At 37.3% G+C, this 111,223-nt stretch overlaps 1 protein-coding gene and 3 long non-coding RNA genes across 5 annotated transcripts; 3 read left to right on the plus strand and 1 right to left on the minus strand.

Annotated features, from left to right (window-relative positions):
• Positions 1-1,224: 1,224 nt before the first annotated feature.
• Positions 1,225-4,365, plus strand: LOC309513392. The gene is made up of 3 exons (XR_014211436.1): positions 1,225-1,588; positions 3,206-3,354; positions 3,521-4,365. It is a non-coding gene; the product is annotated as an uncharacterized lncRNA (long non-coding RNA).
• A 3,045-nt stretch (positions 4,366-7,410) lies between these two features.
• Positions 7,411-31,339, plus strand: LOC309513391. The gene is made up of 3 exons (XR_014211435.1): positions 7,411-7,624; positions 30,998-31,162; positions 31,238-31,339. It is a non-coding gene; the product is annotated as an uncharacterized lncRNA (long non-coding RNA).
• Positions 31,340-37,833: 6,494 nt separating this feature from the next.
• On the plus strand, positions 37,834-82,651 carry tafa5l (TAFA chemokine like family member 5, like). 2 transcript variants are annotated; one of them, XM_082189188.1, is made up of 5 exons: positions 37,834-40,834; positions 53,740-53,889; positions 60,868-60,995; positions 78,218-78,265; positions 81,786-82,651. In XM_082189188.1, exons 1-4 carry the CDS (start codon positions 40,738-40,740, stop codon positions 78,239-78,241), a joined length of 399 nt encoding a protein of 132 aa, XP_082045314.1. In that variant the 5' UTR covers positions 37,834-40,737; the 3' UTR covers positions 78,242-78,265; positions 81,786-82,651. The 2 variants fall into 2 exon arrangements, with proteins under 2 accessions (XP_082045314.1, XP_082045315.1); XM_082189189.1 differs by lacking the exon at positions 37,834-40,834 and adding an exon at positions 49,775-50,255.
• LOC309513389 lies at positions 57,817-81,854 on the minus strand. Its single transcript, XR_014211433.1, has 3 exons — positions 81,717-81,854; positions 78,567-78,719; positions 57,817-59,254 (listed from the first exon to the last, which is right to left on the minus strand). It is a non-coding gene; the product is annotated as an uncharacterized lncRNA (long non-coding RNA).
• Positions 82,652-111,223: the final 28,572 nt, after the last annotated feature.

Genomic DNA, 111,223 nt, shown 5'->3' on the forward strand with positions numbered 1-111,223 from the left:
GTCAGAAGCTAAAAGTAAATCATTTGTGATTTTAACGAGCGCAGTTTCAGTGCTATGATGCGGTCTGAATCCAGACTGAAACTTTTCATAGATATCATTTTGTTGCAAGAAAGAGCCCAGTTGAGCGGACACTTTTTCTAATATTTTAGACATAAATGGAAGATTTGAAATGGGTCTATAATTTGCTAGATTATTATGATCTAATTGTGGTTTCTTAATGAGAGGTTTTATAACTGCCAGTTTAAATGTTCTTGGAACATGACCTAGAGATAAAGACGAGTTAATAATATTGAGGAGAGGCTCTTCCACTACAGGTAACAGGCAGTCTTATTGAATTTGACAATTTCAACCTGCTCTTGCCATTGTTGCGCTCAATCTGCATCAGACAGTCAGTAAATGGGTCCATGGCCAATTTTTTTAACAAAAAAAAAAAAACTATTCTTTTGAACTTTATTCATCAAAGAATCATGAAAAAACAATGTTTTTCCAAACATTGATGATAGAAAGAAATGTCTTGACGAGCAAATCAGCATATTTGAATGATTTCTGAAGGATCATGTGACACTGAAGACTGGAGTAGGGCTGTGAAACGATTAATCGCATCCAAAATAAAAGTTTGTTCACATAATATATGTGTGTGTACTGTGCATAATTATTTTGTGTATATAAATACACACACATGCATGTATATATTTAAGAAATATTTGCTTAAATATACTGTGTGTATGTATGTATGTATGTATGTATGTATGTATATGTATATATATATATATATATATATATATATATATATATATATATATATATATATATATATATATTTGTATTATATATATATATATATATATATATATATATATATATATATATATTTGTATTATATATAAATATTTTATAACACATTTTTCTTAAATATATACATGCATGTGTGTGTATTTATATATATACAAAATAATTATGCACAGTACACACACATATGTTATGTGAGCACAAACCTTTATTTTGGATGCGATTAATCGTTTCACAGCCCTAGACTGGAGTAATGATGCTTTGCCGTCACAGGAATGAAATTACATTTTAAAATATATTCAAAAAGCAAACTCATTTTAAATTGTAATAATATTTCATAATATTACTGTTTTTACTGTATTCTTGATCAAATAAATGCAGCCGTGGTGAGCATATAAGAGACTTATTTCAAAAATATTAAATATCAGATTCCAATTTTCTTACAGTATTCTGTATGTACAGTCAAAAGTCTGCTTATACATATCATGTAGGTGGGGGTATGACCTTCCATATTGATCTGAATGCCTCCACCCACACCCGTTTAATGACTTTGAGTCACCTATGAGACTCATGTAAGTCCTGTGTTGATTAGAAGTGTTATGAATTAAAATAAAATAATGTTTGCTCCTTTAACTCAGCAGATCTCATATCTCCTGAAGTCTCTGAGGCTGTGCCATTTGGAGGGTGTTAAGCAATGCACAACTCAACCAACAAACATCAGACACACATTAGGCTTGAATAAATATCACGAACACAACTTCATATTCACGAGCTCTGTGACGGTCGGGACACGTGAAAGGTTAGTTGGGTGTTCGTGTATTATATAAATATACACTGAAACTGACAACTTTCTGCCAGGTTCTTATGGATCCAGGATCATTCTGGAAGCATTATATGGATGTTTCTGCAAGTTTTTCTTTACTTTGTTCCCACAGATGGATTGAGATATTTCACGCTTATACCTCCTACACAATTCTCAGTTTATAATCAGCATATGTTGTGCACACCTTCAAAGAGGTGCTAGTTTGCACATAATAGTCAAACAACAAAAATTGGTAAATGTGTGCCAAACATTGTAGCAGACAAAGATGGAACGAAATGGTCTCATTTGCATTAGCATGTACGTTGTTGTTCTTCACATGTCTTTTTATCAGGAGATTCAGTACTCTTTCAGAAGATGTGTCATAGCGCTTCCTATCATATAGCCTAACAGTGAAAACACGGAAAGCCGGAAATCTTTGTAAAGGGCGGGGATTGAATCATTATTGCAGTGATTATTATGTTTCTATCATGTTATATGTTTTGGTAACAGTTCTTCAAACCCTAATTGATGGAGTGTGTAGCTTTTCTTAAACAACCATGTAGGAAGACAAATCATGGCCATATTCCAGGATGACAATGCCCAGATTCAACAGGCTCAAATTGTGAAAGAATGGTTGGGAGGGAGCATGAAGAAATATTTTCCCACATGATTGAGTCCAGACCTTAAACTCATTGAAAGTGTTTGGGATGTGCTGGAGGAGACTTTACAGAGTGCTGGACTCTTGCATTCTCAAAACAAGATCTTGAACAAAAATGTATGCATCTTGATGGAAATAAATGTTGTGATGTTATTTCTATCAAGAGGTGCGTACATTTTTGTTCAAGATCTTGTTTTGAGAATGCAAGAGTCCAGCACTTTACATTACTATACTTATACTATTACGTTTTTTTTTATTTCACTTTCAGTCATTTTTATTTCAGTTAGTTGCTAAAGCAACATTTATAGGTTCTGATTTGATTTAATTTCAGCTTTATTTCAAAGGAGAGAAAAAAATAGTTTTAGTTAATAAAAACAGTATGGTGTAAATGTATAGTTGAATGATTTCAATTGAGTAGCTAAAATTTCTAAGTTGTTTCCCAAAACACTGCAAGAAAGTAACAAAGACTGGATTGCAGCAATATGTGGGTGTGATAAATGACATGATTTTCATTTTTCTTTTAGCGTAGTCCCATTTATTTGCATTCATGCATTGAAAAAGTGAATATTACTGCAGAACTGTTTTCCGATTCTCCCATGCTAATAAGTATCTCGCTGTTGGTCTATGACAGGTGCCAAACAGGCTTTATGAATGTGTAGTGAGGTTATGAATGCAGCCTGAAGTCATGATGAAGGGATTTAGATGGGTTTACAGCTTTAAACTTAATCCTAAATTGGAGGGGTTCCTTCCAAACCCCCACATGGCCCAAATCTCTCAATAAAACAGAGAGAGGCAGCAAAGGAGCCTGAATACATATTTAAACAGGCTACTGAATTTAGAAAGAATGTGTCTTTGTGTTTAAATTTGTGTTTTAACAAGTGTGCGTGCGTGCGTTCGTTTAGCAGCCTCATTGTCGAGGCACTTCCTATGATTTCTGTGTCCTGTGTTCTTTCCAGGCTTGCTCGAGTTTCAAACGCGGCCTGATTCAAATATTCCCTTTTTCTTCTTCAAAAACCCATAAAGTGCTGATAAATGGTTTGAAGAGAGAGGCACTAAAAGGATGAAACTCCAGAGAAGAGACAGAACGGAGTGAGTGCGGTATCAGGTGTGTAAATATATGTGTGTGTGTGTGTGTGTGAGAGAGAGAGAGAGAGAGGCCAGCCCTGTCAGTTGTGTTGGATAAATGATGTGACGGGTGAAAGTGTGCTGGAGTGTTTGAGAGGTGGATGAGTCTGTCACACTGATTGATTTTCTTTCTTCGAGCGGCGCAGGCGTCGATGGGCAATGCAAACAAGTGGCCATCTCACTCTCCACCATCTGCGCTCTGAAGACAGCTTTTCAGCGGCAACAAGCATTCTTCAAACGCTCTTTGGAGACCAGTTTGGAAAGTTTGTGCTGCTGATATCTCTCTGTTTTAAACTCTAAAGGCTAAACTTAAAAGTCAAAACTTTTTTTCAAAGGTTTTTAGAAATTTGATCTCTTGCGCTTTTGTGAACTAAGGCCATATTCTATGCAAGTATGCAAACATGGACGCCAGTTTTTTGGCCCAGTGCATTGCTAGTGCTCGTACTGGACTTCACTGTAGTTGTGATGTTACTCCAGTACTCAAGGGGGCACTAGAGTTACTTTCAAAAGTCTTTGCCATCAAACTAGATGAGTTATTTACATCAAAGACTTTAGATATATAAAGACGGTGCTGTCATATTACTGGGAGAAGTAACATTACATATTTCTATTGAATGGGAGAAAGTGCAGTGCGCAATATGGTGGAATATGTCCCGCCTTCTAAATTAAAAGTTTGTCTTCTAAGTTTGTCATGATTAGAGCCTTTAGAAACAATTTTTAAGACAGGTGTTCTCAGATTTCAAATATGAAATTTAATCGTAAGCTTGGTGAACAACTTTGTTGAATTTGATGTTTCCCCATTCAAAGAGATAGGAGCTGTATACTTTCATGACTGAAAATGCTGCCCGAGAGCCGTTTCAAAAATGGCCGCCGAGAGAAATTACTTGCCTTAAATGGACTTTGTTCATGTACTTGCATAAATATTTTTTATTAATAATTTTTTAATAATTTTTTTTAAAATATATCCATTTATGTGAATGTGACTAGTCCACCAAAAATATTTGGACACTTTTTTTTCACACTTAACATTTTGTAATTAGCATTGTTATTTTAGTATTGTTTGTATACAATTATATTTATAATTTATTTGATTTTAGCTTTAATTTATTTTTTATATTTTCCATTTTCATTTTAGTTGAAGATTTAGTGTTTTGTTATGTGCTTTTGTCTTTTAAATATATATTTTTTTCTTCAAATTTGAAATGTTGTCTTAGCAACTAACTGAAATAATATTAAGTATTTCATCTAACGTTTATATTTTACCTCAGCTTTATTTCAATTATAAAAAATTTATTATATTATGCTTTTCCACATTTTCAACTTTAATTAGTGTGTAAAGTTGCTGTTTGAGCATAAAAAAGATCTGCAAGCTTACAACGCTCAAAGTCACTCCAAAGGGAGTTATTAATCCCCTTTTCAAGTACTACATGGAACCGGACTATAGCCTACAACACAATTATTCCAGATCTTATGTTATCTTATGGTACTCATTTATGCAAAAACAAAAAAAGGGGATGAGGTCAGGGGTGCGTTTCCAGTACAACGACGTAACTCGCTGCTTCACTACCATAGAACTATGCATCGTTGAAGAAATCAACTTTCTAGTCACGACTGTTTCCCGAAACCATACTGTCGCAAAGTGGTTGTTCAACCATGTTGGTTTATTACGTCACGCATGTGGGGGAGAAAGAACTTATTTTAATGAAACTGTTTGAGATCGATTTCGAATTCGTGTTCGAGCCAGACTGGGGAGAGAGGAGCTGTAATAATGTAAAATATGTGAAGAATAATGCGTTTTGAACAATCAAAAACAAAATCAAGACTTCGTAAAAGGGCATAATAGGACCCCTTTAACAATGCTAGTTTTGTGGCATCTGCAAACAAGTGATGCTACAGTTTTTCTCAGAACTAATGCTGTATTCTTTTCGATGCCATACTGTGGGATATACTGGAACAATACAGGTGTAAGTGGCGGTGCTTTGCAGGGTTCCACTGTTGATGAAGTCTCTTAGAAACTAAATCGTAGAGGATGAATGAAACGATGCAATTCTAGCAGTTGTTTTGCAGGTGTAAAATAATCAAGATATAATTATAATAATTGTCAGAAATGCTAATTTATTAGATTTTGCACACCCGCCTCTGCAAACAGTTTTAATATCATGTGATGTTGGAAGTTTTAGCTCATGGTTGCATTTCATATAGGCCTACTTTAAAGGTAGAGTAGGCACTTTTTTATTTTTAATAAACACTTTTTGTTATACTGGTTAAAGCTCTTTTCACATCCTGTAGCAATCAATAGTACAAGTGGCCATGTATATCTTCTGTGGATGTCTCAGGACCGAAAAATGTTCATCCAATAGGGGTTATGCGCAACATACTTCCGGGTTCTACAAAACAGATATAACTACTTCCGGTCGTCAGCTACTGAGGTAAAAACAGCGTAGGAATGGCGACCTTTTATAGCCGGTGTTTACAGGAGCTACCCATTCTATCCATTTCAGATGTACATCGTATTGCTAAACGGACTTCCAGAGCCCCGAGTACTCCGTTAGATAAAGGATTTAAGTTTTACACCTCCTCATTTATTCATGATTATGAAGGTATGTAAGTTAGTATGTAGCTTTTGCTAATGGCACCCGATGTAGTGTTAGCTAACTATCAGTAAGTTAGTTTAGACTTGTATGCTATCATAGTAGTTTAACCTTTTATATTTGCTTGCAGACGATTAAAACAATCAAATGAAGACTGCATTTTTTTTTCAATAAATTTTTTTTTTCTGATACTTAAGCATTCGTGACATTTTAATTAAAACAGAAATAAGATTTGTTTTCTAAAAAAGCAAAAAATAAGTTACCTCAGAGATCACCTACTGCTGCAGATGCGTACGGTAGTGCAAACCGGAAATGCTTATACCCGTTTTCCGGTTCGAACGTTGGGCGTTCCGCATAACCCCTATTATTGTATTCAGTCCGAATGCAATGATACGATTTCCTACCGAAGGCTATGAAGAGTTGAAGACAGACGTCAGTCACTGAGCACCGCAAACGAACCGCAGCTGCCATTTACAGTTCTTAATGAACCAAAACAACAAACTTATGCTGCGTTCACGTAATTTCTTAACCGTAATTACAAGATGGCAACCTGTAACATTCTGCTCTGAGCTGTTCAGACTCGGATTTATGCGTCTATGAATCTTCAGCAGTCAGGTGGTACAACTAGACCTTTGTAAGTTGTTTACTTTGCAGACTCTGCTCTGGCTGTGCGAGTTCACGTGTTTTTAAGGAGATTGAAGCTTTGGAGACTCTCTGATGAGAGGGTGGGATCTCATGCTTTCAAAGCTAACTTGCCAATGGTAGCCTGCTTATTGCCAACCCTACCTTGTGCACATATCCCTGGGTCCTGCCATGTTCATGTTAGCCTGGTCCTATCACAATCTCGTACATTTCATTTGTATAGAAAGTCTGGCCACTCTCCATTGACAAGCATTAACTTCCTTGAAGACGGATACTCTGTTGAAGTTTAAAACTAATGGATCTGCCCAGAGCCACTCTGGATCTGCGATAACCAAACGCTAACGTTTGGTCATGACGTAACCCTATAACTCAAACTATCGCACAACCTCAACGTCAGCGTTCTCAGCTACTCCCTCTGTTCGCTGATTGGACCGGAAAAAATTTGGCCAGGGAAAGCCCACGAATATACCGCAAACCCAGACGGAGTACTGAAGGAAAGTGAAAATTGAGCGGAGGTACATAGCAGGGCGAAGCCAGGCTATGTCCATGTGCCTTTATACACCTGAAACTTAAGAGGTCTAGAAGGACTGAAAGTATGACTTCAAATGCTTTTCTGTTGCACTTTCTAATTAGGTGCACTTTTCTAAAAAATGTATTTTTATTATTTGTGGATATTTGTTTAGGTTCTGAATTTCAGAAATTTTGAATGTTGAATTGAACTTTGAGGGGCACTAAAAAATTACAGTGCACTGCAACATATGGCAGTGCAGTATCCATAACAGGGCTTTTTCTATATTGTTCCTAGGAGATCTTGGATGGCATGCTTATGGATGTTCCTCGCTGCCGTTTGCCGGATAATAACCTCGGTACGGTGGCCGCCAGCATCCTCCTGCCCTCCGGGCCACACGGCTCTCTCTACAGCTGGAGGTGGTACCCGCAAACATGCCTCTCTCTGACAGGCCTCTCACCAAGATGAATTCATCGCCAGCACGGGTTGAAATACTCTGGCCAAAACAAGTAATTTGATTGCCCCGACCGCAAATTAAGTTAGTGTGATTCAATTTTCGATTTGGAGCTATCCAGCAGTCATACATCACAGCAGACATATTTCATTACCCAGCTAAAGCAGGTGGGGGGCGGGGCCAGGGGTGCACCGTGCAGGTCTCCACAGGAAGACATCATAGCAGCATTGTTATGGCACACATTCACGTCGCTTACACTCCTTTCCTCCCAGCTACAACGTGGCTATTTATAACACGCAGACACATAGGGCTGTCACCGCACACGCTCATGGGCGCATCAGATATATCCATTGTGATCGTCTTGGTGAGAGATGATGTAAACAGCATTATCGCCACTGTTTCAGAAAGGAAAAGTGTGTGTGTGTGTAAGAAAAATGACACGCTACCACAGGGTGATGCAAAACGCACTTCTTGCAGTTTATGTCTCTGAGAATTGTTGTCCGTTTCCTTGGTGACCGGCTGTCACTGATTGCACTGACATGAATAATATTCTGAGCGCTGTTTGTAGTCTTGTGATGGTTCTGTGAAGAAATGAAATTTTTATGTGCCTCGTTTCTGTTCTGGTTGGTTATTATTTTATCATTGCCAGTATTTTTATTTATTTTTATATTGTTTATACGATTGAAGTATTCATTAATATTTTGAATTAGCTTTTTTTATTTTAGTTGTAGTAATTTTGGTGCGTCCCAATTTGCATACTTATGCACTATTCTGTGCCGTTTTGTAGTATAAATAGTGTGAGAAGTGTGTTCACTGAAAACTACAAATAGAAAAAGTGCACTTTAAATCCCTGGATGGTGCACTTAATTTACCGAAAAAAAGAAGCATGGAATGTTGGACACTTCATGCACTTGACTGTTGCAGGTTTAATTACATATAGTGGAGGGGGAGGGGCTTTCAGACTCCAACGTTGAATGACAAAATAACCTTATAAAATTCATACATTACACAGTTGAGTACATAGTGGATAAGTGGCATAGTGTATAGTGCGTCATTTGGGACACAACTTTAGTTGCCATGGCAATATTAAAAAATTTGTATTTAAGTTTTTTTTTTTTTTTTTTTTTTTATCTAATGTATATATTTTATGTTATTTCAGCTTAATTTCAATGACTGAAAACTTTTTTTATATGTTTTTGTGCGCAAAAAGTATTTCATAACATTACGGTTGAACCACTGGAGTCACATGGACTATTTTAACGATATCTTGACTACCTTTCTGGGCCTTGAAAGTTGTAATGACGTTGTTGCCTATGGAGGGGTTAGAAAGGTCTCGGATTTCATCAAACATATCTTAATTTGTGTTCCGAAGATGAATGAAGGTCTTACGGGGTTTTTGAATGACATGAGGAGTAATTCATGACAGAATTTTCATTTTTGGGTGAACTAACCCTATAATAATAACAACATTGATCATTAACTATGAATCTAAGTGGCATCTGCAAACAAATCAATAATTCATTTTATTTAAATTTTTTGACATTTTTACTTACAAGTTTTACTTGTATTAATTTTAGTACTTCAACTTATTTAGTTCATTTAGTTGCCAAGGCAGCATTTCTAATTTGCATAAACGTTTTTTTTCCATCTAATGTTTGTTTTTATTTCAGCTTTTTTTCTAAATCATATCCATGATACAATGATTTGTTCCCTCGATTTACAAAATTGTGTGCTCGATATAATAATTCATTCCCTCGATTTACTAAATCGTGTGCATATAATTTGTTCTCACGTTTTCCTAAATCGTGTCCACAATAGCCTATTATTCGTTCCCTCGATTTACTAAATCGTGTGCACAATATAATTCACTCCCTCATTTTTCTAAATCGTGTGCAGTGCACGATATAACAATACATTTCCTCGATTTACTAAATCGTGTGCATGATACAATTCATATTTTTTTATATAGTTTTAGTTAACAATAACACTGATCATTGGCTGTCATTCTGAGTGGCATCTGCAAACAAAGGTAACATTTCTAATTTGCATTTACCTTTTTTAAGTTTATATCTTATTTTATGTTTGCTTTATTTCAATTACCGAAACAATTTGTAACATCAGTATCTATCAATCCAAGTGGCATCTGCAAGCCAATATTCCAATGTTTGCTTGTTTTCTGGGAAAATGGTTGTGGAGTCGTGCCATGTGACAAATACACCCTGTCTGAAGTGTGCACTTTAGTGTTCTTATTCAGCATGCACGCTGACTTTTGAATAGTCGCTTATTGAGGGATTTGTAAACAGAATATGGTGTTTAAGTTTGTTGCCCCTTAAGCCGAATGTGGCAATCTATGTGGCGAGATTGGGCTGTTGAAGTAAACCGACTGCGCTATATTTCATTATCCTGATCATTTCCCACAGATGTAGGCTATCTGAAAACATTGATTAAAGTGCGTATAAAGAATTTTTATAGCTCCGGGGAGGAAAAAAAGTGGTGTTTGGATCACAGCTGAGGCCGTATTGAATCTGCGGTCAATTAGGAAGATGAAAACACATTTTCTGAGCACATTAAAATAAGAAGAACCCAGTAAGGGGGGAGAGCTGTTTCCATGTTTCTAGTTTGTTAGGCTCGAGGGGAGTCTAGTGGAGAACTCTCGCGGCAGTCCATGCTGCTAACCCGTTTAAATACAGCACGAATTTCCTGCGGATCTCGGGCGCTGTAATTGGAAAGGCGTGTTATTGATTGCATTGGAGACTATGGCTAATGAATAGATTTAGCTTGAGTTCCCGCTCCTGTTTTTTCCGCTCTCAGTCGATGACAGTGGCGCCGCAGAGCAACAGGCCAAGATTACTGTAACAATCCTGTTATTCTCTCCTCTAATTAGGACGGGTCACTCTATTTACCGATATGATGCAATTCATGTTGCGAATGGAACTCGGTCCATTTGTGCTCAGTCATTATTTTCCGGTTTAATGGGGGTGTCGAGACAGGGTGGTTTTGTGAGACCGTGAGGCGGTGAGCTCTTTAAAGACAATTGGACTTGTAATAGACAGAGAAATGCTTGGCTGATTCATTACAGCTGTTGTTGTCAATTATATGGAACACCTAAACATGTTAAACATCAGTACTTCCGTCTCTCTACCGACACATTATTATTATTATTATTATCAAACTTCTCTGTTGGCATGATATTGTGTATTAAAGCTGCTTTAAGTGTTTTTAGTACACCTTGCATCTCTACCTGTCAATTATTTTTAATTCTTTGATTTGCTGACGTTGGATTGGCTGACATGACTTTAGAGGGCGGGGTTTTTGAGAGAGAGTGGTATGGTTGAAGTTAAACCAAAATTGAAATTATAAAATCTTTGTAGTTTCCACAGTAGTATAATTTCATTTATTTTTTATATGTAAATACAATTATTGAATTTTTGATGGCCTCAGTCTGGCTTGTTCAGTACTGAGTTGGTGTGGTGTATTGGTTAAAGGGATAGTTCACTTTGAAATTAATTTTTGGTATGTTTTAGCTTACCTCAAGGGCATCCAAGATGTAGGTGTCTTTTTCTCCGCAGTAGTTTCAATTTTGATATTTTTAGGTCAAACCGTTCTTGTCTGTCAGTCATATAATGCAGGTCGATGGTCACTGTCTCAAAGAGCATGCACTGAGTCCAAATTAAACAATTCCCCATCATAAGTACACATTGATGGCCTAAGACACGAAACGAGCGGTTTGTGTGAGAAAACGAACAGTATTTATATCGTTTTTACCTCTTATACACAGCCATGTCGAAGTGATCTGATCTGACGTGTACGCAGACTGGTGCATAGATATATACACTAGATGTCGCCTTAAAGACATTCGTTCCAATGAACTGCCGTAGACAAGGCGACATCTAGTGTGTATATATCTATGCACCAGTCTGCGTACACGTCAGATCAGATCACTTCGACATGGCTGTGTATAAGAGGTAAAAACGATATAAATACTGTTCGTTTTCTCACACAAACCGCTCGTTTCGTGTACTCTGTTCGTCAATGTGTACTTACGATGGGGAATTGTTTAATTTGGACGACGGGGAATTGTTTAATTTGGACTCAGTGCATGCTCTTTGAGACAGTGACCATCGACCTGCATTATATGACTGACAGACAAGAACGGTTTGACCTAAAAATATCAAAATTGAAACTACTGCGGAAAAAAAGACACCTACATCTTGGATGCCCTTGAGGTAAGCTAAAACATAACAAAAATTAATTTCAAAGTGAACTATCCCTTTAAGGCTCAAAACATGCTCTACGCAAGTATTGGAACATAAGCACTGCTAGCCAAGCAAACTTGTTGATGCAGATTACATAGATGAATCAATATGTATCAGATTCAAATCCATTGAGTTGTTTATCTTCGGAGCAGAAGAACAACACATGAAATCTGACTTCTAGAATCCTGATCCAAACAATGTGACTTGGATCTGTTTAGATTCGTCCAACCAGGTTTGTAATTTTTTGTTTGTTTGTTTGTTTATTTATTCATCCGTGTTTTTATTTATTTATTTGTGTTTTAATTGATTTATTTTAGGGTTAAGATTTTATTTATTTATTTATTTATTCATGTTTATTCCTTAAATAATTTGTGTTGGTTTGTTTATGCATATTTATTTATTTATGTTTATTTATTCAGTTTAGTTTATTTATTTATGTGCTTTATAAACTATGAACAACTAAAATATGTCATTGTTTGTAGTGTGAACAGCAAAACAATCTGGATCTGTTTAAATGAGTGTGGTTTTTAGGATTCTGATTTTGTGTGTAATTTGGATCAGGTTTGTAATATCAGGTTTTTGCTGTTCATACTACAAACAACTAAATGGATTTGAGTCTGATTATTTTGCATCCTGTTGTTTTGTTGTTTTGTGTTCTGAGCAATAAAAAACAACAACAAAAACATGAAATATGATGCAAACCTTATCCAAACCACATACGGATCCAACTCTCATCTTTTACTTGTTTGCAGTCTGATTAGTAAAATTCCACATAGTAGTTTCAAAGTAGAACCCTTTTGTTTTTTCACTTAGATGCGTCAACAACGTGTTTCTGCTGTGTGTCTGAGATCATGATTGATGCATTTGAGCAGCAGTGATCTAAAGGAACTCTCGGCACATTCTCCTGCAAATGATGATTGCTTTGCCTCACTGCTGATGCGGAAGCCCTTGCTGGAATACCAAATTATATCTGTACGTTTTGTAGATTGTATTCACGCCTGATTATGTCTTATCTGCTCTTTCTCTCCCTGCATCGTCTCACCTCTCCCTCTCCTCTCGCTCATCTAGTTCCTCACACTCTTTAAAGCAGTTAGATTAGTTCTACTGTTCTTGTCTTGTCTCATTATTTAGTGAGTGCCGGAGCCGAGGAGCTTGTGCTGTAACCTCGAGAGACGGGGGACACTTATTTAAGTCGGCCCTCGTCTTACGTCTTCCTCAGAACGATTGGCTCTCCTCTCTTCAGTTTCTCAAACTGTCCATTTAGGTGCATTAGCCTTAACGTAAGATTAAGACATGTTTTGCAGGAAGCCTGTATGCAAAACAGAGGCATCATATCAGTATGCATGAGGTTGTCACATCTTTCTGAAAAATTCATCGGAGCAAATGGAGCTACAATGCAAATAGTTCCCCCGCTGTGCAATGATGTCTGTGCCGTGCCAGGTGCCCTGTTCAAACAAATGTAAATGGAAAGAAAGCAAAGGTTCCATTATGGCGTGGAAAACAGTGAGACGTACTCGGGTCGGTGGGCCGTGGCTCGGCGTGTTGCACGTGTGTGCGCCGGGGAGGATCGTGGGACGTTCTCTGCGGTGAAATTTCATTGCACATTTACATATCATCCTTCCTTCTCTGTCACCAATGGAATTTTGATGGGGAAATTATTTAAATGTTAAACCAAAAACTGTCACCTAGAGCATTAGATGCATTAGTCAGAGGGAGAAAACAATATGACTTATTTACTTCCTCTCTCGCTCTACTTTTCACTTTTCACTTCTTTTTCTCGCTTCTTCCTGCTCTGAATTTTGGAAGGCATCTAATGATCAAAACGTTGACTATTTGAAGTGCATGAAACAGACAGTAATTGCATTTTAAGGATTTCTCTGAAATGTTACAGCAGAGAGCTTTCTGTGATCAAACTCTCAGGTCTGATAACCGCAGTGATCTGATAAAGGTTTGATTATGTGTTTGACAGCAGTTGCAGTCATGGGACAGAGTGTTCTGGCATCCTTACTTGCAGGTACTGGGCTCTAGGAGGTTAAATTGGGAATTTGGAGGCAGGCGCGCTGGAAGCTGTTTCATGTGAGGGGGGCTGGGGGCTGGGTTGGAAAATATGTGACGTCATTATGTTGTGGCTGACAACAAGACATACAATTTCTCTGTACTGTATATGTGTTGTAGCCATTAAAGAAAACATTTAGTTTCATATTTATGTTTAAATATTATAGGCTAATGTTATTTTTTTATTTAATCAGTGTTGATTATGAAAGTGAGCATATGCAGCATGAGAAAGATAAAGATACATCATGAGATGCGAAATATGACTGGAGACATGGAGTGGGTAAGACATGATTTTGACCACTTCATTGAGTTTTGTTTTGTAGAAAGAACATTTTTAAAAGATTTTTGTTTTGTATAAATTGTATCTTAATTTTGATCAATGTTTTATCAACCAATTGCCTGTATTTAATAAATAAAAAGCAAATATATAGCAGACAATGTAATGATCATCCGGCATGATCACTTGCATTGCACGTGAACTGGAGGGCGCCGAAACTCAGCTTGTGCATCACAGATTTGAGAAATATAGGCTATCTATTATAGAAAGCGTGAAATGTCTACTTTTAAACTAAACTATTCAAAACGAAAAGAAATAGGCTACTCTCTGATGTAATTAATATGAAATGTGCATTTCACATGTATTTCTCTCTGGCGTTCATGCAAGTCCGCATCTCCAAATTCATCTTTGCAGCGACACAGAATTAACACCAGTTTATTAAAAAACAATTAAATGTCTCCTTGCTATTTTTGACACATCCATACTTTTGCTGGTTCGTTGTGGCAATCTTTATGCGTGCGGCCGTGTGCTTGAGTGCGGCTATATATGTACACGCTCATTATCCTATTATAGACTATTTAAGTAATAAAATTAATATAAAGGGGCGATTTGTCCACTAATGGCTTAAATGAACAACTACTAGTCGACTAGGAAAAAACTTTAGTTGGAGGCAGCCCTTATTCCACATATTTTCGAACCAGCAGGACATTCTGGGTTGAGCGAGCGACCCTGAGCAGAATGAGCGAGCGGAGAGGAATATTCAGAAATGCGCTCTACGCTCACGAGCTCTGATCGGAACAAAGCATGACAAATTCAAACTTTATTTCATTTTCTCCATAGCTTGAACACTCACTACATTAGGCATAATAGAGTTAGTTAACGCTGTCCATTTATTTATTTTTATTTCACGTTTTTAAAGTACAATATTATGTTAGTCCACAGCCCCCCACTTGGGGGTGCTGATGCTATGACGAGGGGGCTGCAGCCCCCGCAGCACCCCCCTTCCCGCGCTACTGTTTGGAGGTGCCAATTCTGGTGTCCTATGCAAGATATAACATGAACCCCCATTATGCATAAAGCACAATGCTTAATGTATAATTCACTTTAAATGTTTTGCAAGTTGAAATAAAGTCGGTTTTGCGCAAAATTATTTTTCTTTTCTACAGTGCCTGGTCAAAAACATAGTTATCTTGTTGTAGTTAATCAAAATAGCTGTTTTTAATCAGTTAACACTCTGCTGAAAGCTAAATTGACCATTTAGGTGAACTAATGTGATATGTAATTTAAATTATATTAATATGCGTTTATGATTAAGTAAAAATGCACTCTAAAGTGATTTTCTATTACTATTTCAACTCACTAAACAGAGTACCCATAAAGTTTTCTCAGCCAATGGAAATGCTCTGTTGAGATGTTGATTGGGATCTGCATGACAATGGAATTTTGCTATTTGTGAACAGATAGGACACACATTAATTGTGTGGCTTCTAATCTGAACAGAGATCCATTTTGATGATTGGTATATGTATACAGTTCAAAGGTTTTGCATCTGTAAGATTTTTTTTATTTAAAAAGTCTCTTATGCTCACCAAGATTGCATTTATTTGATGAAAACTACAGTAAAACAGTAATATTGTGAAATATTAGAACAATTTAAACTGTTTTCTATTTGAATATATTTTAAAATGTAATTTATTCCTTTAATGCAAAGCTGCATTTTCAGTCTTCAGTGTCACATGATCCTTCAGAAATCATTCTAATATGCAGATTTTTTTGTAACATCATAAATGTCTTTAGTTATTTGATCAATTTAAAGCATCCATGCTTAATAAAAGTATCAATTTCTCAAAAGGTTTTTGAACGGTAGTGTATATATTTTTTTTCTTATCCAATATTTGTATCTTTGTTTAGTGATCTTTTGTTAGTAGCAGCCTACATTAAAAAAAAATAATGTAGCCCACACTTTTCAGTTGTGACTATATTCATAATAGCATGCCCACTCAGTGTATTTACTGTGCACTGGGTCATTGAGGACTGTGAGAGTCGTACTAGCTCATTGACTTGGGCTTGTGGGTTTGTGATGCTTATTACTTTCAGTCAGGATTCCCTACTAGGAAGATACTAGGCTCTGAAAGCAACTTACTAATGGCACAGTTTTGCACTCTCAGAATTCAGTGAGCTGTGCTAAAGCTGGTAGTGGATGAATACTGTATGATAAATCTATTTTGTAGCAGCCAAAACGCTAGACGCATGAATGAAAACGTGAATCAGAGACTGTAGTCGCAAAATGATTCATGCATGCACGAGTCAAACTCTGAGATGTGCACGAAAAGGCAACAGGCTCTGAGTGCAATTTTTTTTAATGTTTACTCAGTTACGTTAGTGGATGTTTACACTCTCAAGTTGTTCTAAACCTAAATAAATGTCTTTGTTCTGCTGAACACAAAGGAAGATATTTTGAAGAATGTCGGTAACCAAAGAGATCTCAGGGGGAAAAAATACTATGGTAGTCAATGGCCCCCGAGATCTGCTTTAACGTTATCTAGATTAATAAATGCTGTAAACATTTTGTTACAGTACTTCATGATGCATTAAAGGCCTATAGTTCACTCAGAAATGCACATTCTGTCATCATTTACTCAATATTTTGAAGAACGTAATGGTTCAAACAGCCAGTGTTGGTGGTAACGCATTACAAGTAATGCGGGTTATGTAATCAGATTACTTTTTTCAAATAGCGAGTAAAGTAACACATTACTTTTAAATTTACTAAATATCCGGGTTACTTTTTCAAATAAGTCATGCAAGTTACTTTGTTTTTTCCTGAGAGAAATCGCCTGAGCCTCATTCATTTCATTTTTTTTGTGTGAAAGAGCCGTTACATTTGCCAAAAATATAAATAAAAAAAGTGCTATTCAAAAACAATCAAACAAGCAAGTTTGAAAATAAAAAACAGGTGGGAAAAAATGCAAAAGTAACGTAATGCATTACTTTCTATAAAAAGTAACTAAGTAACGCAATTGGTTACTTATTTTGGGAGTAATGCAATATTGTAACTCATTACTTTTAAAAGTAACTTTGCCCAGCACTGCAAACATTTAACCCATTGACTTTCATAGTATGAACAAAAAAACTAGATATTTTTGTCAGTTTATCATTGAAAAATATATTTTTATATTGACAGAGATATTATTGTCAGTTTATCTTTTTTTGCGTGTTCCATAGAAGAAATGACAGGTGTACAGTTTTGAAACCACATAAATAATAAATAACTATCCCTTTAAGTAATGTAAAAAAATCAACTTAAGTTTCCCATTCCCAGAATGCTGTGTTATACTTCAGATTACATTACATCATATATTATAAAAAAAAAAAAAAATCCCAACCATAGATTTAATTTATTTGACTTATCTTAAGAATGTTAGGGCCCAAAAATATACATTTAATTTTACAATATGTATAAAATGTAATTATATTATATTACATTGTTATATTGAACAAAAAATATGAATCTAATTTTAATAATGTTCATTTAATAGGAAGGATTTAAGGTGTCTGATTCTGACCTATTAGACCGTAAACTGAATTCTCCCTCACAATGCTCCTTTTGTGGTTTCTGCTCTATGTAATTTCCAGCTGCTTTAAGTGTCCAATCAGTATGCGGCATCCAGCGAGCAAAACCTTGCTGACAAACACGATTATTTAAAATCCGTCGTAAGGCTCCTGTCAACATAATTTAGTAGTCGATAGCAGCACTTTATGATTTTGTGCTCGGTCACAGTCATGTGATCAGACTTCAGGTTCTCTCTTCATGTTACAGTACGTGGTTACTGGTTATCGTCAGAATCTGCACGTTGCTTAGCAACCCCACACTATTCATTTTGTGAGCTGGTATTCGCCCTGTCAGTGCAGGATAATGGTGAGATTTGATCATAGACTCCTTTTTCATTTCTCTGCAACTCGATTTAGTTTTTTTTTTAAGACTGTTAAGCTTGGAATAATAGAAAGGAAAAATAAAACAGTAGAATAAAAGTCTCAGGAAAGCATAAAAATCACACGGTAGTCGCTAATCACTCCTCGCTGTCGTTCCAGGGACATGTTCGGGTCTGTTGCAACCGAGGGCGTCTCGCAGTGCTATCACTCACAAGCCCGATGTGAATGCGAAGAACTTTCCAGAACAAAAGAAGCACGAGCCCAGAAAGCAGACAAAGGGGAAGGGTGTCTCGAAAACTATTGCGAAACCAAAGTCTGTACAGGTAACACTTCTCAAAAGTGGAAGACACAGTTTCTGTCTCTTCCCGATGAGGCAGCGTTCCCCAGAGAGCAACACATGAGGGGAATGCAAGTTAATGAGAGAGTTGTTAAATACACAATCTAAAGTTAAATGATTTTAAATGGTAAAAAGACTATAAACATACTACAATAAAAAAAAATTATAATGCTAAATTCCCTAGCTATATATGGTGAAAAACTAATAAATCTAAAAATGTACAGTTTATGGAAGAGAAAAAAAATGTCATCTTATATTTATTACAGTGAAAAAACATAATTTGCCATTCGCAGAATTCCGTGTGATTTCATTATAGGCTACTGGATATATTATACAAGAAAATGATTGATTTACAGTAATTTATTTGACCTATTTGAAGAATGTTAGGCCCCAAAAATATTAATATAAATGTAATCATTTATATTTCATTACATTACATTATATATTATAAACAAATGTAAGAAAAAAGTTCCCAAAAGTATATTTTATATATTTGACTTACAGTGGGGAGAACAAGTATTTGATACACTGCCGATTTTGCAGGTTTTCCCACTTGCAAAGCATGTAGAAGTCTGTCATTTTATCATCATAGGTACTCTTCAACTGTGAGTGACGGAATCTAAAACAAAAATCCAGAAAATCACATTGTATGATTTTTAAGTAATTAATTTGCATTTTATTGCATGATATAAGTATTTGATACATCAGAAAAGCAGAACTTAATGTCTGGTTCAGAAACCTTTGTTTGCAATTACAGAGATCATATGTTTCCTGTAGTTCTTGACCAGGTTTGCACACACTGCAGCAGGGATTTTGGCCCATTCCTCCACAGACCTTCTCCAGATCCTTCAGGTTTCGGGGCTGTCGCTGGGCAATATGGACTTTCAGCTCCCTCCAAAGATTTTCTATTGGGTTCAGGTCTAGAGACTGGCTAGGCCACTCCAGGACCTTGAGACGCTTCTTACGGAGCCACTCCTTAGTTGCCCTGGCTGTGTGTTTCGGGTCATTGTCATGCTGGAAGACCCAGCCACGACCCATCTTCAATGCTCTTACTGAGGGGGAAGGAGGTTGTTGGCCAAGATCTCGCGATACATGGCCCCATCTATCCTCCCCTCAATACGGTGCAGTCGTCCTGTCCCCTTTGCAGAAAAGCATCCCCAAAGAATGATGTTTCCACCTCCATGCTTCACGGTTGGGATGGTGTTCTTGGGGTTGTACTCATCCTTCTTCTTCCTCCAAACACGGCGAGTGAAGTTTAGACCAAAAAGCTATTTTTGTCTCATCAGACCACATGACCTTCTCCCATTCCTCCTCTGGATCATCCAGATGGCAAACTTCAGACGGGCCTGGACATGCGCTGGCTTGAGCAGGGGGACCTTGCATGCGCTGCAGGATTTTAATCCATGATGGCGTAGTGTGTTACTAATGGTTTTCTTTGAGACTGTGGTCCCAAATCTCTTCAGGTCATTAACCAGGTCCTGCCGTGTAGTTCTGGGCTGATCCCTCACCTTCCTCATGATCATTGATGCCCCACGAGGTGAGATCTTGCATGGTGCCCTAGACTGAGGGAGATTGACCGTCATTTTAAACTTCTTCCATTTTCTAATAATTGCGCCAACTCTCACCAAGCTGCTTGCCTATTGTCCTGTAGCCCATCCCAGCCTTGTGCAGGTCTACAATTTTATCCCTGATGTCCTTACACAGCTCTCTGGTCTTGGCCATTGTGGAAAGTCTGTTTGATTGAGTGTGTGGACAGGTGTCTTTTATACAGGTAACGAGTTCAAACAGATGCAGTTAATACACGTAATGAGTGGAGAACAGGAGGGCTTCTTAAAGAAAAATCAAATATCAAATTCTTATTCTCCCCACTGTATTTGGTGTTCCCCATGTGTCTCCCCATGTGTTTTTGATGTTTGTCAGTGCATTATAAAGGTACAAAACAGATTTTAGTACTATACTTCAGTAGGTTGCTAGCCTATTAACATTATTTCAGTCATTGAAATATCTGTATACTTTTGAAGTTAAATCCGTATAACCTAAAATGTTTTTTACAGTAGTTCTGGCAATAGATGTCTTTTTCCCCCACAGTTCTCCAAAGCTCTAGGCACTGGGGTGATAATCTGCTTTATACTGAATTGAGATGAACAATATTTGGAGGAGGGTTTGATGTGTGTGGTTAGGGCTTTGGCTTGTGTGCGCAGAGCTTGGAGAACCGAGTACATGTGAGGTTCTGATGGTGTGTATTCATCATTCACGGAGAGCGGCGTGATAGCCATCTCTTATCGGCATTGCTCTAACAGAGCCAAAGCTTTACCTAAAACAGTATCTCAAAGGCAGCTGTTGGAAAGCAGCAATGTATCACACCCCAGGACGCTCCCAGGAGCGCTTGTTCGAGAGCGACGAGCGTGACATGCACCATAAGTGCCGAGGTTCCAGGCTAACAGCTTTAGCTAAATATGAGACAATGTCTGAAAGCTAGTCCGAGTGCATTTATAGTGGATGAAAATTGCTCTGAGACCAACCTCTGTCTTTTATCACACTTTTTATCTACCCTCAGAACTGCTGTCTGTCCGAAACCAAAATCAATTTGTATTCAACTTTTATTCTGTCCGCGCAGGCCACTCGCAAAATGCACAATTTCCCGGCAGGGGCAGATTTTTTAAAGAGCATCTTCTTGGCTTCCTGGGAAAACATTCCAATGAAAAATTTATGTTTTGCTCCGTGCTACCTGCGCTTTGAGTTGGCCGTGAGCCGGGGAACATTCCTTCCGCTGTCAGGGTGAAGCTGCATTAGTGAAAACGACAGAGACAGCCGAGCGTTCTCTCGCTCGCTCCACCGCCTGACAATCTGACAATTCTACACAAGCTCTGCGCTGCGTCTTATATGTGCTCTGCTCTCCAGACTGGCCTACAGTTTTTAGGGGGAATGGTTTGGATGCTCTGACGAGACAGGCCTGACTGTGTGAGGGTAGATACTTCAGCTGTGGTGGCACAGATTCAGCGTTAATCTTTGTCCAAAAGATGGATGTTTGTAAATTCTCCTTGTACAGAGCGATTTTGAGGTGTCACTCAGGGGAGCGTTCACTGCAAAGAACAACACGGCAAATGCATGAGATTATTGGACTGCATTATGCAAGAACTGTGTCTGTTTCTGTGCTGTGAATCACTCCAAACATGAAACGTCTGTCCCAGGGCTTCAGACAACAGTCAAAGTTAAAAACACACACCATGAATTATTAGCCTATATTTTTACATCATGGTGTAGATTGAATGCTGTCTGTTCAAAAATATTGCATTTTTGTGTGCATTTAATTACTCTTATAAATTTCCATTATGAATGAATTTTCATGAAGAAAATTTAGCCTATTATTCTTTATTTCCTTTTATGACGTTATTTTAATGGCAGTCGTGCTATGAATGAGGGCATTTTTTTTTATAAATATATATATATTTTTTTAATTGCTATGTTTCTTGAGTATTCTCTTTGGGTTCTTACCACTGTAATTCTGTATTTTTACTGTATTATAGTAAAATACTGTAATAGTTATTTTCTCAAAATCAGCATAAATGAAAGATGGTAAAACAAAAATATTATTAATAATATTAACAACAATAGGCTATTAACAATAGCAGTGTAATTAATGAAAGAAGAAAATATAATACTGAATCATTTGGAAAAATATTATATTTATATAAATTACTTTATTAATATTATATATATTTACAAATTTAGCTTATCATTATTGTTCTTTGCATTAGGGTAATGTGCCATTGTTGAAATCACAATGCAAACAAATGTTAATATTATTTATTTTAATAATATGATTAAAGTCATTTATTGCAATTAATAATATTATATATTATTTACACATTTTTTCAAATATTTGGAATAATTATAACTTTTCTTTGCAATAGGGTAATGATCCTAAAGAAAGCCCCCCCCCCCAAAAAAAAATTCTTTCTTTGGGTTTTGTGAGAATCTTCCAACAATGTTTTTACATTTACAAAGTATAATTTGAGCAAAACCACTAGCAGCACAATGGCAAACACGTGGGTGATTCTTCCTCTGTTAGTATCGTGCATGATGATCTGTAGGTGAAGCGAGGACAGTATGTGCTTTTCTCTGCAGATCAGAGCACGCTTGAACTCCTTCCATGAGCAGCACTAAACAATTTTAAGGCTGTCTGTGTGTGTTAGACGCTGAGACCAAACCGTTTACTTTGGGGGGTATCCACAGAGACCAGTCTGTGTGTATATGTGTGTGTGTGCGCGCATGTTTAAGAGAGAGAAAAATAGACTGTTTGTGTCTTCTGGGATCAGCGCTGAGACCACACGTGACATGTTATGATGTTTAAAGGGTTAGTTCACCCAAAAATGTCATTAATTACTCATCCTCATGTCGTTCCAAACCCATAAGATCTTCGATCATCTTTGGAACACAAATTAAGATATTTTTGATGAAATCCGAGAGGTTTCTGAACCAGCCATACACTGTAAAAACAAACCTATAGAATCTACCCAATAAAATTGAGGTAACAATTTGCACTCACTTTGTTTGGGTAGATTTCATCCCATATTTTTGAATAGAGAGTACCTACATTTAATGGCTATGACATACTAAACAAAATTAGGTAAAGTCTACCTAATATTTCTCAATACATTACACAACTAATTACTGAGTAATAATTACTCTATTGTTAGCAAGCAAAAGTCCATCTATTTAATTTTTATTAATAATAATAAGTCAATAGAAATAATTAAAAATTACTTATTCAGAGATGGTTAAATTTACCTAAAAATGGCCAGACACAGGATATTTCATCTATTACTTTTTTATTGACCAAAAAACAAACATTTCAAACTAACAAAGGAACTACAAAAGAGCCCTCTTACATTCATATAACATACAACTTCTTCAAAACTTTCAATTTAAAAATAATGGGAAGTCAGAATATACATTAAAAGCAACATTAAAGCTCTCTCACATTTTGTTATTTCAAACAGATCTCATTTACCTTAATGGACTGACATGTAATATGGATACAAACAAACATTACATTTGTTATAAACTTAACACAAATTAATTTAGGTAAAAAATAACCATTATTCAACATCCAATTTTAAGCGACAGACAACTTCATTTCACTCATGTGATAACACTTTACAATAAGGTTTCATTAGTTAACATTAGTTAAATGGTTATTCACCCAAAACTTTAAATTCTGTCATCATTTAGGCTACTCACCCTCATGTCGTTCCAAACCCATAAGACTTACGTTCACAAATGAAGATCTTTTTGATGAAATCTGAGAGATTTCTGTCCCTCCATTTGCAGTCTACACAACTTTGAAGCTTCAAAAAGTTCATAAAGAGATCGTAAAACTAATCCTTATGAATTAAGTGGTTTAGCGCAAATGTTCTGAAGAAAGACAATCACTTTATATTATATTCACATATAAACATTCATCAACTCAGACATCAGTTGTGGTAAACGGAAGCTCAAACATGTTCCCTTGATGTGCGAGAACCAATGAGGTTCATTCTCGTGTTACGCAGCACGTTTGAGCTTCAGCAAGAACCAATGAGCTTCTATTTGTTCGCTGAACAATGTTTATGTGAATAAAAGCCTAAATTGAATGTTTATCATAAAAAGGGATCGTCTCTCTTCAGAAAATTTGAACTTAACCACTTAATTCATATGGATTTGTTTAACAATCTCTTCATGAACTTTTTGAAGAGTCAATGGGTTAGTTGTAGACTGTCAATGGAGGGAGAGAAATCTCTCAGATTTCATTAAAAATATCTTTATTTTTGTTCTGAAGATAAAAGAAGGTCTTACAGGTTTGAAACGACATGAAGGCGAGTAATTAATGACATAACTTAAATTTTTGGGTGAACTAGGCTATCACTTTAACTACTTTGAATGAACAACACTTCTACAGCATTTATTAATCTTAGTTCATGTTAATGTCAGCATTTATCAATTAATTATTATAATAAAAAGTTGTTAACATTATAATGCACTGTGAACTAATATGAACAATGAACGACTGTAAATCTTAGTAAAGATTAATATTGTATTGCTCATTAATAGTCCATCTTAATTAATGCATTAACTAATGTTAACAAATGAAACCTTATTGTAAAGTTTTACCACTTACGTTATAAAACTTCTTCAACACTTCCCATTCAAAATAAACGCCTTCATGGGATGAAACAGTCTGTGGCTGAACTTATAATATTCTTCTTGCATGGTCTTCAAATGTTTTCATAAAGATCTTTCTGTGGAAGAAAAAGAAAGTTATTTATTTATATGAAAGTAATTATTAATTTTTGATTATAGATTTAATCAAGACATAAATTAACTGCATTTAGGCTTAAATCACTGTAAGCTGCATCTTGCTTAAAAAAAACAACAACACTGCTATTGCATGATGCATAATTACATCTGCATGATGCAAAATCAAAAGAGGAGAGCAGCAGTTAAAGCTAGCATAATATGTGAACAATTTTGTGTAGGCCTACGTTAAATGAGGATATGGATAACGAATTAATCACATCGCGAACCCAAGTGAAAACATGCACAAATTGCCCAAATATATTAACATAACTAAGCTACCGTTTTTGACATACATTAAGTGAAATAATCCAACAGAAATGCACACAATAATTATCATATCTCCGTAAAAAATAACAATAATAAAAGTACTTTATGATTTGATCCCTTCTAACACAGAGATCATCATATAAATGCAAGGAAACCTTAAAAATAATTATCCAGCAAACCAGAAACAGTTTTACTCTGCCTTGATCGCCTAACGTTACCCTGTCCTAAGGTCAACAGTCTCTCTCTGTCAAACACACAGATGCAATGTGCGCTGCTCTTTGTTCACTTATTTCAGCCATGTACATAACACTAATATTTTACTCGTCATGAATGTAGATTTTTACTCGCATTTGCAGGTGTAGGCTATATGACCCTGGAACAACGCGAAATCGACCATCCTCCGCTATGGTTGTGTCGCCGCGCCCATACTGTCTATGGCCGCGCCGACACAGAAGCGAGCACATTACACAAATCTTTTGGTACACTAAATCTTACCATTCATTAAATAAGTTAACATATGCGTTATTATATCAACACGATAAACAACAACAATAACAAACAAAACAAAACTTACCTTGAGCTCAAAGCTTCGTGGTCTCGCTATAAGACGTTGAATTTGAATTCCGTGATTCCCGCCTGGACGTTGAAGTTGGCGCATGTGCAATTTGCGACCACTGAACTAATACATTGGGGGTATGTTTTACTCATTATTTTAAGGTTGCCGATATTACTGATAAAAAATAGGTAGTGTAGTTAGAATGTACCCATTTTAATATATTTTTCTTGCTAACTAATATACTTAAGTAGAATATAACTAATTTACACAGGTTGAATTTAACACCCTCCTGCATCATTTTTTACAGTGTAGGCAGCAATGTCATTGCAACTTTTAAGGCTTAGAAAGGTATAAGGACCAAAAATAATGACTTTATTCAACAATCTCTTCTCTTCAATGTCATTCTCCTACCGTTCATGTTGTAAACACAGTGCAGCGCTTCCAGCTTCTACCTCAGAACGCCGGCTCATTGGCTTACGCTGTTCACGTGAGCACCACGACACATGCGTGTGATGCAGGAGCTGGCCAATGGTGAGCCGGCATTCTGGCGTAGAACCTGGAAGCGCTGCACTGTGTTTACAATGTGAACGGCATAGGAGAATGATGTGGAAGAGAAGAGACTGTTGAATAAAGTCATTTTACTTTATTTGCACACAAAAAGTGTTCTCTTCACTTCATAACATCATACATTTGAACCACTGGAGTCACATGGTCTATTTTGACGATGTCTTTACTACCTTTCTGGGCCTTAAAAGTTGCAATGATGTTGCAAATGCCTATGGCTGGTTCAGAAAGCTCTCGAATTTCATCAAATTTTTTTTTTTAAGTTTGGAACGACGTGAGGATGAGTAATTAACGACAGAATTTTTGGGTGAACTAACGCTTTAAATTTTTTTTTTTTTATTTTTTTTATGCACCCCTTGATGGAAATAACATTACAAGATTTATTTTCATCAAGAGGTTTTTGGTCAAGTTCCTGTATTGACAATGCAAGAGTCCAGCACTCTGTAAAGTCTCCTCCAGCACAACCCAAAGACTTTCAATGAATTTTATGAATTGGACTTTGTACAGTATAAAAATAATTTGTACAGTATAAAAACCATTACGCCTGGAGAGTCTCTGTAAACCACATATATACTGTTAGTGTGTGTGTGTGGTTCACCTATGTTATGAGTACAAAATTCCCTACAAAGGAAGCAAAATCTGAAATCCTTATCCTTGCTGGGACATTTTTTTTTTGTCCCCAAGAGTAAAACGGCTTATAAATCATATAAGTGATGTTTTTTTGAAAATGTAAAAATGCAGAAAGTTTTCTGTGATGGGTAGGTTTAGGGGTTTAGAAAATACAGTTTGTAAAGTAGCCTATACAAATCATGATGTCTATGAAAGGCTCTAAAACATTGAAACCCAACGTGTGTGTGTATTGAATCTACTCTTGTCTTTTGTTCATTGTTGCCAGTCTCATGATAAATGTTTGCTCCAAAATGTTCCTCTAGTTACTTTGTTCCCTTTTCCACAGATGAGCAGCAAAAAACCTTTGATTTGACACCTTTGGAACCTTGATTTACCTTTTATCATGACAGAATCTCCCCTTCCACCCAATGTGAAAAAGGATAAAATATACTTTTAAACTTTTGTGGGAAAGTTTTAGTACAGATTAAATGACTATTAGAGACCATGATAATAATTTAAACAGTATGCTTAAATTTCTGGATGCATGTGAAAATGTAGAAAAATGGACACAGTTAAAGGAACACTCCACCGTTTTTTGAAATAGGGCTTATTCACCTTCTTTCCCACATTTAGATAGGTGGGCAAATGCATTTTTGTCTCAGTGCATGCATTGTTTTAGTTTGACAGGGTCGGCGTGAGCTTAGCTTAGCATAATGAATGGAATCCTTTGTTGCCAGCTAGCATGTCCTGAATAAAAGTGATAAAAAATAATAAAAAAACCCTACCTAATTACTTCTTGTGGCCTGCGTATTCACAACAAGTACAAATAGCGATGCAGATTAACACTAGGCGATTTCCTAGGCAGATATTGACTTATATATTAAGGACTATATTAGGGGGAAGCACAGGCGAAGCACTGCTACTTGGGCGTGATATCTCTGCGCCCAAGTAGCAGTGCTTCGCCTGTGCTTCCCCCTAATATAGTCCCAAGTCAAAATGTGCATAGGAAATCGCCTAGTGTTAATCTGCATCGCTATTTGTACTCGTTGTGAATACGCAGGCCACAAGAAGTAATTAGGTTGGTTTTTTTTTTTTTTTATATCACTTTTACTCAGGACATGCTAGCTGGCAACAAAGGATTCCATTCATTATGCTAAGCTAAGCTAGCGCCAACCCTGTCAAACTAAAACAATGCATGCACTGAGACAAAAATGCATTTGCCCACCTATCTAAATGTAGGAAAGAAGGTGAATAAGCCCTATTTCAAAAAACGGTGGAGTGTTCCTTTAAGTGAACTTGGTCGACAATGCGTATTGATATTGAGGTTAAAAAGTTATTAATGTCACATGTGATTGGCTATTGTTGCTGTATTTTTTAGCTCCTCTCCAGCACTTTTTAGCCATCACGTTATTCATGTCTTCGGTTTCCTAATATCCACTCTCTGTTTAGTTGGGTTCACAGGAAGTTGAAAGTTAAAACCCATTTTTCTCTCCGGGAAGCAGTGACGGACAATTTTTTTAAGTATTCAGTGACTCAGTTAAGAGTCCAATTGTTGCGTTAATCTCACCAGCACAAATATTAAAATCACTTGCGCAAAATGTTTTATTGCTTTTTCATAATGTTTCAGAGACATCAGCACTTGGTGCTACATGATTTTGTGTGAACTTCAGAGCTGTTTTAAGGCTGGATTTCGGTTTGAGGATAGAATATATTTTTATTTTAATACAAATTATGTATTAAAAAATCTTGAAAAGTGGGTTTTCCATACCCAAAGAGAGATGATCTGTATGTGAGTGTGTGATAAAATGTTGTCTAAATACACGACCGTACAAAAGTTTGGGGTCAGTAAGAATTCTTTTTTTTTTTTTTTGAAAATAATACTTTTATTCAGCAAAAGACATTCATTTGATCAAAAGTGACAGTATAGACATTTATAATGTTACAGAATACATATATTTTGAATAAACACTGTTCTGTTTTGAACTTTCTATTCATCAAAGAATCCTAAAAAAAAAAAAAAAAATCACAGTTTCCACAAAAATATGAAGCAGCGCAACTGTTTTCAACATTGATAATAATAAGAAATGTGTTTTGAGCAGCAAATCATCATATTAGAATGATTTCTGAAGGATCATGTGACACTGAAGACTGGAGTAATGATGCTGAAAATTCAGCTTTGATCACAGGAATAAATTACATTTTAAAATATTGTATTACAATTTTAAATTGTAATAATATTTCACAATATTAATGTTTTCACTGCACTTTTAATCAAATTAATGCAGCCTTGGAGAGCATAAGATATATATATTTTTTTTTACATAAAAAATCTTACCACCCCCAAAACTTTTGAAGGATAGTGTAGCTATTTGTCTATTAGTAAACATTCATCAGCTGAACAGGAAAGTTTAATCAGAGGTAGAGACAGCTATTAAGGTTTTTTTCTGATGAATTGTTCATGATAAAACCAGGAATATCAATAGGGTGAAACTGATTTCATGATTCATTGGTCTCACTTTGAGAGAGTTAGATACATGCTGCCAAGTGTACTTAGTATGAAGCACACAATAACCTTTTCTATTTTACAAAAAACTTTTGAAGGAACAGTGATGTATTATTTTCAGATATGCGTTGCATAGAAGAATACAAAGATCTCAAAGCAGGGTTGATTAAGAGCTCTTTTAATTTCCTGTCTGGCCGCACATGTACCTGAATATCTGTATTTTCTGCTTTTGTCTTTCTCTTTCATAGATGCTCAGCACACGTGTGAGTAGAGTTGATGTTCATTTATTCCCGTTTTATGCCGTATGTCTTTAACTGTAGGATCTAGGAACTGACTGCTGACTGCTAAACCCTACCTTATGGGGACAGAATGTCCCCAGAAAGATGGCAATATCCAAATTATTGTCCTTTTTTTGGTCCCCATGAGGAAAAATGCTTATAAATCATGCTAAGTGATGTTTTTTGAAAATGTAAACATGCACACAGTTTTCTGTGATGGGGTACGGTTAGAATTTTTACAGTGTTTTACATTTTGTGTGCAGAAAATAGTTGGGTTCAAAAAAACGCTAAAACCACTTTGAAAATCTGGGATTAAAAATATCAAAAAACTTTTGGCTTCCAAAGTTTGGGATTTTTAAATATTTATGTTCAAGTATATGTTTATAGACTCTTAAAAATAAATGTTCTTTTTTGGCATTGATGATTTCATGAAGAACATCCACTGAACATTGGACATCCACTGAACTTTTCCATTGCTCAAAAGGTTCTTTGTAGTGGAAAACAGATTTTTCGATTATTAAAATGTTCTTCACACTAAGAAAAACGCTGCTTTTAAGAACTGATCACTGAAAGATTCTTTGGGGAACCAAAAAACATTTCTGCTATGGCATCTCTTTTTGAACCTTTATATTCAAGAGTGAAAATTCTAATACAAAATTTTGATATTGATAATGGGAAACGGTTTCCTTGCTTCCATTAAAGCACAAGATGTGTTTTTTTTGGAATATCTCAGATCATTGCACGCAATCATCAGGTTTTATTCAAGTCCATTTCATTGCTTATTTTCAGTTCCAATTTTTCTTTGTCACACTGAAAATATAGATTATTACATTATGGAATAGAAGCTTGGTCTTATGCTTTGGACTTGCTAATCACCAGCAGCATTTATCACCAATGATAACTGTTGCTCAGAGCAGTAACAGATTGCAAGCAGCATTAGCATTTCTGCGTTGCATATTTTCAGCTGCATATGTTTTTCATTCGAGGTGAAATCTAGAGAAGATGAAATGTGGGTTTGATGTCGTCTGGAGGCAGCTAGCTCTTGTTTCCCCTACAAAGACCCTCGATGCTATTTCAGTGGCCACGTTGGAATAGAAATACCACAGGATCACACAGAACATTTGTGCAGGGCCGATGTTGGATGCTCCACGTTGTGTAGGAGTGTGGATCTGGATCAGTTTGTTTTGTAACGTTTAAAACATAAAGATGTAAGGAAATAGACGCGGAGGGAGAGAGAGTGGAAACAGTTTTACCTGAAATACATTAGCATAAATGTGTGTGGTCTCGCATAGAAATCATTTTGGCTACTGTTGTATTCATGGTTTTCCTCATATGGTGGAACATTGTGTTTATAATGTTTGAGTTGCTAAACTCCCAATTCATTTGAAGGTTTTTTTGTTGTTGTTGTTATTGTTTGTGGAAAAACCTTCATCTAAAATCTGTTGTTCCAGCAGATTCCGGAAAACAATGCAGTCAGTGCGCCGCTTCAGGCCTTAAAACCATTAAAGCAAAGTAAACAAGAGGTGCCTACAACCAGACCTTCTGATAACAACAATTCAATTTAAAACAAAGACACAGAAACCTGTTGTGCTGTTTGGAGGTGGCTGTGGAATCAGCAGGTATGTGCATCAGAGGTGGAAAATGTATTTACAAGGTTGTTTTTGCGATAATAAATATTGTGTATTTTTCTTTAGAACATTTACTTCCTCAAGAGAAGAACTTTTGCTGTATTGCATTTTCAACATTATAATCGAGGCAGAAGCAGGTGAGTCCTGTTTGAGAAAGCAATTAAGGCAAGATGTTAAAAAATAACTACAAAATTGCTCAAAAGTTGATTTCTACCATGTACATACCATTTTACAAATCAGTTAATAAGTTTTGGTATTATATTATATTATATTATATTATATTATATTATATTATATTATATTATATTATATTATATTATATTATATTATATTAATTATACTATATTATTGAAATGTAATGAAATACTTTGCTCAGTCGTATTTAATTTAGATCTATTTGAAGAATTTTAGGCTACAAAAATGTATTCATATTTTATGGCCTGTAGTATTTAATTTGATCTATTTGAAGAATGTACACTGTAAAAAAAATTGCTGCGTTTATTTATCACAACTTCAAATCCAACATTGTTTCAACTTTAAAAAATATGTTCATGCTTGACTTAAAATATTAAGTTTAGTTAAGTTGGATATTTAAGTTATCTCAACAAATTTTAAGTTGTTATAACTAATCGCAGCCACGTTTTTTTTACAGTGTTATATGTACACAAAAATATATTTGTTTTATTTTATTTATTTATTTTTATTGTGTTATGTTGTGTTGTGCAAAATGTGAAGAAAATATTTAATTTCATTCATGTGACCAATTTGAAGATGTTATGCCCCCAAAAATATTAATATAATTTAAACAGTATTACACATCCCAGACTCACATAATTACATTTCCGAGCCTATGTAAATCTTCATGTACACTTGGCTGCTATTTTCCAGTTTAAATTGTATTCTTCATACGGCTTTGAGCTCTCCCCATGGTTGTACTGAAGAAGAAAAAAACTGTATATTTTTTTATTGTTTGGGACAATAGGTATTCTTCGGAGCTTGACATTAGAGTTTAGTAAATATAAGGCCTGGTCATTGAGGTGTATCACAATAATGGCTTTTTGATCGTTTCATTACCTATATATAAACTGTTTTTTGTTTTTTTCAGACTAGACTAGATAAAACTTAATCTCAACTCCAGTTGCACCATGTGACCTTGAGAGCCGACCACACGGTTCTTTTCACCCCCTGTGATTTCGAGAAAATAAGGGCGAAATTTGGCCGTGTATCAGTTATCAGTTATTATCACAGATGACTGATTCGCCACATTTTAATGAGCAGATCTCGCCACGTTCCGGAGCGTTTGATGAGCATACGGTCGAGTGTTTCTTTCTTCTGTAAAGAACTTCCTATTTACTGCTATTAATGCAGCTGTAATTATTCACTCCCAGATTATTCACTCCCAATACTTCCGCAATAACGAGCTCAAGAAGATTAATGATTGGTCGGCCATTGTCTGCAAAGTACGTTCACTAATCATTGGAAGTGTAAGAAGGAAAAAAAAAGCTATTAAACAATGCAAATCAAACCACATTCCTCAAACCAGCTCGGTTCCACTGTTCGGGCTGATAGCGGAGAAATTGCAGATAACTCCATTAGAGGGAAGAATTGAAAATACGATAAAGCAGAGAGGCTGATGTATGATGTTTCCTCTGGCTGCAGGTTCCGATAAAGAGCTCATTTCCAATGAAAGAAGCACTTGACAGAGGCAATTTTGCTGTTTTAACGAACACTGTCATTAACAGGCGTGAGATAAGAAACACAAGTTATTGCCCATAATGCCATCCTCAAAACGCACGCTATTATGCTGTGTCATTAACAAAAATCTCATCTGATAGAATAGCGTGATAGAATAAAGATATAAAGCATTATGGTTTTTTAACATCTGAAATTTGTTATATACCGGCTTCGTTCCTTTTGGCTCTTAAAACGGACCTTGTGTCACTTTATTTCCATTTATTGTGCACTTAGTTTTCCAGCATTTCTGTTTGTTTTTATTCTTCTCAGCATTATTTGTAAGGAGGAAGACCACAGAAGTTATTCCACTGTAAGTCACAGCTTCATCCAAATGAGGAAGTGACTCCAGTAAAAAAAAAAAAAAACTTTAAATGGGATTTTGTGTGGCTAAATGTGTTGGCATGCAGGTCAGTTGCTTATTAAAAATATATATATATTATTGATGACTTTATAACAACATCCATTTGAGTTTTATTTTATCATATTGATTTGACCTTGGAAGCTTTTGTTTGTCAGCACTAACAGTCTGGACGCATCCTAATTACAGATCATGGATCCTGTTGTCATATCATCCCTTAATGAAAGTAATAATTCTAAGTCACAGACCTCTCTCATAAAGTAATATGAATGTGTGATAAATCCTAAATTGTCATTCTTATAATTACAAACACAGATGGCCAATACAGAATCTCACTAATCAAAACCAATTTGCATCTCAACCTATTTTTGTGCTGGGCTGATGACAGGTTTCATAGATTTGACCCTATAGTTTGTTTGTTTCTCAAATATGAGTGGAATGAACATTCAACATAAGCACACAATGAGTAAACTTAACAATTTTGTTGCTCATTGTTTCCTAATTTTGTTTTTCTTATGTATCCACACAGCTTTATCAGTATTATATTATATTATATTTAGTGTGTGTGTATATATATATATGTGTATATGTATATATGTGCGTGTGTGTGTGTATACACATTTTATATAACACAAACTTTTATGTTAGATGCAATTTAAATAAATTTAAGTATATTCATATTTATATTCACAATATATTTATATTTAGGATATATATACATCTTATTTGCACACAATCTCCCATTGTAGAAATGTGGTTTATCACATATACCGGTATATTATATAATATTTCTTTATAATAAATATTAATAATATATTTTCATAATAATAGTTATTATTAATAATAATATATAGGTAGATAAATAAATAATGAAAAAGAAAGAAGGTATCTGTGGTAAACCTTTTTCATGCATTTATTTAAAACATACTACTTTGCATTTTCCCCTAAACATTTAAATTCAGTAAACTGAACATATTAAGCAGTTAATTGCAAAGAGATTAATAGTGCTTACTACTTTTGACAGCCCTAATATTTTTATTTTAAAGCCCTAATTTTTGTTTTATAGGTTTAAGTACTCTCCAAGTATCCACAGGGAACACGTACCCCTTGTTGAGAATCACTAGTGTGGCTGACATTAACATATACTATATTCATATATTCATTGCAGAAGAGACTAATAGCATCCATTATGCGCTTTACATAATTGTTTTTTATACAGTAATTGGATTGCATTTATTCCCACTTCTTTCAAATTGGCAGAAAATTTCAGCATACAGATTGTGTTGTGGCAGCACAGTTCTGCAAAACCAGAACTGAGGACCAGAACGGCAGAAAGTGATAAAACTGAAACAATAGATGCAAAGGCACGGCCACAGTTGTAAATATTGATTGCCGTAGAGTCGGGTCTGTTCTTACCGCACTCTTGCAAGAGTAATGATGTTCCACGGACAGCCAAATTGTAGTATTTCTTTCAAGGCGCGAGGTAGAGGATGCTAATAATGAAAAGCAAAGTTAACCGCACAAACACTAACCATATGCTGCCTCTGCATGGATGAAATGCTGTGATTCCATTTGGATGGGTATCCAGACATCTGCCAAAGAGACACCGTATCGGCTCAGTTCTCTCCGAGCGACAGAGTGGTGACATAGCTAAAGAAGGCACTTCAACTCTCAGACCATTAAAATGAAGGATGAACGGCCCGGGGGCTGATGACAGAGGGTCTTTTTTAATAGACTTTGGTGCCAAAGGTCTTCCTGTGCTGTCACGCTCTCTCGTCCTGAAGAATAACCCGCGTCACCTTTGTGAGATCATTGGTAAAGTTGTCATCAACATCAGATAATTACGTCCGCGTTTACTGTGAACATTTTCCATGGGACCCTGATGGCGTGAGCGTGTCCCCTCAGCCCGCAAATGAGGCTGGTGGTTGTAGGGTCTGGGTCTGAATTATTGATATGGTTCTGTATGAGTGGGGAGTTTTTAACGACGGTCATTTAGAAGATGGAGAGGCATCAGCAGGGCGCTAAATCTGACAGCGTGCTCCACAAACAGCGACTTTATTGGCCGCACAGATGGCCCGTGTGTACTGACTTCAGAGCGCCAGACACACACACACACACACACACGCACACATACAGAGGGCTAGAATACAATAAATGAAATTAGATTTGTGTTGATGTGTGATAATGCATTTAGATATATTTGCACGGTATGTTTCAAGGTTTGGGTCAAAAGAGAGTATCGTGTTGCATTTTCTCTGACATGTTTTCTTTTCTGAGAGGAAGTGAGTGGTGCTGGTTTAAGATTATTGCTTTTTAAGGGCTGCTAGTCACGTTTCTGAGCTCAGATGCTCTCTAAAATATAGCTTGGGTGTCATCTGTTGTTTACTGTTCTGTAGCCCATCCTAAAGAAGCCTGTAGAAGAGGGCAAATCAATGCAGAAATTACTTCTGAAAAAGGCTTAATGGACAGTAAGTTTTTCAGTGAACTTGAAGGGATTGTTCACCCAATAATTAAAATTCTCTCATCATTTACTCTGCCTCATGCCATCCCCGATGTATATGACTTTCTTTCTTCTGATAAACACAGATTTCTTTATTTCGTCTCCATATAATGCAAGTGAATGGCTGCTGCTTGGTTGACGCATGAAAAACCAAACACAGCTATCGTGACTGTAATCCATACATCCCCAATGGGTGAATCAATGTCCCACAAGAAGTATTGTAGAACCACTTCTCTCACAAGCTTCACACTGCACTTGTGTCACCACAGCCCTCTTGTGAATACTCGCATGGCAGTAGACTGGAATCAATGATTTATAGATTTAAAAAGTTAAAAATATATGCATTTTTCTTACACACAGGTATAGTTTGCCTTCAGAAGACATTGATTCATCCACTGCGGTCGTATAGATTACCGTCACGATTGTTCTCAAGCGTCAACCGAGCGTCACCCATTCAGTGGCATTCATATGAACTCACAGAGATGGATTTTTGTCCTAAAATATTTTGTTTGTGTGCATCTGAAGAAAGAAAGTCATATACATCGGGGATAGCATGAGAGTGAGCAAATGATGAGAGAATACATTTTTTGGTGAACTATCCCTTTAAAGAGTAGTTTACCGAAAAATTTAGATTTTGTTACTTTCTCTCTCATACTATTGTAAAGCTCATGTTAAAACTCATGTTAAAACTGCGCTTTTTCCACACGAAAACAATGTTTTTTCCACTTGCCAAAACCTTCAGGTATGGAGCCTCTAATGGCCTTCCACCATGGTGGTGGAACAAAAATATGAGATGCAAATAATAATTCAGTGTTTTTGCGTTCTCTCGCAAATGTTTTGCGTTCCCCTGAGAAACTTTGCATTCCCTCGCAAAAACGTTTGTGTTCTTTGCGCAAAACCTTTGCGAGAGAACGCAAAAGCATTGGCAATTTTATTTTTTTTTTTACTAAATTTTTTTCTTCACCATGTCCCTTTAAGGGGCTCCGTATACAGATACCAGGGGCCGCCAAGCTCCAAAAAGGACACCGAAGCATGATAAAAGAGTCCAAAAGAGGAGAAAATGTATATCCCACAAGTTGTATGAATGCTTATATGGTGTCTTTTTATCCTTTTGTCATTCTTTGAAAGGAAAAGAGCAACATTTTTCAAGATATCATCTTTTGTGATCCATGAAAAGAAGTCAGTCAAGGCACCTTTATTTATTTATAAAGCGCTTTTTACAATACAGATTGTATCAAACTCAAAGCAGCTTCACAGTGATAACATGAAAATAATACAACAAAGTTTGTTTCTAGAAGAAAATTGCATCATTGTCCACCTTAAGTAAGGTAGATCAATACTATTGTTGAATGTTTAATGTCCCCAACTAAGTAAGCCAAAAGTCAAGGCAACAGTGGCAAGGAACCAAAACTCCATCACGTGACAGAATGGAGAAAAAAACCTTGGGTGAAACCAGGCTCATTCGGGGCCAGTTCTCCTCTGGCCAACGAACAAACAGTGTATGATTATGATTCAGGCAGCATTACAGGTCAGAAGTCAGATTGGATCACAACATTCAGAATATTTATCCAGTTCCATCTGGTTGGAAGTCGCAGTCATCACGCCGGTATGGAGACGGGTTTGTTGAGGATCAGTGCCGATGGCTGTCGTGTCGATGAGGTCTTCACAGGGCTGATGAGACTGGCACCTCAGGGATGCGTCATGAATGGGTCCAGGCACAGGTCCACCATCTGATCTGTATACGGCCCGGATCCGGCTGACTTCAGTAACCTCGGAATAAACAGAAAGACCGCATTCTCATCCTAGGGCGTCATATACTGACGCTTTTGACATTTCGTCTACATCCAACGCACATGGCACCCTTTAGCGTCAATATGAGACGCACAGAGCTTTGTTCGGTTATGGGTAGGTTTAGGTCTAGGGTAGGGTTAGGGTTAGACCGCTAGGAGGCGCCTTCTGGCCCATATCTATCTGCGTCTCATATTGACGCTAAAGGGTGCCATGTGCGTTCGATGTAGACGAAATGTCAGTATATGACGCCTTGGGATGAGAACGGGCTGGAAAGACTAACATTAGTGTAGATGCCATTCTTCTCATGATGTAACGAGTACATCAGGTGTTATAGGAACTGTCCCCGGTTCCGACTGACCTAATCTATGCAGCCTAATAATCATTTAACTGATTTGAATAATAGAAATGTATAATGTTCTATATGAATGCCAGGTAAAAGAGATGCGTTTTTAGTCTAGATTTAAACTGACAGAGTGTGTCTGCTTCCCGGACAATGTTAGGAAGACTGTTCCAAAGTGTAGGTGCTAAATAGGAGAATTAGGATCTACCGCCTGCAGTTGATTTTGATATTCTAGGTATTATCAACTGGCCAGAACTTTGAGATCGCAGTAGACGTGAAGGACTATAATGCGTTAAGAGCTCGCTCAAGTACTGAGGAGATAAACCATTTAGTGCTTTGTAAGTAGTCAGCAATATTTAAAAATGTATACGATGTTTAATTGGGAGCCAATGCAGTGTTGATACAGCGGGGCTAATACGGTCATACTTTCTGGTTCCAGTGAGAACTCGAGCTGCTGCGTTTTGGACCAGCTGTAGTTTGTTTATTAAGCGTGCAGTGCAACCACCCATAAGAGCATTACAATAATCCAGCCTTGGGGTCATGAACGCATGAACTGTTTCGCATTTTTCATTGAAAGCATATGTCATAATTTAGATATATTTTTAAGCTGGAAGAATGCGGTTTTACAGATGCTAGAAACGTGGCTTTCAAATGAAAGATTGGCATCAAAGCCAGTCATACTGGTTCGGAAAGACAGGGTGAGTAAATAAATTTTTTTTTTTTTTTTTTTTTTTTTTTTTTCCACATTGCTGGCTAAGGATGGGGATTATTTTTTTTTTTATGCCATTAGCAAAAGGAGAAAAAAATGTCTAATGGTGGTTTGGCGTGAATGTTGAAAGATGCGAATGGATTGTACACCAGCACAGTGCAGTACAGAATACCAAAATATGGAGATGAAGCACTGTACCTGGTCTTATCTCCCAGGGAATGACGTGCAGATTTTGGGAGGGAGAGAGAGAGAGAGAGAGAGTGAGAGGGAAAAACAACACACTGAGAGCACAGTAGAATTTGCATTGAAAAAAAGAACTTGACTCCATTTGACATTTTTTTTGTGGTGTGTTTTGTGCAGCATTCTCATGTCAATCACTCCAGCTTGTAGAATATTGCTATGAATCTGAGGTATGTGTCTGTTAATCTCTTTATGATGTGTGATCTTTCCTTTGTATTGCTTATTTGTGGGATGGTTGTATATAACACCATTTTTTATTACCCGTATTACATAATCGTACACATTCCTTTTTTATTCTGAAAAGTTTGATGGATTGTGATCCTGTTTAATAAAGCCATTGGAAATGCGGTTGTTTAAATCATCCTGTTTGGTTAATGCTCACTACTCTATGCATATTGCATTAGAAGATTTTTATGGGCTGATATTTTATGCATATATTCACTAATATAAAAGAAGTCATTCCATTTATTTATTTTTGTATCTAATCCTGTATAGTATTAATTTACATATTTATTTCATATTAGACTCTAATGTGGTTGCAATTCCAGTCACTACCCTATACTGTGTTACAAGATTTTGTAATACTTTGCAAATATTGCTGGGTCATTCCACAAAAGGTGTGTTTTGTGTAAACAATGACTATGTGGGAAAAAAAAATGCTATTGTAATTTATTTTATTAACAATTAATTGACAATTGTTAGTTTGTTTTTGTCAGTAGGAGATAATCTGAAGGTCAACCTGTTGCCATGAACAGTAAACAACTAATATTTGAAAACTGGATATTTTGAAGTGTGTAGAAAGCTATGTAGAAATATCAGCATAAAATGATCTTCCTTGTAGTAGGAAGGCTGTGACTAAATCAACTGTCAACTTGTAAAAAAAAAAAAAAAGAAAAAGGCATGGCTATGTAAATATTTATATATTTTTTTAAATTAGCTTAAGACCGTCTTTTTCTGATAGATTGGCAAAACTCTTTCTTTTAAAAAATGTAAGCAACTTCCAAAATAGCCTTTTCAAAATAGATAGCAAGAATATCTTGGAATGAACCAGCCATTTAGTATTATTGTTTAAAATATACCTATCTGCAGTCCCGAAGGAGTGACTCTAATGAACCGATTCTTTTTAGTGACTCGAACCCAGACGACGCGACCAGCAGGTCTATAGTTCGATTCCCGAGGGAGCGACTCTAAAGAGCCGGTTCTTTTCACTGCGAACAGCAGTTCTTTACACTCCTGGAGGAGGGAGAACTCGGCTCTAAATCCATCCACGAATCACGGAGAATGTGCGCGAAATGCTTCACTGCTGTTCTCTGTAACTCCACAGGGCAGATTCTGTATGATATTACTGCACGGACGGGTTTGGGAACGTCGGAGTGACATTGAAGAAGACGCTTTTCTGAAGACCCAAAACCAAACCGAACCTCCCTCTCGAGCTCATCTACAGTCATCATCCGTACATTCTGGACCTGTTACCACTGGACTGGTAGGCTACCACTGACCATTTCACCCTGTGTGGATACTTCTCCAGACCGCAGAGGATTCGCGCAGTTTCCAACGGACCATATTATGACTCATTTTACTTTGCTTGAATGAGTTCTCCATCAATTTTATTTGCTTTGATTTTCGACCATAATACATATTATATTGTTACATTTTTAATTGATCAAATAACAATTAAATAATGACTTTTTAATGCCCGTCCCTTCAATTTTAATATTTTAATGCGTTTTATGAGATGCGTAAAATGGAAACCACTGCGCGTAAATTCACGTCGGATTAACTGTCTCTTCGCATCCCGGCCACATACCCGTGAAAATCTATGGAAGTAGCCGAGTTTGCTTTGAACTTGCTTTAGGCTGGGTGCCGGGAGTGTTTTCTGCGGGACGTAGTGAGGATGCAGTCGGGGATGCGGGCGCTCTGTGCCGGCGGAGGCGCGTCTCTCTGCTGCCTGCTCATGCTGTGGATGATCTACACCCACATCCTGAAAGAAGGCAAGTGTTGAGCATCCCTATATTTGACTTTCACTATGGTAACCATATAACCTTATATTTTTCTATGCGTAGGTTCACCTCTGATTCTGTCCTTATAAAGTTGCTTAAAAAAACACAAGTCAGATTTATCCGAGACAAGCTTCTGTGCCTTAACACCCAGGGGGAAAAAACATAGTGTGTAGGACAGAAACAACTCCTCTGAGAGACCCTGGAGAGCTTGTGACATTATTATGGAAATCTATAGCATAATATGGAGGGCGTGCTTCACAACCCTGAGGAAAATTGTATTGCTTAGGGGTTGCTCGTTCATTGCTCAGGGGATTTATTGGAGATCTCATTCACTGTATGTAACTTTGTCTCAGAGGTTTCTCCTAAAATTCATTTGAAGAAATCAAATTTGAGACATGCAGTAAGATTGTATAGGTACAAAATAAATGTGGACCACAAATGTAAAGAATTTAATGAGGAATTTTGAAGATCGGAGTACAATTTGTGTCATTGTAGAGATTTCTCTTTGAGAAGCAGTTGAGACCTCATTTGTGAATTTCCTTTCCTTTGAATGGCTTTTAGGGCTGCATCGTGTATGTCAGAATATTTGTACCGTGAAGCTCATGGGTCATGAAGTTCTTGTCTTCTACTTCTAATGCTGCGAATGATTTGTTCAGGGACCACTGCCTTTGTGTGCATGCATTCGCATCAATGCCTACTGATATGCATCACACACATGTTTTGTTGCTTGTGTGTGCATGTCTGTCCGGCGTTTCCCTGTGTGTTCTAGAGGTAATGAAGAGGACAGTCATGATTTGAGTCAGGGGTAAGAATGTGACTCATTTGATAAGCTAACTGGCCTAAAAAGGCACTGGGAGGCATGTCAAACAAGGTACAGCGTTTGTGTGCTGATTTGGAAGTTTTGCAGATGGCTGTCAGTGAATGGTTTTTGTCAGGGGGGTTGAGTTAAGATGGGATATAATAAAAGATATTATAGACATTAACACTTCATCTCACGGTGGCGTCTTAGCATGGTAATACTGCAGATTTATGGGCACCCTGGTGCACAAATCCTCACGCTTAACTGAGACATTCAGAGCACTAAACGTTAGTAGGCGGAAACTGGTGTCTTGTTTGAGGGATCAAACATCCCTTTTAGATCCTCTCAGTTAATGGCTGAGCTTTATTTGGGCTTCATGGCCTCAATCTAGGGAGGGGAATCTCCTTTGCTAAAATACATTATGTTCTTCGGACCACCAAGAAGAAACTAGAAATGCCAGAGGGCCTGAAATTTTTGCATCACGTCCAGCTACAGAGGCTGATAAATCAGTCATCAAATGTCACTGAATAATTTTACGTTCGTGTTTTACAGGCAAGATGAGAGGATATTTCTGCCATGAAGACTTTGTAATGTTTTTGAGACAGACAGACATCGCTCAAATAGTTTAAAAAGCATTGCTTAAATAATTTGGTCTTGGAAGGATTTGATGTGAATGTTTTGGATTCAGGACTGATGTGCCCCATTACATTTTTTGTGTTATGCCAAAGTTTATGCACTAGTATATAAACATGTTTAACAGTATTTATTAATTTTTTTTGCTATTTAGTGCCATTTTCATGTTTCATTTAGTTTACCTTCTACAGAGCCCTGCTCATGACATGCAGACAAAAATATATATATATCGTAGCCACAAATTAAGAATTCATTCTCTCGTTTAGATACATTGTGGTCATAAGTTAAGCGTTCGTTCCCATGACTTATTGATTTGTTCCCTCGTTTTAGTAAATCACGGCCACGTTTAACAAATTTGTTCCCTCAGTTTGATTTAACATATCAAGGGAATGAATTAATACAACATGGCCACGATTTACTAAAAAGAGAAAGGAATTCTTTCAAGGCCACGATATAAATTTTTTCCCTCGCATGTCATGTGTGAGGCTCTGTAATACATTTATGCATTTGACGTACTTTTATGTGACTTACATTGCATTGAAGAAATGTTTTACATATTTCTTTATATAATTTTACATACATCATATACTTTATATAAGTCGTACATGTTTAGAAGGGTGAGTAAGTATTGACAGAATTTTCATTTCTGGGTGAATTGTCCATTTAAGTGACATGATTTAGTTCAATAGCTGGATGAAATGACAATTTTTGATTGCTGTGATGCTATAGCGTGGTGGCCTTTCATTTCGATAATGATATCCGTGATCCTACTGAAGTTGTGTGTGAGATATTGATCGGCCTTTGTCTCTGTTTGGCTCCGAGTCATTTACAGATGAAAGCATGTGGCATCGAATGAGGCCTTGACCCTTCAAGCACCATAGGCATGTGATGAAAAACCCTCATCGCTCTTGTCCTTTTAATGGCCTTTTAAAAGATCCAGCGTACAGATGCACATTATTATACTACTTTAATTGTGGTAAGATGTAAGTGATACGGAGATGTGTGTGTCTCTGTGAGCCAGCAGCGTGTGTGTTACTGTCGTGATTTAATTATGCCGTCCTCCCAGGCCAGAGCTGTCATCCAGAATCACAACAGAGCTGCTGTGATGACATCACCGATAATGCACAGAGCGTTTTCATCTCTGATGCCCGGCGTAAAGAGGGGGACAGTGACGAGATGAGAGATTTACAAGATTAAAATCAATTGTCAGGAGTCTAATTAAAAATTCTCTCTCCTTCCATTCGGGAATTCCCCGGTAAGCTCAGCGCAAAAGATTAGTCGTTTGTTAAATATTGTAGAAAGAAAGGTTTCATTGAGCACTTTCTGCACGACTGAGCATTCAAACTAATGCCTGTGCAAATTTGATCCAGCTGCTTTTTTATATGAGATGCAAACAAGCTTCTCTGCATGTGCAGGCTTTTAGGACACAAGTTCATGTCACGACTAACGTCTCCCTTTATCAATCAAGTGCTCCAAATGCTGCCCTGCACATCAGAGATACTGCTCGGTTTGGTTAAAGGTGATGTGGGACATTTTTCTGATGTTAAAGCACTTTCTCATTTCTAGCTTAATATGCAGAGACAACTGTAAGCCGCTCTTCGGTTGATTTCAAGGAGTTTTAATAAACCTGGAGAGCTATCCAGCATTCCCATTCATCTGAAAGGCCGTTGCTCTGCTGGTGTATGCAGCTTGGACACTGCGGCCTTTGCTTCAGTTCCAGAAAGATTTTCTGAGCCAATCACCTGAGCCATATATGTCTCTGATCGTTCTATATTAGCCATCTTGCAACAGACAGGGAAAACATAAGTCTGTTTCATGCTGTTAAGAGCCCTGTGAGAAAAATAGGTCACTGGTGAAACATCTACAATAATAGTGAATGCCTACTTTTTAATGGGCGCCACAGGGCTATTCGATTTTAGAAATTTTGATTTCAATTTTTTTAATCAATTTGTCGCTTTCATTTAGTTTACTCATTGTTAGTTTTTGTTTTGTTTTGTATTTTAGGGCTTCATACCAAAGTTTTTACATGCCACTAGACTTTTTAAGTTGAATAAAAAATTCACCATGTTAGTTTTATTTTAATTTCAGTTAATGCAAATGTTTTAATTTTCTTTTTTAAGCATACAACCTTTTTGTAAACCTTTACAGATTCTTTGAAATCAAAATCTGAATTGTGAATTTAACTGAATTGTGGCTTTTAGGTTCCTTAACTTTTAGGGCATCTATGCTAATGTTCTCCAAAATGTTAACTTTTTTTGTAGATATATATATTTAAACATTACAGTCTTTCTTTTCCAGAAAAGAGATTGCCACAAATTATTGAGTCATCCTGCACTAAACAGATTTTTGTCCAGTCAGATTGTCCCATTGAATAATTGTTTATTGTAGTGACAGCTAAATCCTATTGGCTAATTTTGCGATATGTCCCATCTCAACTTTGGTTACACTTTATTTCAATAGTCCATTTACGACATTCTAGTAACTGTAAGTAACTTTGCAACTACAAGTTGACAAACTAAGTCAACTAACTCTCATTCGAGTATTTGTAGACTTTTAGTTTAGGGTTAGGTTTAGTAGAATAAGTTGACATTGCTTGAAAAGTTACTTCTAGTCAGTAGAATGTATGTTAGGGAGCATCAAAATAAAGATATTAAGCAGACAGTCTACTAATACTCTAATAACTGCTAGTTGACATGTATTTGCAAAGTTATTTATAGTTAGTAGAATGTCTAAAGTGGACTATTGAAATAAAGTGTTCCCTAAACTTCTTGTTTCAATAAAAGATGTCAACACAGGACAGAAAACCTAGCTCATGAGGTATTTTCTGGACGTGCACTCAAGCAGGGTAATTCATCTGTTGATTCTTGGCAGGTGAAATTTCATAACCACCTTTGAAAACCACCAGCAATGATTTAAAATGGCATGATTTGTAGTAGATGTTGTTCCCTGACTGTTATCCAAAAATCCCTTTACAGATGAGAATAAATCATATTAGTAAACTTGTCTATGGCTGTGAGACAGATGGAGGGTGTTTGGCTTAGGAAATGGATTTACAGTACAAGAGAGTGATGTAATAAAAGGACTACTGTGTGCTTTTTAAGACAGGCCTATTACCTGCAACACGTGCTTTGGTCTGTCAGGCCCTTTTGGGGGTTCGGTAACAAAGAAATGTGTGGGTCTCTCCGAGTGGCTGTGAATTCTGCCCTGACAGCTCCCCCACAAAGCGCCACCATTCGTCATGGCACAGACAGGAAATCAAAGTGCGCTTGGCTGTGGGTGTGCACTCTGGGCCAGAGAACAGACAGATGGATGAGCTGTCACCAACATCAGCGCTGCCAGTTTTATTTAACAATACATTTGGAAATGTCAGTGTTCCCTCTGCGGACTTTTCGCCATGCCACCGCCGACACCTTTCGGCTTCCAACGTTAAGCTTGGGTATCAGTGGGTGGAAAGGGAGGTTTCTAATTATAATGCGGCAAAAGTTCTCAGCACATCCTGCACGAAAGCAAGAATCCAATAGTCTTGTATTTGTTTTTCTAGAGTTCTCAACAGTCTCAGAAGAGATTTTTAATATGAACTCAAACATCACATCAAATCCTTCCAAGACTTAATTTATGGAACGATGCTTTTCTCTATCCATCGATCCATCCATACATTATGTATCATCTATTAATTGTTCTATCTATCTATCTATCTATCTATCTATCTATCTATCTATCTATCTATCTATCTATCTATCTATCTATCTATCTATCTATCTATCTATCTATCTATCTATCTATCTGTCTGTCTGTCTGTCTGTCTGTCTGTCTGTCTATCTGTCTAGTCTATCTGTCTGTCTATCTATCTATCTGTCTAGTCTATCTGTCTGTCTGTCTATCTATCTGTCTGTCTGTCTGTCTATCTGTCTAGTCTATCTGTCTTGTCTATCTGTCTAGTCTATCTGTCTGTCTATCTAGTCTATCTGTCTGTCTGTCTATCTATCTATCTGTCTAGTCTATCTGTCTGTCTGTCTGTCTGTCTATCTATCTGTCTGTCTGTCTGTCTATCTGTCTAGTCTATCTGTCTTGTCTATCTGTCTAGTCTATCTGTCTGTCTATCTATCTATCTATCTATCTATCTATCTATCTGTCTATCTGTCTGTCTGTCTATCTGTCTAGTCTATCTGTCTGTCTATCTATCTGTCTAGTCTATCTGTCTGTCTGTCTGTCTATCTATCTGTCTGTCTGTCTGTCTATCTGTCTAGTCTATCTGTCTTGTCTATCTGTCTAGTCTATCTGTCTGTCTATCTATCTGTCTAGTCTATCTGTCTAGTCTGTCTGTCTTGTCTGTCTATCTGTCTAGTCTATCTGTCTGTCTGTCTGTCTGTCTAGTCTGTCTATCTGTCTGTCTGTCTATCTATTTATCTATCTATCTGTCTAGTCTATCTGTCTATCTGTCTGTCTATCTGTCTATCTGTCTGTCTGTCTGTCTGTCTGTCTGTCTGTCTGTCTGTCTGTCTGTCTGTCTGTCTAGTCTATCTGTCTGTCTGTCCTATTTAATGGTGAACAACCCTGTAGGAGAAACGTCTGTAGGAGAGACAATTGATACCTAATAAAAGATAACTGAGCTGTGAACGAGCAACCTGTGAGTAATAAATTTGTCCTCTGGGATTACTTGGCTGAACCATAAGGTTTGTATTTCTGGTTATTTTTGCACTCTCTCTAAATGCCATTGTTATGCTGTGTAGGTGGGCAGGACAGATATGTCATTTCCAGCAGGACAATTTGCAAAATGCGATTTCTTCCTCAACAAAGGGCACCAGCCCCCAGCATGCCGGATGTTAATGATGGTCCGTGTCATAAATTTAGTGGCGAGAAACAACTTGCGCCTCTGTTGGTAATGAAGCCGTAGAACTGAACGGATGTTTATGGAAAACTCAAAAGCTTTTGTAAGGCAAAATCAATTGTGCACATTGTGGCACCCATTTTTTATAATTTTTTCGCTGCTGGGTATATATGAGTTTAATTTATGTCAAATGCCACCCTGCTCTAGTTCGCTGTTCTCTCTCTCTCTCTCTCTTTTAGCTGAGAGGAATTCTGGAGTGTCTAATATACGAAGATGAATGATATGATGTACTGCAGTATTAAGCTTCACTGCTGTGAAATGCCGTCTGAGTTTACTATTGTCAGACGTTGTGTGAAGTGTGTGACCTTTGTTCCCTGGCTTGTTGCTAACTTGTTCAATTTTTGTTTTAGCCATCCTCATTCCACTTGAGGCTGACAGTAAATGACATAGATGTTTAAACAGGTTCTTAGAGGGTTAGTATGGGTTAATTAGCTCTTCCGTTCACAATGGAGGAGGTTATGGCCGTCTCTATTGCTGAACACAACTGTTAACAGCAAAGACAAACTCTACAGACAGGCAGTTTTGAAATTGCGGCTCAAGCTGCACTCCTTTCCACTCGTACAGTAACAAAGGATTAGCTTGGCTGTCTGTGGACTGAAGAGATGCATTTGAGTGAATCTCACGATACCTGTCAAGAACATCATATTCCACCACAAAGAAAGAGAATAGTACATTTTACTGGCATTCACTGTTTCTTTCATGTCATTTGTGGCACACCAAAGAGGATGTTTAAGGAGGATTGTCCTTGTGATGAAAGTGGATTGGGATCATGATCTAAAAAGGATGGAAACAAGCACCATAAAACATTAAGTCTGTGTCTTCTGAGACAAAAAAACAATACAATAGCTTTGTGTGAGAAGTGGACTGAAATGCAAGTTATTTTCTGAATATCTTGCTTGTCGTGGGGAAAAAAAGCAAACGGCTTACTAACATCTCTTTTTGTGTTCGACGGGAGAAAATACAATTTATTTAATTTCATTACACATTTGGGCAGACATTTTGCCCTAAACTCTTTACTTCTAACTACTCATAAATCTATTTACATTACTGTAGTGATAAAACAAAATTATATATTATTTAAAATTGGAATGTTTTTATACTTTATTGCACTGCCTCTATGCTGATTTTAATAAAATATTGTATTATAGTATTTTGATACTATAGCACATGTGAAACTTACTGATACAGTATTGAGAACAAAAATAATTACGAAAAACTTCAAAGTAAAATGTTCACACATTAGAGTATTGATAATCTGATTATTATTATTATTATTATTATCATTATTTTTTTATCATCCATTCACCTATTCTCCAAACCACGCTTGTCCTATGTAGTGTTGCAGTATTGTTGTTGTTATTTTGCGTAACAGTAATGACAATTAATAAATAAATGTGCATAATTATCATTAAAATGGTGCAATGCAAAACAATCTTAATTAAAAAAAAAAGAATTAAATGTTTTCATTATACAAAATATATAAAATATTGTATCTTTTGAATTTGGTTTGAAATATAACCTGAACATGTTCTTGACAAGATTCATGGCATTCATTCACTCCCATCGTGTGTTAAACTTTTAACACTCCCACTGATTCAAGTGATCGAAACCCAGTGAGAGTTTGCAGTGAAATGTTTTGTCTAACCCTTATCTTTTGCTGCAAACTCTAGAAAGAAACGAATGTCTTCTTCCTGTCAGCTGTCCTGTGGTGTTGTGTTTGGAGAGGAGGTGGTGTTTTGAACCGCACTAGCTTTGAACTTCATGTTCCCTTGCAGTTGTACCTACATCTTCAGGCTGAAAGTGACACTGCAGACCTGAATCTACTTCCTCTGAGAGAGTATAGAGAAGTATAGAGCTGAGTTTGGTGTCCCCGGTCTCTGCTGCTCTGTGCCCAGGTGCATGTAGATCCTTATCGTTTGATTCGCTCTGTCGTGTCTGGACTAAACAGGCAGAAACATCTCCTGTCGTATCAATTAACTTAACAACCTGTGATGGAATGGCTGTCAAGCTTTTGGCACATCAAACCCCCTCTGACTCTTTTGCTTTCTCTCTTTCTTTCCATCCTGTTTTCTGTGGCTTATCTCCATCCATACCCATTCATCCTCTGGCTGTTAAACATGGACAGAACGCTGGTTTTTACATGCCATGGATGTTCCTGGCCAGCTGTTTTCGTGGATGTGTGTGTCGTTTTATGGGTGTTTCTTCAATTACGGGCACATTTATGTCCCAGGGGTTGGTTTTTATTAAAATTAATAAAAAAAAAATTAATTAACTTTTTTCCCCCTGTTTGTTTATATAAAGGTCACTCTCTCTTGGAAAATGTTTAAAATGTCTTCATTTTCCAAAATGCTTATTATATGCTGATTGAGTGTAATTTTTTAACCTTTATATTTAAATTATAAAATTGTTTCAAATTATTATTGATATAATTATTCATAAATGAAACAGGACAGACAAAAGACAGAGTCGAATAAACACTAACAGTTTTATATTTATTAAGAAAAATATTATATTAATTAAAACTCAATTTTACCTCTAATTATTTTTTAAAGTTAGTGTTTTTGTGAACAAAATCAAGTTTTTTTTTTTTTTTTTTTACTTTTATCAAATATTTTTATTGCACTTAATTTCCAATCAAGCTCTAATTTCATCAAGTTCATGTTTATGGCTTTCAGAAATGACAAATACCAGAATCCGTATGTAATGCATGTATATTTGCTGTTGGCAGACAAATCAAATTAACTAGTCCAAGTGTGTAAAGTATGAATTTATTTTCTAACAGACCCAATAGCACCCGTACTTGAAGAAACTCCTCGGTATGAAATGAAACAAAATGAAATGGGGCAAACAGAGAAGCATCAGAGAACTGAAGGAGGGGTTAATTCTCTTATCTAAATTCTGAGCTGTGGAGGATTAATGTGGGCCGTTATGGAAAGAGGTTGTGGCTCTATTTTGGAGGAGGCTGATCAGAGAGAGAGAGAGCGAGCGAGACAGAGAGAGGTGACCTTCAGCATTCTCCATAGTCTTTACAATAATGATGTCTGCTGGGATTTCTCATCTCCACTCAACAAGATGCCCCCATCGCCTTCAAGGTTAAAACAATTTCAATAGACTTTGCATCTGACACGTTCGGCCTGAAATTGCATGTAAGTTTTGCTCTTGGTGTGTAATGTTTCATATTGTGTTGATCCAAGAGAGAACTTTTTGGTACATAAGCGAGAATGGGCTTAAAATTAGTTCCCAATGCAGTGTTTTTAGTCACTTATTATTAGGTAATCACATGTCCTTTGGAAAATGTACAAATCTAGTTATATTAACAGCTCCCAGTGTTGTAAAAAAGATCAAGGGTTTTCACTGTAGGAATGGGGTTGACTGTCTCTCTATTGCACGCTGTGTTCAATTCCTCTGGATTCTTCCATGAAAGGCAGGTGTCTACTCATGCTTGGCTGACCTTAACCTTGTTTTGAAATAGTAATTGTTCAGGCCGCTGGACTGTGAAACCAATTGGTCGTCCTGTAGGGAGTACAAGTTTTGCGTTCAGCATGTCTGTCTTAATCTGTACCGACTGTTGACCAAGCAGTAGCGGCCATCAGCTCTACACTGCTGTCTTTGCATTTCAGTGGGTCAAGTGCAAATGCCACGGGAGGGTGGGTTTGCTGTTTTTGTGCATGTTGGGGTGGGGAGGGTGTAAAATATGATGAAAAGCAATAAGCCGTTCAGCCCTGCAATCAGCAGCCGCTTAAAGCTAAAATCAAGGCTTACGCGTTGACGATCAGAGAATATGGTGCATGAATAGAGTTTTCTGATTTCTTTTCGGGTTGTCTTTCGTCAAGCCTTGATTAAAGTTGTCCCGATGCAGTGTCGCTGCATTTTGGAGACAATAGTTAGCCATTTTGCTTTTTTGGACGATGAGATCTGATTGGCTCTCCGTTCGGTCTGATCGGAGTGAATTATTGCGCCCTTGAAATGAGCTTCCAGTGAAAAGGAATCTTAAAGCTGGAGTCAGTGGTGATTCATCACTGTTCCCGAGTTCTATTACACATATAAAAATCCCCTTTCATCACATCTCTGTTGGCTCTTCAGCAGTATCACATAAGATTAATTAATATTGTAAATCTGCTTTATTACCATTTTTAACAGCCGGATTCATAGTGTTGTACCCGGCCACTTTTCCTTTTTGATCAAACACAAAGAAAGAGCAAAGACAGAAAGTTAATGACCGAGGAAGACGTTTCTTTCTGACGTGAATTATGACTATGATTATGTATGAGACAGCTCATGCCTTCCCAGACTTTTTGAACTTTTCGTTCTTTTTCTGCAAAGCCTGCTGGTCATTGTGGTACCTTGAATAGAAAGTTGTAAGCTTTGCCAGCACACTAAAAGTGTCAAAAATACTCCGCCAAGCATTTACGCTTGTCAGAGAAAGTGTCGAGGGGAAGTGGTCTCTGAGGACATGAGAGAGAGAGATTTTGCTTTTATAAAAAGGCTTGAACAACAATGAACACCTTAAGAGAAGTAAAAAGCTACCATTTATAAAGAGTGACATTTTAAAATGGTCTCTTCTTGTAAAGACATGATGAGAAACCAAAATGAGAAAATTAGTTTTACCTCTCTCTATTGCCTGTTCTGGTTTATTTCAGATGTCTAGTAAATTGGTTGTCTTGATATTTTTGGAGAGATCTAGTATTTGTGTAATGCCTGCTACAGACTTTGGCAATCCTATAAGATCATTACAAATCACACTGTACGACATGGATCTAATAAACTTGGGTACGACATGTATGTAGACTGTACGATGATGTGATGGTGGTAAACAAATAGAGCATGATGAATTGCACTTTGGAAATTGTGGTTTTTATGTGCACTGAAAAAAAAGAGGAGGAAGTGAAAGAGGAGAATATGGACATGGTCATTGCTAGGGAAAAGAGGCAAACTTGACATGCCAATTTTGTAAATGGAGCTTGAGGTAAGTATAGCAATAAGTTTTAGCGTCATGTCGCGTTGATCAATATACCATTTCATTTTGCGTTTTCATTGGCTAGTCAGTAGACGTAGGTCGTAGCAGCCAACACACTGCTACGATGATCATGCTAAAAAAAAGAACAAGAAAGCACCATAAAAGGGGTCCGGTCAGTGGTCCACAGCTTTGTGTGATGCACAGTCAAAATTAAAGTTGTTTTTCATTGTTAAACTGGGTGTATCCTCTGAGGCCGAATCACTGAGTTGAACTAGAGAACCGAATCAGTCTGATTCATGAATCATTCAGATCAGTTTTGTGAGCTTGATCAACCAATTCATTTAAAGTCTCCCTGTAGTCCCTTAAAACTCATCTTTGATCACCAAAATGACATTTAAATGTTTTTTCCTGTGATTTTTATTTTATTTTATTCAAGCCTTAAAATAGCTTTAATGTAACTACACCGTTGTTTTATGTAGTATACGCGGCTGCATGAATATGCTATTAGCCCCGCCTCCACTCACACAGCTCACACATTCACTCGGCCAACTTACTGAGGTAAACGCTGCACAATGGTATCGCTCTTAACAACGTCGGACACATACCGGTAATTCATTTGATTAGCCTTTTGCTTGACTATGTTATTAAACAGCTAATAATGTGTTGCTAATGTTACACAAACTATGTTCCCGTTCGGCATGTCAGAGTCAAAAAATCATCAGAAATGCTTTGAACAACTCAGAACGTCAGTGGAGAAAGGCATATATAGTTCATCATAACATCGTAATATACATCCACTATATTGCTAAATCTACCCAATTTTTCAATCAACAAAAAAATATACCTGGATAACCTGGCATCTCTCGAGACTCCCCTGCTAGTTCGATGTTAATGAAATGGATGTGAATGAATGAATGCTAAAGCCTGCTGGCACGTTGACCTGATTGGTTACAAGGTAGTTTGTGACGTCAGAAACACCAGTGATTTTTTGAGACTGTCTTTGGTTCACTGCAGTGCAGTTTTAAGGAGAAAATACTCAGTAATGGTGTTGACTTATGAATTTGCACATGTTTTGTCTAAAAGCACATTAAAAACACCACATAAACAATATTAAAAACTTGATTTTCACCATAAAGGGGCTTTAAAATATCTCAAAGACTCAAAATAACGATTGATTCACAAAATGTCTCATACAGAACTATTGTATGAGTATGACTAAAGAAGATTTGGATAGTTGAGTCAAATGAACCACTTTTATAGTACCCAAGTCAAATAAACCACTTTTATGGTTCCTGTTCACTTTCATTAAATTGATTTACAAATACCTTTGTGTTCCACAGATGAAAGAAAGTTACACAGGTTTGGAATGACTTGCTTTTTTTTGGGTGTACTGTTCCTTTAAATGTTTTGTTCTATTCACTGAAAGTTGTCCCATGTTTATTTCCCTCCTTGACTCTTAGACTGGTACATAACAGTGCACTCAAAGATAGGGTCATTTTTAAGGGATATTAAACCTTTATGTTGAAGTTTTAACAAGTTATAACAAGATTTAACCATTGATATCCTTACTTTCAAAAGCCATGCTTTCTGAAATGTATGTTTGTGTGTGTCCTCCACAGGTCAGTTGGCAGTAGGCACATGTGAGATAGTGATGTTGAATAGAGACAGCAGTCAACCCAAGCGCACCATCGCCAGGCAGACAGCCCGCTGTGCCTGCCGGAGAGGACAGATCGCTGGCACCACACGGGCCCGACCAGCATGCGTGGACGGTGAGATGCAGCCCACACACAAACACACATATATCCGCTCACAGCATGCAACAAGCCACTTCATGTCGTTCAACTTCACTGTTTAATTTGCATGCATTGTTTTTTTTGTCTCGTGTCAAAATCTTGTATCACACAATATAACACAATAGTCAGACTTGCTACATGTAAAGAAATGTTCCTCTCTGCAGTGTGTGCTGTGTCAAAGTCGAGGACGGCTGAGGATCGGTGAAAAGGGAAAGAAAAAATGTAATCTTTGGATTGTGATTGTCACTGTGGTTTAGGAGGAATATTTGAGCTTGTCTGTTCTGCCGAGCGCCGGATATGGCGGAGGATCTCATGGGGTTGGAAGCTTTCAGCTTTTCTTAGGTTGTAAACCTGAATATGATGGTAGTCGTTGTTTTTGCAGCAAATAAACCCAACTCTCCTGACAGATGGGGTCGTGTAGCTAGTTTCTTCTGTGCAATGGTGTTTTTGGTAATGCTACAGCTTGAGCTCTTCAACGACACATTAGTAGCACTTTGTGATGGCAAGACCAGAGTAATTAACCAAGAGAGTACCATAATTACAGCTGTGGGAAATTGATTTTTATTGGCTTTCTCTGCTGCCTTCATGCTCCATTAGTAGTGGATCCATTAAAGAAGGACCTGTTGCGTACACACACACACACAGACACACAAGCTGTACAATTACAGACAACCCTATGACAGCTGTACAGACAATTAAAGTTTTAAAGAATGTAGAAATTACAATAAAGGTCCATCCATTAGCATCTAGTCAATCTACCTTCTACTTCTCATCTGCTCATCATATCTCCTGCATTATAGAGTTCAAGAACTATGAAATTTAAAATGGAAATTGATTTTTAAGTGAAAATGTATGAAACCATAAGTCAATGTGATTTCAGCTTAATTTACATGGAATTGGACACACACACACACACATAAATATATCTCGTTCAAAAGTATGGGGTCAGATTTGTTTTATTGTTTTTTAAACTCTCTTATGCTCAATAATGCTGCATTTATTTGTTTATGTTCAATATTATGAAATATTATTACGATTTAAAATAACTCTTTTCTATTTGAATACAATTTAACATTATCTTTCAGAAATCATGCTGATTATGCTTATCATTCTAATGTTGATTGAAAAAACTTGTGCCGCTTAATATTTTTGTGGAAATAGGTTAATTATTTTCAGGGTTCTTTGATTAATATAAAGTAAAAAAACAGCATTTTTTTTAAAAAGAAATCTTTTGTAACGTTATAAATGTCTTTACTGTAACTTTTGATCAATATAATGCATCCTTGTTGAATAAAAATAGTATTTAATATTGTATTAACTTACTGAACCCAAACTTTTGAATGCTAGTCTCCTCTCTCTCTCTCTCTCTCTCTCTCTCTCTCTCTCTCTCTCTCTCTCTCTCTCTCCCCATCCATCCATCCATCCATCCATCGACAGACAGACAGATATTTTTAGTGGTGGTGCTTTAATTAGTGACTGCTTTGTTGTTGTTTTCTGTGCTTCAAGTTAAAATGACCAACTTTTAAAAATGCTTCAGGGCTTCGGGTTAAGATTAGTCAACAAACTAGTCAACATGCCTTTCAGGCAACCCACCTCTTTTTATAGTTTTTCACTCTTTATTAAATGATTTTCTAAAATAGAGAAAATGAATGGAAATATATTTCCTGAACCGACAGTGCTGAGAGAGTGTGCGCTCGCTCTTGTGCTCTATCCGGTTAGATGTCAGTCTGCAGGTGAGGCTGTGTCTGGCAGATGAGTCCGAGGGGCAGATGGTCAAGGGTCGAGGGAGCGAGGGAGGGCATGCGCGAGTCGGGTCCCTGGAGACGTCTGAATCAGTGTAGGCGTGCTGGAGCCGGCTCAGGTGTTGCATGCACACAGAGAGACAAATTGAGTCATGATGCAGAACAGAGGTACCATGGGAAACGGTGTGTGTGTGTGGGTGTGATTCATCCTTTTTTTAAGCTGGACTCCGCATAAACGCACTGGTCAGTGGGTGGTATCTTTTTTAACATGCTGGGAGGAACAGGAAATTGTGGGCTGCTGCGTGTTTATATTGATTCTTGTTCCACTGCTTTTCTGGGGAGATTTTGCATATTCCTGCCCCATATACAGTGACCCTGAAAGAGAAAGTATTCTTGTTCTATCTATTTGCAAGCAGTTAATGATGAGTGAGTTTGGAGCGGAGGCACACAGCTCCCCAGGAGGCCATGTGTTCACTGGTTGCCTCTACAGCGGAGAGCTCAGCTCAGGAGCCTCATCAGGCTTCACATGAAACAAATAGGGTACGAAAATATCTGCTAAACTCCGTGTGCGCTGAAATCTGCCGGTCTATGCTCCCTGTGTGGCCTAGTTAGAGCACTTCACTGTACCCAATGAGACGTGTGTATTTGCATCTCACATGCATTAATGATAATTAAGGCTATATTCTTATTTTACATTAAAGGCTTGTTTTTAGATCAAGGCTTTAAAGGCAGCGATGGATCAGCACCTTTACGGTTTTGTTTATACTAGGAGTTTCCATTTTAGGACGATATGAAAAGGGAAACAAATTTTTCTGGAAATTACTGAGGAAAACTGGTTTTGAATATCAGAGAAATCTGTTCTAGTTCTAGGCCAGTAAATAAAGTCCATATATGAGTACTTGTTAAAAGCACTAGTATGAGTACCAGTTCAAGTCAGTAGTCATTACTAGTTATACTAGTATGTGTACCAATTCAGAGGCACTTTTAGTGCTAGTGTGGGTACTGATTCAAATCAGTTCAGTACTAATGCTAGAATGAGTGCTAAATCAGAGTCAGGATTGGTACTAGAATGTGTGAGAGTTCAAAGTCAGTTTTGTTTCTATTACGTGTACTGGTTTAGTCAGTATTAGAGCTAGCAGGCATACTAATTCAAGGTTATAGCAGGATTGAGTAGAAGTGATGCACCAAAATTATTTAAAATTTTTTTTACCAAAATTGACAAATTTATATTTTCATTAGCCAAAAAATTTAAATTAAGTTTAATTAGCCAAATAATGAATCAAATGTATTTAATAATCAGTTCTCAGATTAAATAAATGAGTTTTAGCCTATATAAACATTTAAACTGCATGTAAGGTGGTTTTATATCAACCAATTTAAACATTTAAATGGTGGCTGTGATAACTTGTTTTCATGACAGATTTGTTTATTAAATAATGAAGACAGCAGGTTTAGTAAAAAGTCAGTTCTAGTACAAAGACAAAGAGTGCTGAATATAATTCAGTATTATGGCTAGTAGATGTACTAATTCACAGTCAGTTCTAGTGTTAGTTTGGGTACTAGTTCAAAGTCAGCATTGGGGATATGTGATGGTTCAAAACAAATTTTGTAGACATACTAATTCAGGTCATTTCTAGTGCTAGTACGAGTACTAGTTTGAAGTCATGACTAGCACTAGAATGAGGATTAGTGCAGAGCCAAATCTAGTGCTAGATCTTGCAACGTGTAAGTCCAACTGAGTACTAGATCAAAGGCTTACTATTAGTACTAGAAGGGAGTATTAATTTAAAATGTTCTAGATCATAGATAGTACTCAACTTGCTATGAAAAATCTGTACTATTTCAAAAATTCTACTAGTGCTAGTATGAGTACTAGTTGAAGCTAGAATGAGTACAGAATTAAAATCTGTTCTAGATAAAAGATAGCATTATTTTTACAATGAACAATACAATGTGCTAGTTCAAAGACAGTACTAGTGCTAGTATGAGTTATACAGTAGTTCAGATCAGTAATGATACAGTATGTTTACCTAGTATGAGCTCAAGTTCCTTATCAGCATTATTACTACACTCACTCTAAAAAATGTTTGGGTCAAATACGGACAAACCCAACCGTTGGGTTTCAAAATTTAATTAAAAAATGTAAACCAATTGTTGGGTTTGTCCATATTTGACCCAAACATGGGTCGAAACAACCCAAAAAATTTTAGTGTGCTGTTTTTAAGTTTTATTTTAACTCCAAGTCTGTTTTGAAAATATTATAGTAGTAGTTCAAAGTTTTGCTTGTCACATGGATATGGTACAATAGCATCTGTTTCACATGTTGGCCAAGATCATGCCCAAAGAGAGCATGCCTATAGTGCTCAGGTGCTCTGTGTGCTTTCAGCAGATATTTCTCACAGATGTTAAAACTAGTCCACACACCCCAGTACTTCTTTCAACTAGATTCCAACTGGAGTGTGTAATCACAAGCGTTACCTCAATATAGCCATTCCTCAGCATGAGGCATCACGGCTCAGACACCCTGACCGACTGTGCGCTAAATACCTCGCTCAAGCATTCCAGCTTCATTTAAGCCCATTGATTTTCTTTAGCGCTCTTTGTTTTTTTTCTTCATGGCCCAGTTGTATTTGTGCTTTTGAATACTGTCCCTCGGAGGGAGGCTTGTTTATGTGATGTGGGATGGATTTGATTGTTTTCGGCCCCCCGGGGACTGGAGGACTTGGATGAGATCTGTAGAGCTGGCTCGGCCATCCACAGCTTTTGCTCCGGATCGGTTTTAAGGCATAATCCTTCATTTCAGCGGCACCACTTTACTTTGATAAATTCAGGGATGGAGCTTTGATAACGTTTTCACAAACTGCCATGAAAGACCTGCTGTGTTTTAGATCGAGAAAACGGTTGTAAACATATCTTAAGCGTCTGGTGACAGGACATTTTCTAAAAAGGCGAGCCTTTGTGCGGCAGAAAATTGCATGGACAGAGTAATCAAGGAACGGAGGTCTCACGGGGATGGTATATTAATGAAATTGAGGATTTTGTAGAATTTAAGGATAATCTAAATCCTGGAAATGTATTCTGTGCACATTCATGTTCAGTTTCGTTTAAGTCTCAACTTTGTTGAATTTCTCATAACATTTCTTCAGGGAAATAAAAATTAAAACCAAAAATGATTCAGCTGTTGACTCATAGTAAGATTATAAGAAATGAATTTGTATATCTTAACTCATTTAGCTTTGGAAGAATATGTTGAGAAATGTTTGAGTTCATATTGACCTTGGTATCCTGGCAAATCTGAGCTTGAGTTTGAGATCTTTTCTGATTCCCTAGATAAACAAGAGGAGAAAACTATGGTACTTCTTTCAGAAGAAACATCTGAGAAGCAGGAGTAATTGCTATCTTGGCGAAACAACTGCGATATTACAGGGATGTCATTTGTCATTGTTCTTTCCTGGTATGCAGACGAGACGCAACCACCTTCTGATTGTCTGACGCTCTAAATCATCTGTGACCTGTTTTGTTCCCCTCACCTTCTGAACACTGGTTGATCTGCGTCTGAAGCACAGGAACAGCAGGGGTTTATGGAATTTCACATGGATCTACAGAGCAAACAAGAGAACTGAAAGCGATAGCCTCAGTGCATACACATGTCTGATGTAGCTCTCTTTGAGTTGTCTGATGGTTTCGGTTCTACAACGTGAAGATAATGAAGTGTGCAGTGAATCAAGGCCTGCAGGCTGCTTACTGAAACATGCATGACTTTGCCATAATCTCAAATCCACTTTCATACACAAATCCATATTTTATGTTGAATATAAAGGTTGGGTGTTTTTTTTGTGATGCCTGTTGGATCTCAAAGGGTTGTAGTAACAAAAAGCTGTAATAAAAATCCATTATAAGACAAAGATGTTATAGGCCTACATGGTGTAATTTTACAAATTGAATCATCTCAATCGTCAAGAATATAGAAATACCACATTGTTTTCAGCATTGGATATTTATATAGTTTTCAACATTTAAGCAATATTTAAAATTTGAGCTGTTTTGAAGAACCAGTTATCATCTTTGGCTTTTCTGCATGTTATGCAGCTTTAAAAGTTTGTTTAAATTATCATATTTGTCCTACATTTTCTAACATATGTACTATTCTTTATGATGTTGTACACTACATGGCAACAAAAGCCAGTTACAGCACTTTACTAAACGCCTGTTTTAATGCAGAAGTTTATTGTGTATAAGTTGCAATTGATTTGTTGTGTTTTGATATACAACCTGGGTTTATATTGATTTATTGGTAGCACTTTATTTTACAGTCATGTTCCCCGTATACATACTATGTATTCATTATAGCAATTACAATAATTGGGTTACAACTTGGTACTAACCCTGAACCTACACCTACACCTAACACTAACCCCTGTAGTTACCTTATATTACCAGTACTTTCCTGGGAAAGTACCCTTTAAGTACACTGTAAATGCACGTACTGTAAAATAAAGTGTAACCAATTTATTTTCATACAAATTGTGTTACTCCATTATACAGAGCCCCTAAAGGGACATGGTGATGGAAAAAAGGAATATTTTGCGTTCGCATTCAAAACGTTTCTTGGAGTACACACAATTTTTGTGAGGTAAAGCAGTTTCTCTGGGAATGCGAAACTTTCAAAAGTTTTTGTTGGGAACACAAATAATTTGCGAGAATGCAAAACCATCAAAATAAAAATTTTCCCTCTCATTATATATTTTTCCAATCACCTTGTCCCTTTAGGGGCTCCGTACCATCACTACTGAATTTAACATTTATTTTATTTTATATTACAGTCAAATTTGACCCAAGAATCAGGGATAGTTTACCCAAAAATGAAATTCTGACATAATTTATTCACCCTCAAGTTGTTCCAAACCTGTATAAATGTCTTTGTTCTGCTGAACACAAAGGAAGATATTTTGATGAATGTTTGTAACCAAACAGTTGATGGACCCCATTGACTTCCATGGTATTTTCTTCCATACTATAGAAGTCAATGGGACCCATCAACTGTCTGGTTACAAACATTCTTCAAAATATCTTCCTTTGTGTTCAGCTGAACAAAGACATTTATACAGGTTTGGAACAACTTGAGGGTGAGTAAATTATGACAGAATTTTCATTTTTGGGGTGAACTATCCCTTTAAGTAAAAAAAAAACTTCTGTGATTGTATGTTTGTAGCCCGGATAGTGAAAAGCAAGCAGTGGTGTGAGATGTCCCCATGTTCAGAGGGCGAGATCTGCGGACTGATCTTCAATCGCTCCGGATGGACCTGCACCAAGGGCGGCGGCCGCATTAAAACCGTCACGGTGAGACACGTTCTAAATATCTGTAACATTTCATTTATTCACTTAGTTGAAGCAATGTTGCATCATAAACACCACCTGTGTTTCAGCTCATTGGATAACACGTTCTAATGACTTTCATTAACCGACATTATTTCTTTATATAATGCTCAAGAGATCATTAGTTAATATGCATTCAGATAGATTAGAAACATCATTAGACATCTTACATAATTATTCATAATATATGTTTATATTTTAATGTATTGTAGTTCAGCTACTGATCTGTTAAGCAGTAAATAATGTTTGCTCATTACGTATAAATGAATGTTATTTTGTAAGGGTTGATGTAGAGTCAGCCTATCATTATTGCAAAATAAACACTTACGGAGTGATCTGGACCACAGGGCGATGTGTAGGGGGGGTCTTGTATGACCCTGGACAGGTTTATTTTGTGATAATTACTACGTAACTGTACGATATTTCATGTAAACATACACTTGAGTTGGAATTATTTTATTATGTGAGAAGACACCTCAGTGATTTGAGTGATTACTGGGACAACAGTCAATTATAGTTTAATGGTTCTTACGGTAAAATATTTGATAGCGGAATGCGCCGATTGACCAATTAGAATAAAGTATTTCAGTGTGGAGTGTAATTAAAAGTACTACACTGAATGCAAAGCCAGTGCAAAGCATTTTTATCATTGCTCAGATATTTTACTTTTAGTATAATAGAATGACTTTTATTTACACTTTGTGTGAATAGTATCAATAACTAGTTGTATTTACTGTAAACAAGATGCTGTTCTTCTATTTATACCTGCAAACAGTATTTACCATCCTTTACACTATATACAGTAGTGGGAAAAAGTGATGTCCGGAGGGGACATTTGTTTTTTATGACCCTACAAGTTCGATTAAACCATCAAAATGTGAGGCAAACTACAGCTTTTTCTTTTATCTTTACTGGTTTTATGTTACTATACAAAAAACAGAATGCATAGAAAAACAAAAAGATCACAGGAAAAAGCATATACAGTACATTGACTACAACATAATCAATTATTAATATTTTGTTGGTTTTCTCATGTTTTTGCATGTGTTTATCATTTATTTGTATGGCAGCCTGGCCAAATGTTTGCACAATTTGGCATATTTTAATTGCGTTGGTTATCACAAATATACTACGCAATATGCCTACAAAATTTAAACACATTTTTGATATTTAAATAAAGGGTGAAGATGTCGTGTGTTCAGTTTTGGCCACTACTGTATATATATATGTGTGACCCTGGATCACAAAACCGGTCACATGTCGCACGGATATATTTGTGGCAATAGCCAACAATACATTGTATGGCTCAAAATTATCGATTTTTCTTTTATGCCAAAAATCATTAGGATATTAAGTAAAGATCATGATCCATGAAGATATTTAGTACATTTCTTACCATAAATATATAAAACATTTATTTTTGTGAGTGAATGCAGCACTATCGCGAACATAGATGGACAACTTTAAAGGCGATTTTCTAAATTTTTCGATTTTTTTTTGCATCCTCAGATTCCAGATTTTCAAATAGTTCGATCTCGGCCAAATGTTGTCATATCCTAACAAACCACACATCAATGGAAAACTTATTTATTCAGCTTTCAGATGTATACATCTCAATTAAAAAAAATTTACCCATGTGACTGGTTTTGTGGTCCAGGGTCACATATACCATTCAAAAGTTTAGTGCCAGTAAGATTTCATTTGCAAAGAAATTAATACTTTTATTCAGCAAGGGCGCATTAAATTGATCAAATGCATTTATACATTTAGACAGTAAAGACATTTATTATGTTACAAAAGATTTCCATTTCACATAAATGCTGTTGGAACTATTTATTCATTAGTGAATCCTGAAAAGAATGGATCATGGTTTCCACAAAAATATTAAGCAGCACAACTGTTTTCAACATTGATAATAGTAAGAAATGTTTCTTGAGCATCAAATCAGCATATTAGAATGATTTCTGAAGGATCATGGGACACTGAAGACAGGAATAATGATGCTGAAAATTCAGCTTTGATCACAGGAATAAATTACATTATAAAATATACTGTATTAAAAATATTTCACAGTATTGCTGTTTTTAATGTGTTTTTAATCAAATAATTGCAGAATTGGTGAGCAGAAGAGATTTATTTCAAAAACATCACATCTTACCTTGTGGTATGTCCTGTCCCTTGGACATAACTGTACACTATTAGCATTTGTGTATATTTCTTTAACAACAACTATTTATTTTGCCATAAATTTGCCTATATCAGTTGAGCAAATTGTCACATTTGTATTTTGTGCATTCAGCATCAATTGAGATTCAAATTGGGGTGCAGTCTCAGGAAAGTTTTTTAAAATTCAGCTCGACAGTCTCCTACTTGTGTGAGTGGCTGTACATGAGATGGATTGGGCTCTGTGGAGTGATTCGTTGTTTGTAATGTGTTGCGTACATCACAGGCATAAGTGCTGAGCTCAGGGGGTGTTTGGGCTGTGCTGACCCTGCAGGCTCCTGCCCCATAATGTCTTGAGTCATTCTGTTTTTTTGAGTTGCTTTGCACAAAATGACAAGGAGCAATTATGCTGAATTAGAGGGTGTTTTCGTAAAAGAAAAAGGCATATAGTGGGAAGTGAGGCTGCATATGAAACAGCCTCAGTGCAGTTCTGCTCGGGTTAGAGGGCTTGCGCCATTCGGGCAGAATAGCTGAAATCATTCATGTGTTACTGAGGGTGTGAGTATTCACGGGCTGTCTTCATATTTACGGCTTTATTTGCAAAGTTTGATGCGTGCCTGTGCTTTTTGTGTGTTTGCATGTTCATTTAAAGTAAACATGAATTCAGAATTGACCTTGTTTACTTCTTGATGCATGTTCTTGATCTTATTGTGCGTAATTATTTAGTGCACGTTATTCCAAATATACCAAATATTGATATACTATCAAATATAGTAACTTGCGCCACCCATTTTAACACCCACTTTTCACAATCCAATCATTCCTGATTCATAAAATCAAGTCCTTTCCCACATTTTTATTTCTGTAGAATATCTTGTTTCACTTAGAAGTTTATCAGGTTTAAGTTGATTTTAAGATTATCTTATTTTTTCTCTGGTATCTCAATTCTTTCTATCTCTCTCTTTTTCTCACTATTTCTCTGGGCAACTTCCAAATAGCATTTTTGCACATTTGAAGGGCACTGCAGAAGGGAGACACTCTTAGTGGGCTCTTCTACAGGGCCGTTAGCGAAGTGCACATGCAAATGAAGTCATTTTGTCATTTATGATCGCATGATAATGGCGCAATTCATTTTAAAACCTGAGCTAATTTAATAAATAACCTGCTATTTTTTATCACTCAAGGCTTAAATGTACGGTGGCCACGAGAGCTCAATGTGCTGCAACCGAGGAAGACACATGTAAACAGAAAAAAGTACCAGCAAATTAAGAACACATATTTTCAGAAATCAAATTAAGAAAGCAAATTAAGAAAACATCAATTTAACAACAAATGTGCTGCAAATACTCACAATGCAACCAAATACTCACAATGAACATATGTTCAGGATGTAAAAAAAAAAAAACAACAACTCACCTTTCATGTCATCGCACGAATACAACGCACAGCCCTGATGAGTAGACATTGAACAATAAGCATACTATCAGCCAGGTTCATCACTTGTTGGGGTCCACTTGAAACACTTCTGTCCTATTTGCAGCACGGTTCTGTATTTGGTTGCGTTGTGAGTATTTTGCAGTGTGTTTCTGTATTTGGTTGCGTTGTGAGTATTTTGCAGTGTGTTTCTGTATTTGGTTGCGTTGTGAGTATTTTGCAGTGTGTTTCTGTATTTGGTTGCGTTGTGAGTATTTTGCAGTGTGTTTCTGTATTTGGTTGCGTTGTGAGTATTTTGCAGTGTGTTTCTGTATTTGGTTGTGTTGTATTTGCAGCGCGTTTCTGTTTTTGGTTGCGTTGTGAGTATTTGCAGCACATTTCTGAATTTGGTTGTGAGTATTTTGCAGCATGTTTCTGTATTTGGTTGCGTTGTGAGTATTTGCAGGGCATTTCTGTATTTGGTTGTGAGTATTTTGCAGCGTGTTTCTGTATTTGGTTATGTTGTGAGTATTTGCTGTGCGTTTCTGTATTTGGTTGTGAGTATTTTGCAGCTTGTTTCTGTATTTGGTTGCGTTGTGAGTATTTGCAGGGCATTTCTGTATTTGGTTGCGTTGTGAGTATTTGTAGCGCGTTTCTGTATTTGGTTGTGAGTATTTTGCAGCTTGTTTCTGTATTTGGTTGCGTTGTGAGTATTTGTAGCGCGTTTCTGTATTTGGTTGTGAGTATTTGCAGTGCGTTTCAGTATTTGGTTGCGTTGTGAGTATTTGCAGTGTGTTTCAGTATTTGGTTGGGTTGTGAGTATTTTGCAGCGTGTTTCTGTATTTGGTTGTGTTGAGTATTTGCAGTGTGTTTCTGTATTTGGTTGTGTTGAGTATTTGCAGCACATTTCTGTATTTGGTTGCATTGTGAGTATTTTGCAGTATTTGGTTGCGTTGTGAGTATTTTGCAGTGTTTCTTTATTTGGTTGTGTTGTGAGTATTTTGCAGTGTTTCTGTATTTGGTTGTGTTGTGAGTATTTTGCAGCTTTGATTTGCTACAACTGTAGGTATCATTGTTGCTGCAATGTTATCAAAGATTCTTAATAAGCGGCAGTAATGTATGTCTTTGTGTTGTTTTTCAATAGCCACCTATGAGACTCACTTGAAGCGCCTTGGAAACGAGTTAGGCGTAGTGATGCTCACTTTTGAGTGGAATTCACCTCTCTTGTTCTGACCCTCCTTCTTGTGTGTCTGTCTACTCGCTAGTACAGCATTGGTTAGTGTGTGTATGCCGTTGTGTAGCGCATGTGTGTGTGTGTATGTGCCTGCAGCCTTGTGTCTCTCAGCCTGGGGCAGCTGCCGCAGATTTCATGCCCCTGTTTCTTGCACCATATAATCTAGCCTGACAGCAGAGAGGAGTTTGCATGGGAGTTGTTTACTTATATGAGTGTGTATTGAGTTGAAATGTGCCTGTGTGTGAACAGATTTTTGCGTCTGTGCATGATTATGGATAAGTGTCCATTTGTGGGTGATTGCGATTAGGGTGTGTGTGTGTGTGTGTGTCCGTGTGAGAGCATGTATATCCTTTCAAAATTACTCTTTTTATGGTGGACTGAATGCTACTGTGTTACAGTGTCAGCAGAGGCAGTTTTCAGCAGATTTGTGACAGCTATTCTTAGAAAGATATTGATATGCTTCTGGAAAAGTGTTATGGCCTTTATTGTGAGGTCTAGCAGGAAATTAGCAAGATAATATGAGTACCCAGTGAAGCAGGTGGTTCATAAATCAGTGGACCTGGAATAAAGAAGGTTGTAATTCCTGTATGTTGCAGTTGCTGACCCATATGGGTTTTTCAATGGCTGATTGTGATATCTATAAAGTAGGGTAGTACGTATAATGTTCATAATACATTTACTGGACTGAAGAAACTTAGGTTTACTTGATTATCCATACATGGATACATTTGTTCATCTCTCAATCATAATACGTTTTGCCCCCACAACGAAAACTACATAGCTTTGATCATAAAACAAAGCATTTAAATATCTTAATAAGACATATTATTGGGAGATATAGAGTATCAATGATGTTTATATGCATTTTTTGCAAGTAATGTTCTAAATATTTCATCTTAAGTTTTAGCCTTATAGATACAGTATCAGCAACCTCTGGATAAAACGGAGGTATTTTTTTCCCTTGTCGAGTATGAACTCCATGTTCTTACTTTATCATGCTATATGAGCCATAAAAGCCTGATGTATCAAATATAATACAAAACATAAAAAAGTATGTGCATTTGTTTTTTTTTTTTGTTTTTTTTTTTGCCTAAAGGCTCAATAAACTGTTTCATCGCAAAATATTAAATTTGCACGACCATTAATCAGTTTACATGATTTATCAGACCTTACATGATTAATAATGGCAAAAGATATATACATATTTGCTAGAGTTAAATGCACATAAGATTTACTCAAAATGCACACACTGGTCCTTGTCACAAAATCAATCTTCTATAGTGTGGTCAGGACCATGACACAAAGATGAGGGGTCCTGTATCACCCTAAAGGTTTTTTTGTGCTAATGCCTGACTGACTGTTGATTAACACTTATTACATGACTGCTTACCACATTAAGTTTTATTATTTTATTATGCAAGATGAAAAAGACCACAGAGTGGTTTGAGAAAAATTAAACTAGCACAGCTATGTTAGTTCACCCAAAAATGAAAAAAAGGTTATCAATTACTCACCCTCATGTCATTCCAAGCTAAGTAAGACTTTTGTTCATCTTCGAAACACAAATGAAGATCTTTTTGATTAAATCTGAGAGCTTTCTGTCCCTCCATTGACAGCTACACAACTGACACTTTGCGTTTCAAAAAGTTCATAAAGAGATTACAAAACTAATCAATATGAATTGAGTGGTTTAGTCCAAATTTCTGAAGAGAATATATCACTTTATATGATGAACAGATTGAATTTAGGCTTTCATTCACATATAAACATTGATCAGCGAACATGAACAATGTGAGGGTGAGTAAATTATGTTTTTGGGTGAACTAGCCCTTTAACTTAATAGCAACTAGTCATAAATCCAGTCTGCTCATACGTGTATGTCACAGATTGCAGTGGGACTGCATTTGTGCATGTTGCAATTTGCAACAACATTGGATTGCATTTGTGTTACAGAATTGCTGTATTCATATTATGCAAAGATGACTGAATAGCAAATGCATCATGGGGTGGGGAATCAACAGAAACAGACGGTCCACAAGCACAGAGTGGTTATTCGTAGGCTCGATTCCAGAAAACGTGTGCAAATGGAGTGTGTTTATGTGTGCATACGTATGCTGTCTTTCTGCTGTAGCATGCACACACCTGCAACTTTCCTATATTCAGCCCCCCCAGCGTGCAGGGGATTCAGACAGAGCCAGGTTCTGACCCGCTAATGGAGTTAGCATATGCAGCATGCTGAATCCCTGCCAGACATTAATACAGATCACTCACGAGGGCCCCTAAACACGCCGGCCATTTGTCTTCACTAGTGAACTGCTGAAAGGTTCAAATTTGCCATAGTCTCAGGAGCCCACTGCTTTGGCATGTTATGCACTGTGGAGATATTCACAGAGATGGATATGAATAGGAAACAAAGAGGACGAGAGTGCGAATGGGTCCTGTTTTCTGGGGAGAAGGGCTTGAGAGTGGGTGGGCGGCATGTGAACTCTGTCCGCTCACAAACCACTGAGTCATGCTGTCATGTCATTTATAGTCCCTGTGAAAACATAACGCTCTTGCGGGAACAAGGATCGGTCATTATATGTGCTTACCTGATGTTTTCTCAACATGTGGCTTTCTCTGTCTGCTTTTATTTAGCTTCTCTGCAGGAGTGCAGATTTGATAGATAACATGAAATCAAAATTAAAGTCACCTTGAAAGCAAAATGTACTATTTTTCAGTGTTCATTGTAAATTATTTATCTGTGCACTTTTTTTTCTTTTCTTTTTTTAAATTCATGTGTCCTTGTAATCTTTCATTATAATAACTTCCCCTCCCTCATGCAGTGTCATCTCTTCTCTTCTCTTCTCTGATGACAACCTGTCACTCACATGAGATCACACCAATTGGCAAACCACAGCAATCCAATGATCCAATCAATTCCCAGTGGGTAAAATCAAGTCCTGCCCTACATTTTTCTTGTTCAAGGAGCCGTTTCTGTCTGTCTGTCTGTCTGTCTGTCTGTCTGTCTGTCTATCATTCTGTCATTTAAACCTTCAAACTTCAGGCTTTTTAAAGGCTTTTTGCATGAAATGAGACGTTCTCAATTCAGTTTTTAATGAAGCACAACCCTGCTGTGCAAACATGGAATTAGGAGTAAAATGCATGTTAGAATAACCGAGTTTCGTAATTTTTTTGTGTGTGCAAAATTCAGTTTCTTAGCTCATCCTAGGCTGTTGTTGCCTTAGGCGTGTTCACTGGGGCATTATTTTCCTGTTCTTTTATCCATTTTATTATTCTAGGTTCTGTAATTCTGCTTTTAACCATTTGTATTATTACAAGCTATACAATTATATAGAAACAAACATATTTTAGTCAAACACCAAAAAGAAGTTGAATTCCCCTCCAAATCGCAACCTGTTTAAACCAAAGCTACTCCCTTGCTTCTCTGTCTGTGATTTTTTTTTTTTTTTTTTTTTTTTTACGTTGTGTCTTTCTCTGTCTTAATCTCTGCCTCCCCTCGGTTTCTTCTGGGTAATGGCATTGCTCTGTCACTGCACAGTCATCAGCACCGAGAGAAAGGATGAAGGAGACGTATAGAGGGAGGGAAAGAGCGACGGAGCGGTGCGGAGGAATGAGGCGATTGTTTTCAGCCAGCCGTTGTAGGGGCCGTCTCGGTGAGATCGGCTGCGACAGGGTCAGAGCAAACACAGCGTCTCATCCACGAGCCGTCTCCCTCGCTCCGCCTGCTCGCTTTCCACTCACGCCTGCACTGTTAGAGGCCACTAAATATCTGACACACTGGAGAATTGGCAATCCTTTGAGATTCTGTACCCTTTTCAACCCCTCCCCTCTTCTTTTTATTGAATACATTTATGGAGCCGAGCGCGTGGCGCAGCGGGTCGCCTGATTTGATTCTTCTTCGCCTCATCCGTAGGGAGGAGGGCATCCAAATTCAGCTCCGTGGGTCCTCAAAGGGGCCTGTGTGACACAGCGGTGTGTGCCTTTATTCATAATTGAGTGAAATACATTAGTCGAGTGCCAGCGTGGGATGTTTTTTTGTAATTGAAGTGGCAAGGTGTTAGCAAAAAAGAAAACACCCTTTCTCTCAGAAGAGTGACGCTAGGAAATCTATCTAACTTGTTATCCGCTGTCGCAGGCTGTGGATTTATAAAGCATGTAACCAAACAATATTGGTTACCAGTGATTTCTAATTTGAGAAAAATAGATTCATACAGATTTTAAATGATACAAGGTTTATTAAATATGACACAATTTTAGCAGCGTATGTACATTATTGGATGAACTATCCTTTTAATAAAACCCTACAACAGAATATTATTTCTTGGGAAGCAAGATATTTTGACTTGTTTGTATTTGTAATATAATATTGTCTTACTGCACTGGCATATTTTTTCACTTGTCAAAAAAACACATTGAAAAATCTTCCAGTGTTGGAGAAGATCAAATGCATTGATAAAAAGGCTTTGAGTGTCAAATATAGGCCCTAAATTTTTTCACTGTTGCTTTCTGCAAATATTTACATTCTTGTCAAGTAACACATTTAGTAAAATAAATCATATAAATTGTATATTTTAGGACAACAAGTGTACGCCTACGATGTCAAAACAGGTTTGATTGAAAAGCCCTGAGCACATCCATGCAAGTCTCATTATGTATTTGGTGCTCAAGAGATCGTTACGAGTAATTGCCTTATCAAAGCTTGCCTCTAATCAATATCAAAATGTTTCCGTTTATTTCAGAGCACAGAGAATGAGCGCGGCACAACACTGGCAATTACATCTAAATGTGCCATTTCTGTTTGGGTCGACAGATACAGATTGCCTTGTTAAGGTTTGAGTGAATTAAGCAAGCGTTCTGTTCTTTTGAGTTTTCTTAGCATGCATCATTCTTGATTTCAAAAACTCTCCTCCCTCACCACCTCTCCCTCTTAAAACGATTCCTTTATGTTTTTGGCCTCTTCTCTTTCCCGTCAGAAGCCCCTCTCAGCCAGCCGCCTCGTCACTTAAACCACGTTTAGGCCATTTTCCATCTGAAGGATTGCCAGGGTTTCTTTGAACTATGGTTTTTGCATCCCACATGCAGCGCTTCACATTTCCCAGAGGAATATTTCGGAGATGTTTGCTGCGGGTCTATCAGGCCATGATCAGAGGACGTCTAATATCGTCCTTCTCAAAGGCCCCCGCTACTGTTTTGGATTTATTTGAAGACATAGCCTATTAGCATACCGAGACTAGAGTGTTAGTTCTTCTACTACAGGATAACCAACAGGATGAAAAATTCATTTGAAACATCTTCCAAAAGAAGGTGCTTTCAATAATGCATTTGAAGTGATTGAAACGGCGATGCCTCAAAGAATTTGAATGCCAAGAGATGATCATATGCAGCTGGGATTAAACTATATCTCTAAACGACCCTCTTTACCAGTTCATATATTCGTCTGTTAATTTATTAATTTCTTTATTCATTTTATTAACTCTCTTTGTCATGGGAGCCCTGCATCGAGCAGAGAACAAAAGCATAGCATTAAAAAAAAGAGAGAGAGAGAAATGCTCTCCCTCCATTGTGACCTGCTCTCCCACAGGCGGCTTGAAAAGCACATATCGCACCAGGGAATCTAGCCTCCTTTTGAAATTCATTTCATTGAGATGCTTGATAAAGCCTGAAAAATGTCTCCTAACTATTGGCTGACTGGAGTTTAGCAGTCATTTTCAAAGGCTACTCTATCAATATACGCTATATTACCCATCAGGTTCGTCCCTGCAGTTTGCCAGTGATTTATAATTGCCTTAATTGCTCCACTCACAGCCACTGGAGGAGATTAATCAAACCTTAAATTCAAAATCCAGTCGAGGCCAGTCGGAGGAACGGCCCTCGCCGCCTCCCGCAAAGGGCACGTATCGCTTTTACTGCTGCTACTGTGGAATGGAGACTAACACGAGTGTGTTAATGCACGTCTCCCACGGTTACAAAATCACTAATCCCTGCCTAAACCGCATGAGGTTGAACGGCCACACTCTTCCAAATGCTTTCCATAGGCCTGCTTCACACATCATGAAAATAAGCATCAGTGCATGCATTTTGAATAGTATGTTTGTAAATTAACAATGAATCCCTAGTATTAAAACTAAATGGGAAGAAGAGTTAGCTACTGACATTGACGATGAAACATGGGAAGCCATTTGGTCTAATGCTAAAAAAAATCCATTTGTACACGAATAAGAGAAATACAATTAAAAATCATTCATAGACTCCATATTTCCCCTAACTGCAGGCATTTTTTCAACTCCTCTTTATCGCCTTGTGTTTAAAATGTAAAATTGAAAGAGGTACTTTAACACATTGTCTGTGGTCATGTAACAGACTGCAAAGGTATTGGTTTCTGGTGCTAGGGGAGATGGAAAAGATCTTTAATATTCAGTTAGATTTTGACCCAGTCTCACTGTTGTTGGGTATACCTAATAGATGCATTACTTCGTCTGCTAATAAGAAATTGTATAATATTCTATCCTTTGCTGCCAGGAAAAATATTTTACTTAATTGGATCAGTGATAAATCCTACATCCCTTAAAGGATGGCACAAGATCATTTTTGAGTTGATTCCCCTGGAGCGCCTTACCTATGCGTTACATGGAAAAACAGGCCAGTTTTACAAAGTCTGGACCCCATATCTGGACGCTTTGGAACCTTGTCTTCGCCATATTATATTACAAGGAACAATGTAACTGTGTAACTTTCTGGACATTTGACCTTATTTTTTTTGTCATCCTCTTCATCTTTTGGAAATGTTATTTTATACATGTTATACATTATATAATGTTGTTGTTATTTTTCTTTTCACAAATCTGCCTTATTATAGTATGGTCCTGTTTTATATAAAAATCTGAGTGTTTTTTTGGGGGGGGGGGGTTGATTTCTTGTTATATTTGTATCTTAAGAAAAATTAAATAAACATAATTATAAAAAAAAAAAAATGAATCCCTAGATTAATAAAGGCAATGAAGAAATTCTCATTGTTTGTTCATGATATGAATTAACTGGTACAAATTAGACCTTATTGTAAAGTGTCACCACATAAACAATTTTACATCACAAAATGCTAATCTGATATTCTAAATATTTGTAAAAAAAAAAAAAAAAAAAAAAATCATCATTAATTCATCCACATATCATTTCAAACCTGTATACTTTCTTTCTTCTGTAGAAGACATATTGAAAAATGTCTTGGGTTATTTGTCCATAAAATGAAAGATGGGCCAGTTTACTCTTTCAGAGTAAATACAGAGAGTATCTCTTTCGGAGAGTAAATAGTGTTGCTGTTAATAATATTGTCTCTGTTAAGCACTTTTTACCTCCTGCAACGTGAACACCTGGAGCAGTAGCATCATTTGCGCTAATGATAGCTAATCCGCTCAATTAGCAAAGTACACATTTGTAATCTGGGCCTCTCTGCTAGCAGGCAAGTTTGCATACTCTTCATCTTCCTCTTGCAGACTAATGCCCTACGACATTCACAGTACTGTGGCAGCACACAATCCCCTGTGGTAACATGCTAACAGAGGAGCTGTTTCATCCGATTGTTTGCAGGCGCAAGAAATGGCTTATTCTTTCCACATGTCCCTCTCCCTCTGTCTCTTACTCAGTCTCGTTCTGCCTCTTTCCGTCATTACCACATGAGACCGCATTCACCTATTTAGCCCATTAATTAGCATGAACAGTTAATAGTGCTTCCCACAATCGCTGCCTCAGCAGTTTTTTCTCAGAGTTGGTGTCACCAAATCAATATCAAGTCGAGCATAAAGCACTGGAGGAACTCAGTCGTAAGAAGCAGGACTGTGCGGTCATGGCTGCTTCTCGCAATGATTTTTCTGTTAGAAGCAAGCCATCCCTGCACCAAAATATGCATAACACCATGTGAATTTTTTTTCTGTACTTTATGATTGTACGATATATGACACCAGTAAGATCAGATTTGGGTAACAACTGAACACTGACGGGGCGTTTTACATCATCAAAAGAGTGCAACAGTCGGGTTTCAGAAGTAAAAATCCTATCATTTTCTTCTTGCAGGAGCTGATTTTGAACAAAAATGTATAAACCTTTAAAGACAGACCTACTGTGACTGACGAGGTTGTTATCGGATGGCTTATGCGTTTGTTCTGTCAGTCCGTATTATTTCAACTTATTTTTTAAAGAATTCCTGTTGAAATCTGCATTACCTATGATTCCTCTGAGAAATCTCTACCAATCAGAGAATCGCGACACTCAAACTCTTGAGCACCCGCCCACTCCCATGAAGCACAGTGAATGATGTAATTGAGTCCGTTTCCTTACTCTATCAAACTTCTTAAATAGTTGCATGCATAATATGCAATAATAACTCAAAATTATCAAAAAAAATTTTTTTTTAAAATATATCAAAAATAATTATCTTTAAATCAATAGTTTTGTATTTCTCCAGTTTTATTTTATATAATTCGCAATACTGCATAGGACTGTAATTCTTTCCCTCATTAAAGCCGTGGTAACACTTTATTTTACAGCGTCCTTGTTACATGTACTTAGTAATAAGAAGACTCGTGCGCTGTTTTCAGCGCTCACAGAAAGTTATTTTAATGTGATTTTAAACCATTCATGCACTGTTGTCTGTGCTGTTTCTGTGCTCTGTTAAAATAGCCTTGTAAACACAGTTGGTTAAAACGCATGTGCAACAGTATATTGGATCCGTGCAGCTCTTAAAGTGACAGCATCCTGATATTGCTGCTGCTGTCTCTATTATAACATTAACAACAAACAACAAAAGACAAAGAAACTTCACTTGCTGTTCTTGACTGTATAACTTATGTAACTTTGTGTGTAATGTATACTGTACATTGTATTCATAAAGTGCAGTGTTATTTTACTTTTGATTACTGTTGCTATACCTGAATACCTGAAAATCTTAAAACACTGTTTATTTCAATCGTATCTTTGTTCAGTTGTATTTATTTGTGTGATTGCTAATTTTTTATTTGTTCTTTAATTACTAAGTGTTTACTTGTCTTTAATAATGCTTGAAATGTATATTAATTAGACTAGTTGCTTTTGCTATGGTATCTTCCTTGTGTAAGTGTTCTTTAGCCTGTTGGTTCAAGGTTTTTATTTTTTTTTTTTTATATTTTACCTTATTGGAATCAAAATTAGGAATCGATAAGAATCGGAATCGATAAAATTCAGATGATACCCAACCATAGTCGGCATATATAATTACAGTGTGACAAGGGCACCTTAAAAGAAAGGGTAACAAGAAAGTCATGAAGTTTACAGTCTTTTTGTCTGATGTTTCACCTCGTAGCTGGTCGTTTTGGTTCAAGGCTTATAATTGTTAAATAAAGACTTTTTTTTAAATCCCAATGGGAAAAATACTTCCAGAAAAAGTGGTTGGGCACTGTTGTACACTGTTGTGTCATCATTAACATGCTAATGATAAATTACAATTACAACGCACAGCTAAATTACAATTTGTTGGCTCACGCTGGCTGAAAGAAGGATTTTGAGGTCATTTTTAGTACAATTGTAATAATGAGAACTCTAATGAACATTGTATTTATCTTGCTTATCTTGTAGACAAGTTCTTCATTTGACACTGGAGGACTGTTGCTCAAACTTCATCTGAGGCTAAGATTCGTTGCCAAAGCAATTAACCCGCTGTCGATCATGTCACACCAGGCAATCAAAGATAATTCCCAAAGTTTGTCTCAGACAGCAAAGCTGTGGCAGAAAATCATATACAGTAGTGTGCACTGAGCTTACGTGATAACACTCTCAGAATTCTCCTCACATCTCGAGGTGAAGGAAGAATGTGTCTAGGATCTTGAAGAACAGAAATTGGAAAAAATCAAATCAAAAAAGCTTGCAGCCAGTTGCAGGATTTTCTTGTTTGCTTTTGCTGTTCTTGTTGTTTTCATTTAACAATGCAACATGAGTGCTTAGCATTTAGATGACATGTTTGAGGAGAGGTGCAGCAGATCAGATGCACTGCGTGAAGGGTTTCACAGATAGCGCCAGGCTTCCAGGGCAGAGAGGCATACGGGCAGGCGGGCACTGGAAAAACCAGCTCTACCCATAGAATCACGGGCACTGTCAACACCATTGTGAATGACTCGGTGACGAGCCAATCAGCACGGGTGCCAACGAACAGCTTAGAGTGCCTTCTGCATGCCAATGAATGTAGCGGCTCCAAGAGCCATGAGCTTGCCAATGAGGGACTCGAAGTCTTGAGGGGTTAAGAGGTTTTTATAAACATTGAATGAGCAAGTGGAAAGTTGGAAGTTTCTTCAACTTGATCTGAGAGTAAAGACTTCAAAAAAGCCCTGTGAAGTGCAGAATACAGTGCTGGCTAATTTGAGGTGCTTTCAGAGCATAAACCAGACAGCAGAGGACTTGTATTACCACCATTAGCAGGGTTGAGAGTGTGGCAGACAGTCTGGCAGTGTTGGAGAGCAACTAACTAAAATCACTTCTAACTTGGCCTTATCTTTCAGTGGAAATTATGTATATGGATGAGTGGATGTATATGGATGAGTGGATGGGTGGATGGGTGGGTGGATGGATGGGTGCTCATTGTCAAGCGACAACCTTCCTGTCTCTCTCTGGAACACAGAAGTGACTTAAACAGCAATTTGCTCTGCTAGAGACAGGCTCCAAAAGAGAGTCAATCCCATAAACCCCCATGTTAAAATGTCCAACATTACAGCAGAAAAACAATGTGTACAGCCTGTTACAAAAAGTGATTTTGGTCTATATAGCAAATTTTTCCCTTCATGACAACAGTGGGGTGATTTTAAAGTTCTGCATAATTAAGGGCATCGCCACTTGAGTGACAGGTGGGTTGCCACCGCTGTCACTACCATCCGTTTGTCTGCTGTCTGTTAGCCGTCACCTCAGCTAATCCCCCCAAAAAACAAAAAAACTCGGTTAACCGGGAGTGATGTGCAATGATGCGCTGCCAAGATGGAGATGGCCGGCTCCGCCCACTTTGGGCTTCAAAAATGCTCTTCAGAAACATATACGGGTGACTTCACGGATAATACATCCATATTTTTTTTACAGTCTATGGTCATTGTCAGGATAGAAATTTCAAAAGCTAAATTTCAGAAAGCTAAGTGGTAAATATTAACATTTTGACATTGCTACTTATCATGAAGGACAACTTGACTTTTGTTATTTTTATTTTATTTTTAGGAAAGTGTTGCAACACTGTGGATAAATTCTCAAAAAAAGATGGTTTCAATATAATCTCAAAACACAAGCCACTGGTCAGATTCAGCTAAATGAATTATAACACAAAAAATAAAAATATCGTTATTTTTTTTAAATGAACCAATGACATTTAAAATACCCTTATGGAAAATAACTTTTTTTTAAATGGTAGGAAAATCACAATGTGCACATTTGAACAGCATCTTCTTTCTCTGAACTTTGATTTTGGCAGTATTTTTCTACAATCTTTTAGTTTTAGTTTAGTGTTTGACATTGATAATTTTATCATTTAATTTAAATGCATTACACTTAAATTCTTAATAACTTTTTTGGCAGGCAACTTGTGAAACTTATAACCTGGAAAACAATTATAAACAAATAAAAAACGTATTTAGGTTCATATTATTTAAAGGGATACTTCACCGTTTAGCATTAAGCTTTGTATCAGTAGAAACCCGGTAGTATTTTTGAATGACCGTGCTTCCCTCCCTCATGTCCCCCTGAGACGAGAGATTTCTGTATTGTGTGTCTGGAAAAAAATCGTCATTTTGCGTCATCGGAGGCTTTTTTGGCCAGAGGCTAGAGACTACAGCCAGTAGTAGGAGCTAGTTCTGCATGTTTTCAACCCGCCCATAGGGGGTGGGATCTCACGATAAACCGGCGTCTTTTCAGTTTCGAGTCAACTAGTAGCCTAGTTGTATCATTTCTTCCGATACTGTCCTCTGTAACTGGTAGGCCTCGTAGGGCAGCGAAGCAAGTGCATTCTGGGAGTTGTTCTCTTTCATCCACATGAGCCAAAAATACTGGCTTTTCTGGCTTTTCTCTGTCTAGAAGGCACCAACTTCTAAAATAATTTCACATTTCTACTACATAAATGACCCAATTTAAATACATATTCATCTTTCCAGTGGTGAAATATCCCTTAAATAAATGGTTGTTATGGAATGATACCTTTTATATGGAGTTTCTTGACCATTTTAACCATTTTGAGAATCACCCTTACACAGTTTTTCATGTTATTTGGTAGAATTTTAATGATGAAACATTTCTGACATTTATAAATTGATATCTTAAGTAGAGATAACGCAGTCTAGTGAAATATCTGACCTCTATTTTCTTTCTCTTTTTTTAATAGCCTCTGCCCAAGGAGCCATCCTAAAGGACTTGAGATTGCTGTGAGGAGGTGAGTGGTGCTTCAGTAAGATTATCTCTTATTTGCTTTTCCTTAGTAAGCCATCATTGTCTCTGAATCTAATATGCGATGACGGAGGTCGTCTAGCGAGCAGGTCCGAAGCAGAACAGCGACAAAACGTGGCGAACGACAAGAGCGCTATCACAGCGTTTGCTTTAAAGCAACATGACAGATACAGAGCAGAGGTACAGAGGTGGAATAAGGCAGAGCAGAAATCGAGTGGAAATCTTATCATTTATCCAGCCAATTGTGCCCCGGCGGCGTTGATGAAGTTGTGTTAAGAGTGACGCACCTGATCAGCAGAAGGGCTAAAGCAGGATTAGAGGGCAGCTGGGGGCGCCGGTTTTGCCGCGGATCGGGAGATGAAGGGAGAAGATGATGTCGCAGGACGTGAGCTGAAACCCAAAATCCCTTGCGCTCTGCCTCAGTAGCGATTGCAGATGGCCTGATGGTAGCAAAGAAGGAGATACGGTTATATTTAACAAGATATATTTACATGCCAGCTGTTGTTTGTCTTTCCGTCATGCTTCAAGCGATTCCCATCGAGTGTACATGGCTTGGGAAAGACTAGTTTTGCTGTGCGGGAGGATAATATGAGGACAGAAATTTGCATAAATGTATGTTAATCCTTGAGGCAATTAGCACCTGTCAGTTTCTGAGCAATAGCTTTCCAGTCTTTCCATTACATTGCAAAATAAAATGCTGAATATTGTTCTGTTATAATAATAAAGTAATTTAACACCAGTTTTTCTGTATTGAAAAGTGTCCTTTGGGAAACAATACCTTTTCACGCCAGTGTTATTCCGACAGTCAAAACTTTTAACAAAAGCACTTTGTTAAAAAGCTAGTCATATGAGAAGAGTTTTTATTGAAAAGCTCCATTATAAAAGGGTCCAGAGTGAGCACTTAAGGAACATCTCAGAGGGAAGCTGTTGTGTAAGACTTCTAGGGCGGATTGTAGGCTTTGTGGACTCAACGGTGGTTCTAGGAAATGAAATTCTCTATGGCCATTCTAGACCATTTCCAACATAGTGCGTCTTCCTCTCTCAAGAGAGCGCCACATGTATCACAAGGCAATCTCGAGTAGATGGAGAAACAGCAAAGAGAGAGCACCATAAATATTTACATGGAGAGGAACTGGAATGGACAAAATTGTGTTCTGATTATGGCTATTACATTGGCGTGCATAAAAAATGTATCTGGGTAATGTGGGAGAATGTCTGATTTATAAATGAATTATAAATTCTGGGGATTGTTAGTTAAACCGCAATGAACTGATCTGATCTTTTTTTCTCTAACTCTGGGATTCCCAAACTTACTGCCATAAAAAAGTGAGATAATTGCATAATTGTTTTCAATTCACCTATTTAGATGGAAACACTGAAAGCCTGATGGTTGCCTTGACAACCTGTTACCTTTACAATTATTATTTTTGGAAAACATTTTGGCATTTCAATGTCTTTTATAAAATGTTAGAGTTAATATAATTTATGCTCTATTCTGGAACTGGAACATTTCTTTTGCTGAAACTGTAGAACAGGGGTTTTCAAAGTGTGGGGCGCGCCTCCCCAGGGGGGCGCCAGAGCATGCCAGGGGAGGCGTGGAGAGTGGTAAAAAATTATAGCCTAGTAATTAGTTTAAATTAATAAATAAAAAAAAGTTAAATTGTTATTATTCTGAAAATAAGGCCTCGTTTACACTGCAGGTCTTGATGCTCAATTTACCGTCCGTTTACACGTTCTTTCAACTGTATCCGATTTGTGTTCGGATTGTTCTGTATCCATGTGTTTACACTTGCCATACTATCTGAAACATCGCACATGCTTAAAGGGTTAAATTCTCTTGCACAGATGGACGAACGCGAAATATGCTTGATGCTAGCTCGGCGATAAAGGCCTATGCAAAGTTCGCCAAACGTCACCATTATTATGAGCCGGAGGAGGACGAAAAGTGCCATCATTGCAGCCTGCACATATGCTTCAGTTATTGTGTGCAAGAGAGATCTCAGGACTGGTGGGAGCATATTGTGTTTAAATATTAGCTTTAATGAGTAGCAGTGGGTCCAAAATTTTAGGATGAGCAAGCCAACCTTTGAACCAACGTTTGTCCTCATTCCTCTCCTACGACAACACAGCGTTTTGTCGGGCCATCCGTCCCTTTGCAGATGTGCGTCGGGGTTTTTGTGGAGAAATTTACTAATCCAAAAACTTACAAACACCTCAAAAGCTTGCAATGACTTCAGTCATTAACATGCTTTTGACTTTAGAATGCTGTTCCAAATATTTAATAATTCCTTTAGAAGGATGTAGTAACACCTGAGTAATTACTATCCAAAACCTTACAAAAACCTCAATGACTTCAGTCGATATTATGGAGTTATCATGCTTTTCACTTTAGAATACTGTTCCAAATAGTAAGGATTTGGATTTGGTAATACTTGAGTCATTACTGGTGGGTTCCCATGATCTTCACTTTAGAATTAATTATACATTATGCATTACTCTCATTAATTATGAACTGTATAGTTCTTTGTAGTCCTTTGGGAGGTGTGAAAAAATAGTAGTATTAGCTAATAGTGAACTACCGCATTCAAGTGAGCACCATTGCCTTCTAATTCGAGTTTCTTGTTAGTTAATATACTCTTTAAAACAAAGGTTCAAAAGGGGGCTTTTCACAGAGATGTCATAGAAGAACCACCTTTCAGTGAACAGTTCTTAAAAGAAAAAACAAATTCTTAGTGTGAAGAACATTTTAATAATCTATAGAACCTTTTTCCGCTGTAAAGAAACTTGTGTAAGGGGAAGGTTCAATGGATGTTAAAGGTTCCTTACGGAATCATAGATGCCAATAAAGAACCTTTAGTAGTTACTAGAATTTTAATATTGCGTTACTCATTTGTTCCAGTGTAGTTATTCATTAATGATGGAACAGTATTCTAAAGTGTTACCGAAAGATTAATTATGAACGTTGATTAAAATAGAGCTGAGGACTGTACTAAAGCATGATTGTATTTAAAATAAGTGAATATCTTAGCAGGACAGCAGCTCGGAGGAAACAATGCTGATTACCGCACAGGCAATGTTATTTACATATTCAATTTTAATTCTCCAAATGTGAATTAACACTCAGACAGACAACGGGTGGCATAATTATTTCCCTTTAAAAAAAAAAAACTGCCACACGATGTGCGCAGCCACATTGAAAGGCCTGTGTGTAACAAAATAATCATTTTGCTAAGGCTTTCTCGCTAAAGAACACGGGCATTCACCCTCTGCCATTTACATTTTTCAAAAAGCATGTGCCTTTCAAAGCAGATGCTCTTCAGAATGCTGTCATATAAAAATCATCATTCACTAAGTAAACACAAACAAAAGAGCCACACAAGATCAACAAACATGAAAAGACGAGGCAGGAGAAGGTAATGCATGTCGTTTTTTCTTGCCTTTGATCATGCCCCAAAATGCATTTCCCTAATGTCCTCGTCGATGCTTTTCTCTTTGTGTGCGCACAGGTTTGCTGACATTCACAGGAGCGACGCCAAACAGGAATCATCCATCAGCCCCCACACATTTGTGTCCACCCTCTCATCTCGGAGCTAAAGATATCAGCTGCCCAAATCCACATCACCCTCAAACAGGAAATGGAACCCGTGCACCATCAGTCAAGCATCTCTACTGTTACTTGCAGGTCATCGAGTCCCAGCAGCCACCATCATCTCACAGCAGGGGACGTGCAACCTTTCTTAGTGAAACCTTGACATAATTCAACTGTTTCTGTTTTGATCTTGAGATACATTGGTTAGGAGAACATTTCACTCGCTTTCCAGTTAAGCAGACAGAGAAGACTGTTCGCGCAAGATTATATAAGTTCCTTGTGAACAGTTCGCGAGGGTGTTGCTTAAGAACGATCTCGATGGACTCCAACTGCGTCTTCAGAGCGAGGACATGTCATCGACAAAAGGCCAAGGATGTGCAGAGACCTTTAAATATACACCAGATATCACCTCTGTGTAAAGGGATAACGTGTTTTCCTTTCAAATAGAGAATTGAGAAAAGCGGACAAAGCAGCAAATGACTGATGTATCCTGTAGATTTGACCTCACGTGGTTTGAACATATGGATTGTGTGCTGTTGAGCTCTGTCTGCGAATGGCAATGCACTGATGCCGTCAACTCTAATCATTGGTGATTTAAAGATTAGCAAACAATGTGTGGATGTCATCTGTCCCTTCCTCTCTGGGGCGTCTCTTTCACTCTCTGCTTTAAATGTCTGTCTCTAATGGATATATCGTTTCTATCAATACTTTATTTTGACTGTAAATTGACACTTGCAATGGGATGTTGACCTAGATAGGAAATAAAGGGTGTGTCCATGTAAATGTGCACAACGCTTTGAGGAGTCTCTCCATGGGCCACGCTGATTCGCTGCTTAAAGTCAACATGAGGTCATAATGCATCGTTTTGAGTTATTATTAAATATTTCTGGTCTTATTGGTTGTCTTATTATATAGTGCATCCTTGCTGAATAAAAGTATTCATTTAAACATAACATAAATGCGTAAAAACTTATGTTAAATGCTTTGCAAATGCTGATTCATGTTTTCAAAAAGGCAAAATTGACCTACTTAGTATATAGACATTGGTCTCATTGTGCAAAACTCATTGGTGCATGTTAATCCTACTTTGGTTGACGTCACCAAGTCCACTTACACCTCATCTAACAGGTGCCAGTGGCATTTTAGGTGTTGACTAATCCTGCTCGACTGACTGCTAAATTTTAACCATCAGTTGAATTGCAGTGGCTAAAACCTACATTATTTCCTGTATTTTAAATACATGGTAGAACTTAAACAGTGCTGTCTCATGTTGATTTCAAGTAAGTGAAAGATGCGTCTTTGTGTTTTGCTCTTTGTTTCCTCTAAAGCAGTCGGCTTTTCACAAAGCACACAGATCTATTCTCAAATCGGTTCTCCACATGACCAGTGAAGAAGATCAATCCATATGATGAACGTAACTGGTTTCATGTTTCAGAGAAAATAACCACTGTCCCGGAAGATGAAAGAGTAAAAGAATATGGTCACTTTCAGTGAACAGTAGTAATTCATCAGTCTCACGAGCTAGGCCCGGCTCTCTCAGTTGTGAATTTTAATGGTGTTTTTATGGTTCCTAATAAAGTCTGTTATGCTTCTGGCAAATATGCAGAGCACGACATCGCTCGCTTCCAATTACTGAGAAACTCAAGGAGATTCAGTGTTCATTCGTTATGGCGTATAGTTATTTAGGAATAGCAGGACTATCTCTCTTTCTCTTTCCCTCTCATGAAATCTCTCTACCAGTGTATGTGGAGTGGAGTGACTGATTTCTCCTCCTCCCTCAAAGTGTTCCGTAATCACTCTTGTCCAGATCCATTCCAGGTTTTCTATTCTGAGTCCTCGCTCGCTCCCCACTCACTCACTGGTGTTGTGGCCTAATGGTTAGAGAGTTGGACTTCTAACCAGTCCAGGTTCAAGCCTCAGTACCGGCAGGAAATGTATGTTGGGGAGTGAATGAACAGCAGTCTCTTCCACTCTCATTACCCACAACTGAGGTACCCTTGAGCAAGGCACCAAACCCCCAATCGCTCCCCGGGCGCCGCAGCAAAAATGCCTGCCCACTGCTCCGGGGGGGTCTGTGTGTGTGTGTGTGTGTGTGTGTGTGTGTGTATGCACTACTCTGTGTGTGTGCACTTGATGGGTGAAATGCAGTGCACAAATTTGGCAACACGTCATGTCCCTTTTTTATTGGCAAAATACAAAGATATTTTACTTTATAGTTTATAATATTTATTATACTTTTCTGTCTGCTGCCTTTGAAATCACCGCACCGGATAGTAACTAATGAAGTCCGTTTCCATCCACAGTAAAAATTTGTTTCTTATCGCAAGCAACATTTGAATAGTAAATATTTAATTTTATTGTAGTAGATATTTTATTTGTACCAGATATTAATCTTGTTTCTTATTATTCTGATTTATCTTATTGTATTTGTCATAATTGTGACTTTTTTCACAGTTATGTTTCTTGTAATTCCAACTTTATATCCATTAATTGTGACTTTATTTTTAACACACTGAGGCAAAAACAGGCTTATAAGTATAGGCTGTCCATCATTAATTTTCTCTAAACATTTTGTATTTTTTGTTAATTGTTCATAAAGTAATATTTCACAAATATTTTCACTTTTCCCTTAAATCCGGATGTACTCGTTACATCATAAGAAGGATAGCGTCTACGCTAATATTAGTCTCTGTTTATCCCGAGGTTTACCGCAGTCCGCCGTATCCGGATCTGATGAAGGACCTGCGCCTGGACACGACAACAACGCAGTCCTGAAGTGTCAACTAGTCCCCTGTGAAGGCCTCTTTCCCTTCCCTTTACCTGTGTACTGATAAAACGTTGTCGGGATAATTCCGGTTCACGTGGCTACACGGAAGCGTTAAAAAATTCTGTATTATACATTTTTCAAGGCTTGTACCTTGGATCCTATTTCAAGGCTTGCGCTCTCGAGCCATCAGGCACTGTTTTGGGCAAATGAGCGGCCGGATCGCATCAAGTGTTTTCTGTTAGAACGGTGTTGTGTTAGCGACCCATAAGTTAACAACTAATGATCGTTGCGACGGAAGTGAAATAATCAAACTGGACAATAACTTTATTCTAGAGCTGCTGTAAAGCCAAAACAATCTCTGTTACTTTAATTTCCTATTATCACTGTAAAGCTGCTTTGAAACAATCTATATTGTTAAAAGCGCTATAAAAATGAAGGTGACTTGACAAACATATTTCTTTCAGAATCCTAACACTGTTTACCGCGTGATGGTATTGGAGCGATCCTGGAGCGATGGTCTGATTTTCAATAAAACGCTACTCGCTCCAGGCAAGAATCACAGAACTCTGCATCTCTCCACAGCGCTCACATACTCTGCTGTCTTTGAGTTTATCCCTCAAGTGCTGTTGTTAAAAGCCTGGTGTGTACTGCTCTGACAGCATTATTCTTTTACATTTCAGCTGACATGTGATCCTGCAAGTCCTCAAGGCTCCTGCCTCCACTGTACCTGTGATTTATTATTTATCAATAGGAACAACCTCATTAATGGCCTGAAAGTCTTCAACATCAACATCATCAGCATCATTCCTGTGATTCCTAGGTGACATTTATGTACATATTTGCTCATTGTGAGTAGTGCTTGTGGTTATCGGATCAATAAGGCCATAACATGAAATCACGAGTGCAGAACGGTCCTGAGAGGTTGCGTTATTACAGCAATATCTCTGCCGTCGCCCCGCTGTATCAAGCTCCAGTACACTCGTGTGATCTATCTATCAATGCTAACCATGAATGAAGCCATCATCTGTCACATTCTCATGACTTAAGACCACATATGGATACAGTGCATGTAATTCTCATGTATATTAGGACTTGAGCATGTTCTGCAGGATGCTGAGTTGAGGATGTGTCGCTTCACTATTCCAGGGCTTCTCTAGTAGTTATCCACCCGCAGGCATCTGTCATTAAGTTTATATAATACAAGCATAATTGGGGTTTATGCCCGGATTAAGAGATCGTTACACTTAATTACAACGAATCATGGTGCTCGATGATGTCTGGGCCAGCTGATATAAAACAGCCGATAATGTGAGAAAGAGAGAGGCATGCAGAGGCATAATTACCATTCTTTGTCATCTTTAAGATCCTGATATTTAAATTACATGCACGGGATTTTGCAATCCATTGTTTGTTTGTTTTTTGGGTTTTTTTAGCACTCAATTCTATGTAAGACTTGAAACTTTTTTTATACATGTATATCAATGTCATATATATCAATATCAGTACAAAATGTCTGACAGTGTGAATTTCATTTCTGACCACCGCATGCATTTGCACCTGTGGCGGTCCGCTTTTCATCACACTCAAAAGCCCAGACATTATGGCAGCTCGAGTACGTTGAAATCAAGCTGAGTGAGTTCTGATATGACCTGTAATACAGAAGATTTAATACAGAAAATGATATAGGGGTGAATCAGGTTGATTGAGACACATTTTCCAAGACATCTCAATGGCAAAAAGTCTCCCTGAATTCCCCCTAAATACGCAACTCCTGACTGGATTTGATAGGTCTGTTTTAAAAAAAGCAATGAACTCTCAGGGAAGAATTCATTAACATTCACTAAACGCATTATTTCAGTGCACAAACCTGTGTTTTCTTCACTAATCACCCACAATTCAGTGTAGCAGCCACTAAATGCATAGAGTGCAAACACGCAATTTACTATAGATTGCATCTTGTTTACAAAATTCAGTGCTATTTGCTTGGTCCAATTATACTAATACCACTCGATCATGAGTGCGGCCTCCCTTTCTCATGCTCATCCCAGCCTTTCTGTAGGACAGTGATCGAAAGGAAAGGCATGTGCTTTTGTGAGAAGACTGGTTATTCTGTCATAGAGGTAAGCTAAATTTTATTTATTTATTTAAATTGTGCTTTTACCTGGGGATTTATAGAAATCTTCTTAAAAGGAAGGATGTTTGCATAAAATAAATATAAGAAATTCTTAAGTATGTTCCTAACCACGATGAAAAAAAAAAAAGGTACACTATGATACACTACTTTGACAAGTGTATGGTGTGGGAGTGGCATAGGTTAGTCGTCACAATGAGCATGAAAGGTTGACATGAAGTATGATAAATCTCAAACCTCTGGGGAATCAGAGAGCCTCCTGGCAAAAAGAGAGCGCGCCAGAGCTCGTAATAAAACAAGAATCAACATTGGCTTGGCTTTTCGGAGATGGCAACAACTGAGGCATTTGAAATGTATTAAAAGTTAAAACTTGCCAGATTTTATTGAACAGATAACTTGCCATATGTAGTTCTTTAACAGAATTCTTTGTAAAGAATCATCTATTGTGAATGACCATTTCATTGTGGTTGTTGTAGCGCTGTGCTGGAATTTATTTTCAAGGAAGTTACGTGCCTATTAATGAGTAAAGCTACAGTAACGTCTTCAGGTTGAGATCCTTTCCATCTAAACTGCTTATATCTCTTAAGCCTAGTTGTTTCATTTGGAGATTGTATAATCTTGGAGATTGTATAATGTATTAAAAAAAAACATTTTAGAATGTTTTATGAGCAGTAAGATAACGAAAACTATGTTCTTCCGCAAAATGCATGCAGTTTTGTTTTTTTAACCGCTAAAGTTACGTAGTTGCATAGAGTATGTTGATAATACTAATTAAATAGTATGATGCTTACTATTTTTAAATAACCCCAAAAAAATACACTGAACATCTTTTCTTTTTTTTTCTTTTTTTTTTTCTAAGAAAAAAATGTGACAATATTCTTAAGAAAGCTTTTTACGAAGACAAAATATATATATATTTTTTCATGTTTTTCGAATCAAGGATCTAATTTGCATAATTCCTTTGAATTGGCCACTAAAAAAACATGAAAACAACGTGTGCTTATAAACAATGCTATTTGGTTGCATAGACGTAAGCTTTTTATAAATGTGTGAGACTTCCGATTAATTCGCCACTATATCAAATAACTGGAAGAATAAAGTGCAGTAAATGGTCAAATAGTTTGCTCTACAAATCAAGTGTGTTTATGATTATGAAAATAAAATAATATGATAACAAATAACAGTTTGGCATAACGGCCAGTTGCAGCTAAAATAACTGGAAGTGAATGAGACCGGAAGCCTTGACACGATCAAGTTACAATGGCCGCATCCACTCTTACTGTGTGTTAAGAATAAGGTGAATGAGTGGGTGTAGTTCACTATTAGTGAATGTAAGTGATTTCCCCCCCTCGGAGAGAACCACAGCTCTTAAATGGGGCTCTGGTGATTTGGCTGTTTATTTAGATGGAGAAGGGGACCTAGAAAGGAAGGAAACACTTAAAGATGACATCAGATGACCCCTGAAAGAACCCACTGGCCCATGAACATGTGAGTGTTAGAAATCTGCTCCTCACTCTGAGCATTCGCTGGGAAAACACAGTCTCATATAGACGCTCATATATGCAGCCGTACTGGTGCAGAGAATGAAACCTGACGTCCGCCTACAGTCAGGCCCTCGGGACACTTCCCACATATGTGTGTAGTCATTTTCTGACACCTCCATGAAATTTTAAATAAATGTTTATTTTTAGCTGTTTTAGCTTTTTAGCATATGAAAATCTGTTTATACTCTACATGTGTGTACATTTGCTTTATCTGAATGAAGAGGTAAGCCTATGATTCATATCAAGTCATATTTTAGAAAGCACCCAGCCACAACAGTCCACAAGCACAAACCTGCATTAAAGTATTTGAAATGGCATTTACTCATTTTCCATAGTGATTTTCCAAAATAATTATTTATTATTGTGTTTCTAGATCAAACAGTATCACTTTAAAAAGTCCAAATCCTATTTTGTTAGACAAAAAAAAAAAAAAAAAAAATGTAAAGGTTGACTGAACTATCGAATGTTGGAAAATAAACTGACATTACTTTAAATTTACACTCAATTTAAGTATGAGAAACTTAAAATATTAAACGGAAAGAACTTTGAATCTGAAGTTTTGTGTTGAGGGTCCGACTAACTGGCAGCAAAGCATGATCCATTTGATCATTGGTGACCATTTTTTGTTATTCTGAATTAATCGATGTTTTAGCTCTATAGTATTTTTGATTATATTTTCCAGCAAAAGTTGTGTTTTCGAGTCACCATTAGAGTGATTAATGTTCTCTTCTGTGAGGTTTTGTTCCATTTTAATATAAGTTTATAACTTGGCTCAGCAAACTGAGATACTTCTACATCACTATTATGTTGTGAATGGTCAGTTTAAAATACAAGCTTATTGAACTTGGATCCACAAGTAAAAAATTAAATAAAAATAAACATTTAGATAAACCTTATTATGAAAGTCAAAAAAAAAATTCCCAAAATTATACTCAAAAAGAAACCTGGTTGCCTCAGGTTTTTGAGTTGTACCACTAACACAGCTTAAGATTCTTTGGGAGTTTATGAATTAATATAATGTAGCTACACTTTGAATGTCAGAATGTGTAAATACAATCATTATTATATTAATCAACTGTGTTAACTGATAGACTTTAGAAAGTCTTCATTACCTTGTAAAAGCAGTCTAAAACATTTATGTGTACATTCATGCATTTGGCAGATGCTTTTATCCAAAACAATGCTGAAATATCTGCTTGCCCTGCCTGGATGGCGTGCCAAAAGGGACATTATGCAAATTACTACAGTTTGATTATGTAAAAAAATATATATTTATCTTTGCTATAATGTGCACTGATGATTTATCCACACTAAGCCAGGGAACATGTGAACTCCTCAATGATCTCAGGATGAGTCAGTGAGACGCAAGTGCTCTTTTCCTGCTTTAGTTTACCCATGCAAAACAGCCAGCACGCTTTTGGCATCCTAACTTTACTTTAGTGCAATAACAGGGTTGCGTAGCCTCAGGACATCTTTCAAAATGTATTATCCTGGAAATACTGACGCCGTGTTTAATATTATTTGTCTTCTCCAGGGCACTCGGCCATCTTTGTGCTGGTATGCCAAATTGGATTGTACTTCGCGGCTCGATTATTTTTCCCTTTTTCTCCTGTTTTTCATTTTTGATGTCAATCCTGCAGCAGCCACAGAGACCGAGATAAAACGAAACTTCTGTTTTGATGATAATTAGTCACAATGGTAGAAAAGAGATTTTTTTGGGCTTTTGACGGGGTAAATTGAATAAGAGACTGTAAGCAGGCAGTGTGCTTAAAGAGATTTTTAGATTTAAAAATATATATATCCCTGACATGAAATCTTTAATTCGTAAATACTTACATCTTCATTGTTATTCCGGGGGGAACATCGGCTCGGGAAGGATCAAAGTGTAAAAACGCTTTGCAAAACAGCCCCCAATGAGAGTGGATATGGAACAAGACGTGTGATTAAAATCAGAGAGGCGTAAATAAGACAGCAGAAAAAAGCAGGCTTTGCAGAAAAAAAAAATCTGAGTTGCATCGATTCATTACGGCATGCTGTGTGAAATAATTGTGCGTTTGTATGCAGTGGTTCGGGCAGCTAGCTGCAGGGCACACACACACACACACACACAGCCTACAGTTTACATACATCATCAAATGCGAATCTAACATCACCTCCCACTGCAGCAGAGAAAGCCAAAGAAACGGACATCAGCTAAATTATGGAGCAAATAAGTAATAGTTTATGTAGGCTACTTGTATGTTCTCCCCAGCTTGTTTCAGAAGGTCACCTGATTAGATTCTATATGTAGGGCTAAACAGAAATATATTTCAGCTCCAGGGCCTGAGTGGACATGATTTTTGCCATGGAAACAAAACAGAGGTAATGAAAATACCCTCCACCGAGAAAATGCACAACATTTGTGTTATAATAAACAACCGGAATAGCCCACATGTGATGCTCCAAAGTTCCAGTAACTGCAAGAGCTGTTTTCTTGAGGTAATGTAACCTCCTCGGTTCGTTTAGTCTTCACCATTGAGTAAACTAAGAACAAAAGTGACTTCTCAGAGTCAGACATAAGGCGTTCTGGATCACTAGTTGTTAATCAAACTGAAGCTGTGTAAACATAAATGGAGGAGGGTAGCAGCTGTGGTTCAGTGGTGCGTGGAAAAATTCCTCCCTCAACCATAATGCCACTCCCTGTTTTGCACTTATTTACTCAAGATAGGCACAGGTGTGCACGCTTTAGCAGTTATAATAGCCACAGAAACCAGCAATTGGCCAAAACGAGATGAATCTGCATAACTTTCCACCGCCAATTGTCTGTAAATGCAGCCAAGCACTCGTTTGCAGCAAGCTGTTATACTGTAAAATCCAAAGAGTGTGTGTGTGGCTGGATTGTCATGTTTGCTGACAGTGACACAGGCTATTAGCCGTTTGAGGCTAGTCTATGTTGTTTAAACCTCTTAGCCTCAGAGATCAATATGGTATAATTGAGTCTGTGAATGTCTTGGTTGACATCTCTCCGTCGCACTGCCGCAGCGAGGGGAATTGGCACAGCTGTGTTTTGCAGGGTGGGGATTTTGAGTTTGGGCCACTTGAGGAAGCAAAATGTCAGGAAAATGTCAGAAACTCATTTAGAAAGTGGTGTTGCTACAGAGATAAATCTCATCTTAATTATGTGAGCGGAGCGAAAAGGCCTTATGTTTGAGGACAGTCATAAAGATGGAAAGGTTCTGTGTGATTTGGGAGTTGACGGCGCACCTGGCGTAACTCTTTACGCAAGGCAGACAACAAACCTCAGTACTCAAGGGGGTGATAAAGTTCCCTTCAAATGTCATTAACCTGAATAATAGAGACATTGGCGTGAACATGATGCCGACTTTAATTTGCTTAGCAAGATAGGCCTACTCCTAACTGTTGAATACGGTTTACTTGCATTGTGTTATAAATTATCCCATAATTTACACACAAGCCATTCTAGGTGTATATGATGTCGGGTCAGAGATCACTCTTCTGCCGGAACTGGAAGCCAGTGAATATAGTTTATAAAGATATAAATATGGATATTTTTCTCACAAAAACACATCGCTTCGCTTCAGAAGGCCTTTATTAACCCTCTGGAGCCTTGTGGATTACTTTTATGATGGATGGATGTGCTTTTTGGAGCTTCAAAAACTCAGGCTCTATTCACTCCCATTATAAAGCTTGGAAGAGCCAGGATAGTTTTTAATATAACTCTGATTGTGTTTGTCTGAAAGAAGAAAGTCATATACACCTGGTTTGAGGGGGGAGTAAATAATGGGATAATTAACATTTTTGGGTGAACTAACCGTTTAAAGCTCCAGTCCGTAACCTTTTTGGGTTAAAAATTATCAAAAAAAAAATTTTTAGCAAGTACATAACCAGCCAGTGTTCAAAACTATCTGCTTGCCTTAGCTCGATTCAAAACGGTAAGCTTGTAATAATGTTTTTAATTCCAGTGGTACTGGTGGATTTCCGCGGAAATTCGAGCATGTCTTTGCGTCATTACGTCACATCTGTACACATACAGTAAAGAAGGTGTCTCGGCTAGTAGGCTATGTTGCGTGTGAGGATGTTGGAGGTGGAGATTTATAGCCATTTCTCACAGCACTTGATATAATCAAACTCAGCAATTTGATGGCGGATCCAGAAAGGTTCAAACAACAGTCACCAGTGACAACTGGAGATTCACCCGTTGCAAAATGCAAAAGACTTCGTTCGGACTTTGGAGTGGCTACAGAAAAAAAGAGACTGCAACCGGGCTCATGCGAAAACAAGGATAATATCGGACGGGCATTAAATGTAGTCACGCAATGCTGATGTTGTTAACATTAACAGTTTGAGAACAAAGTATAATTTGCACGGTTTGACGTGATATGATAAGCGATCGTTAAATTTAATCAGCGCGATTTACTGCAATGCTTTTTTTTTTCCTTAGTTGGTCAGAACAAAAGTGGATGTTACTTACTTGTTCAGATTACATTTTCCGGTGAAAATTCTTATGTTGGTCATACTTTCAAAAAGTAGAATCTGTAATTCCGAATGACAGTATATCCACACCTGTGACTGACAGCCGCACATTCTCCTCAAAACATTGGATTCATCCGCGCTGTCCCGTGCCGAGGCACAACCCACGTAAAGTTGATAATTCCGCGAATAACTACAATTGCAGATTTCGAACAGAGATGGCGACAAAGAGGAAAAACTACGGACTGCAGCTTTAATTAATTATAAATTATGTTTAGGAATAATGGTGTTTATGTTTCTCTTGCTTCACCTGGACACTGAGTCATTGTTGCAGTGTAAATGTGTTGATGTAGGCCTAGAGAAGTTCAGAATGAGGTGTTTAGTTTCAATAAGTGTTCTTATTGAAGTGGGTTTTGAGTTCTAACATTTTTTCATAGTAGGCTACACCAAACATTTATTTAAAAAAAGAAATTTCAGTTTCTCATCATTTGACCCCTTTCAACTCCTTAAACACACCAGAGACAAGCATGACTCATGAATCTAGCGCTGCATTAGAAACAGCTCCTCCATGGCAACAGTTACAGCACTTCAGAGATCCACCACTGAGCAGCTGTGCTCTGCCTGCTCCATTATCATCATAAACCACTGTTGTTTATCTATGAATTATCTTTTTTCCAGCTCTTTTCTTTCATTTGTTTAATAGCTCAGATCAAAGTACTGTATCTCGCTTATGGTTGTATTTGAAAGAAGAGCAATTATTATAAGTAGGCTACGCGCTCGCCGCAAGGAACAACTCGATTCATCAAAGGAGAGTTCACGAGTCATTTTCGCAAAACAAACGGTCCTTGTATTCATCCCTGTGAGCCGCCCACTCGTTCGCCCACCCTAAAAGATTTTTAAAAACTTGTCCGATTTTCAAAATGTTAGAGACCACAAACATGAGGATAAAATAATTAATTTAACAGTTGTGTTCCTGTAGTGTGTGTGGAGTGCCGTGATGTGACCAAGACACAAGAACAGCACACACTAACAGATTCCTTTCATTAACAACCAGGCTGTGTCCGAAATCGCATACTCAATTGAGTAGATACTTATTTTGAATAAGACTGCTAAAAAAGTAGGCTATGTTCGATATTGTATGAAAAATGTAATCTGGACTTACTACCTTTGCCATGTTGTCATTATCATGTGACCTACCAGCATTAGTTATGTCACTTCACTGCCATTCACAAATACTCTCCCGTGGCCTCATGAGATAGTAAAGTGTCCATCAAAAGCACACTAAAGAACTCGCCGGAAGAAGTAGGTCATCCAGGTACTTTTTGCCCACTCTTTTATCAGTACTGTGAATTCGGACACACTTCTTTTGTCACATATTGTTTTTCGCCTAGTAGGGAAGTATGCGATTTCGGATGCAGCCTCAGAGTCCCGACTGTGAACGCGGGAAATCTCCCAAAATCTATCACTGTCAAATGCGACTTAGAGTAAACAAACATTTTGGACGATGGGCAAGAAGAAATGGCGACAATGGTATTAGGACTGCTTTTCAGCACTGAAAAAAGGAAAAATGCTATGTCCCAATTTGCCTTCTTATTATGCCCTAAAAGTATGTTTTGTTTTTGTGAAGAAAAAGTACACAATTTTGAGTGTGTAGCAGAAGAGAAGGCAAGCTTTGGGGCATACTACTTTGTCATAATTGCGTCTTTAGCGGACAGCTCTGCCGCTTAGTTACATCCACCCTGTCACCGTTTAAACTGCCCTGCCAATCATCTTGTCACAGTTAAAATCCTCCACATTCAATTTAATTTAATTTCCTTCCGTTTCGGGGAGAAATCAAGACAGTCGTGGGTTTTTCATGCGGAGACTCTCCTCATGTGTTTGCAATTTGAATATAATGATGCATTTAAAAGATAATGACCAAATGTATCTTTACAAAAGTTCACAATGCTGTTGCAGTATAATGAAAATATTGCAAATATGTGGATAACATTTAACAAATATATTTTCGTCAGGTTAGATACTGATAATTAATCACTGAAATTCCTTTATCTAAACCTTTCTACTTAACCGTAGGACTCTCACATCCGCCATGTTTGTAGTTCTAATTGAGTTCTCATCCAACACCCAATGGGTTATGGGCAATATTAGCTGTTAGAATGTGCACGGATCTGCACTTCAGGTTCTAACTGGAAAAAGTAGAACATCTGGGATGTATGTTGAGAGAATATTCATCTCAACATACTACGACTTGGGACTTACTAATTCAAATTTTCAAATACTATTTAGGATGGATAGTGTGCGAATTGGGACGCAGCTAAAGATTTGGATCAAGTCGTGTTATGCTTCTGTCTTCTGTCATCTCGCTTTCTGATTTGGAATTGTTTCATTCCACATGAAAATCTACAGAGTGTGCGCGCGTTTGACTTCGGGGTTCCCACCACACAACATGATAAATATTTTCAACAACGATCGGTGTGGCCCCGACGTTCTTCAGAGCAGATGCAATCACTCTTAACACAACTCACACCACAGGAAATTAATCTGTAGAATATCGAGATAATCAGGACTTTAGTAGGAAGGAGAGATTGGGCCCCAAACCGGTTCGATTATCTTGTAGTGTGTGGGTGCCTTTACACACATAAACATACATCCACCTTTTCACACACTAACAGGTACCATCCCTTAAGGGCTCGGGATTCCTTGAGTCCTGTATCCACAAAGTGTAATGTGTGGTTGAATGAACAGAGCCTTTTACAGCTCACTGCAACTACAAGATAAAGGCGCAATTTCCATCTCACTGCTCTGAAACAAACCCTCTGCATGCAGCACTCAGAAGCATGATATTGAGCCACTAGCCTGCATTTAATTAGCTTCAAATAGACGTGCCTTTATCACTCGAGAGAAAAGAGAATTTTTTAGATGCTTGCTGCTGGCGGAGTGTTTCCTGAGGAAATCGCCTGTGTTCGTGCTTTTCTTTACCCTTCATCTGCTGTTTGCTGTGCTTTTGTTCACGACTCATGCACACTGCAAGAGCAACAAAATGTCACAGAGCATTTAGAAACAGGTCATTGTGTATGCAACAAAACAGACCTCGCATGACAAAGACAAACAGACAGCTGAACGCTGCTGATGTGTAATCAAAATCGCTTTCAACTTACCTTTTCAATGATTCTCTCTTCAGTTGTGTAAAGCTACAATGAAAAAATACACAGGTCTGAAAAAAATGTGAGTGGTTAACTACAGTACTCATTACCACAGTATGGTTGCTAACGTGTTGCTAGGGTGTTCTGCTATAGTGATGTGAGGTTTACTATGGTGTGAAGTGTGGTTGCTTACGGGTCTCTCTTATATTCTGGTGCTGAGATGGCTGTGTCATGTTGCTTTGTGGTTATTAGGTTGTTCTAGGGGGGGTTGCTATGGAGTTCTGGGTAATTTTGTAGCAAAACTCCCCATATTTACACTCTTTAAGAAATCTATGAATGGCTTACTCTCATATAGTACTCTCTGCACACAACTGGAATACAAAATACATGTCTGCTTATTATCATGTGCATAATTTTGAGATTATGAAATCTGAAGTAAACATTGTGCAGATATTATTATGCTGTATACTTTATGTGCTAAACCCCTCGGATAAGCAGGAATGCCGTTTTCATAATATACAATGTCCCCTGAGGCAAATTATTTGAAGATATTGTGGCTAAACAGCTGAGCTCTTTTAGAGTATATTATCTAAACTGATATAGGCTAATCCGAAGGATCTCTATGCTCGGATAAACAACATGCAGTGACGGCACTTCGGAGATCATGTGATGCATGATATATGAGCAATGGATCATATCTGGACATCCTCTCCTTAATCCCAGTATACCATTATGTGTGCCAGAAACTAATCAATACCCAGGGCTGGAGGACTGCTGAAATTGACAGCTTTAACATTGAGAGATGTTGCGAGATGCAACCCAACAGCTTGGATGAATTATAAGCAGTGGTCTCGGTCGCAGTGCTGCTGTTATCCGGGTCTCTTGGCAAATGTTGTGAAATGTGCCTTGAAGAGAGAGCCAGGCCCAATATGGTGCCCCCTGTCCCCAGAGGCAGGCGATGTCCAGATGGCTCACTCACTCTCTCTTTCCCTCCTTTTCTTCCATCTCTCTCGCTCCCTAAAAGGAGCCAAGCGTTAGAGGCGCGTGTGCACTAACCGAATCTACCCCTATTACTCCTCTTCAGAAAGTTAATAAACAGAAATATAATGTAATCTACAAGCAATTCGCTGTATGGGTTTGTGATCCATAGATGCAAAGGACTTCATGAAGTGGAAAGCAGCTTGTTATTGGACTTAAAGAGGGCAGCATGACAAATAGAAATTTGGGTTAAGTAAGCATGTTGTAGCCATTTTATGGAATTATGATATATGAGAATTTATATTAATCAGTTATTGTAATCAATTGAGGACCAAAGAGGTCTGTAATATATTGGGAAGGCGTTCCATTTCATCTCTATGGCAGATGCTCAGATTGCGCAGGACATCTTTGCTCATTTGACCATTTGACATGTGACGTTAAAGGCAACAATTACAGCATCTCTAACTCCCGCTGTTGTCATTTCGTTTAAGTGTGTTAACAAGCAGCGATCCGGAGCTACAGTTTGTTAAATTTCATGTTGTCATTGTGGTTGCAGTATTTTCTCCCACACACAGCTATTAGACATGCTCTCTTTTGCTTTCTCACAGCTAACTACCCATTCTAGTGAAATGACAAAACTAAACGCAAACAAACTCCTGACATCCACTTATGTTCAGCTCAATTGTAATTTGTTACAGAGAGTTAGAAACCAGAAATTTCACCCAACAGACCAACAAGCTGATACTCCACTGATCTATGTTTCTATCCATTGATCTTGTTAATTGCTGACAGTAGAAAATGAAATATGTAAAATGTTTGAATTTTAAATGTCACAAACAAGACTGTGACACCCATGGCAATCATTATATTGTATAAATGCATTTTACATTTTTTGTTGTGGCAAAAAAAAACATTGCTTGCCAAAATTGCTTGCCGAAGTGTGGAGGAGATATATTTAATTAGTGAACTTTAGTTTTCCTTGGAGTTTACAATCAAAATCCTCTCTTGCTTAATTGACTTAAAATGTGCTGACGCAACATGATTCTTTAACCTAATTCCAGTGCAAGCCATCAAAATTTGTCCAACAAAAGTTTACTTTAACAATTTGCATTGGGACTATATGAATAATTTTTATGGGTTTTAATGTAGCATTGTTAAAAGTGAGCGGGGTCTTTTTTTTTCCAGCATGCTTTGGATAGGACTGGATAGGGAGAGTAAGTCAAAATATTGAAATTACATGTTATTTTATGTTTTTGAGCAGGGGAATTGTTACAGTTTAATGTTCTGCTATGTTGGGATTTATAAAAGTTTCTCTTATATTGAGTTTCTTTTATGAGTTTTGGAGGTTATTATAGTGGAAAGTGGAGCTTGTGCTCGGATTTACGACGGGTAGCCCGCATAAATGCTGTGTTAGTCTACATTGATATACCCAAAACAGCAATTTTGAAGATTTCAGAATAGTAATTGTTTTTTTCTTCCTTTTTTACATAAATATCATACATTACATGGTTATACATGTGCTATTACAATAGATTGGTGCAGGTATGACTTCAGAAGACTAATTCGCTGCTGGTTCCTTTGAGATTTTCCTATGGGGTTTTATAAATGGGTTTTTCAATTTATGAGTAAAATAAAGCCTGTGGTTAACATAACTTGACTATACTTTGACATTTTGTTCTACAATGTACACTGCACCCACTCACACCCACTCACACCCCAAACCGCCTTATCCAGTTACTTGTGTAAAATGTGTTTCACTGCTTCAAAATGTACGTTTTTGCTATGAATGTGAGTAATTTACGTTGTAGAAAAAATGCCAAAGTATAGTCAAGTTATGTTTACCACAAGCTTTATTTTACAGATAAATCGAAAACCCCCATTATAAAACCCCATAGGAAAATCTCGAAGGAACCTGCGGCAAATTAGTCTAATGTAGTCTACATCAGTTGAATTATTTTGATATCTTATTGCATCGCAATTGATTGATTGTAGTGAAATTATCTTAGAGTACTTCAGTATTTAGATAACAATAATATATAGTGAACTGCCATTGATATTGTGTATTTCCATGTTGCTAGGCGGATCTGCAGAAGATGTTAAGCCAAAGATTTATTTATTTGAGATGTTTGACCCATATTTTTTGCTCTGACGGTTAAAAAAAAATCGTATAATAAAAACGTGCTAAATAGCCATTAGGGGCGTAAAATACACAGAAGTCACGGTCCGGTACATATCTAAGTTTTGGGGTCATGGTTTGATACGAGTTTGGTACATTTATATGTCTCATATTTCATCACTGGACTATAGTAGGGAGACTTCCACGTTATAAATGAGCACAATTCCAAATTAATTTGTCTCATTATAACAACAGAAACAACTTAAAATACTCCAACATTTATGGTCATACAGATAAGAGTTAGACATCATTTGAAACTAAAGGGTCTATTTTTATTTGTGTACAGCTAACAAACATTAATCGAAACTCAGCATACTACTAGCTCTTGTTTTATATTGGTGCACACATAGATATCATATAATAAAGGCTAGATGTCTCGTCCGCGCTGCTGGCCAGTGGAGGTCGACGTCTGCACATGGCGGCCATCTTGCCACAGGGAGCTCGCTCACTCGTAACATTGTGTTTTAATGGTGCATGTACTTTTAAATAACCATAACTTGCTCAATTTTCTACCGATTTTCAAACGGTTTGGTTTGTTATAAACGTCAGAGATGTAGTTATGACACTGCATACATATGAATAATTAAGAAAATCTGCAATTTCAACATGTTCCAGCGTTCAGAATTATAGCCACGTTAATAAAGTTAGTAAGAAACCAAACCGTTTGTAAATCCGTCAAGATTTCAGCGAGATAAGAGGATTTGTGTTCGTGCTGATCACTCACCTTACTTCAGATACCACAGAGCTCGCCAGAAAGCTTCCCTGTGACAAGATGGCCGCCGGTGATGCCGTTCGAGACTCCGCCTTAAGACATCTAGCCTTATATGGATATCTATGGGTGCACATATCATCTTTTCTTCTGCTCTTTTTTCTGTTGTGGCGGTTAGCAAACAGCGTTGCATTACTGCACACGCCCCCTTCTGGATTGGAGTGAGGATCGCCTGTGGCTGACTGTATTCATCGTCTGACTGTGTGCACCGTACCGTGACGGTTCGGGACGAATATGTGTGTCGTTGCTCCCCTAATAGTCATTAAATCTACATACCAGTCTTTATTCGAAAGCAGACACAAAGGGAAATTACTGCAAAGCTCTGGCTTTTCTTTCAAAAGACCCCAGAATACTTCTCAGTGCTCACTTAATTGAGACAGAATCAAATGTGACCAAGCAATTAGCACCTGTCTTTCACTCTCACCTGATGAGAATTGCACCATCACATCAATCCAGACTTGTGTGGAGGAGAAAATGAGCTCAGTCAAATCTTCAGCAGATGTAACACTCTTGTGCAGCTGTTCTTTTTTGAGTTTGATGAAGGTGGCCCATCTCTGGAGGACATTGTGCATGATTTTAGAGCTCCCTGGCACCTGTGAGGACTTCAGATCACTTCGTCTCACTTCACGCATCAATAGGACCTTTGAGAGGTTGGTCCTTAAACAGCTCTGACCCGGTCCCACTGCAGGCACACAGGTGTGGATGATGCCCTCATCTGCTTTCTCAACAGGTCCTGCTTCCACCTGACTACGTCTCTGGCACTTCTGTCAGGACTGATCTTTGACTTCTATATATAGCCTTCAACACCTTTCTGGCTCGCCAACTACAGAACAAGCTCAAGGCAATGCAAGCAGATCCCTATAGTCTCCTACAACATTCAGGACTTTGAAGAAAGTGGTTAGTTAATGGGTTTGTCTGTCCAACATTATTTCACTTGTATTCAAATGTAAAGACATACATTTGTGTATGTGTGTATGAAAACTGAAAAGTACCATTTGAACATACTGACAGCAATGAATGCGTAAACCTTTGTACCTACTTCAGAGATGTACAAATCTGTATGAATAAAATTCCATATAGTGGGGCATTCATTTATCAGTAAATGATGGAGAAACCTTTTTAGTTATGAATGCAAGACAGTCTGGATAAATACAAGCAAAGTGATTTACTTTCTTTGTCTGGTTGAATTTAATTATCATCAAAGCTCAACAAACATGAACAATCTTAGAAACGTTGTCACCGAAACACGTTACAGTGAAATGTTAAAGTGTTTCAGCTATACATACTGATATTTGTGTGTGCCTGCAGTCTTTATACATAATAAAACCATTATGCTGTCAAATTAAGTAATTGTCAAACAGTCAATCAATCACATTTATTTATGTAGCACATTTTAAAACAACACACGTCGGCCAAGTGCTTTACATACCAGGTCCTAACACATTCATACGATCTAGGATTATGAAACCAAGTATAAGACAAATTACACAAAATTAAGTACAGTCGAATGCACGTGAGAAAAGTTGAGTCTTTAAATAAGATTAAAACACGTCAAGAGTGGCCCAGGATCTAATATGGAGAGCTAAGCTGTTCCATAAGCTGTCCTTGCATGTCATTTTCATGCTTTAACGTTTTCTATGGCAGGTCAATGAGTCTTTTAAAGAACACACGGTGTCACAATCACAAATGTCAAAAAATCTTTCCATCTATTAGAGAGAGTGAGTCTGAGTAATTCGCTATGAAATATCAAGGTTCTGCTTGGGTTGCTACATCTGCTAATGTGATTCATTTGCTTTATCTTCCCTGCTGTGAGGATCAAAAACATTAGCAGAACAACCAAATCTTTCGGTCTTTAATAAAAGCGCCATTGGTAATTTTAATCCAGCATTTTATTGATTTTATTGTTTCCATTTTCATTTTCTCTTTCCTTCCTAGAGTTCTGAATACAATCTATAAAGTAAAAAAAAATATGTTGTTCTTTGTAACTTCTTTAACAATTTCCCTAAAAAATCTTTTTCATTGAAATTCAGTCTGCACGAAAATAACAACCTGTGGCCTGGCCCAATTTATAGGACTCAAGAAACTGTGCCACATTTGGACAGGGTATAGTAAAATAAGGTATAATTTTCAGCAGGAGCACATCTTGGCTTTCTTTAAGGATTGACTGTCAAAGTGATTATCATATCATGGTTAGAGCCTACAGCCATTGTCAAACTGATATTTGAAATCCTATATGAAATTGAAATATATATTTCAGTAACTTTGACTTAAAAAGCTTTGTGAGAGAGAGAGATGACTCATGTTGTCTCTGGGCAATTTTACATTATTAGAACATTTCCAGAGACGCTAACTGTTTGATTTTTATTTTATTTTTTATTATTTTATTTTTTTTACTGTAATTTACTGTTATTAATTGCATGATTACACATTTTTATTAAGAACATGCTGTTGTGATATGTATTGTAAAGATACAATCCCTTGTGTCAGTGTAATATGCAGATACAACTATAAGTAGCATTGTTTGTTTTATCTCGACCAGCCTGGAACTGCAGCTCAACCAATGGCATGAGTTTGGAGGTGGGACTATGTGTTCGTTCGTCTAATGTTCGTCAATTCTTTTTGGTCTCACTAGTGGTGTAGAAATTACTCCACCAGATTAGTAGACACACACATATATATATTGATAACACTTGATGGCATCCAGTTTAATGTAATTTTATTATTATCATTTTTAAAATAGTTGTCTAAAACTTTTGTACCTCCATTGTGCAACTCAAAAATTAGATTTGTTTTATTTGGCGAGCATTAAAAATGTTACTAAAATTAGTTTCTAGGTCTCCTGGTAATATTGATACATATTATGCATGTGTTTGTTTTTTTAATTGCCATAATAGTGTCACAAAAATAGTATTAATTATGTACTATTATAGTATTTGTTCATATTTTGAATTATACAATATAGTTTCATTACGATGAACAATATTTCTACAGCATTTATTATCTTAATTAATTTCAACATTTATCAATACATTTTTAAAATCGAAAGATAAGTTATTGCACTGTGAATAATGAACAGTTGCATTTTTGATTAACTTACATTAATATATGCCGTAAAAAAAGATATTGAATGTTATTTCATAAACTAATATTAAAATGAGATTATATTGTAAAGTTCAAGAAATTAGTGTTATTCTTATTATGCATCTTATTATGCGTCACTCTGAAAGTGTTGAATAGAATCCCTATACAAGATCAATATATAACAAAAAATATGGATAGATGGACAGATAGAGAGATAGATAGATAGATAGATAGAGAGATAGAGAGATAGATAGATAGATAGATAGATAGATAGATAGATAGATAGATAGATAGATAGATAGATAGATAGATAGATAGATAGATAGATAGATAGATAGATAGATAGATAGATAGATAGATAGATAGATAGATAGATAGATAGATAGATAGATTGGATTTATGGATGGATAGATAGACAGACAGCTGGACGGACAGATAGATAGATAGATAGATAGATAGATAGATAGATAGATAGATAGATAGATAGATAGATAGATAGATAGATAGATAGATAGATAGATAGATAGATAGATAGATAGATAGATAGATAGATAGATAGATAGATAGATAGATAGATAGATAGATAGATAGATAGATAGATAGATTAGAGAGATGGAGAGAGAGATAGATAGAGAGATGGAGAGATACATATAGATAGCAAGCACCATTTCTTAGCTCTGTGTCACTGCAGAGAGTGGCCTGGGTAATTGGAGCAGAAGGTGAGATGGTGTTTGAACTGATGAGAGGGTGGATGAGAGAGACGGAGAGGGGCGTGTGGCAGTGAAAGACTAGAGTTGTGAGCTTTCTCTATAATTAAAGCCACAGGGAGCTGCTTCCCACCAGGGGAAGTGACAAAGCCAGAAACCATTCAATTCTCACATCAGTACCTGTGATTGGTCATTTGATGATCTAAACCTCACCAAATTGGTCATGCACACTCGCACACACTCAGCGCAATAGATTATGGATGAGTGTGGGACAACGTTTCATATATATGTGTGTGTGTGTGTGTGTGTGTTTGAAGGGTATTATAATTCATCACTTATTTTTTGGTCATTATAAATTGTGTCATAAACCATAATTTATATACTGTACAATGGAGAAGTGTTGAGTGGAAAATAATGTGGTCCGAATGAGAATTATCTTTGCTTGGGGTTTGTAAATGTAAATCAGTGGTTCTTAATATTTGATAGCAAGAATTTTTTTTCTTTTTTTTTTCTTGTAGTTTACACATACATTGTGATTTCTATACTGTACATTCATAAACAAATAAAAAAGAAACTCGGGAAGTAGTTAATTATACATGCGTCATCATTTTTAATGAGCTTATATGACAAGTTTTGGTACACCATTAACTTGGAACAATACAGATGGTGCTAACGGAAAGATAACGCCATGCTGCCTCAAGGTATATTCTGTAATTAATATACAGAATATTAAGTAATATAAAGTGATTTCACTTAAATGACATTTAATAGGTAATTTGCATTGCCATTTAAGTGAAATTATTGAACTTAAATATACAAACTTGATAAAAAAATCATTCTAGAAGAAAATTTCAGATGGCACTTAGAGGCTTTTGCATCTGAAATATATATATTTAAAATGAGTTGGTGTATTGTTGTCTCAAAGTGATGGTTGCTGCAGTTTTTTACTTTCGTTTCATTGGCTATCAGGACTGTTGTGATATCACTCCATCAAAGTTTTTGTTCTTGGAGAAAAAAAAGTCTTGTAAACAAGAAGAACCCATATTTTGATGCTCTTTTATTCGGTGTTGTTGCAATCAATGGAAGAGCAGGTAGAATGCAATCATGCTCTTGGTTTGGGCGACACTGATTGTGTTCCATCGATTTTCAGAGGGTGTATCAGACTGTTTGATACTGATTACAAGATGTATCTTATTGTGAGATATGAATGGTTCACTGAATTCCCTGGACATGTCGTGAAAGAGATTTTGATAAGAGAGAAGGAGATCAAAGAAGACAAAAACACACAAAAAACACTGGGTCCTAATAAAGTAATATCGTAAATAGCTGTTTGTTCCTTTGCCAGCCGTTCTGGCAAGAAAAGGACAAGGTCCTGAATTAATAGATGAACCACTGAGGTGACAGTAATGAACTCTTAACTTAGGTTGTAAACGAGAGAAAATAGGGAGGTTTTTAAAGATCTACTTTTATTAGCCTTAGAGAATCAAATAGAGGTTTTAATCTAATACAGAGAGGCACACTCGAGCACAAAGAGAAGGCAGACACTTCTTTCTCTTTATATTAATTGCACAAAGGATTCGCATGCGCCCCTTCTGTTTTATATTCTATAGCTTGGGGCTTGTTTTCCTAATTTTTCTCCTGTGTGCATAAAAAAAATCAACCTTGAAACCAAATATGTTGGTTCACAATTAAAGAGAAACAATATGTGGTGATCTTCTTTCTATTATTTTCAACAAACATTCAAGCTAATTGCTCTAGAGGTTTAAAAGCATTGCTGCTCACAGTAAAGGGAGAGTTTCCAAGAGCTCTTGTTAAGACTCGGAGAGAGGTTTGGTTTTGTGACGGTATATACTTTCATTGAAAATTTAGCCATGCATTCTTGGCTCAGACTCACATGCCTGAAACCTCCACAGATTTGGCACAAACCTGAGAGACAGACATTAACAGTCTTTCTAATGCCGTGAGCCTGAGAAATTATTTGTGCGCAAAGAAACCGCTCTATGCATTACACTGGAAGTGAATCAACTTATATACAGTGCAGAATTTGATCACCTCAAGACTATAGCCTGTGTTGAGGAATGTTACATTTAACATTTTTACATTTAAAAGTGGCATTTTCAGTTTTATGTTAATGTTAACATGTAAAAATTGTATAGCCCTAACCCTATTCAACAATCAAAATAAAAGTAGCTAATTATGTTACGTCTCTTTACATGAAAAAATAATAATGTAAAAATGGGACAAAGTGACACTGCAAAAATGACTAAAGTAACATTCTAGCATAAATTTGTTGCTTTATCTTTTGAGTGACGTTTTATAAAATCACATCTTTACATTTTACAGAGTATTTGTATTCTTTCAAATCACTGTAAAAAATTTCTAACCCTCCCAAATCAAAAATTTCAAGTGACCGATAACATCTAAATTTTTCAATTGGCCCAAGTGAAATTCTTGTTGCAATAGTCTGTTAACATTGGCTCAATGAGAAATAATACGTCAGACTAATTGAAAAATTTAGATGTTATCGGTCACTTGAAATTTTTGACTTGGGGATGTAATTTTTTTTTACTGTGATGTAAAGGGTATATTTAAGGGTAGTTTAATCAAATTTAAGGTTTTTGCAGGCAACAATTTGTAAATATTTCATTATATTAGATGCCTAATTTTTTTAGGACTGTGCAGCCAATCAGCATTAAACTATTTTATAAGTTTAGAATAGTGTTGAGTATTTCTATGGTGCTTTTGAGTCATTCACAAGCTCTCTTCCCCATTCAGTGTAGTAAAAGAGCGACCAAGTGCATTATTGAAATTTCTTCTTTTGTCTTCCACAGAAGAAGACAGTCAAATGGAGTTGAAACAGCATAAAAGTGAGTAAATAATGACAGAATTTTCATTTTAGGGTGAACTATTCGTTTAAAACTGTATATGCCTGCACCCCCCTGAGGAGTGGAAAAGATGGAGCCGTTCTCTCATTGAAATGCATTTAGTTCGGCTCAGTAACGCAGAGGCAGCAGGCGGAAGAGCAGAGGAATAATTTACGCTCTGAAACAGACAGGCGGGCTCACAGAGCCCAGATGAGTGGGGCGAATGTGAAGTCATTACATAGACTGCATCCCAACACACTTCACAAACAATACCAAGCCCAGGATTGCTGGACAGCCCAAAAACCAATCAAATATGTCACAGAGTTCCTATTACGCATCTTCAGATTCTCACATCTCAGATCCTTTCCTTTTAAGGATTATAATGTAAGCAGCCGCTACACACACAACCATCATTAAAAGATGCAATTTATTATTTACAAAGTGACATAATGAAGCAGACTGCATTTTAGCTGAGGCAGGGCAGGTTTTAAAAAGGTTGCTTGGATATATAAGTGCATGCGGTGTCATGCTGCTTTTACTTCATGCAAGCCTATTACCCATAATTACTGTATTTCTGCTGACACATTATTCCACCTGTAAATCCAATATGTTGCAATCACAATGCGGTTTCATAACAAAATACACTATACATGCATGTCGACACCACTGTTCACCAGGCAAAGGGAAAAGATTGTATTGAGTTTGCAGTTGATTGATTGTGATGCAATAAAAAGACAGTGTTTCTAATTGTTTATACAGGCATGACTCAGCTGGTTGTTTGTTAATCAAAAACATAGTGTTGCACAATTCAAAAATATATGACTCTTAAGTCTGTTCTTTTTAGTAAATCAAAATACAGCCTAACCCATATAGTAGGCTACTATTCACTTTAAGGTGCTCTAAGCGATGTCACGTGTTTTTTAGGGCAACATTTTTTTTGTCACGTACAGCAAACATCTCCTCACTATATCCGCTAGCTGCCTGTCCCCTGAACACACTGTAAAAAAACGCGATCTCTGTAGACAGCCCAGGCTCCACAAACGGCAAGAAAAACAAACTGGCCCAGCCTGGACCACGAAACCTAACAAACAGTGTTCCAGCCAATAACCGACAAGAATGATTTGGGGGTGGGGGTTGGGGGGTTAGTGCACGTTTTTTAACGTTAAAAAATTATATTCTTGAGAATTTTGATATGGCCGACACACGACCCAAGAGACGACGTTCCGATGAACAAATAACAAAGAAGAGGGAAAAGGAGAAAAAACGCGCAAAGTCCCGAATTTACATCGGAAAAGAAGTGACTTCACCCAGCATCGCTTAGAGCACCTTTAATGAATTATGGGACAGTTATTTTTACTGAATCAAAACATTCTATACTTTCTGAGACTGATTCCATAATGACTCTTATGAGACGATTCTTTAATGAATTGTTCAAACAGAGGATTAATACATTTAAATCATACTTTTACTGAAATGGGCTGTGTTTCCTAAAAGCATCAAAAGCCTAAGTTGGTCAGAACAATTGCCACCAATGGTCTCTACGATCAACTTTCAGGAAACGCAGACCAGATTAGTTCAGAGAAGTTACTGAATCAACATCTGACTCGCTTACTGAACTGCAAGTTATCATCATTTTTCAGTAATGTCTGTATCAAAATGAAGCCTGTTTCATGTCAGTATCATGACTGATTAACCATTTTTGTCAGGACCATTATCGTCCAATACGATTGACAATTAGCATACAGTTTAGATTGGCGGTATGATTCTGTTCTGGGCAAGAACTCCCTGTGCATCCATGATGCAGCCTATAGCATGGATCAGAGCAGGGAGAGCAGCAATAACCCCTCTTAGGGTAAACAGAACAGAACCAACATGAATGAATTGCAGATATTATTAATCTATATTTTTTTAGTGTACAACATAATTCAAGAATTTAGTCTGATTCAATGGGGAATCAGAATGCCAAATCCTGACAGACGAGAGGAGGAGCTGGGGATGGAGGGTGGTAATTCGCTCCTGAGAAACGTGATAGCTGCTGATAATACTGAAGAGCTTATATATAAATGCTGTGATGGGCGTCGTATTCCTATAATTAGACGTGGATCAGCTGAGAGTCAGCTGATGCGAGCTTGACTAACGTGACCTGCCAGAACTGACGCTACGCTTGATTTAAAACATATCATTTATTTATAATCCGCATTTACAACAGAGTTTTTGTAATAAATGAAGTAAATTTCCTACAGTATGCATATGAAGTGAGGACAGAGACTCCCCCCGCTGCTAAAACACACTTCAGTTAGATTTGGCTGTTCCAGTAATTCCAGTGAAAACAAATCTTAATGCTCTTCCACAATGACAATCTGAGAATTCTGTGCTTCCAACTTTGTTGCAACATTTGGGGAGGGTCCTTTTCTGTTCCCACATGACACTGTGCACAAAGCAAGATCCATGTAGAAATGATTTATTGAGTCTGGTGTGGAAGAGCTTGACTGGGCTGCACAAAACCTTTTCCCCATTGGACACACATACAAAAAACCCCCCACAAATATCTAGAATGTCTTCGTATGGAAGCATTAAGGTGCATTATGCTATTTTAAAGGTTGTTCATTTTGTTTTGGAGGTCTCTTACAATAGGTTTACATGCATCTAAGGTCAAAAACACTTACATTTTCACATAATATACACTGCAGCATCACCTCTTTTAAAGGATCTAGTCTCTCTAAACCCCTCCTTTTAGTGAGCTTACTCTGCCCTGATTGGTCAGATGGCCCAGTCTGTTGTCACTGGTCTACCGTTTACAGTGCATGTCGGAACGCACATTAGCATATCTGAATTTCAGCTCCAGAGCCTTCCTAAGCACTTGATGTACAGTGAAAAGAGCATTAACAATGGTGTCTGTTTTACCGTATCAATTTGAGCCCAAGTCCTTAACCTTTGGAAGTGCATGCAAAGCGCAGAAAACACAACAACAAGAACTAAACTCTTCCAGGCCTCAGCTACAACTACAGTGTTTGAGGGCGGGTCAAAGTAGATGTTGTTCACGGACAGTGTAGGAAATAAGATTGAAATTACTGACGACTCGTTTCAAGCAGTTCAAAATCAGTTCTGCACTTTGACCAGCCCTCCCCTGTTTACTGAAGTCAGCCGGATCCGGGCCGTATCCAGATCAGATGGTGGACCAGTGCCTGGACCCATCCACAACGCATCCCTGAAGTGCCAGCCTCATCAGCCCTGTGAAGACCTCATCGAAACTTGTCTCCATACCGGCTTGATGACTCCGACTTCCAACCAGATGGAAATGGATAAATATTCTGAATGTTGTGATCCAATCTGACTTCTGACCTGTAATGCTGCCTGAATCATAATCATACACTGTTTGTTCGTTGGCCAGAGGAGAACTGGTTCCCGACTGAGCCTGGTTTCTCCCAAGGTTTTTTTTCTCCATTCTGTCACCTGATGGAGTTTTGGTTCCTTCCTTGCCACTGTTGCCTTGACTTTTGGCTTGCTTAGTTGGGGACATTTAATATTCAACAATAGTATTGATCTACCTTACTTAAGGTGGACGATGACAAACAAACTTTGTTGTATTAATTTCATGTTATCACTGTGAAGCTGCTTTGATGCAATCTGTACTGTAAAAAGCGCTATATAAATAAAGGTGACTTGACTTGATCTTTGAAACTTTGCAGACCTTATACATTCACAAACAGCTATTTTACTACATGAAATGTAAAATAAAATAAAACATAATGGGGCACTTTTAAGAGTTCTCATCACAAAAACTGGAATAGCCAAACCTTTCAAATAGAAGAGGGTGTCCACATAAGTTAAACATGCCTCTTTTGAATTGCAGAAGATTGGCTGTTGATTACTCAAAAAAAAAAAAACTTTCAGATCTAATTTGTATGAAAAACAAAAACCAACCCATGGCAACAGCATAAAAGTAGCCCACTTTTGCTGGAAAACTGACTTGGCAACCCGAAGCACCTTTAAAAAATTGTGGCCATAAATACTTGGAAGTTTTCCACTAAAACACCTAAAATGAATTATATGACCAGTCACTAATTAAAAAGCCATGTTTGCTGGAATAAAAAGTTCTGATCTGTGTAGAGAGAAAGGGTGTAATTCTACTAAACTGTATAGCTGAGCACTCCTTATTTATTGGTAAACACTCCCGGCCTCTAATTGACAGTTTAATGATGGACTGGCATTGCCTGCCTCACATTAAGCAAGTGTTAATTATTGCACACTTAAGCTGTCAGCACAAATGCCCTGAAGGTCTGTTCCTCACACAAAGCCATTTTATGACTTCAGAAGACTTATATAATGCAAGGGTAGGGAATACAGTTGGAATATGAAATATTATTTTGCTCCTTTAATGGTATTTTTTAATATATATTTTTTTAGAGGTTGACGGCTCCTGGTCACTGCATGCTTTTATTATATGAAGAAGAGCAGCCTAGACATTCTCTAAAAGCCATACGGGTTTGTAATGAATGATATGAGGGTGAGTAAATGATGTAAGATGAAGTAGATGATGAAACAACCTGTAGATTTTAGTTTTTTTCAACCATCTGCTCATTTATGGCCTGATTGCCTGAAGAACATACTGAACTGTGTGGCAGAACAAAAATTATAAAACAAGCCTATGACTGATTTAGATGTTCAGAATGTTCCATGTTTGGATCATATCACTGATATTGAGCCAAATCTTTTACATCTGAG

This window comes from Leuciscus leuciscus, assembly GCF_965113295.1.
Source record: "Leuciscus leuciscus genome assembly, chromosome: 13".
Taxonomy (NCBI): Eukaryota; Metazoa; Chordata; class Actinopteri; order Cypriniformes; family Leuciscidae; genus Leuciscus; species Leuciscus leuciscus.

What these genes read in the sequence shown, in the direction of transcription:
- tafa5l (XM_082189188.1), top strand. Translation starts at nt 40,738, where the DNA reads ATGCAGTCGGGGATGCGGGCGCTCTGTGCCGGCGGAGGCGCGTCTCTC. An exon ending in CACCCACATCCTGAAAGAAG is followed by an intron (nt 40,835 to 53,739) that starts GCAAGTGTTGAG and finishes TGTCCTCCACAG; the next exon opens with GTCAGTTGGCAGTAGGCACA. An exon ending in CCGACCAGCATGCGTGGACG is followed by an intron (nt 53,890 to 60,867) that starts GTGAGATGCAGC and finishes GTATGTTTGTAG; the next exon opens with CCCGGATAGTGAAAAGCAAG.